The 141,710-nt window shown below is 46.1% G+C and overlaps 2 protein-coding genes and 1 non-coding gene across 3 annotated transcripts; all 3 read left to right on the top strand.

Annotated features, from left to right (window-relative positions):
* Window positions 1–21,561: 21,561 nt before the first annotated feature.
* Window positions 21,562–91,048, top strand: ALMS1 (ALMS1 centrosome and basal body associated protein). The gene is made up of 19 exons (XM_032187003.1): window positions 21,562–21,579; window positions 31,821–31,955; window positions 33,827–34,022; window positions 44,766–44,883; window positions 46,397–48,623; window positions 52,089–52,245; window positions 53,854–55,407; window positions 56,108–56,238; window positions 63,017–64,766; window positions 65,871–65,996; window positions 67,761–67,931; window positions 71,563–72,758; window positions 76,057–76,171; window positions 77,221–77,400; window positions 78,694–78,932; window positions 80,033–80,216; window positions 80,439–80,502; window positions 84,851–84,950; window positions 90,282–91,048. The coding sequence occupies exons 4-19, from the start codon at window positions 44,864–44,866 to the stop codon at window positions 90,324–90,326; spliced, it is 8,259 nt and encodes a 2,752-aa protein (XP_032042894.1). The 5' UTR covers window positions 21,562–21,579; window positions 31,821–31,955; window positions 33,827–34,022; window positions 44,766–44,863; the 3' UTR covers window positions 90,327–91,048.
* Window positions 32,797–32,867, top strand: TRNAG-GCC. Its single transcript has one exon. It is a non-coding gene; the product is annotated as a tRNA-Gly (tRNA).
* Window positions 91,049–98,573: 7,525 nt separating the features above from the next.
* On the top strand, window positions 98,574–120,064 carry ADAM33 (ADAM metallopeptidase domain 33). Its single transcript, XM_032186941.1, has 24 exons — window positions 98,574–98,661; window positions 99,737–99,819; window positions 104,997–105,073; window positions 106,982–107,057; window positions 107,382–107,458; window positions 107,619–107,805; window positions 108,124–108,189; window positions 108,292–108,363; window positions 108,666–108,832; window positions 108,945–109,029; window positions 109,631–109,773; window positions 110,929–111,106; window positions 111,305–111,394; window positions 111,622–111,817; window positions 112,358–112,466; window positions 112,919–113,123; window positions 113,979–114,056; window positions 114,872–114,980; window positions 115,175–115,325; window positions 115,992–116,082; window positions 116,835–117,080; window positions 117,418–117,581; window positions 118,123–118,140; window positions 118,928–120,064. Exons 1-24 carry the CDS (start codon window positions 98,574–98,576, stop codon window positions 118,977–118,979), a joined length of 2,808 nt encoding a protein of 935 aa, XP_032042832.1. The 3' UTR covers window positions 118,980–120,064.
* The last annotated feature ends 21,646 nt before the right edge of the window (window positions 120,065–141,710 follow it).

Raw genomic sequence — 141,710 nt, 5'->3', positions numbered from 1 at the left:
TTTATTTGTGCGTGCCTGTTTGTGTGTCTGCATTTATGCCCTGACCCTCCCCGTGTGCGTGCACATCCCCCCCATATCCCACCTGCACCCCCCCCTGCACCTTTCTCACCACCTCACCCGTGCACACACACGTGCAAGCACCCAGATGTGCTTGAGCCTTCCTCCGGCCTCAGGTCACCATCCCCAAGGCCAGGGGGATGCTCAGGATCCGGCTCTCCCCCAGCGCTCGGGCTCTGGCTCCCCTCCCAACGTGGGCTGCTGTTCTTCCAGATTTACATCTCCCCAGGCTCTGATTCGCCTTCTGCTATTTTTTTCCCCGTGAATGCCTTTTGTTGCTCTTGTTCCTTCTAGAAGCGTGAAAGGTGCCGGGCTCGCGATTCCCTCACCTCCCCCTTTCCTCCTTTCCCCCCCCCCCCTTTCCTTTTCTCCTTCCCAATTTCTGCTGGCATCCTGCGTTTGGAGCAGATCCTGGCTGCGCCGGCTTCTCCTGCCATGGGGGCGAGCTGCCAAAACGAGAAGGCAAACGCTGAGGCCAGCTCCCTCGCCGCGTCCCCGTCCTCCTGGTTCTTGGCTCCTGGCCACCCCAATAAAATCAGTGTGGATTTGGGCTGGGAGAGGGCAGATCCACACCGCAACCCCCCCCCCCCCCCGGCACATCCAAAGGGGACGTTGTGAGGATGGAAATTGGTGGGAGCAGTGATTCGGGAGGCTCCTTCCACTGCTGCCTCGGTGCCCTGAGCGTCCTGAAGCATCCGCTGAAGGGATTGTGGAGGCTGCTGCTTGTCCTGCTTTGATTTTGGAGGTTTCCAAATTTCCAAGGGTGACTTTGATCCGGAGCCGAGCCCGGCAGAGCGGCGATGCTTTGGGCAGCCGGCATCGAGCACGGGCGGTTTGGCCAAAAAGGGGAACTTTTTCTCCAGGCAATTCAGAGCCCACCACAAAACACGTGTGGGACAATAATTACAGGTGGTTTTGGAGCTAACCCACCACTTCTGGGCAGAATGAAGCCGGTGAGGAGGTCGATGTGGTCCATGAGCATCACCTACAGCATCCTTGGCACCAAGCGGGGCCCCGGCAAGGGCGCAGCGCTATTCCTGGCTGGGGCCGTGACTCAGTGCCTCACCTCGGGCAGAGCACTTCCAGATGTGTCTAGCAGTGCTTCTCCACGCTGGCTGCTCTGTAAAATGTGCTGAAATCTCCGGAGAAAAGGTGCAAAGAGGCGTTCATCCAGGCTGGTGATTCAGGGAGTGTCAGGGGACGAGCTGCGAGGTTCAGGCTGGAAACGAAAGAGGGGATGGAGAGAGGGGCAGGATGTTGTCACTGGTGGAAATGGTGAGCAGGACACGGTTATTCATTGTTTTCTGCCTTCTGGGAGCTGGGGAAGTCCAGTGCCATGGCCACAACGCAGGTTTGGGGCAGGCCAAAGGCAATGCTTAGCCCTGCAGGGCTTGGTGAAACCGAAACTCACGGCTTCAGGACGTCACGGAGACCAGAGCGACAAATGGGTTCAAACAGTCTGCCTGTGGCTGCCGGGCACAACCACAGCCTCCTGTGCAGGAGATGAGCTGCCTGCTGGTGGGACCCAACCCGGGGATGGATCTCGGGGTCCTTGCTGACCTCCTCCTCCTGCCCTGGGTGTCTCTCTGGGGATGCGTCGGTCAGCCCGAGTCCCTTTTCTCCTGGAGGTGGAAAAACCTGTGCCACCTTTATGGGATGGCAGCAGCAAGGGCTGACGTGCCCCACATGTCCCCTGCCACCACCACGGGGCGAGGGCAGCCCTAGGAAACCTCTCTCCATGCGGAGAGCTGATCCTAAAATCGTGGTGGTCTGCGTCAGGGAAACAACGGTGCCTTGTTTATGTGAGCCTGGGGGAGCCCTGCTAATCGTCCAGGGGTGGCTGTGGTGGTTTGGGTACGGTCTCCCCTACCCTCTCCTTCTTTTTTGCTTAGCTTGAGAGAAATAAAACCCCTCTTGCATTTGTAAATCAGTCTCTAAATGACCCTCTCTGAATGCAGCTCCCCTTGAGGAGCGAGGGGAGCATCAGCTCCGGCCGTGGGGAGGGGACGCTGCCAGCAAGGGCTCCAGAGAAGCGCATGAGGTAAGAGAAAACGTGACTGGGAGTGGAGCCAGGCTCCGGGGCCAGCTGCTGGCACAGCTCCTCGGTGCCCAGGAGGGTCCTTGGCCGGGAGGACACGGGATAGCCTTCCCGTGGCGCTCCGTGTCGTCACACGGGGACAGGAGGGAATCCATGCGCCGCCGCCAGCTCCCCTCCTGCCTTGCGGAGGCACCCGGGCAGATAACAGATTTCACCCCCGATTTGCAGGTCCTCGCTGTCTCTGCTCCTTGCAGGAGCCTCTGCTGAAGCCTTTCTGGAGTGGACGAGGTTTGGAAACCACTTTGTGAGCTCCGTGCGCGCACCTTGCCGTGGTGATTGCCCCAAGGAGAAAGGGTTCGGCTGCTATCCGAGCATCCCTCCCCGCCTGCACCCTTGGGGCAGCCACCCATGACCCCAAAAGGAGCAGATCTTTTGCTCTGGCATTGCCAGAATGTTCGCTTGGCGAGCTCCTCTCCGGTGCCTGCTGGTCCGCCCAGGCGTTTCCTCCAAGCTGGACCCCAACCTTTTTTTTTTTGGCCTCCCCCCCACGACACACAGATCATCGCGACAAGCTGCCTCCCCACCCAGCGGGGCTGTAGCATGGAAATCAAGTGCAAAATCTTGGTTTTGTCTCATTTCTCCCCCAGCTTTCGCCTTTGGGGGCTTGGTCTGGGTTCTCCCTTATGCTTCAAGGGGATTTCAGCAAGGGGCTGGATGCTGCTGGGACTCCCAACCCTTTTTGAGGGAGAAGGTGCTGTGGAGAGGAGGCAAAACACCTCCTCCCAAATCATCCTGCTCCTGCCCTGCCTTGCCATGGTCAGAAAGGAGCTGGGGGAGGCTTGGGGAGCTCCCTCCCCACCCCAGCCTCCCAGAAGTGGAGTTGGGCAGCACAGAGCTGAGGCTGGAAGTCATTTCTCCAAAGGGATGGACTGAATGTGGCTCGTGGTGATGCCACACGCAGGGAAAGGGATAATTTCCGTGCGTCTTCTCCCACATCCCAGGTATTCCTGTCTCCTGCTTCTTCTGCACTAGACCTGTATTTAAGAATCCTTTGTGATTTTTTTCCATTGTCCAATTGCTTTTTAAGCCCTTGGCAGCCTGTGCTCAGCCCCGTGGGGTGTGTGCGATGAACCTGCTGGCTGCCCACCAGAGAACGTGTCTCCACCACCTGAGCTGCTGGTCTTGAATATTCAGCAAGCTGCTTCTCCGATCCCTTTAAACCACCCCCACCAAAACTGAAGAAAACACCAGGAGACAATGCTATTTCTTCATAAACCACCCCAAATTTCCCTCAGCTGGGCCTTGGAGATGGAAAAGGGAGCAGCAGCACATCCTGAAGCTGGTGATGGATTTCACGGGGGGATGGATGGCGAGACGGGATGGGGCAGGGACCCCTCATGGGGTGGCTGCTGGAGGTGGCACGGTGATGGGTCGCTGTCCCTCTGCTGGATTTCACCTCTTTGCCCTGTGTCACCCCTCCGGGGAGATGTACATCGCCCCGTTCAGGAAAACCAGCACGCATTGCTCCGCATTTCCATGGCAACTGGCACGCCACCAGCCCTGCTGCCAGTCTCGTCCCTGCTCGGCAGAGGAGATGCTTCTGTGACAGAGGGGACACCGAGAGGTCGGAGGGGATGCTCGTGTGATGGAGAGGACACCAAAAAGTCGAGAGGATCACCTCCACCTCCCCCCCGTGCCACCACCGAGGACTTTCACCCAAGCGCATCCTTCCCCTGGTGGCTTCAGCAGATTTGAGCAGCGTGTGAGGCTCTGTAAGATGTCTGCCAAAAGGGCTTTTTTTTTTTTTTTTTTAATTTATTTTTTTTGTTACCTGGCACGAGGGAGGAGCAGCTGGCTGGAATTTCAGAGCTGAGCCCGGCGGGAGGTCGGGGCGGATGGCTATCGCCCTCCAGGTTTTATGTTGCTGCACATCACCATATTCAGCGGGCGCTCAGCGCCGCCGCCGCCTCTTCCCAACCTTAATATTTACGGCTTTTCCTGCATCTTTGCTTTTTTTTTTTTTTTTTTTTTTTAACAGCTTTGGGGGGGAAATCCCTCCTATTCGGGTGCCGTGGCTGCTCCCTGCAGCCCGGGAGCAGGCGAGGACAGCGGAGCAGCTCGCCAAAATGGAGCTTTTCATCCTAAAAATAGGTTGGGAGGAAACCAGCTCTTCTCCTGCCCCCCTAACCCACCGAATGATCACATCCAAATGGATCCCAAAGGCAAAGAGCTCGCAGGGAAGCAGCAGCAGTGTTTCTGCTCTCTCACACATCCTGGCCACAATATTTTTAGCGTGGGTTTTGCGTGCGCTGGTCAGGGGCAGGGCGATCAGCTGGGCTCAGGACAAGCACAGGGACTCTGCTGGTGGGCACATTTCCCTGTAATAAAGCCCTAGGGGATGATTTCCTCAACTTCTTTCCAAATTCACTTTTTTCTCTACGAGTCTCTCCGCCACGGTGCGTCGAGTGGCAAGCTGCAGGCACTTCAAGCAAGCCCTCCTTCCAGGCTGGATGAAATGATTCATGGAGCCCCAAATAAGCCTTTCTCCACTCGCTCTCACACTGGTTTTTAACCACCTCTATAAAAAAAAAATCTGAAATCTGTGTTTTTAATAAAACAATATTTGAACTGAACCATTGGGCTGGTTTATTTTTGACTTCTGAATTTCCAGAGGGCCTTGACCGGGACCTCGATGCCCGAAATGAAGCAGCACAGGGGGGTTCCCTCAGGGCTCTCAGTCCCCCCAGGACATCCCCAGCATCACGGGGCTCTGGCTTTGCCAGCAATGTGGCAGCGATGTCCTGAGAGGGACAAGGACATCTACTGCCACCCTCCACCTGAAACAGAGCCGCCTTGCCATCAGATAAGGCTGCTCATTAACAAACCATTGCAATAAAATCCCCTAAGGACGGATGCAGAAGAGCTGAGCTGGCTGCAGAGGTGCTGCTGGCAGAGGGCAAGTTATCAGAGCCATTTCTACACCCACTGGTACGAGCTAAGTGACATGACCAAGGAGAAACAGAGAGCTTGTTGCAGAGACGTTGGCCAAAGCTTTTCCAAGCACTGGCTGCAAGCCGTGCCCTCGAGCCCCCCGTGGTCCCCAACCCATCTGATTTTAGGGTGAGGAATTTATCCCAAATCTCCTCATTTGTGAGGGCTGCCCGCTTCCTTGACCAGCTCCTTTTCAGGAATGTTTCCAAGACTCCAGAGAAACACACTCCAGAACCATTAATCAGAGCAGCATAAAGATTTATTAACTCTCTTCTCCATGAAATAAAACCGTCAGCCTCCGAAGCCGGCTTTCTGTGCCATCAATTCTTCCTTCCAAGTAAATTTAAAGGCTGTCACCGTCAGCTGCTAGAGAAGGCAAATCCATCTATCAAGTTCTGATTTGTTGCTTGTGGTTACAGCATCGTGATCTCGACCCACGTCCAGAATACGACTGTGAAATGATGGGAGGCTTTTCCTTTGCCATTAGTATTAATTACGTTAATGAAACTTGATGGCATTCTTGCCAAAAGGTTGGAAGCGCGTGGAAATCCACGGAACCCTGCGAATTGACTGCTCTGGCCTCTTGGCATGTAATTAGGAGAACTATTAAACGCGGGGTTTTGTGCAAATTAATACAAGCTGCATCTCTTCTGCAGTGCCCCCGTTCAGCAACGAGAGCAGAAGTTCCCTTCTCACCTGCCTGCCAACCCAGGTATGAATGGAAAAGTGTCACTCTCAAATATATTTGCTAGAGTGTTTCTTTTTTACCCCAAAACCCTCTCCGTGGAAAAATACCGTGGTGCAGGAGAGGGAAGGAGTCAGCGCATCCCCTCCTGGTCCGATGCCTTCTGGCCACGCATCCATCTCCTTTTTACCAGGATCTTCTGGAGCTGGGAACAGATCAGTAAGTAATGCAGCGAGGAAGATGTAGAGGAGCATTAGGCTGAGCTGGAAAGGGATGGGGTTGAAATTTTCCTATAAACATGAATCACCCCAATACCACACATCAGAGGAGATTGGTTCCAGGGGGGACCTTGCCTTGCTTTGGGCAGGGTCTGGGTGTCCTGACGCCAACAGCCAGCTGCAGCCAGCATCATCCAGTGTGGTGGACCTCTGTTTTTTTTTTTCCTCTGTTTTATTTCTCTTTTTTTTTTTTAAATTTTTATTTTTTTTTTAAGACACGTGGGATGCAATCGCTGGGGACAGCACTGGGTGCAAGGCACAGGACGGACGTGGTGCCCCTGGTGTTGTGACAGCGAGCGATGACAGACGCATGCTCAGCTCACACCGATTTCTCCCTCACTGCTCTAGTTTGCAACTAAAAATAAGCAGAAGAAGGAGCTGAGTCTGCTCCAAGGAACTGTGGGGTAGTAGATAAATAAAAATAAAAAGCTGTGCTGGTGAGCGGAGACGTTTTTAAAGCTGGATCACCTCCGTCATTGCCACAGCTTTAAACCTCTGCCCAGGAAACACCCCCAGATCGATGCCTTCCTGCAAAAAATAGACATTTCTTTCCTGTACGGCCAGGAAATATCCAGGGAGGAGGATGCAGTCAGAGCTGCTGACCCCACCTTCACGGTCAAGTGAGGGATCAGGATCCCGGCATGAAAACCTCCAGCCAGCTGAGTTGCAGCTTTGGGCACTTTGAATCACCACCTGGAATCTGCAGCTTTTCTCACCAGCTGAGATTTGAGCTCCTAATAAAACACTTTTATTGCCCAAATTCAGTTGGCGCGCATCCCTCTCCCAGCAGGTCACATTTTAGGGGATCCCAAACCCTGGGGCCCTGTGCTCCATGGCCACCGAGTGACCCGGTCTGGCTGTCTGGGACTCCAGAGAATCCTTTCAGGGCACACGTGAATTAAACATTTTTAACATTTGTGTTAATAAAATAACATCAATAACAGGTTAATTGAGTGTTTGGGAAGGGCCAACGAGGTGCACGTCCCCTCCCAAGGTCTTTCACGAGCTGCCACTGGAGAGATGGGGGTGAACTTTTGTGGGAACATCCCTTGGGATCGTCAGTGTTGGCTTTATGGGTGCCAGCACTTTGGGGAGGTTTCAGCTCTATCTCAGGCTCTACTCAGAGGCATTTCATGTTTTATCTGGTTTGTTTGTTTCATGACTCTTCGCTCTGATTTCTCCTTTCCTCCTCCCCTGATGAAGTAAATAAAGCTTGTTCCTCAGGAAATGTTCATCTCCCAGTTTGTCCTAGGCATAACCCAGCTGTCCTGAGGGGCTGAACACAATCATAAACATTTAATCTTACCTCTGAAACGCAGCCAGCTTTGGCATGGAACATGCTAATATTCGCTACTTTCACTTCCACATGACATTTTCTTCTTTTTTTCCCCCTCTCCTTTCAGAATTCAGATTCAACCGGTGATAGCAAAAGGTCGAAAGACCACATCGTGCTGGAAGCGTGGACATTTCAGGGGAAGAAACACGCCTGGTGTTCCGAGGAGATGAAACAAGGCTGCGCTTTGTCGGCACAGCCGCGACTTTCCCGCAGCAATCCGTAGGCAATGCTTTGAACGTGCCCGACATCAGAAGCTGTGGCTCTGCCCTTTCTCCTTGTCCTCGCTGGCCATTCTGACCCCTCGCTGGAAGCAGCTCCAGCTTCCTCTGCAGTCACCGAGAGCGCTGATTAATCCCATTTGATGCCTCGATGGTGTGTTAAGCAAAATGCCGCGCCGGTTTGGAAATGTCAGGCTCTTGTGGAGTGTTTGCTTCTGATCGTCAGGCTTTGCTCCCCCTTTGTCATGTTTAGCTTCATGAAACATAGGTGTTGCGTTTTGATTTCCATTGTATTTCAGTTCCCATTGCATTTTGATTTCCATTGCATTTCGATTTCCATTGTGTTTTGATTCCCATTGCGTTTTGATTTCCATCGCATTTTGATTTCCATCACATTTTGATTTCCATCGGATCACAGGGCCAAGCCTGGAGCTCGAGCCAGCCGACTGACACCGCCTGAAGCCCTGACTCATGAAACTTGGCTGGGGTTGAGTTGCTCTTCCAGAGAAGACCGAAAGCTGAGGTCTTCAGCCCCAAGCACCGGCTGAAACCGTGCGGTGCTCTTTGCCAGAATGTCTGCATTAGCTCTCTGTTATTATCCCTAGCACTTGTCAGATCAGGATAATTTGGAATGAAAATGATGCAATGTGTACACTGAGTGCTTGTAATCACAGCTTCCAATTTTTCTGCCATTCACAGGGGTCTTTCCTGCAGCAATACAAGCAGCATCTGCCTGCAGCCTGCACAGCACACCAGAGGACAGATTGCCCCAAGCTGAGAACGCCAGAAGCAATCAGGATGACACCAGACTCTGTCAAAACTGTTTCCTTTCTCCTGGTCTCCTTTCCTCCTCCATCCCATTGTCTCTGCTGTATGAGAGACACGTACCTCACCCCTCCGTGGTGCCTTGGGCAGAGGCAGACAGGCTCCTGCTATTCGTGTCAGCTCTTGCCCATCTCATCCTTGGCACTGGCCAAAAAGTCCTCCCGAGCTCCTCTACTCCCAACATGTCCTGCACGCTGCAGGAGCAGCAGTAGGAACCTGTGCTCTTCACTTTCAGGAGCTGTGGAAGGCTGAGATACAGTCCTGCAGGGCAAAGCATTCTTAGATCATGTCTGCAAAGTTGCCATAAATCTCCTTGAACACAAGGAAAAAACCCAGATTTTTCAAAGGCAAATGCTCCACCTGAGCACCTTCAGGTGGATTTTCCCGGGATGGGTACCTCCCTGATCATCCCACATTTTTTGGCGCTCCAAAACACTTTTTAATCCACCCAACCAACATATTTTTTTTTTCTTCCCCTCATTCCTGAAAACCACAGAGCTGTTTCATCCGAAACTTTACACAAAATCTCAGCTGGAGAGAGACATTTGTCCCAGAAAATTCCTGTCCAAACAACTACAGGTTGGCAAAAGTTCTGAGCAGCTGAAGTTGGGCGTTGGAAACAGGAAGACCTGGGCTGCCGTAACGAGCAGAGCAGTCGGAACCGGCAATGGACCATATATGCTACTTACAGCAACGGTGGCTTTAGCTTTGCATCCCTGAAGAAAACTTAGTTAATTAGTTAATTAATAAATTAGTTAAACATTTGGCTTCCATATCTACAAGACTGTTATTGGCAAAATGTTACAAGAGAAGTGCCCTCACTACTTATCCGCGCTGTGTGGAGTCTTCCCTCTTGCTTCCCAATGGTTGTCCAAGGTCAAAGACATTTCAGCCTTTAGGATCCAACTCTGTTTCCGTAGGGATTGAACCCAAAAAGCAGGTGCTTTGTATGAACCCCAAAAGAGGACTTTCTGAGGAGGTGGGACTCCAGGGTCTCCTACAGGCGAGGGGTCAGCCAAGGTGGACTTTGTCTCGCGACAGCAGATCTTGAACTTGGCTTTCCTGCATTGTCGAAGGAGACCACTTCCAAGCTTCTAAAATCTTAGCAGAGAGGATTACAGATATATAAGCCAAGGGCATCTTGCTTCACAGATGGAAAGATACAGAAATCATGCTGATAAAATTACTGAAAACTGTAACACACCCACAACACGCTGGCTACCATATTTTTCGCATGCACATTCCGGGTGATCCTGTAGCCAAAAACGGCAACTAGAAAAGCAACCCGAGGGGACGCAATTCCTTCATCTAACTTTGCGCCCGGGAATAATGATGTGTGCCAGTTCCGCGGATATGTGCTGAACCAGCCGGGGTGATTCACAACGGTTGGCAAAACGGAAGCGTTAGTCACTGCGAAAGATCAAGGAGTTAGTGTTGGCATATCGTGGGCACGCCGAGGAGAAACGAGAACCAAATAGGGAAAGGGTAATGCAGTGGAAGAGAAGCTGAGAAGAGGATGGAAAGGGAAGGGTAACGTAAATAGGGAAGGCTCTGGAAGAGGAGGGTAGGGCCAACACGGGCAGGGCAGGGTGGTCGCGGGTGTTTGAGCTCAGAGAGGAATGTGACTTGTCCAACACATCAGTGCCCTCACATGGGTTGCTCTGTGTCCTCAGTTCAGCATTTCTCAACTTAAAACCACGACCAGGCACTGCTGTCTGAGATCTGGCAGCTCTGCAGGCAATGGTGGGTCCCCAAGCCCTCGGCAGGAGATGCCAAAATGGGTTCAAGACCGGGCTCATGCGTGCTGAGATCTCCAACCTCTTCTTTTTCCCGGTGTGGGCTGCTTGGTGGGCTGAGTGCTTGTTCTGGTTGGGATGAGGACTGTTTGGGACAGCTGATGGGGATCTGGGTGGCCACATTTTGGCCCCATTCTCTGCTTGGAGGCCGTGAGCTGGAGCATGGTCTTTCCAAAGGTGCAGGGGCTCTTTCCCAAGACGAGAGTGAGTTGGGCACCCTCTACTGCCTGGGTTTGCCTGTCAGATAGCTGGGGTTAACTCAGGTTTTTCTTGAGTATGACACGGGAATACGAGGCCTCCACGCGTGGTGAGCTTTGCCCACAAAGTGTGATGAACCATGTAAGTGAACAAGGTGGGCAGTGATCAGCAGAGCCGCCGGAGCCTGATGTCCTACAGAGCTGTAGCTCTTAATTGGGTCCCCTGGCATTTCGTAAGGCTCTAATTAACGGACTATAAAAATCCTCCTGTGGCCGGGCAATTCACAACATTTGGTTGAAGCCTCCCAATGGCTATCAGCCAGTTATTACTTTATTCCTTAAAAATCAGGACGATGAGCAGACAGACAGATGCAGGCACAGGCAGGATGCGATCACCTCAGCCTTGTTTCCAAGGAAGCCGGGCTCAGAGGTGTCTCAAGGAATTAGGACGGACATCTTACACTTCTCAAGTGTAAGATTTCATAAACTCCCACACGGGGGTGACCTGCCAGACAGAGCTCAGCGTCATGCTTTCTTTGTAACAGGCTCTGACAATGTGAGTTTGGAAATGCCAGCAGCTGAAGAGGCACGAATGGGAATGAAATGCGCTTTGAGCCCATTGTTGTTTTACATTTCTTTCCACATTGAAAGGAGCAAGGGAGAACGTGGAAGGGTTTGAAGTAGCAAAAAGTGATTCACCGCGAAGGTGTGGGTCAGCAGGTGGGGGTGGGCTGTACGCTCACTCAGCTCTGTGCAGGGATTTCAGGGATAGAAATGAGGTGCCGATGACTGTCTGAAACACAAATGGATGTGTGACCCCTCCTAAAGCTGCACTGTGGGTTTTCATTTTGTCTTTGCAGCTAAAAATTACAGCTCACAGAGGGGGAGCACGTTGTAAATGTTTGGTTCAGCAAGTGGAGTCTGCAGAGGGCACATAAAAATTGATTAACTTTTAATAAACAGCTGCCCTTCCGTGCTGGTATAAACAGGCTCTGTGTCCGTGGTCCTCCACACCCTTGTATCTTCTCAGAAGGTATAAAGCAGAGCAAATAAAAGCATTTTAGAGGGGATGAATCTGATCTCTGTTGACTACAGGTGGACTCGCAGAATGAGGTCCATCTTGTCCACCCATCTTCCAGTACAGATAAAGTGCCCGCGAGTTGGGTTTCTGCATCTCGGAGTCCTAGGGGACCCGTTTCTTTGTTGTACTATGTCCAGGACACAAGTAAATGCACCAGGAATAATAACTATAATAATAGTTACAATGATATAATAATAATAATAAAATACTGGTCCAGATAACACTACATATTATGATTTCTAAGTCATCATAGGAAACCCTAGGACAGGAGGTGAGGATTTACAGGACTTGGCTTTTAACCTGTTTTTTTTAAGAGATACATTGACATATTGGAAATAATCCAGCATACGGCCACCGAGGTGATCAAGAGAACCAATTTTTTGTTAACCTAGAAAAAAGGGGGCTTGGGGGATCCCGTCCATGCCAATAAATCCCTGCAGGAAGGTGTGGAGGGGACGGAGCACTTGGCCTTGCTCTGGCCGTGTTGCAGAGGGAGAAGCCGTGCTGGGAACTTGGTTTGTGCAGAGAAAATGCAATTTTGCCCGCAGAGCTGGGAGCCCGTGGCCAGCTCTGCCAGCTCCCCTGTCTGCAGAATGAAGGAGTGATGATAGCGGTATTCAACGTGAATTCCCACCTGCCTCGCGCGCCTGTTTTGGGCTTTAATTAATACTTGCAGAGTGCTTAGAAAGCTACATATAGGAGATGTTATGTAAGCACAAGTTATTATTAAAAAACATTATGAGCGAGCTGTTAGACTGGCAGATGGAATTATCAGTGGAATTATCCTTATTAATCGATCATCTTTCATTTCGTTTCACCTCCCATTTCTTTTATCACCCTCCCAGCTCCGGGCTGGCTGTCCCAGCACTGGTTAAATGGACACTATGCTGAGTGCTGCACCAGTGGGGGCACGAATTATTTGCTGGCAGAGATGGGAGCACGTGGTAAAACCAAGCAGAACCCATTAGTGGGCTGAAATGGGCACAGATGATTGAGAACCGAGGGTAGCTGAGGCCTGGTTGTCATCTCCAGCACTAATTTTCTCTCTTACCTTCTCGGGATGCTAGGGAGCTAATGGCACTGTCACATAAAATCTCTGCACCCAAAGGTGGAGTCCAAAGCACTATGGATCAGCACGTATCCTCAGGGTGGGTTTACAGGAGGTGGGACACACAAAGTCTGTGCACTCCGGCATGTCCCACCTCCTGGAGGAGATGCAGAAAGAATTTGGAAGATGAGCAGGAAAATTTAACAACTGTCTTTGTGATGGAAACTCCGAGGACAGCTCCTTCCAGTAAGACGGTGATGGAGCAGTTGTTTGTGGGACTTCTCAAGAGCCAAAGCTCCTGAAGAGGTGACTCCTACCCCAGTGCTCCCGACAGCCAAAGAGGTGACCTTACAAAGACTGCAGCCTTGGTAATTATTTCTTAGCTCTTTGGTCTGTACAGCAAACATTTCCTTCTGCACTTGGCCAACGTAGAGCACAACCGGCCTTTGTTTCTGGCTGGGGCTTTTCAAATGACAAGACAGAAATATTCCTTTTTACTATTAGATTTCTCTGGAGTGATTTGGTATCTAGAATTAGAGAAGTCTCTGGAGTATATACTAAAACTAAAAAAATAAGAGCCTTTTTGGAAAACATCTACAGATAACATAACACTTTCCTAATTCCTGTTATAGGAAATTCTTTTCTCTCCTTGACTGTACTGGGAAAGACCAACTGGGACAACTGGATCCTCTAAAACACATACCTGTGCCTGTTGCTTTCCTACTATTTCCCCCACCCAACCATCCCGTCTGTCAAAACTTCTCATTACATTACCTGCTTTTTGCTACACATTTAATTGCTACATTTAATTTATGATGCCCGTACATTCTAAAATAGGTAACTTGCTCAGCAGCTTGGATTCTTAAAATAATCAAGTTCATTAATGTGATTAAGAGCAAAATCACTTACTGCTTCTGCTACTCAACATCAAGTTGAAGAATGAAGAATGAACATTTAAATAAGACAGTGTCTCTTGTAGGTCTCTTATTTTTGCAAAGCATAAAAACTCTGTTAATGTTAAAGATTTCTGTCCAAAAATAGTATTATACTGTACTTTAATAGTAAAGTACTCCAAAAAAAAACATACCCAAACCCTTCCATGAAGTAAGAAGGAAACAAAATGTTAAGCATTGTGAGTTTCCAGACGTTCATTGCATGACTAATACCACAATGATGATTTTAGACTGGTCAGAAACCAAATGACAAGGATTCTGTGTAACATCCGACTATGAGAAGAAGATGATTGTGCATTTAACATGGGGCGACGGTTTGTGATTTGTAGGATTTTGGTTGCCATGCTAAATTTAAATCCTTGATTTGCTTCGAATTGAAATTGCTCAGTCTGCTTATAGCCTTTTCTTAGCCAAGTCTGAAAATGAGCTACAGTTCCGTGTTGTTGGTCTCACTTTGGAGGCTGATAATTATAAGTAATTTAAGGACAATCAGAGAATTAAAATGGAGGTAGTTTCCCATTACCCCGGAAGAGGATTTGGGGAACAGAGGTAAAGTCTTGTACAATTTTAAGGCCTTTTTTTTTTTCTTGTGAGAGCTGAAAGCTGGGTGCCCACTGCTGTGAGTGTGCTACTGTTATTTTATTGTATGTTTATCATTAAAATGCCTTTCAGCCCTGCTCACACACCAGGGCCACGCTGTGCCATGTGCTGCACGAGCACAGCAATCAAAAAGACAGTCTGCCTCTCAAAGGCTCCGGTCTAAGGATAAGGCAAGATATAACAGATGGAAACAGACAGATGGAGGAAAGCAAGAAAACAATGATACAATGTCAGCCAGCATGACGGGAAGTCAGCTCAGCACCCCAGTCAGGCTGCTAGAGAGCTTTCTGCAGGAATCGCAGCAAAACGGGGGCAGTGGCATGGGGAAGGGCTTGAAGGTGTTTGTCTGCACACTGGCACTGAGGTTGCACAGCAGGATGGAGGCTGCACACCAGCAGGGAGGATGCACATCAGCAGGGAGGATGCACATCAGCACAGATGTTGAACATCAGGACTGAGGTTGCACATCAGCACAGAGGTTGAACACCAGCACAGAGGTTGCACATCAGCACAGAGGTAGTGCTGGCTGGCTCCTGGTGAGAGAAAAAAAAAATCTGGCTTCCTGATGCTGATGAAAGATGAGGGATGCCTGGCAGTAAGTAGGGAGGACCTTGAAAATGAAGAGCAAGCTCTTGAATTGGAGGCAATGGAGAGGAGAGAGCCAAAAGACACAGCAAACAGGGCAATTGGAGGAAAATGTTAGGTTTGGCAGCTACCCCTTCAATAAGTAAGGGGAGTCAGGCTGTGAAGCCCAGAGAAGAGGACAACGCAGCATTTAGGCTGAGAGATGGCTGGGGGTGGGAGTGCATCTCTGAGCCTTCAGGTGGAAAGGGTCAGAGACATTTAGACAGCTTGAGTGGGGGTCCAGGAAGGAGACCCAAGTCAAAGGTGAGAGCTGTCATATGCGGCATATGGAGCCCTGTGAGACCTACACAGAGACTCTGGGAGCAAGAAGAGAAATTCTCCAAAATACATACTGAAGGATCCACTGGAGAAATAGAAGGATGCCAGAGAAAGAAAAGACTTCAAGAAGTTCACTGTCACTTCTGGAACTGACTGCTGAGGGAAGGTGAGGATGTAGTATTGTTGCTGAGATTTAACCCTAAAGAAGTCATGAGGGACTCTGGAATGAGCACATTTTAGGTATGGAAAAGGATAGACTCTGGAAGAATCCAAATAAATTTGGTATGTCCATCCTTGGAGGTATTCAGAACTTGCCTCAACAAAGCCCTAAGCAACTTGATGTAGTTGGATCTGCTAAATGACTTCCCAAAGTCCCTTCCAACCCTAAACATTTCTACTATTCTGTGGCAGCAACTGTGTGTTCAGTGAGCTTTGAGGAGGGAGAAAGGCAGGTGGGGCAGGAATGGAGGTGGCAAATGGGCTTCAGAGAGGGAGGTTTTGGAGATGGTAGGGCTTAAATTGTGATTGTACTGTGAGCAGAAATAAGCAGTCAGGAACGAGGGTGCAAGGAGGCAGTAGGGGAAGGGATGAAAGTGAGAGCAAAGGAGATAGGAGACAGCTTGAGATACTCAAAGAAAATGTGGAAGATCAAGAAATTTGTGCATTGGTGGCCATGGAGAAGAATGAAAGGCAGATGGAGATCAGGGAAGCACAGATGTAGGGAGGGGTCACACTATATTTTGTCCATAAACTCATGGAAGTATTAGGCAAAATCCTTTTCTGACAGAGAAGCAGAGCTGAGAAGATAGGGAACTTTAAGGAGTTATCAGTGCAAGAGTCTAATAATGCATTAGCCAGGTAGCAGAACTTGAGATTGAGTGAATCCACTCAAAAGAATGAATACCTAATGAATGAAGTCACCCTTGCTCTTTAATGTTGGGATTCATCAGACCAAAGATAGGCTTTCATACTACAGATAACTCTATTTGAGCAAGACACCCTGGGCTCCCTTTAAAGTCAACACAGAAGAAAAGAAACTTTGAGGGCACGCTTCATCTCATCCTAAAATAGATGTTTAAAACAGATCAGCTGACTCATGCCCTAAAAGAGCATGATTTTTCCCCACAGACTACAAAAGAGGCTGACACTCCTGAGCTCCAATTAGAAGCCGATCCTGTAGGAATATAGCTTGGGATGAGTGCCATGCTATTTATCCATCCCGACAGCCTGCAGGTGAGTGCAGGAGCAGAGAAGTGGGCAGCCCTGCAGTGGGGAAAAAGGGGAAAGGAGGCAAAGGTAGAAAAGAGGGAAGAGTGGAGGTGGGATGGAGCCGAGAGGGCTGAGCACGTCAATAATGGTCACCTGGAGGGCAGAGAAAATCCGTCTGTGGGTTTACAGTCAGTGCTGAAAGGAGCAGATTGCTTCAGAAAGCCTTCAGAGAAGTGTCTGGAGAGTATTGAGTGAGTGAGTGGCTCCTTTTGGGAACGTGCAAGTCAACCAAGTGTTGCTGGGGCTCCTCAAACAGGATCATGCAAACACAGGAATGTCTGTATCTGAGTTAGGTGTCTAAGCTCCCTTTACAGTCATTAAAAATCCGAGGATCGGGCCTTTTGCCCAACACAGGCACCCAGTGCTACCTGAGATGCCCAGTGGTATATCGTGTGTCCATTTCCACACGGGCACAGGTCTCCCACAGGGCTGGTGTCAGATTTACGGGCCCCACACAGACGTCCTGGGTACTCCGCCACTTCTCAGGTGGCACTGGATGTGGATAAGTACCAAGGGTTGAGCCTTGTGAGATGCAGGAGTGATTCGGCTGACCCTACAGAAGACACCTACATCTCATTAGCTGACTGCATCTCCAGAATCGCTCCTGCAGATGGGTGAGGGTCTTCACCCCACCAGCTCCATGGGGATGTGCAAGGACCTCAGGTTGAGCTAGGTCCTATATTTAGGCAACAGGATCCCCTCCTGCATTGTCGCTGACTGTAGAGGGTTTTAAACACAATCCAATTGTAGAAACTCCCTGTGTAGAGACTTAAACTCAGGTGTTTTAATTAATCAGCTGAATTTTTCCATTTGGCCTGTAATTCAGATACCTTGGATGCCAAGGCATGATGGAGTCTTGTGCTAGATGGAGTTACCGACTGGTAGACTGAAGTAGACTGAAGACAGATTGAAAACTTTTAGACTTCTCCACAGTTCAAACACAAACCAGATGCTTCAGCATCCACAAGCACAGCCTCAGAGCCCTTACGCTATTTCCAATTTATCAGGGAGATTTGTCTGAAGAAGGCCAGGCACAAGCAGGTTTGAAGCATCCAAAAGCCACCAAGACAACTAGCAGAAGTTAATGTATTTCTGACAGCCCTAGACAACGCAGAAAGCAAAGTCTGAATGGGTGATGGGGTGCAAACAATCCCTAGGGCCTCTGCCACCAGAGCTGAAGCACACCGGTGGGGTGGCACAGGCAGAAAGTCCTGCAGGTGCTATTCTAACCCAGCAGGTAAAAGGAAAAACTCAGTTTCCAAGCACTGTCAGTTTGCCGTTTTTCATCCCCATTAAATTCATTTTTTTTTTTTTTAAACTTAGCACATAACTCAAGGAATGTAACATTTTAGCTTGACAAGTGGTTTATTCAGGCAGTTGATTTACCAATTCAAAGGCTACTCCCCACGGACTCCAACCAGAAATGTAAGCGTTCAGTCGTAAACCTCTGATTTAATTAAAGAGAAAGTTAGACCTCCAAACATTATCTCAGCTGGAAAATCCATAATTAGCCGAACATTTTTCTGAAGGAACTTTCCCCTAATTTGTCTGAAATCTGGAGAAGGGCTCCATAAATCTATCATAATTTTCTAACACTTTCAGCTCAGGCATTAGAGACGCTGTGTGGGCAGATTTAATAGGTTCTTTCGAGCTTCCTGGTGAGGAGAAGGATTGCATAACATGTGAGTCAAGACACAAGTCCTCGATCTGTGGCTGTGATAGTTGCAGGAGTTGAAGTGTCTGTTGTCAGAGGGGATGCCAATAAGCAGCACACCAGCCTGCTCTGGGTCACTGGGGAAAGGCTGGCTACGAGATTCTCCTTTTGCTTGAAATCAGGGCTCAGCATCACCCACTCTTTGGGAGGAAGGTGCTGGGGATCCTGTTTTATCCCAGATTACCCTTTCATGCTCGTAATTGTATCCTAAGCTTTCTCATCCCTCGGATAAAGCTTTCTTGGTGATGAGTCCTCCTGATCCCTGTTTCAGAGCCCCTGATTATTCACAGCATCCACTCTGAGGTTGTTTTCCACCCAGGTCCAGAGACTTTTGATGCAGTTTCCCCTCTAACATGGGACATAAATTTTAAACAAGTCATGTATCATTGACAGAAAGAAATTTCAAGCTTTCTCCATGCTCAGGTCCCCAGAGCTTGCCTCTATTTAACCTAATTTCAGGCATTTTACCAGATCACCTAACTTGGATGGTTAGCTACCCCAGACACCCAAGTTCCTCAGGTCATTTCATCTCCTTAAGTAGCTCTCTTGGTGTAATCCCAGTTTGCTCTTTTGAGATGGAAGACAGCAGCCAAGCTCAGATTCTGATTATCCCTCCATATAACTTAGAATCAGTTAATCAAGCCTCCAGCTTTCTCCAACAGGATTTCAGTAATCATGGCAGATAGCACTACTGCAGGCAGCAAAGAAAAAAAACCTTTTAACAGCTTTCCTCAAAATCCCGTTGTCCTATTCCAGTTCTCTTCTGTCTGTTCCAGCTCCTATGCTATATCTGCAGCCCAGCAAACCCAGGCACGTAACACAGCCTCCCATTCATTTATCTTCTTTCCCAAACAGCACTTATTCTTTGGTGTCTGTGCTCTAGTCGTGAGTTCTAACTCAGTTATTGTTATCCTAATACCTGGTTTCATGTCTTGCATCCCTAGTTTGAACTCCCTAGCTTGCACTAATACATACACATTGCAGCTTTTCTTTTAACACAGCACTCCCACTGTCCTTTCACTAATTGTGTCACCTGCCTAATCAAGTCTTCCTGAGCACAAGCACTTTTTTTTCTTTGCTGCCCACCCTTCTGCCCACTGACACACTTTATCTCTTGCCATTCACCCATTCACCACTTACCTACTTTTTTTTTTTTTTTTTTAACCAAATACATTTTTAAAATCACAAACCAGGAAAAGACAGAGCAGGGCAAGCTCTGTTAAGTGTTCACAAACACACACAGTAAAATAGCTGAGATTTTCCAGGCCAGCTGAAGAATCATGTTGACTGGCTCTCACTGATGTTGAATTTCCAAGTGCCTCAGTGCATCCAAATTCTACAGCCTGAAAACTCAATTAGGTCTTTGGCAAAATACTTGAAAAACAGTCTCTGATTCTGTCAGTGTGACAAGAAGACTGTCAAAAAGCGCAGTAGCTGAGGATATCACAGCCATTCATAGGGTACTTTTCTCTCTATCATCTCAGGTTGCCTGGTATCACCAGCTGTAGTAAGGACAGAGACTTTTATTTAACAGGTCATAATTCATTCACAGTACTATGTACCTGTTTTTATTAAACATTTCCACTGAGGCCACATGTAGAGTCCCCATCTGCCTGAGTGCTTTTGCATGAGATAGAAACAATCCCTATGCCAAAAGCTTTGTAATTAACATCACTAGCACAAGCCAGGACCTGATTTTTAAATATTTCTTTTTGCAAGGTATCTGCAGTCATAAGGGACACCTATATTTTATATTCTGATTTGGAAATAGCACATTATTTAATTGCTGTTTTAATACATTTCACCTTTAAAAGCCCCTGGAAGTTACATAGTTTTTTTTGGAAAACCAAGCCAGGCAGGGCTGGTCAGGCCTGGTTCTCTAATAATCTTCCACAGTGATGGCCTGTTTTTAATTCCTCACTAATTTTCATTTCAAGTGACATTTTATTGAAAAGGATTTTAACATATTACATCTCAGACTGAGTAAGTCTCTGAATATTGTTAGAAAATTAATAAAGAATTTGAACAGCTTCCTGTATGATGTGTAAGTGATAAACATTCAGAAAACCCTTCCTCCTCCCCTCTCTGCCTGTGAATTGCTCTTCTAAAAATAAAGGGTATGACAGAATTTCTGTATTGTATGACAAGAGAAGCCCTTCAGTCATTTGCAGCTGAGAAAAGCAAATGGCAAGCTTTCTCACAGATGACATTTGGAACTGTTATTAGCACTACAACGTACGGGCTAAATTCTGCTCTCCCTTGCACCACTGTAATTAGGGAAAAATGGCACTGAAATCAAACAGGCTATTCCTTGTAGTTCCCAGTAAAAGCAAGAATGGAAGCTGCTTCCTGCAGAGGTATTTATTTTTTTATTGCTGCCTCTTATCTTCCTCATTCAGTTTTCCCAGGCACACCTCCTCATACGATTTTTTTCCCTTAAGTTTCACTTGCAAATTACTAGACGATGATTTTGGGGATGTGCATAAGCAAGGACTAGGATGAGCTGGGACCAGCAAAATTTAATTGCATTTGTATTAGGAGACAGGTTTGGATATAAAGCTGCATTTTCTTGTGAGCATTTTAGTTATTTTAAGGAATGTTTTCCTCGATGTATTTGACTGCTCTGATTTATCCAGTACCGAAAAATAACGCCCAATTGGCTGCAGAACCAACAGAGACAAAAATGAACATACACTGCCCTTTGGGAGATGTTACGCTGGATATGTGGCAGATAACTGCTGTGAGGAGAATAAATAACTTGGGAGACAGAAAATGTCACGAAAGCGCCTATATTTTTCAGCCTATCTCAGCTTCCCTCTGCTTAGCAGGGAATGAAGACTGGCGCAGTTATTTATTGTCTTATACGCAGCGAGGTGGACAGCCTGAATCTGTATTCATATGGATGGGTGGATGTATGGCTTATCCCAGCACCAGAAAAGCTTAAATGATTTTGAGAAGGAGCTGGGTAAGTTTATGAAGATTATTTATGAAGAAATCACTCGCTGCACACCGATCGCCAAGCTTCAGCCAGCGACCCCCAGACTCCTCCATGGCACCGGAGGAAGGTTTGTCACTGTGTCACCTCAGCAATTTGCAATTTCTGCTGCTCGTGGTGCTTTAGAGGGAGGGTAAGCCGAGCAAACACAGCACCCAGCTTTTGTGGGGACATCCCTCCCTGACTAAAGCAGCAGAAACATCACGTATCACGGTGTGCACTCGCAGCGACAGCACTGTGGCTGCGTTAGGCAAGACGTGAGGCTCTGCTTTCCTCCCTGACACCCCAACGGAGGGCAGAAGTGATTCTGTAACAGGGGATGGTGCTTAATGACACTTAGGCCTGACGGCGGCCATGACAGCGCCCCCCCTCCATTTCCCCCCCTCCCTCCCTCCCTCCTATCCGGGCACCGCCATGGCGCCCTCCCAACGGTCACCGCCGCGGGCCGCGCATGCGCGGGGAGGGGAGGGGGGCGAGTCCCTAACGACGGGGCTAAGGGGGGGGGGCGGCCATGGCGGAGGGGCCGCGCCGTGAGGGAGAGCGGAGGCAGCAGGAGGAGGAGGAAGATGAGGATGAGGAGGAGCAGGAGGTGCCCGTGAGTACCCGCAGCGGGCTGTAGGGGGGTGTGGGGAAGGGGAAGAAGGGATTTGAGGGGGTTTGGGCTGTTTTGGGCTGGTTTCGGTGGTGTTTGGGGTGCTCCGCGAGGGACGGGGGTGGGCTGGGGGCTGCTGGCGCTGCCCTGCTGAGGGGATGGGGACACGACCCCCGTGGGGCTATGGGGGTCTGATCCTTCTCCTCTGCTTCCCTTGGAGGGAAGGAGCTCGTACGAGGCTCGGGTACTTTGTGGGGGCAAGGGGGGAGCCCTGGAGATCCCTCACATCCCACCCTCTGGGACCGGCATCTTCCTAAATTTGCTCCTTGTGGGAGCTTTGGGGAGCTGCCTGTGATATTTGCATGGTTGTGGTACCTGCAGTTATCTGTCCCGCTGTCTGCTCGGTGCTGTGCAGAAGCAGAAAGGGCTCGCGGCACCTGCACGTGTCCCCACGTCCCAGGCTGTTGGGGAGCAGCTGATGTTGGGTGCTTGGGGCTGGAGGTGTTCGTGGGTGTCACGTCCCAAAATGTGTACAAGGAGAGGTGTAAAGGATCAACGCTAACGTAAAGCTGCAAGGATCTCATGGTCATCACTCCAGAGCTTCACCCTGGAGCTCTGAAGGACTTCGGAGGTGCCACCACCGAGTGACAGCCCGTGGTAGGTGTCATAGTGATTTTTGCAGACATAGGATCATTGAGGTTGGAAAAAACCTTCCAAGATCATCTGGTCCAACTGCCTGTGTTCCCTGGGAAGAGCTATGGATTGGTTCATCTTCCCATCTTATCAGGAAAATGAATAGAAACTAAAATAAAGAGTGGAGGCAGTCATGTGAGTAAGTTTGGCACATCCAAAGCTCCAACAAACACATGAACACAGGGGTTCAGATGGCATAGTCTTAATTTAGTGTCTGAAAGCCTTTAGGTGAAGGACCTTCACTGTGTGTTTTCAGGAAACAACTAAAGGGAAGTTTTTTGCACTGTGGTCGTGTGTTTTTGTATATATTTTATTAGAAATGAAGTTAATCTGAACACTGATTTACAGATGGACAAGTCTCATAGTTTAATTTGTGGCACCCAGTTGTATATGATGGTTGAGACCAGTGAACTTGCCTCCTGCTTCTTATCTTATCTTCATGGTATTCATCAGAGCTCAGTTCGTTTTGATGCCTTTTGGGCTTCATGTTTTGTTGTTTCACAGTGGCCAGTGCTTCCTTCTCTGCATTTGTTTAGCTCTGAGGTTTAATTGCTGCTCTGACAACCAGAGCTCAGGCCTGGGAATACCAGATGGAGCTGAGCCAAGCCTGTTATCGGAGTGCTACCTCTGCTGTGGGTCGAGGGGATGCAGGTACAGGTAGGCAGGAGGCCAGCTGGACCTTCTGTTTGTCCCAGCATGGTTGCTCTTACACCTTTATAGCACATTTTTGTTGCAAGAGATTATTTTATCTATACTGTCAAGTGACAAAGAGAGGCTAATGCTGAAGACCCGTGATTGTAAGTTGTAATACCTAGGGGTGTGATTTCGTGAGTGCCACGTAAATCAGGAAATCTACACCAAAAGAAGTAATGTGCTGCTGTGTCCTGGTTGCTTCTTGTCAGTGCTGTCTGTTCTGATAGACAAAAATCAATGCAGTTAGGCAGTGGGCTGTTAACTACATTCAAAACTGTCTCTAGAAACACACAGACAACTCTTACCTCAAGTTTTTGCTTGCTGAAGAGAAACTGGGGCTGTATCTTCCTGCTGAAGTGCCAGTTTCTGATGATTTAAAGATGTTACAGAACTGCTGGCATTGGGCTGTAAGAATGAGAGAAAATTCTGTCACCAATGTAGTGCTCCTTTTTCCTGTTTATGCTATTGTTTTATCAATGAAAACAGTTTGGTTTTAATTTTGGTTTTGATTGTGAGGATGATTCCAGCAAAGTTTTTGATCCTCAGTTTAGTTAAACATATGTATTGCAACTAAGATCCAATAGGATCAAGGTTGTGATTCCTGCTCTTGAGCACTGTGTATTAGTGCCTATATGTAAAGTCCATAATTGATTGTCAGAAATACTTATTTTTTGCTTTTTTAAGATAGGTAGAAACATCATATTAGGGTACATCTGACAGAGTACCTTTTATTTCAGTGGTAATTTGGTATGGAAGCGATAAAGGAACGAGCGTTTTCTTAAAACTCAGATGACAGATAACAGGTTACAGCTCTTGAAAGTATTATCTACACAAAAATCTAAAACTCAGGGATATGCGTGGCATTTTTACTGATGCAGAGCAGTGAATGTAGAAAAGTTGTTGAACTCTACTTAAAAGCATTCAGGAACACTTCATGCTGGAGTTAAAATTTAGATAGTAAGCAATTAAGGGATTTTTTTCACAGGAATGGTGCTAAGATGGCTTAGCTGCTGTATGTGAAACGAGCAGCTCTGAAGGTAGATGCTTGAATTATTTAATTCAAATAAAGACAAAATGCAGAAGAGCTTGATGCTCGGAGGAAAGTTTGTTCTGATTATTCGCTGTGAGATTACTGAGGAGGCTGTAGCGGTGTTAACAGATGTCAGGAGCTCAGTGTGTTCTTGTACTTGTAAATCCAAAATAATTAGTTTGGAATTAATAGGGCAGTCCATGTTCAGTGCCAAAGAAGTGGGATAACATCATAATTTCGTGTACATCTTCCTTAAGCCTCAGTGCCTGCTCAAAGGGCTTATGGGCTGGCTGCTTGCTGGGCTCTATTAAAGAGTAAGTAAAGTGTAAGTAGCAGCTGGAGGCACCTGCGTATTCCCTCTTCTTGGCCTCACCAGGTCCTGTCACCTTTTTTGCCACTGCAGGAGAGGTGAACAGAGCCATCCGAGTTCCCTGGAGGCCTCGAGGAGGGTTGGGGCTGGAGCACGTGGTGTGTGAGGAGAGGCAGAGGAGGCTGGGTTTGTTTGACCATATCCAGATGGATATGAAATTAGTCAGAAATGACTAATTTTGCCCCTGTCCTTTTGGGACAATCCATAAAGCTGTTGATGTTATAACCCTGCCTGTAAACTCTTATTTTTAAAAGATTCACAACTCTGTGCTAGCAGCCTCTGCAGTGTCAGTGCCTAGTGTGTAAATACACAGATTATCTACCTTATCATACCTGACAACACCAAATCATCGTTACATTCTTCGAATCCTATTCCTGAAATCCATGTTACTTATAGGTAAGCTCACAGATGAAGCTCCAGTACCAGTTCATTTGCAGACCATGGGGATTTTGCTGTTGGTTTCAGTCACTGCACGGAAACGCTGACAATTTTCACACAGCTCGTGGTACCGGGCTTCTGGCCAAGACCAACTCCGATGTAAAAACCTATTCTGCATTTGAATGAGGAGTGAGACTATTTTATACTTAGTATTCTGACACACAAAACAGGTTTGATACGGGTACAAAACCACGACAAATTGTTGGGTTGTGGTGGAATAGCCGTGTTTCTGTAGCATTCACGGAGTTTTGCCTTTGCATGCAGCCTTTGAAGTGCTTCTGCACAGCAGCTGCTTAGCTTTTCCTTGACTTCACATTACCAGCTGATAACTACACCGTGGAAGGAGCAGGGCAGGTGTGAGAAAGCGTGCCCTGTGTTCTTCATGTCCTGGCAAAACTGATTTTTTACTCCTCAGGCATGGCTGGGTCTGGTGGTGTGCTCACACCTCGCTCCCTGTGGCTCCCCAGGCAGGGAAAAAGCTTTGGAAAACTAGAATCAGGTATGATCTGTGACAGCTTAGAGCATTTACAGCTCTTCCCAGATAAAACTTGAACGTAAACTAATGGATAAATGTGAACAAGGATCTCTTGGTACGCAGCACAAATTTTTGCAGCAGTGAAGAAACTTCCAGTAAAAGGATTTCAGTCGTAGATGCTCTCAAAAACCAGTTCTGGATACAGATGGTTGAATTGATATTTGTCTGAAATTGAATTGATATTTGTCTGAAATAACTTGTCCAATTATTCATAAATTGTGTTTGTGTATTCTATGCTTGTTTCACCACGAGCAGCAGGTGATGAAAGCACAAAAACGCAAGAATTCGGAACAAACAGTTTGTAACTAATTGAAAGGAATTAAGAAAACATCCAAGGGTGACTTTTGTCAAGAAACAATTAATTTCAAACTCACTGAATTAGTCTTTGAAAGGGTGAGTGATCCAGAAGCGATGTTGTTATGACTGTGTCTTGTCAGTGGGGTTTGTGATCTTGGGGTAAGCTCACAAAGTACACGGCACATTTAGAAGGCATTTCAATTGCAGCTCTTAATGTTTTTCCTAGCTCATTCCTATTCAGTATTTTCATTGATGAGTTAATTGCGGGATCAATGGTAAGTCCTTGAAAATAAGTAGCTAAAGCTACGCTGGGGAAAGTGACAAATGCTCTGGAAGATGGCATCGATATGAGGAAAGTTCTTCAAAAAATGAAAGGGAATCCTGCATTTAGCAGTTTGAAATGTAGCAAAAGCAAGTTCAGAGTGGCTTCTGTCTCTAGCACTGTTATAGGATCGTCTTAATTTGGTGCAGACGCTTGCTGGTGTTGGAAGAGCTGCCCCTGAACCCCGCTGCTTGCTCTTGCTGGGTTGACGACTTTGCAGCTGCGTGCTCAGCTGGGTAAGGAAACTGCAACACAGATTAATCCTGAATTAATCTGAATTAATGTTGATTTTTAGGAGGCAGTAATGAGATGAAATAAAGTATTTTGAAGAAGTTAGAGTGTGTTTCTGATGTTTGGGGAAGATCTCTTTCTTCAAATTGCTCATCTAAGGCGTTCTGTTTCCTATGATCTTTGTTGTGCTGTGGTCTATTGTAGGATATTTCTACAGGGGTATTTTTGGTGCTCTGTGGGTCGGAATAAAATAAGCAGACACGAGTCTGGATATCCAAACTTTCAGTGGTCCAAAACAGAGGAATTTTCCTCTTTCTTCCCACAAAATGTGGTGTCTTTTTTCCCACAAAGCATGCAAAGCAGGAGCTGTTCCTGCCACGCAAGTCAATGGCACTGTGGGGCGTGGGGGTGGCTGGGCTTGGGAAGCTTTATTTTCGCCTTTTCCTTCTCATTATGTGTTTAGCAGCACAAGCTGACTTTTGGATCGCAGGCAGAAAAAGCTGGTTAAATTTTTCTTCATTTGAATGTAGCTGTGCGGAAGCCCTCCGAGATGATTATACTAATTTACTCAATCCCAACTCTTTTTTTTTTTTTTATTTTTGCTTGCAACTGCTTCGTTATGTGCCCTGGTACACACAGTGCTAATACATGGCAGATCCGTTCCATTGTACCATTCCTTTAATATTGCTCTCTGCTATGAGGATTAAAACCAAAATAATGAACCAGAAAGTGCTGTTTGCACTTTGCACTTTTGTGCTGTTTTGCTTCCCTCCAGCTGCTAACGCGCGAGGTCCGAGTGACTTGGCTGGCTTTGAAAAGGAAAGAGCATTTCCCTTGTGGAGTTCTGCTAATGTCATGTCAAGCTTCTCTTAAAAAGTGATGCTAAATACATGGCACAGCTTTACACACGCAGCAACGAGGACCTCCTGCTGGTAAGCCTGTGGGATCCAGCCCTGAGCTGGGGAGTTTGCTGGGTGATAAAAAAAAAAAAAGTATGGTTGGGAGATACCAGGAAAAAAAAATCCTGCAGCATGGGAAGTGCTTGACTTGAGAAAGCTTTCCTTGGGGTCCTGTTGCTTTGGTACCTCGAGCATCATTGGCTTTTGGTTCTCTTTGATTTGGAAAAAATTGGAAATGTGTGGCTGTGGATGTTCGCAGTTGTGTAAAAATTTCTTTTTCTGTCTTTGAGGGAAATTTTAAAGGTGCAAATTCATGAAATCTTCCCAGAAAAACTCTTGACTTGTTTGTGTCAGAGTAACTAACGGTTTGTAGGACCCCGATAACTCTTGATGGATGTGATTCTTTTGGAGATGTGCAGCTGAACTATTTAAATAGCAGCAGTGGAATGGATAAACGTATGGATAATGGATAAATGGCTTCAGTGGGCAGTCTGACGCTGGGCCAGTGGGATTGCTCCTTGATTTGTGGACCTTTTGACTTGTAGGATGGCTGGTTTTCCAGGGGGATTGCCTTCCAGGACAAATCCATCTGACAATAACTGTTTGTTTCACATGGGGTGTCTTGGGTGTCGTGCTATCGACGTTTTCTGAAGAGCATGTCTCAGTGGAGAGTTCCCGACTAATTATATTCCTTTCCCAGTGCTTAGTTTTTTCCTCACATTCAAATCCTTTTCCTTTCACATTCCCTGGTACTTTTGCAGAAAGATCAATGATTTATGGGCATTTTGATAAGAAGTGGTGTCAAACAGCTGGAAATCAGAACTGGGCACCTGGATAGAGTGGGGGACCTGCAGCGAGTGTTTCTGGCTTTTTTGTCTCTTTTTCAGCTTGCCTAAACAAAAAAGGTACTTTGCTAGTTTGGGTCAGGGAGGTGCATAATGAAAATAATCATGTTTTACAGAAAGGGACTGCAAATATCCCTCCTCTGTAGCTACTGTTTTTATGTTGATGCTGTGGTGTCACCGTGACAATGACAGCAGCTCCCATTGAATACAGCGTGCTGTTAAAGGTTAACATTATTTAATTGTGACACAAAAAGTTTTCCCTTATTTCACATTCTCATTTCATGCTTTAATCTCCTGGGCTAGTGATACACTAAGTGCTTCTCTTTTGGACTCTCTTATAACAGGCAGGCAAGGACAGAGGAAGGCGCAGAGCATCAAACAGGAGCTGTGTGTGCTGTTGTGGTCATACCACGCTACTCGGGGCTGAGCTCTGGCACTGATTTGTGATGGTGTTGTATATGTTAAGGTCTCCATGCCTAGTAAAAACAGGATAAATACTCATCACGTGCATTCTAATTCATGCCAAGAATCAATGTTTGTGATTTGCACTGTGTAGGTCCTCTTGGCAATAGCAGTGCTGCTTTGGCTCCTTGCTCTCCTGGGTGAGCGATTGAACCTTAGGTAGTTCTGGGTGTAATTGTGCTTGGGATCTTCTAGGATATTACTATTTGTCCTAAATGCATCCAAACTCATTCGTACTTTCACAAATTTTGAAACTTTGCCACTTGTCTTGTGGCGTAGTGACCAAAATGCATCACTCCACGTGCACTGAAAGTATAAAGAAGGAGGGTTAAATTCAGATTGTGTCTGTAAGAGTTAATGAAATTGTCCCCTTGGTCGTGTTTTCTTTAGGTTGTCAGACAATTTTATTTTTTATTTTTTTAAATCTTTGTAAGCAAGTTAATCGGTGGGCTTCAGGAGGTGAAGGATTCTCCTCGTGTGAAGTGGTTCCAGCGGCACGTTTGTGGGAAGCCTGCAGAGCAACTGCTGGGGCATAGAGAGAGGATTTTAATGTAAGTGGCTGGCAGGTATACAAACAGTGAAAGGATTTGGAGAGGATTTGCTCACCGTAGGCTAAAGAAGGTTATTTTAAAGAGGAGCATGAAGGATGCAAGCACAGTTCAGTCGTTTAGTCTTTTGTTTGTGCTGTGCATCTCGAATGCTGCCACTGCTCCTGCATTCTGCTGTCCTCTGGAGCCCTCGCTCAATTAGCCACGCGGAGCATAGCTAAATAAAATCAGGACCTATTTTTTGGGGAATTAGTTTTCGAAGCGCAGTGTGGGGCCCCTACCTAACGCTATTAATTTCCAGCGAGATGAATAAAGTCGCCCTTTGTTGAAGATGCGGAATCAAATTTTCAATAACAGGCCTTAATTAATTTACCAAATAGCTCCTGGATTATTTAGCATTCGGAGCTGTTGCCACGCACACTTCAGCGCCACTTCTTTTAATGACTTCGAGTGGAGCGAACAATAAAAACTAGGGGAATGCAACAGCGATTGAATTTATGCATACAGGCTACAATTATTACCTTTAGTCTTGACACAAAGCCCAGGCAAACCCTTTTTTTTTTTTTTTTTTTTTGTGCAGGGAATTAATTTGGAGAGGTGTAGGAGAGCTGCTCCTCCCTGCCTGTGCCCCCAGGACAGCAGGGGCTGGAAGTGCTCGGTGTGGGTAAGGCTGGACAAAAGGCTGTGACCACTGCCTTCACCTCGTGGTTTCTGCCAGGCTGAGGCTTGGTTCCATCCCTGTGGATCACGGAGCTCCTGGCATCTCTAATTTCAGAGCTGTTAGCTCTGGGAGTGGGGAGCTTCATCAGCATTGCAGCGATGCTTTCGGGAGAAGCTTCTTTTTTCACTTAAATCTTCATTAAATGTGCAGTAACGTGGAAAGAAAGTCCTTATCACCAAGAATCAACAGCTCTCTGTTGAGTGCCAAACACAGACAAAAATATTCTCGCTGTTCCAGGTAATTTTGGGGGTGCTGACCCACCCAGAAGCAAGGGGTGCTCCACGTGGCTGTGAGCTGTCAGTGCCACGCTGCACACCCACAAAGGAAAGCTGCATGGTTTTGGTTTGGTGCTGCTGCTGCGTGGAAGAAGGTGCTGAATGGTGCCGAATTTTGGCAATTATTCTCCTTCCTAAAGCTAAAAATTGTGAGATTGCTGCGTGGAGTTGAGGTCTGTGTAGCTGCGTCTGGAGAAGATGCAGAGGTGTTGCCCCAGAGTTGTTCTTTAAATGTGTGCATTTGAGCATGTGATGTATTTTAAAAGAAAAAAAATAATAATAAAAAATAAAATAAAATAATAAAAAAAAGGTGCCCCTGAGCAAACTCTTTAGAGGCAGGAGGGGTTCAGCTCTGCGTGTTCCCGGACTTGGTAGGGGTGGCAATGTGCCCTTCCCTGGAAGTTTGGCTGCCTGGTAATGGGGATTTAGAGGGAAGACTCAAACGCCTGTAGGTGATGACCCAGCCCGGTTTATTTTTTGTGGATGGACTGAAAGTGTTGGTGAGCTTTGCGTGAGGATCATCTTCAGCTGAGACTCTGTAGTAAAAAGTCATCTCACCTTTTTTAAGTTACAAGCAGTCACATAAAAAAATAAAAAGTTTTTAAAGCTTTTTTTCCATTGCCTTGCCAGCTTTTTGTGTGTAAGAAGAATTAAACAGAATCCGGGTGTAAATTTGGCTGATTTAGTTGGCATTATCCCTGTCTAAAGAAAGCAATCTCAAATACTGAACTTTCAGTATTTCTTTTGCAGTGAAGCAGGTCTGTGTTTCAGACTTTTTTTGCTAAGTTTGCATCTGATCTCTTCCCTTATAACGTGATGAATGTCTTTGTGAAAACTCTGCCTTGCTTTCCCTTGGTTCAAGGTGCAAACGGTATGCTAGGTCAATGCAGATCTGTGCTACTGAGTGGAAATTGCTGAACGAGTCTTAGGCCACTTTATCAGAAGTATATAATTAAAAAAAAAAAAAGTCACTGAAGGGCTTTGTAACTGAAGATTTAGATCCAACAGTATTGCAGGTAGCTGTGTAGAGGGAAGGCTTCTAGGAAATCCTTTGCTTCTCGGCAGCCCTGTCCTGTTCTCAGTCTCCAGATTTTATTTATTTATTTCTAAGCTAATAATCTGCTTTCCTTGGAACATTTTTGTTTTGGCTGAATCTGGGAGTTCCAAACGTGTCTGTTCTCACACTTGTATACGATTGAGCTTGGACCTGGCTGAGGAAGGCTGTTAGAGTCGCTGTGATGGCAGGCATGGGATGCTCTGGAGGAGAAATCTGTTTCTGACGGCAGAATAGATTCCTCTGCTACCTCGTGGGAAAAGTGTCACAGCTGCTTTTCTAGGCAGAAGTCCAATTTAACTTCAGTTCACGTCCTCAAAGTCAGGTAGTGCTAAATTATAATACAGAGATCATCTTGCCGTTGCCTTAAGATATTTACATAAGTTGTCTTTAATAATTGAGTTTAAAAAACGTATATTCAGTTGATAATATTGATAGAAATTAAAAGCCTTCTGTTTTTCTCAAACATAATATAAAAGAACAATAACAAAAATGGCTGTTAATAAAACAGGACAAATGCTGGAATGATTTTGATCTAGACACTGAGTTTAGTGTTGTGATTGACTCAGAGCTGCATGTGCGTGGGCTGGGAACGAGAAGTAAGTCTCTGGCCCTCAAAAATGAGTGGATAACGTGCAGAAAATTACACTTTCTGTTGGGACTCCATGGAATTTTGTTTGCTGGCCAAATACACTGGGGTAGATGCCTAACTTCCAGCACTGGGGATGTCTTGGCTATTTTGTATATTTAATTCTCCAGTTGCTTAAATATGTACACATGTTGAAATACCCAGAAACTTTCTGCTTTAAAAATGCATTTATTTTTTTTTAGCCTATTGCAACAACTCCACCACATCGTTGCTGGAAGGAGGAATCATTAAGCCAGAGCAGCAGTGAGACCCAGGCATCGGCTACCAGTGGGATCTCCCTAGGAGAAGCGATACGTCAGAGAACTGCCATTAATCAGGTATTTGCCTTGTGCTTTTTTGGTTGTGGTTGAAGGTTAATTATGTGACTTAAAATAATATAAAGGGCTTTACTGGTATAATTTAGGCCCACCCTTCATGAAGTTCAGCATTTCGGTATTTTGGAACTGCAGAACTACAGGACTGTTGTGAAATCTGTCAAGCTGTCTAGCCTTGATCCAGGTGTTACAAACCTTTTTTTACATCCACGGTTCAAAACTGAGTCACCAGTAGTTGAGCTGAGAACGTACCTGCACTGAGGAGAGTGGGGTGACCTCTGTTCTCTGTTTCCTGCTTATTAACTTATACAGATTTTCCAGTATAATGTTTTCTGCATTGCAGCAGCGATATGTATCCAGTTTGTAATTCACTATAATCCTGATCCTGATGCAAATTCTAAGTTGTCTGCCTCAAAATACTGGATTTCTGTGTTAGCAGAGAGCCCTGCTGCAGTTCATGTAAAGTGCAACTACTTCTAGCCCCTCTTTTTAATTACATGTTCCTGATTTGATTAAGGAGAATCATACTCATATTGTGATGCAGTAGTTCTGTCTAATGGATGTGCTGCTAAATATTTCAGTACTCCAAGAAGTGCCTCAGATCACGGTTTTTCGGAAACAAAATTTCTCATCAACTCAGAGTTTTCAAATAGACTATAAAGAATCTTGAGCAAAGATGATAGCTTACCAAGTAAAATCCTGATGTGAAAAGTAGCTTTTAATACCTTAGCAGTGTTTGAAAAGGCAGCAGAACCTGCGACTATAAAGCAAAGATGCTACTTCAGCAACAACCGAGCTGCAGCAAGGTGCTCAGTTTGTAGCAGCAATGTATGGCTTGCATCTGGCATTGGTGGTTCAGTGGTAGAATTCTCGCCTGCCACGCGGGAGGCCCGGGTTCGATTCCCGGCCAATGCAGAAACGCCCAAAATTTTTGTGCCAAGAAGGCCAGGAGCATCCTGACTTGCATCAGGAATAAGCCAGCAGGAGCAGGGAGGTGATCGTAGCCCTGTACTCAGGAGTTGTTGAACCAGATGATCCTGGAGGGCTTTTCCAACCCTAATGATTCTGTGTGCTCTGTGTACTTCTGACAATTTACCAGGACACTTTCTTGCTTATATTAATGTATATGTAATTATGTTATATATGCTCACGATAATGGTTTGCCTTAAGTGATTGTTATTCTTAAGTCTTTGCACCAGACAGGTCTGTACCTTTTCTATAATTAAAAATTATCCATTTAATTAACTCCCCAGTAATCCCAATGCAAATTCTTTAATGAAATACGTGAGTTGACGATGCACCTTTCCAGTTGCACATGACCTGTATGTCTTTTTCTATTAAAAAACAAAAGGAAGGGATGGCTAGAACTCTCAGTCATTATCTGTGTGAACTCAACTTTTATAACTAGAATCTTTTCAAAGTTGAATTGGTAAGTGCCTTGCTTGTTAATCCCCAGTTACACAATGGAAACCACCTCTACTACACAGTGTCAGGTCCTGTATTGGCCCAGCATCGTGCAGAAGCATGTCTCTTCATCGGGGTTGTCGTTTTGAAGTGAGAGATTTCATTCTGGTTTGGAAAAAAGTCTCCTGTATTTGTAGGATTTGGAGATGGAGCTCAGTTTGTGAGAAGTGATGGGAGGCTGGTGAACAGGTAGTGAATGCTGAGAACTCTGGCCATGGTGAGAACTGACAGTGGGCTTTGGCAGTTCATTAGTGCAGCATGATTCTTTAACAATGACAACTGAGTATTTGTATAGAAAATACAATCTGGAAGCAATAGCTTTGCTATTTCAAAACTTAGGCTTTAATTCCTTGGAACAAATGTCTTGGAATTTTCTTGATGCACGGTTTAATCTCCCCATTTGTTCTTAGGAAATTGAGTCATGGTATCAGCTTTCCCCAGAAGTGGATGCCAGCCGATTAACTGCTGCCTCAGAGACAAAGCTGGGCCTGACTTGTGATAGAAATGACCTGACAGAGTTCCCTACGCTGGAGGAAGGAGTGCTGTCTGCAGCAGAAACATCCAGAAGGCAGTATCCTGGAGATAAGTCATGTGGCTTACTGCTGGGTATGTTCAACACTGCATCATTAATCTGCTAGATGATTAGGATTTTACTTTTCCTTTTAAACCAGTCCTCAGCTTGGATTGGATTTGACTTCTTGTGAGAACTGGTGTTCACAAAAAAGGTTCTGTGTAATTTTGTTGTCAAAGCCCCTCTTCAAAACGAGATAGAGAGCTTGCGTGCCTTCCCTGGGTCTTTTAATAGGTGAACTGATTATCTTTGTTCTTAGGTAAAATTGTAGTCTTGTTTTCCTGGAGAATTAACAGTAAACTGTATTCAAGTTAGAAATTTTTGGGGTTATTTTTAGGTGTTTGGGTATTCTCTGCATCTTTAAAATTCATATTAGTTTTAGTCATAAATCTGAGTTAACTTCGTAACAGTAAAGTAGATGTAATTGATAATGTCAAAAACCTTGGTGTGTGAATGCTTGTACCCCTTTCTCATGTATTCAAGCTACTATATGCTGCTTCCACCCTTCTCTGCTTATTTTGTTCCAAAGCAATCTCCAAATACAGTTTTAAAAAGTTTTCAATGGCCTTTTATAGAGGTACTGTATAAATGCTGCTGCTCTTTAATTAATTGGTATTTATATTCATTTGCAGATAAGAGGAAAAACTGAGGAATTTTAGCTAGAAGTACTGTACTGCTGTGACCCAAACTATCCAGATAAAGGGATTTGCCCATGTAGGAAGTCAGTATAACAGACTACAGAGAAGGGGATGGTGATGGTAATTTTCAAAATGTCTGAGTAATTTGATGTCCACCCACTCACACTGTTGCACTCAGAGCCACCAACTTTTTATTTTTTTTACCAGGTGGTCTAGCTAGGATGCACTAGCCTTTGTGTTACAGACCAGCTACCAAGACCATCAAGTTCTGGTTATCTGGTGGTGCCTTGCTGTATTCTCCTGTCCTCTTGGGCTAAGAGAAAAAGGCACCATGTATATGAAATGCTGCAACCTTGTTGTCATCTTCCTATTGTCAGAGCACAGGGTCTTCTGCTAAATAGCCTTCTGTTCTAGTGCTTGAATGTGTGTTCACAACCAAACTCTTACTTCATTCATATCAACATTAAGGATTTTGTTACAAGTCCTTACGTTTCTGTCTTAAAACGATACCTGTATTGGGATGCACTACATTAAGGGAAAGGATCAATGTCTGTATTGGTCATTTGGGCCTTGCAGTGCTTTTTCAGTTGGTATGTTCTCTTCAGTATTGTTAATCACAGAGAAGATATGAAAGCTGTGTGCAGTTTATTGCTTTATTACAAGCATTGTCATTAACAATGCAGTTAATGCAGTTAACAATGCAGTTTTTAAATACAAAAAACCCGAAGGCTTTTAAAGCTGGTATGTCTGTGACCATCCAGAATAATACACTTATGGTAAATACTTAGAGCTTTTGCATCAATTAATCATATTAGCTATAAGTTTTTTTTTTGACATAATTTGAGGCTTTCTGGCTTGGTGTTTCCTCTATTTGTTGTGGTTCACCAGTAAGTTTATTTTCCAGCCTTACTAAAGCTGGTGTAGCAATCTTCCAGACCATACATGTATAGTTCTGAGTAGCTAATGCATGATGTGGTTGGACACTGAATATATTTAATCCCTGATATGTGAACGAAGGACATTTTGAGCTCAGTTGTCCTCACCAAGCTGGATACTGGGAAAGAACACGCATGCAGTCGTTTCTAGCATCCTAAGTGAGAGAATCATTAACTGCTGATTCGTCCTGTATATGAAATAGTTCTTGCTGCATTTGAGTACAGCATTTTTCTGGCTGTATTCCTGTAGGACAGACCCATTTGTTATAACTCCATTTTTCACAATGCATTTTTAGCTCTGCTAATACGCCATGAGCTCTCACATAAGGTATCCTGAGTGACTGATGGATTACTTCTGGTAATCCTAGTGGGGATTGTGCATCTCTTATTTGGCAGTCATCTTTATTTCTGACATAAAGTATCCAGGTTTTCTGTTTCTCTATTCTTTCTAATCTAATCCGATGACATGGTTGTATTGTTTCCATGCCTGGAACTTGCACCAGCCTAGGCACTGATTTATTCATGGGATCACAGAATGGTTTGGGTTGGAAGGGACCTTTTAAAGACATCTACTTCCACCACCACGGGGTGGTTCATTTACTTATTTTCTTTCTGCATTGAGTGTTTAGATAAATTATATCTTTGTAGCAATAGACCATAATTTATAGTGTTTAGTGTTCTATTAGTGGACCTAATTGCTAACACTTGCCTTTAGGTACAATTTTTATTGCTGTCAGAAATATTTTCCAGTTCTAACGCCTCTGTTTTAGAGAAGATAAGCATTTTTGTTGCTTCCCTTCACATCTAATTGCCATGGTTTAGTTAGATTGATTTGAGAGGTTCTAAAATTTAATCTTTTACCTCTATTTATTCTGTGTTACATTGATTTTTCATCCATGTGGAGTCAGAATATTCTGGTCCCTTCTGGTTCTATGTTTTTTAGTTCACTGGCAGCAGTACATCTTTGAAACAGAAATCTTCTGCTGATAACACAACATTATTCTCTGCATCTTAAGATGCAAGTGATACTACTATACTACTGATTTATTGAAGTAATTTATAATTATCCTCAAAGTGGTGGAAACAAAGACTTTTTTTTTTTTTTCAAATGATCCCCATTAATAATAGCAAACACATCTTTCACCCAACAAGAGAAACTAATCACTCCTGGGAGTGGAGCCAACCTTGATTGGATCCATTTTTCTTTATTGCCTTTATTTGCTTGTATTTGCTCTTTTTAAAAAAAAACGTTGAGTTTCAGCTATGGCAATTAATTTATAAAGTATATTAAACCTTGGGCCATCAACAATGGCATGAAATTTAACAAGAACTGTTGGATTTTATGCTTGAGGTGGAGTAATGCTGGATATAAGTATTGATTGGGAGACAAGTGTCAATCAAGCATCAAACACAGCAGAGCCATACAGTCAAAAGAGGTCATTCTCCTGCTGTGTTCAGTGTTGGTGCAGCCTCACCTTGAATGTTGCTTGCAGCTCTGGGCTCCACAACATAAAAAAAGATGTGAAGGTCCTTGAAAATGTCCAGAGGAGGGCAGCAAAGTTGGAGAAAGAGCTGGGATGCTTGTCCTGTGAGCAGAGGCTGAGGACACTGGGTTTGTTAAGCCTGGAGTAAAGGAGATTGAGGGGTGACCTCTTTGTTTTCTGCAATTCCCTGAGAAAGGGAATTAGGGAGGTGCTCATCTTTTCTCACCGGTATGTATTGACAGAATGCATGGGAACAGCTCAGAGCTGCACCAGGAGAGGGTCAGACTGAACATTTGGTAAAACTTCTTAACTGAGAGGGTGGTTAGATGCTGGGACAGGTGTCCCAGTGAGGTGGTGGTTGCCTGTGCCTGTCTGTTTTTGAGTCATTTGGTTAATGCTCTTAATGATATGTTTTAATTTTTAGGTCAGCCCTGCAAAAATCTGAGAGTTGATCTTTGTCGGCCCTTTCCAACTGGAACTATCCTTCTTTTTTCCTTTTTGCCTATGCACACTCAATAAAAAAAAAAGGAAAGGTAGAGCTAGGTAGTGTGTAGTTAACCATACCCATATAGAATCATAGAAGCATTCAGGTTGGACAAGACCCGTAAGATCGTTTAGTCCAACCTTTAATATTGTGTAAGTGGTTTATTTTCCTTTTCTGTGCTACCTATGAAAGACGCAACTAGCCAAGACTGTTATCAATACTTGGTTTCGTTACCCAGGCTAGAACGGTTTCCTTGCTTACCTTACCTAATTATTGCATTATTTTTAATTTATTGCATTTCTGCTTCCTTACTCATCCCAGTTCAACCATTGTTCAGCAGTCCCCCAGCCATGCTTCTTGTCCATCAGTTGCAATGCTCCTGTTGCATGTAGGTGTAGAGTTTTGCTCTTAAATGCTGGTTCTTTCATCGAATTTGATCATGTGCTGCAAGTTTAACTTCTGGCTTTCGGAATTAGCTTTGTCTCAATTCCAATCAAATATTGTAGTGTTAGTTTTCCCTGTGCAAACCTTTGTGGGTCTAGGTGATGTAACTAAGTTACAGTATGTTAACTTCTTGCATGCTGATAGCACTTATTTTTCTTTGTTTCTTTGCTTCCATGGCACCCACCTGGACTTCTTTTAGGCATATCCTTGCATACGCTTCTTGGAAACGCATTTCTTAACAATGCTGTTACTAAGCCTGAAGTGTTTCTCTTTGTACTGATATCCCTCAGAGGATCACTCTGCAAAATCAAGTGTTATCCACCTGTTATGTTATTATATTTCTGACTCACTTTTCCAGGATGTCGCTGAAATTGCTGAATAAAGCTGCTTCTAAGGCTGGTTTCACTACACCATCTTTTTTTTGTTCTTTTCATAAACAAAACAAAATAATTATAGGCAAATAGCATGATTGCTTGCGATATTTTGAAAATAAGCCTCTGTTGCTTCCAGTTTAGCTTGCAATTTGCTGTTCCTATACCTGCTTGTGTGCATGTTGCTTTTCGTGGTTGTTTGTTCTGAAGTTAAACAACTGGCTCAAAGGGATGGTGTTGAAAGTGCCTTGGGAATAGCCTGACAAACGTTTGTGGCTCCTAAGGGTTTTGTGAATTCAGCAGTGAATATACATGGATTTCTGCGAAGAAAACCAGGACAGAAGATGACATCTACCTGCAAATGCAAAATCTGGGACGAAGTTAGCTTTGGTAGAAGTATTACATCTGTTGAAGGAACAGGAAAAATCCTGTGTGATACAAAAGCGTAGAAGTAATGACCAGCACATCTTTTTTCCTTCCTAGAAACTTCAGGTAGTTTATTGTAAGTCCTGAACTTAGACTTTTGCCAAGATATAGTTATTATATTGCTTTTGGTCTATACTGAATGCTAAACCATTTTGCTCTAAGCTTTTTTTCTTTCTCTAAGTATTATGTTAGCAAGATGAAATGAGGTCCTGTTCTACCATAACAGCACAAGCAGAAAAGCTGGTATGGCTGAATTAGTTGCTGTGGATTTGGAGTGACTTCTGAGATGTTTTGGAATCAATGTTCTTTATGAAGCAAAAAGCACTCCTAGCGATCTCATGTTTGGGTCTACAGGTAACATTTCACTGCAATGTATACATAAAGTGTCTGGCTAGAGTTAGGTGATACTGAATAACCCCCCTTTTTTGTTTTGCCATGTGCGAAATTCAGGTTTAAGTCAGATATTAGAAAGTAGAAGGTCATGGTAGGTCAGGTATGCTTTATTTTTGACTACATCCTTGGTGTAGGATTAGTGTATTTTGCATGTTGTATAGCTTTTTTTCCACAGTAATGTTGTTTGCAGAACTAGAAACCTTTTTATCAACAAAAGTTTCCTGTTATTTGTCAAAGTTTGTTTTTAAATGGAGGAGGAAATAGAAAGCATAAGGCTTTTTAACATGATACTTCAAGATCTAAGAATTCCCTATGCTGCTGGCATCTTATTTACTGCTTTCTAGAGTGTGTGCCAGTAACCACAGCATTTCCTTATATATGCTTAAATTTCCAGATCTGAGAGGGAAGGGAGCAACGTAAGCTATAATACTAATGTATTCCTTTCTCTCTTCAGAAGGTGTTCTGAATCACCTTTTGGTGGTGGAAAGAAAAATCACAATGACAGTTGCATTGAAAGTGCTCCTGCTACATTGTGGAACAGATTGACAAAGCCAAGAAGGTTTTGTTTTTGTTTTGCCTTCCTTTTTTATCTTCCACAAATGGCAGTTTGACTCTGGCATTCAGAATTGTCAGCAGGCTGTAAGATAAAGTAGCATGCCCAGCTTTGCTTGTTCAGTGAATTCAACTGTGAGGAAGCTTTTGACCTTCAGAGCGACAGCAGGAAGAATTACTGTTTTGACACAAGATCCTCGAAGTGTGTTGTACTGACGTCACTTGCTGCTTTAAGCATCGAGCACCTGCTTCTCTGCCTGCAAAACCTAGGTTATGCCGGAGTGTAATGAGCCCCCAGATCATTGTAAGCAACCAAAATACGATAGCAATGATCCTTCTCCCTCTAGAATAAGTTACTGAAAAAAGAGTTTGTGTGCTGAAAGATTAGAAAAGGTTTAAAAAAAAAAAAAAAGTTGGAAAGGAGAGAACATTTGACATGGATGGAGTTACATTGTGTAAAATATTTTTAGTTTTGTAGCCCCAGTTAAATGTGATTTATTTAACTCCATAAGGGTGCTTCTATAGGTTGCTGCAGGGGGCAAGCTGGAGGAGAGAGTTTCCACTGAGGATGCAACTGTGCTGAATCACAGCTGCTCCTTCCCCTTCTTTTCTCTTCCCCTTTTTCTCATCCTGCATGTCTTTTGTCGTTCGTGTGCTGCCTCCAGGCACTGAGCACCAGCACCCTTCTTCTGAGTGAAGTTCTGGTGGCTGTGCAAAAAAAGGAGGGGGAAATGCATCCCTGGGCTGGGGTGGGGAGACTGGGGCCGTCCCTTCTTGGGGTTTGGTTTCATTGCTTTAGGTGGAGGTCGAGAACTCGGGGTCTCTTTCTTTGGATGATGTATGAGAGGCTTAGAAGAGAGAATTAAAGCAAAAAAATAGCAGTTGAAGTTATTAATGATCTATCTAAAGCATGCACTCCGGAGTATCTTATCATCTGGGTTTGCATAGCTTTGGTGTTTTACGTTGTTATTATATAGTGTCGTCTGAACTGAAGTCCTCTTAACTACCAAATTTCTGGTCTTACGTCCATAGATACAAATGTGATTGAGTCACTGGTAATCTTCTCTTTGATTACATTAACGAGATCTAGCTCTGACAGCCTTTTGTGGTGAGGCGTGCTTCTCTGATCACTTGGCTGTTTTCTCTGATCCTCTGATGATATCTTCTTATCTTAGGGGTATCTTCTGAGTTATGTTTATCAGGACCTGCAAATGCTGCTTCAGCAAAAGGTTGGCAAGAGCAGTCCTTGTTACTACTTAGCAACAGTTTTTCTCCTTGTATATATATTTAGAAAACATGTTTGCCATTTGGGGTACAGTAATAGGCTGGGCTCCTGTCCTGGCTTCTTGATCATGACCCCAAGTCATCCTCTAAGGTAGCCCTCGACTCTGTTGGATTTGCCAGGGTGCTTTGTCCCCTGAAATGTATGGCTGGACTTTGGTCATACAAAGATCTATATCTATATAAAAATCTATATGTATGTATTTCTGGGCTCTCCAGTACAAAAAAGACAGGGATCTCCTGGAAAGAGGCCAGCGGAGGGCCACAAAGATGGTACGGGGCCTGGAGCATCTTCTCTGTGAGGAAAGGCTGAGAGGCCTGGGGCTGTTCAGCCTGGAGAAGAGAAGACTGAGAGGGGATCTCATCAGTGTTTACCAATATCTGAAGTGTGGGAGACAGAGGGGTTTGGCCAATCTCTTCTCAGTGTTTTGTGGGGGCAGGACAAGGGGCAATGGCAACAAAATGGAGCCCAGGCAGTTCTGCACCAACATGGGAAAGAACTGCTTCACAGTGAGGGTGACGGAGCACTGGGACAGGCTGCCCAGGGAGGTTGTGGGGTCTCCTTCTCTGGAGATATTCAAGGCCTGTCTGGACACCTACCTGGGCAGCCTGCTCTAGGGAACTGCTTTGGCAGAGGGGTTGGACCCAATGAGCTCTGGAGGTCCCTTCCAACCCCTACAATTTGGTGATTCAGTGATACCATTTGCCATGCTGCGATGCCAGTTGACCAGGCCGCCCTGTAGTGGTGGTCTCTGCTGTGAGATATTTATTGCTTGCAAATATCTGCCTCATCTGTGTGCCTCTTCTGTAAGAAAGTAGGGATTTCTAGGGGCCATGGTTTGGGATAGGACTGGGATGAGAATGACCATTGAAGGGGCTGACTGGATGCATACCCTTGTAGGGAGGATTTCCTGTTTATAACTCTGCTTGAAGAATGGTAAATAATTTTTCATCAGTTTAAGTGCGAGGTGGAATTTCTCAGCACAAATATTGAGTGGTACTTAAATTTGTGTTGATATAATATATCTTCAGAGCATTGATTTATCAGCCAAATATTGTGACTTAATGGTGTGTGTGTGTATGCCTATATGCACATTTATTTTATCAATACGTGTGTAGATGCATTAAAAGTTGTTTGGCAGGATCTATTTTTGACGGCTTTTGACAGCTTTTTTTCAATTATTTTTTGGTTCCCTCCCTCATAGTCTTTTTTGTCTCTTCATTTACAATGACAGCACACCCAGGCTTTATTGTGCAGGGAGCTTTTTCTTTAATCGCTTCTGATTTTCAGTTTAGCTTGAAAATACATTTTCATTCAAAGTGAAGAAGTTAAGCTGAAAATTGAGAGAGCTTATTTTCCTCTTCTATTGTATGACTAAAAATAAGATGCCAGCTCTGAGAACATGAAGTGTATCATGATGGGAGATGACAAGGCTAATTCAATAACTACAGTTACTATTTCCTTTGTTCGCTAATATTTTAAATGCAAAACAAGATTTGGGAGGAAAAAATGCATCTAATACAGCTAAGATAGTTTGGATTCCAACTTGCTTAATGTTTCTTAAAATAAATGGTTTTGCATTTTTAATGCAATTCTGTATGCAAGCTATCTGTGGTCAGTCTACTGTCTCAGAATTTTCAAGTATAATAAAAATTAAAAACAATCATTTAAATAAATATATACTAAACATAATAAATGGTGGATTAAATACATTGTATGTTTCCAGTTACTGATTGGGAATAAGAAATCTAATGTGCAGAATGTATTTGGTTCTAAACTAATATCAGCCACTGGAAACAAAGCTCGTTGTTTTCCTTAAAGCTGTAAATAACATTAGAGATTACAGTGAAATGAATCAGTCTCCTGTTCCGTGATTTTAAGTCATGATTCAAATTGTGATTAAAACCACGTAAATACAAAACAACCCAGTACATTTGGCCACAGTCTTGGTTGAAGCCCCGAGGCACTATTTGTAGCAAAAAGACATCCTTGGCCTTGTTCCTTGCTTAGTTGGATCTTGCTCCCTCTGTGCTGATGTTGTCAGTGTTGTTTTCTCCTTTTTGCTGTTCTGCTTACTTTTATAATGGGTGTGGAAGGGGAAAACATTTTTTCAGCCTGTTTGGCACAGGTGCTTACCAGTCTGCGTTGGAACCTCTTCCAAGTGCTTTCTCATGTCCAGTTGCTCAGAAGTAGCTCGTTATACATTCCCCCACCTTTATGATACAAATCCTCCTGATCCTATAAACATCCAAAAAAACAGGCAGCTTACCTTTTCATTCCTGTTTGGTATTGCAAATAATTATGATGAAAGTACAGTGGAATGGTGGCTAGTGCAATGCATTTATTTAATCAAGTAGAGGAGAGAGTTTAGCTTTGAAGAGGTACTGGGTGCTAGAAAAACAAAGACTCCTCACTTAAGTTGCTGTAGCATGTTTGTGCCATCTGTACAACTGATGCTAAGGTACAAATTTGGCTTCTTCTAGGAGACGTCAGGCTTGCCATGTGGTTGAGATAGCTGCTGAGATAAAAGGGAATTTCTGAAAGAAACTAGCAATCTATTATTGTTATTATTATGGCTGGCTGATGGGGCTGGAGTAGGGGGCATCTGTATTTGGATCCAGCTTTGCTGTGTGATATAAAATCATGTCTACTCCTTTAATTATGCTCTGATTATGTAATGTTCTAAAGTAATTAAAAAACATTAATTGTAAATATTAAATTAAGAATGACTCAAAGGTCATCTTCTGGTCAGATACCACTCTTCAGGTGATGTAATAGAGGCTGTGGAAAGCCTTGGGATAAAGCTGATGTAATGTTAAAGTTTTATTCTTTTTATGTAATGGTCATCTTATCTGATGTGATTACGCTTCTGTAAGTGATCCAGAGTATAGCTGGTCTGCGATGGTTGGAAACTAATGAACCTAATTGAAGTCAATGTGAACTCTGATTCTGAAAGTCAGACTATTAATGACAAATTGCTTTTTTTTTGCTTAAAAAAAAATCTGTTTACTTATCATTGAATTGGAAGTAATTGTTTTGCTTCTATCAAAACGTGTATGTTGTCATTTACATTTATCAAATGCAAGCTTACAGTTGTTTGTATTCTTGTGTTATAAAACACTTGTTTTTGTTTTTGTAAGCAGTGAATTAAAAAGGTTGGAAATGCCAAATACCTCAAACAACAAAGAAATACATGATAGAACCTAAAACTTACTGCTATGGCAGTAGACAGTGGTGCTAGTATAATTGTGATAACTCAATTTTATTATTACTTGCATCTTTAAACCCTAAAGAAAAAAAAAAATATGGCCTTTGCTGGAAACAGAACTTAGGAAAAAATGGCAACTGGAGAAGACATCACTGGAGCTTCTCTTCTTTTAAAGGAATAAATGGTGGTCTGGGTAGCAGCCCTGTGGATGTCCTCCCATGTACAGACTGCAAGGAAATCACTAGAAGAGATGCTGGCTAATGAGCAAAAATGGATAGGGATTTGCACAAAAGGAAATTTAAGGTTAAGAGGGTAAGTTAGAGATGTCAGTGTCATGTAGCATTTTGAGATAGGTGAGAGGAAACCTTTTGAGTTTGGTACATAAGAAAAGCTAAATTTAATGCATAAAGGAATATGTTTCAGCAGAGTAAATGATGGGGTTACATCATCTTGACTGCAGTTAGCACGTTTTTGAGTTTGAAGGCTGTGTTAGTTGGCAGGGCAGTTAAATAGGGATTACCTTGCAAACTTTGACTGCTGTGTTGTTGTTATTTTTAAAAGATATTCAGGACAGTCAATTCTCTCCCTGTCTTCCCCTGCTGACGTATTCAACACAAGGCCGGAGGTTTTCAGATGAGACGCTTCTCCAGCAATCAGAAATGGATTTTATTCCTTTAAGGTAGGAGAAAGTTACCTGGTGTTATGACAGAACATAACTTTTCTCCTGGGTGACCATAAATTGTCCTATCTTTCATAATAAATAACTAACTATTTTATGGTCACAGAAACAAAGAACAAAGATATGTGGTTGTTTGCTTGTTTTTATTATGTTTTGTTTTATGTACTTATTTTAAGTAGAGAGAAGGCTTTAGTAGAGGTCTCATTATTTTGCCTTCAAAAGGGTTTGAAAAAGGGAAAAGGCTCATAAACTTTTCATCCTAATGTACCTGAGGAAAATGGGAAAATGAAAAACTCTGCCCTCCCAGACATCTCTGTAGCTTTTTTACATTCTGAAATAAACTTTATCAAATTTTAGGGACAGAAATCAGGTGCAACTTGTATTTATATAGTAAATACTAGCATATGTATGGATGTATAATATTATACCCCCTCCCTGGGAGCGTTCAAGGCCAGGTTGGATGGGGCTTTGAGTAACCAAATCTAGAGGAAGGTGTCCCTGCCCATGGCAGAAGGGTTGGAACGAGATGGTCTTTAAGGTCCCTTCCAACTCAAAAAATTCTATATGACTCTGTACTTTCTAGGTACTAAAGGAACATGTCATTTAAAATACTTTTATATAAAAAATATGAATATTTTACTACAATAAGTATTTCTTTAAAGTCTTGATAAAGACTTCATACAAAAGTGTGACAAAACTCCAGTGCAAAGAAGTCAGGAAATCTTCTGCCCTTTATTAAAGACAGGAAAAGAGTGTGTGTGTAAAGATAAATATTTAGATTGTCATTGATGTTCGTTTCCTCCTACTTACTTGGTGTGTGACAGGACAGATTTATTTCCTAATATAACGTACTATGACTTCACTGTGTGGATCAGAACTTAGTTCCACCAGAGGTGATGATCTGCTTACATTTAGTAATATTAAATGAGGTTTAATGATAATTTTTATATTAAAAACTACTACATTTAATATCCTTTAAAGAAATAATTAGTACAAAGAAACTGAAGTGGATGATTCTTGTATTTTATTTATCTATATCATACAATTTATATATATATGTGCAATTTATACAATATACAATTTATATATATACATTTCCATTTTTTAAAAAACTACTTAGGCAAATCTCTTTATCTTTTTTTTATTTGTCTTTTTCTCTATTTTCTTTAGACTTTGTCTATTTTATATTTATTTAACTGAAGTATCCTGTTAGTACAATAAAAACAAACAAACTCTTTAATTCCCGAACTGACTAAAAATCCTGACAGACCAAGTAGAAAAAAACTATTTTCAAGCCTTTACTTTATAGGGCAGGAGAGGTTTTCAATATTATTTAGACTTTCTTTACATTTCTTTGCATTTTGCTCTGTTTAGGGGGTGTATTTATGTGCATGTTGCTAAATCCCAGTTACTTGTTTGGATGAAGTCCTACTTTGGCCTCTTCCACTTAACGAGGAAATGTTGAAATAAATAGCATCATGAGAAATGTACTGACTTTTCTTGTCTCTCATAGAGGAGTCCCTGATGTTTCTTGTGCTTCTGAGGAGCATTCAAAGCCTTTGCACGTGGAAGAAGCTGCGTGTCTGGCAGATGCAGGAGGATCCTCTGATGCACCCAGTGACTGCTTCACTTTGTCTCAGCATCCGCTTTCGTTCAGACACGGGGAACCTTGTGATACCAGTTTTAGTGGTGGTTTGTCTCAGCAAGCCTCTTGTTTTTCTGGACATCTACTTGTGGACAAGGAGGCAAATGAAGACGGCAAAAATGATGCTAATGGGAAGACACCGATCCCCCAAACAGGTGACAATTTAGCAAGCTCCACTTCAAAAGCGATGCTAATCCAGCAAAGTAGACTGAACAAAATGGAAGGTTCTCTTGCAAAGCAGACCTGTAGTACTTCTGCAAAAGATGAATGTTTCTCTTATGACAACAATGTGATAGCTCCTGGTTTTGAGCTTGCACAGAAGGAAAAAGGGTTACAGAGGCACGATGAGTTCTCATCTTCTGAAAACTCCTCTTGTAAAACAGCACTGACTAAGAATTCAGAAAAATGTGAGAGAGAGATGCAGATGGAGCAGGAAACAATGGCTAAGACAGAGTCAGAAGAATGTGTGAGACACCTAGAGAAGCTGGAAAAAGACAAGAATATTTCTGGGCTTGATTTCTCTAATAAGTTGTCTGATGATTTGAGGAAAGACAGTTGTAAAACCTCAGATGTACAAGATGCATTTTCTGCAAAGACATCTGAAATAGCCAGGGAGTCCGAGGAGCATGGAGCAGATTTGAATGACTTTGGAAGTGTGAAATTCGTGGCTGTTACTAATGAACCCCAGGGTTCATTGAACCCAGGGTTCCTAGATGATCATCAGAAACAAGCATCTCCTGCAGTAAGATTTGAGAAAGAGGAGCTTGTCCCTGTTGTGACAAGCACTAGTGATTGTACACCTAAACAACTCGTCATGATGGACATGGAAGCTCCTTCTTCACGTGGTGAGAATGCCCTAGTGGAAGCAGAACCTGGAGTGCGCAGGGGTGAATTAACTATTTCAGATTTTTCCATAGAAAGGGGACATAAACTTAGAGACATTTCCCCTACATTTAATTTCCTCATAGGTGATGGCTCGTTCTTTGGACACCTTGCTCGTCCAAGCTATCAGTCTACTCCAGGGATATTTGCAAACAAAACTGAGGGAGAACCCAGTGCTCGAGTGATCAAATCAGATATTCAGGCCTCTCCTTTGTGCTTAAATGAAGAAAATTCTGGGAACTTGTCTACCAGTACACCTACATCTGTTGAGAAGGAACATTCTCTGCAATGTGCTCAGAAAGAAAATGACAAACGCTTTGAGTCCTTAAAACTGAAATATCCTCACACTGGAAGAATTCAGTCCCTCCCATCACTTAGCTTCATGGAGAAGGTGGGGACTTGGAATATGAGCCAGTCAGACAAGATATCTGATGAACTGGCTTCGTCTCACCCAAGTGGAATTTCTCCAAGAAAGAAAGCCCACAGTGCAATTACCAGTTCTTTGAACAATATTTTGTCAACCCAAAATAGTAGTAGAAACCCTAAAAATTATCTTGCTGCTGCTTCTGGAGAGACACATTCCCTGGAAAATTTGCACTGTCATAAGAAAAACTTAGAGCATGTTCACCCTCTTACTAGATCTCAGTCTGACAATTCAGTAAATGTCTCCGGTAGGATCACCTCCCTGACTGACGTTGTTCAGCCAGCAATCTCAACAGAGGCGATGCAGCCTTTAGAAGAAACGAGTAATGTTTTAAGAGTGTCTGAAAATAGATTAGGAGGCTCCACGATACACAAGGTTACAACTGAGATTGTTTCTGGACCTACTGATAAAGATGCTGAAAGTGACAGTACAGGACAAAGCTCAGACCCAAATGGCTTCGTTTCCAGTGAAAGAGTTGCTCAGCTCCTTAGAGAGGGTAGAAACTCTCCAACTGATGACCAGAAGAATTGTGATGGTCTTGAAAATCAACAACTTCCTCATAACTTAGATATTCCTACTCGTCATGTCAGCACGGACAATTTAGGGGATATTTCCCAAGATAGTTTGAATCTTCCCGCTAGTTCTGGGGAAAGTAGCCAGGGGGGCTCAGGCTCAGCAGTTTCTGGACACTTCTTCACCAGTGCAGAAGACGATAACTTCATCCCCTTTGCAACAGCTTGTTTGGGAACTCCGGAAAAAGAAGAGTTTAATATTGAAGAAAGGATCCCAGTAAGTTATGTTTTCATAAAAATTTCTAACTTTTTACTTTTGATTATGAAGGGATACGAGTATATTCAGCTACCTTAGAGCAAGTAGGACAAAAGTGCAGAAGGTACCACAGGATCAGTTGTCTGAGTTGAGAGTCTGTCATGCTTATAATTAATTTCTGACATCCAGTTGTGTTGGGAACATGTCATGCAATGGTTATTCTAGAAATACTAGGTGATTTATTTTGTGTAATACAAATAAATCTTAAAGGGCACTTCATTTTTCTGACTCTAATAATTCTGATGTTAGAGTTGTCCCATTGTTTTTCCCACTGGACAGGACATAGCATTAGCAGTAAGTGAAATGTTTGATGCAAAGACTTGTAAATAAGTTGCTTACAGCTCTTTTTGCAGAGCATTGATAAGTCATTTCTGATCTTCCAGCTTCTTTCAGATGATTGGGATATAATTATCCAAACGTGAGGTTGAGACTCAAGTGCTGACTAAGGAAATGTTAGGCTGCAGGAGAGAGAGCTGAACTTCACACACCCACGGATCTGCAATAATAGCAAAACCAACACAGAACTTCTTGGCAAATCAAATTGCCTTTTTTCCCCCCCTATAAATACTCTTCTTTCTTGTTCACTTTGTTCCGGTATCTAAGAGATAAATTCCTGATTCTTTATATTGCTCATGAACGATGTTTGAAGGCTCTGCATACCTTTTCTTTGCTCTATCCTATTTGGCTAATGCAGATTTCAGTTCTCCCTTCTCCATTTTAGGATTGTTGGTGCCAGTGGAGGGCAGATTGTGGCAGCCATGTTAACTATACTGAGCGTTAGAGAAAATTAAATGCAGATTTGTGTTAATCATAAACATGTAATTATCTTCTGAGTGTGTGGCTGTTCCTCTTGCAAGATGATTCCTGTAATCATTAGGTCCTTGGAACAATGTTTTAGAAGCTTTCCTCTCTGGGATGTCTCTGAAAACACATGTTGAAACAAATATAAATGTTGTAGGGAGAATATTTTAAATGGAATTCATGAGATATAAGGGTTGTCTGCTACCTCCATTTTTTAATGAATATAATGAATCATAGACTCATCTATATAATGAAGCGTGTTCTCCAGCTGTAGTTTTGAGGATTCTGTTCTCATAAATCACTGACAAGGTAAAGGGGATCAGGTCTCACATAAGCTGTTAAAGTGTAGGTTTGTAGTAGTATCATAGGGGACAGAGTTGGCCAAGTTCTGTAAGTTCATTTATTTCATATGGTTGGCAAGTTTAGGATGTAGTATAAGTTGAAAGTATCTTCCCCCCAGAAGTGATAAAATCTAGCTTTTTTTTTTTAGCTGTATATAATATCTATAAACATAGATACTCTGGTAAAAGGAAAGAAATTTTCTCAGGAGACCGTAGGTGGCTCTTGATAGGCTCTTACTTCTGAGAGACTGTTCCAGCTTTCAAAATATATTAATACAGGGCATGATGCTGTGTGTGTCTGAACTGACAATCTCTGGGTGTTGCACAGAGTCGGTTTCATCCTTGTTATGTTTTTCTCTATATATATATCACACATTTTTTAGATTTTTGAGTCGGATTTTAGTTTTGCTTCTGTAAACTGCTTTTAATGTTTAATGATAATGAAGAAATTTTACCTTGATAGCATTTTTTTATTTAATACATTATTCAAATAATATACGCACACGCACTATACAATTACAAATAATGCTTGTGTGCATTTGGTCTGTACTTTTCTGTATAGAAAAGGAAAAAAAGACATTTTATGCCATATGTACTGTGGAGTGATTTATTGCTTTAGCTACATTAGTAAAACTAAGTCTTGGTTGTAGATAGAACTTGATTTCATCCCTAGCCCAGTGTGGGTGTGGGTTTATTCCCTATAGCAAGATCACCAAAATTATTTCATGACTGTTTTGAACCAGCTCTGGCAGAAGGGTTCACAACTCTTTGCTTTGAAGACTGGCCCATAATGAACTTTTCCTTCAGAGTGAGGAACTTTCCTGCTGTCTGGTTTAAATTTCAAAGTCTGATCATGTTAAGCTGTCTGTGCTGAACCCAGTTGGGAAGAAAAAGGTGGCGTCAAAAAAGGCTTTTTAAAGTAAGTCAACAGCAAGAGGAGGTCTGAGGAAGACACTGGGCTGATACTTGATGCAGATGGGCACCTGGTAAGTAAGGATGAGGAAAAGGAGGAGACATTTAATGCCTTTCTGGCCTCACTGATTAAAAGTAATGACATCTTGTGCTGCTCAGTCCACTGAGTTGAAGGACCGTGATGGGGGAGCAGCAACTCCCCGTCTGTGGTCACTGAATTGTAAGGGAATCATTTTATCAGCTCAACATTCGTAAGTGCATGGGGTTTGACAGGATTCATGCCAAATTGCTGAAGGAGTTGGAGGATGTTACAGCTGGACCCCTCTCAGCCATTTACCAAAGGTCATGGGAGTCTGGGGAGGTCCTGGCTGACTGGAGGCCGGCCAATGCTATACACATCTACAAAAAGGGCATGAGAGAAGACCCAGGGAGCTACAGACCTCTTAGTTTAACCTTAGTTCCTAGAGAAGTTATGGAGAAGATTGTCCTGGGTGCTACTGAAGGGCATTTAAAGAACAAAGCTGTTACTGGGTGTAGTCACCGTGGGCTCGTGAAGGGAAAAAGTCTTGTCTAATTTATCTTCTGTACCAAGGTCATCCACCTTGTGGATGAAGGCAAGGCATTAGATGTCGTCTTTCTGGATTTTAGTTAGGCCAGGGATGATGTCTCCGATGGTGTCCTTCTGGGCCAGCTCAGCAGGAAGGGACCTGAGGGCAAAGCACACGTTGGGGTGCATCAAACATGGCAGAGCCAGTCAAAAGAAGTCATTCTCCTGCTTTCTTCAATGTTGGTGCAGCCTCACCTTGAATGTTGCTTGCAGCTCTGGGCTCCACAACATAAAAAAAAGATGTGAAGGTCCCTGAAAGTGTCCAGAGGAGGGCAGCAAAGCTGGAGAAAGGGCTGGGAGGCATGTCCTGTGAGGAGAGGCTGAGGATGCTGAGGTGTTTTATCTGGAGCAGAGGAGGCTGAGAAGCGACCTCGTTGCTCTCTGCAACTCCCTGAGGAGGGGAAGCACCGAGGGAGATGCTGGAAACCAGTGGCAGGACGCATGGGAGTTGCTCTGGGGAGGGTCAGATTGGATATTCAGTAAAATTTCTTTACTGTGAGGGTGGTCAGACACTGGCACAGGCTTCCTAGAGGGGTGGTTGGTGCCTGTCAGTGTTCCAAAAGCATTTGGAAGCTGCCCACATTAATATGATTTAACTTTTGGGTAGCCCTGCAGTGGGCAGGCAGTTGGACTCGATGATCTCTGTGGGCCTTTTCCAACTCATCTGCTCTATTCTGTTCTAAGATGATGAAGAGAAAACGTGCAATTCGGAATCAATTAATGTTCCCTAAGAGTGCCTTGTGTGTTCCTTATTTCTTTTGTCAGATATACCTTCGCAACCTCGGCATTGATCAGTCACCTGGAACTATACTGACGCCGTTTGTGCCCCGAGGACCCATCAGGGAAGTTGAATTTTCCCCTTCAGAGCTCAGAACGCTGAAGGACTCCACGGACACGCTGGCGAGGACCCAGCAGCCCCAAGGTATGTAGGAGGGGAAGGTCTCGTGATGTGCAAACCTTGGAGAACACAGAACTTCAGATGTACCTGTGAGGTTGTTTGTGGCCTGGCAGTGTCAAGCATGTTTCTTCTTTGATGCTCTGCATCATTCATATGATTTGATCTCAGATGTGAGATATTTGAACTGGAAAAATAAGCATTAAAACCATTGGAAGCGTGCATTTTCACTAAGAAATTCAGGCTGTATGGCATCTAGCCAGTGTGGTACCAGTTATCTTTATTTCTCTTTTCATAACATTTCTTAAGAAGCAAATGTTTTGTATCTAAAGGTTAAAGTGTTGCAGAATGTTTTCTTTCTGTGAGAGTAGTAAGTCTTGGTTTATTTTTCTCCCCAAGGCTTCCTTGGCTTGTTCAGGGTGACAAAATTTGTACACACTTTAAAACTGACCTGATCGGTTCATGAATCAGTCTATATCAACATAAAAAATGTATGGATAATGGCCTTTAATAAGTGTTGACTCATTTCTATATGAAAAACAGGACGTTCAGTTTGGGTTAAGAAGTCCTTCAGTGGCATGCCCATGTAGTATCTCATTTAAATGTTAAAGTGGGTATTTTCCTTAGCTCATACTCTTTTGACATTTGCATCTTGTACTCTGTGGGGAAGAGCAGATCTGCAGCCTCTTCACGAGTACCTGCCTAACCCTTGGAATATCTGAGAATTTTCAAGTGCCTTGTGCTGACCTGCGTTTCTGATCTGAAGAGATTAAATGCATCTTTTTCTTAAGCCTGTTGGGCTTGCTTATTTTCTCTTTTTTTCTTTCTGTAAACATTATGGGAGGCTTGGCAACTGAAACACTTGGCAATAGGTACGGGGGCAATGTTGTCTGGGCTAAGTGTACTTGAAAATGTCAGTGGTTGGGACATGAAACAAAACTGTGTTTGAAACCAACAAAATGGACTCGATGATCCTTGTGGGTCCTTTCCAAATTGGGATATTCTATGATTCTAAATTTCCTGTTGGTAGGCATGCTAGGGAGCTGGCTTTTCGCAGTTGTGTGTACCTCCCAGCATGGATTTAAGAACACTATTTACATTTCAGTTCATTTCTGTAAAGCAATTAGACATTACATATCCAAATGCTGAGTGTAATGCCAAATGTGCATCCCGTCTGCTTTTGGACTTTTCCAAACATTAGTGGGAAACCAGCTTATCTGTAGTATTTTGGAAATACTGTCCCGCAGCACTCTTGTTTCTTGCAGGGTTGCTTTTATGATCTAAGGATTCATTTGAACGTAGAGTCACCACTATGTCGCTTATCTAAGAACAATTATTTAAAATGTACAATAACCATTTATTTAAATGCAAGTTATTTAAGTCAGTTTCTGTAGTTCCTTTGATATTTATCCAAAATGGTTTAACGGATTTCTTCCAGTAGATAATTCTCATGGAGCTGTTAGTCCAAGTCTCATTCAAAAAACGCTTTTCCTGAACGCCTTCCAATATTTGTAATTCTTCTCTTCCTGTACAAGAAGGGAAGAATTAGTCCCTCTTGTATAAGAAAAAAGTACTCTTTACTTATTTGTCTGTTTCCTGAAGCCCCAAATTTAACTATCTTCTCTTTCTTTGTAGGTGAATTTCTGGCAGCAGTTGAAGTGACACAAACAAGTTTGACCTCTGGCACTTCCACTGTCAGTATTTCTATACCAATGAATTCAGCGGTTGGCTCTGATATTCTGTCGCCTAGTGAACTCTCTCCCAACTTCTCCAGATCTTTTGGAGACAAACCTGTGAGTCCGTGCAGTATGCCGTGCCACCAAGTGGAGATAACTGCTCCACTTTCCACACACCAGGAGGCAGAACATTCAGCTGTCTCCAAGGTAGCTGAACCAGACCAGCACCTGCAGACTGTTTCACCTGACTGCCATTCTGACAGAGAGAGTCCCATGCTGGCTGCAAAACGTGTTCAGGATCTGCTAGTTAAAAATGAGTTGAAAGACGTGAGTAGCAGCTCACAGAGACTGACTGCCAGTTCTTTGGCTGGAGTGAAAGGTGAAATGGATGTTGAGAGAGGTTCACAAACATCGAGTACAGGTAGTGAGAGAGATAAGGGTCAGGAAAGAGATTCTCAGATTGGATCTGGTGCACTGCAAGAAATATGTAAGCTTTTGGCAGAGGCAGAGGTTATAGCTGGAAGCTGGTGTGACCCTGTCTTTTCCAGTGCCTCTTCTAGAGAAACTGGCAAGTCTTCCTCAGCGCTGATTAAAAAGGAGGATGGCCCTAAAGATTCTGTGTTGGAGAAAGACAGTGTCCTTTGGTTTCAGAAGATACTGTCACAAGGTGAGACTATGACCCAAAGAAATATGCAAGAAGAGGGATCGGTAATAAAGCCTCTGGATTCCCACAAAGGCAATTTAAGATGGGGAAGCTCTTCTGCTGTCAATTTGCGTAGCAGTGAAGAGATGATAAAGGAGATGACCAAAGAGTTTAGGATGGGGAAGTCTGTAGGAAGGTCTGAGCCAGAAGGCTGTAGCAGCGTAACTACAGACAGAAATCAACCTGGTGTTGTGGCTGTTGCACAAAGCAATGCAAGTAGCAAACTCAGCACTGAAAGAACTTCAGAGTTGGGGAATCCTTCTTCATCTGAGCCTCTCGGCAGTGCTGCCAATGTTCCAGGAAGCTTCCAGAGCTTCTTGCCTAAAGCTAGTGTAGCTGGAAGCAAGGCAGGAGGCATGCAAGAGAGCGATGGCAGTAGCAGTGGAGATTCCCTTTCTGCCCATGTCAAAAGTCTGCTGAGGAATCCGTCTTCAGTGCCTCTAAACAGCATCACTGATGTCGCAGGAGGTTTCCAGAGCATGTTGTCAAAAGCCAGCACAGCTGGAAGCAAGGCAGGAGGCATGCAAGAGAGCGATGGCAGTAGCAGTGGAGATTCCCTTGCTGCCCATGTCAAAAGCCTGCTGAGGAATCCTCCTTCAGAGCCTCGAGGCAGCATCACTGATGTCCCAGGAGGCTTCCAGAGCGTGTTGTCAAAAGCAAGTGTAGCTGGAAGCAAGGCAGGAGGCATGCAAGAGAGCGATGGCAGTAGCAGTGGAGACTCGCTGGCAGCCCGTGTCAAAAGCTTGCTGAGAAGTGGATCACCTGCGACACAAGTTCTGAGCATGGATGAAGAGGAGAGGAAAGCACGAGGTAATGAAATAGCTCAGCTGTGTTCTAGCAAGTGTTATATCAGAATGGCAAACCTTTAATTTAGGTATATGTTTATTGGATTGCATTGAAATGCTTTTGAAATGAAGAAATAATGGGCATAGGGGGACCTCTGAGTCTGTCTGAGTCTTTTCCACTGGTTTTAAAGGCTCATGCCACATCTGACATCATGTTGCTGATATCACATACCACATTATGTTGCTTCTGATAAGCTTTAATGGGACAAGGCTTAACAATGAATGTCTTTGTCTTCTTACGTAGGATGACAGAATAGGATAGAATTGTACTTACCAGTTTGGACACTTCTTTTGCCTAAACTGTTACTGTGGTTTTGTCTACATAGCTATTAGAAATGTGCTACTTTAAGTAATTGGGAAGGGATTGTGTAAGAGTGTTGGCTTGAGCCTGAGGCTGTAAAAATGACAGAACCACGCAGTGGGTCCTGGATCCATTTTTCCAAACAAATACTCAAAAGGTCCATTTTGAATCATATTCCCGGTCAGTCTGTCCAGGAGTGTGTTTCATATGTTCAAACCACCGTATTTGATACTAATCTTCGTTTCCTTTGTTGTAATAGTTAGAAATGCATAGCATAGTTAGGATTTTAAATTATAAAACTGTTGCTGTAAATGATGAGCAAAAAAGAGAAGTAATCATTCTGTTTTATGTCCTTTTCGTGTAGCATGGGTGAAGCTAAAGCTGGCCAGCCGATCTCAGGAATCTGTGTCAGACTTGAATGAAGAGGACCGCCAAAGAATAGAGGAGATAAAGGCAGAGCTGCTTTTGAGTGCCAAGAAATCTGGACTAACCAAGGTACGAAAGAGAAACAGCTGCTCTGGAGACTTTCTGTGTCTTCCCTTCCAGCATACAGTGATGAATTATATTTCTCTGATGTTTTTGAAGACTGGTGGATAAGCAGGGAGAGGTTTGCAGACTAATGAGAACTTCGTTTAGTGGTTAAGCTTGTTTTTTCTTTGGGCATGGCTTAGTCAGGACCAGCTGTAGCACATCCTGTGTTTTTTTTCCAGTTTTTTCTTTTTCCCAGCTGATAGTTGGATATTTTAGGGGTGGTGCTAATACATAACTGAAGATGCTCTGGAGGGAGGTGTGATGATCTTTAAGGTCCCTTCCAACCCAAACCATTCTATGATTCTAAGGTATGAAGCAGAGAGGCACGGTCAGTTATGATGTGATGGGAGAAATGCACAGAGCTCGTGATCCCATTAGGATTAACGAGTTTTGCTTTTCACAGAAATTTGCATGTGTCGACAGTGCCTTGTAAACTCCTCCTTTTGTGGATGAAGGATGTTGTACAAGATGACTGGACATGAGATAATGTTGTCATGCTTTTAGTGGCTGTCTGTGTGTCCCACGGTAGGCCACTATTCTTAGAGGGTATTTTAACAAAAGAACAAACTGGAATAATGTGGAGGTGTTCGTGTAAGATGAGGAGGAGATGGATGATCTTTTAATGCAGTGCACGATATAATGCACTGAGTGAAGAGAGACTGGATAATTAGGCAGAACTGAAGGGACAGTTTCTGAGAGAATATAGAAACATTGCATGTGAAAATGCAGTCATTACCTGTCTTTAATCTGGTGTTCCAGACAACCACAGAATCACAGAATGGTTTGGGTTGGAAGGGACCTTAAACACCACACAATTCCAACCTTCTGCCATGGGTAGGGACGCCTCCCACTAGACCAGGTTGCTCAAAGCCTCATCCAACCTGGTCTTGAACACTTCCAAGGATGGGACAAATGTCTTTAGCTTTAGTGATGTCTTCAGTGTGTGTTTTTTTTTTGTTTTTTTTTTTTCTGCAAACTGACTACATGCCAGGAAAAACAGTAGTTTAGGGTAAGGGGGAGAGTATGATTCATGTGTAGCCCGTATTTGCGTTTGTAGTTTTTTTGGCAAGAGCAGTGTTGGTAATAGAGACATCAGCTTCAAAAAAGCATCAGACGAAACTTCAGTTACTCAGGTATTGATGTAATCTTTGAGCCTGGAAAAAAAAAAAAAAAAAAGGAAAATAAATTCAACAACTTTATTTATTTTTGGAATTTGAGACAAGAGGCTCTTCCCACTTTTAAAATAAAAATAATAATTAAAACAACAACAACAACAAAAACACAAATGTCTGCTCATCAAAAACTAGAGGCTCTGGAGATTTTTATTTATTTATTTATTTATTTTAGTTCTTGCTAGGCCACAGCTTTGTCCCTAATGGAACCAAATAGTTCTACCTTTATGAGACTTAGTGTTGGCTATCAATTGTTTTGTTCCAATGTAGAATAAGAAAAAAAAATATAATTGTTTTGTAAGCCAAGACTCCAAGAAATTACTTTTGGCTTAACAACAACGCTTTCTGCTTTGATTTTTGGAAGCATTTTTTACTGCACAATAGCTTTAATTGGAGATCAAAAGTAGTTTTGAATTTGCAGAATGAAGGTAGATGCTTTTTTTTTCTTTTTTGTTATACTTGACATAAATGTTCGTTTCCCTCCAAGGAAAACAATGTCACTGAAAAATCCAGCTTGTTGAAAATAAAACTATTTAACTGAAAAAAAATGCAGCCAGTTTTATTGCTGACAAAATAATCTACTATAAATTTAATGGAAACCGTTCTGTAAAATACCTCCTGAATTTACAGAGCGAAGCTGGCAATGTGTTGACTCAAAACGAACAGAAAAATGACTATGAAAAGATATTTTCCTTCTCCTAAACTTTAAAGACTATGAATGGCAAACTGTTCCTAGCACTCATGCAAACAATTCTTTCATCAGATCGTCATTTTTATTTAGTCCTTCTATGCAGGCTTATGACAAATATTCTTTTTTAGAAAGTTTATATGCTGCCTCTCGTTTTTTATAGGTGAAAGCTCAAGAAATGTACCGCTGTGATATTTTATTGTTTCTAGCAGGAAAGATGAGAAGCTTGTCTGCAAAAAAGAAAATGCAAGTAAAGAGCAGGACAGCTTGGGAGAGTTTTTCTCAGGGATCATCTGAGTATTGCTCTGTTTTACGTTTGGGATAACGTCTGATCGATTGCTGTTTGTCATTTGTGGTGTGTTAAATAACAGATGCTCTAAAAAAGAAAAAGCAGAAGGGTTTTTCAAGTTCCAGTTGAGCAGAGTGTTTTAAGGAGGTGCTTGGGACATACGCAAACGAACAGGCTTCAAACATGCATTGAAGTGCTCAGCTGAATACTGCCCCCGGAAAGGAGCACTCTATATAAAAATGACATTTAATTTTGAAGATGCATTTCTAATAGCAAGCAACCCTCATGACTGTAACTCAGAATCTGAATTGTTTTCTTTGCTTTCTCTTCCGTAAAAGTGACAAACCCTGCCCTGTGCATCTGTTTTCTGTGCACTTTATTGGTGGCATCCTCCTGTCCATTTTATAGCTCTTCCATTACACACAAGGTGAGAAATCCTCTACTCGTGGTTATAAACACTAAATCTTGGCAGGGCTGTTTGGGGATAGATGGCAAACATGGGACTTGTAGAATACAGCTTATTTCCTAAATTTCATACTGACTCCATTTCCAGTCGACTCTTGCTAAGGGTCTTAGCTTGCCCTTCAAGGGAAGGGGAGGTGCAGGACATTGGGCTTCTTTAGGAGAGTGATTTATTGGATTTATTCACTGTGAATGTTATGTGAAGGGGCCTAAGAAATGTTAAATTTTAGGTTGTATGGAGGTAAGACTCGTGACGCTTCGGGTAAGTGTCTATATAATTTCTATATCTGTAGCCAGATGGGAAAATCTGAAGACTTGCAGGTGCTGTTCTGCTCCACATGTATTGTCTTTCAAATTTAACCTTCTGCCTGTGCCTTTTGAATATGTGCATTTCTTTCTGTGCCCCCTCATTTGGTCTGAGGGGTTCTGAGATGCTGTTAGATGTAAGTGAATTTCAGCATACCAACCCCATGATTTTTTCCATGTAAATTTAGGATCTTTTACTCCACCTATATTCATGTGGATGCCACGTAGCTATCCCTTGATTTACCTAAGAGTATTCTCCCTTTGCATTCTGTATTCTTCCACTATATACTGTATTTTTCCACTCCTTGTTCTCACTTGCTTTTTCAGGAAGTTCACGGAGTTGTAGCTATAAATTTGCACTGCATTCTCTTGTGGATCATATGCCGTACAGATCTTTTTTGGAAAGATGACACATAACAAGCACAATAAAACATGTGAAAGGCTTGGGAAGATGAGTTTATAGCAACTTCTGTGCTTGCTTTTAGTAGGAGTTGATGCGTTCAGGCAGTTGAACTGGTACGTGGCTCAGGGAAGAGATGGGCTCAGGAGCAGCCCTGTGCTGGTACAGAACTGCCCCGTGTCCTTGCACACTTCTACACCCCTTTATCATCCCTCCCAGCCACAGGAAGTCCAGGGACTCAAATAAACTAATGCACTTCCTTAAAATAGGTAAGGCCACAGAAAAGTACTGCTTTGGGAGAGTAATCCTAGCCTTTCAGATGCGCTACTGCACTCCAGGGATTTTGATGTCAATTTTGGATGCTGATGAAACTGTTTGTCTTGTCTTGCTGTTCCCAGCTAACCACGATATTGATGTTAAACCAATCCGTCAGAAAAAGATGGGCTGGGATAATGGAAGAGGGAGCTGCTGTCTAGCATGGCGTGTGAATCGTGGGTTGGTATTTTGCGTCAGAAGGGGGAAATACGAGTATGATACCAGGTTTAGTTCAAACCTAATTAAGTGAGACGAATCTCCGTGGATAAAAAGTCACTCTGGAATTGCTGCAGCTGTTTGTAAAAACCAGTGTTTCCTTTGTTTTGTTACTGCCCTTAACCGAAGGTGCCCTCTGTGCAGCTGAGCAGTTAGCAGATCAGGTGAGCAGTTGCCTTAGTTTGCTTCAGGGCAAAGTCTGTTTTGATCAACGCTGACAGGAAAAAAAAATAAAAAACTACTGTGAATGGTAACATAAGTTTTTCTCCGTTATACTTGCAAGAATTTATCTTTGTGCTCTTAGATGAACAGGTTTTCCGCGTGCATCTGGGAGCGTGGTGTTTTATTCACTTGCTTGTAGTGTGATCTCGGGGTCCTTGCATTTCTTTTCTTCCAAACTGCCTTCTTAATGCCAGTCAGGTAAGTTGCTGCAGAGATGAGCTGCCAGCATTTTGGAGCTGCTGCTGTAATGAGAAAAGCCTTAGAAACAAAGGTCCTGCCGCAGAGGGAGGATCACATTTTATTTGTCCATCTGGTTGATCTCTAAGTCCCTGCAGATGATGAATGTTCCTTGTTAGTGGCTGTGCTTTGTAATGAGAATTAAAAGCATATTCAAACTTCACTGATGTATTTAGACACGGCTGTTTTGTGTTGTTTGGCAAGTACACTTGCAGATCCCTTTCTACCTTCTTGCTCTGTGTGGTATATTTAATGATTTGTCTGCAAAAGGTGTAGAGAACTCAGGTTTCAGTTTGAGATGCCAGAAGGCAGCACAGGTTCCTTAGAAAGCAGAGGCTGTAACTGAGGAGCACACCCTGGGAATTGTCCCATTAACTGCTGTGTCAGTTTTCTGCCTCATTAACAGGTGCTGAAAGGCAACATCATCTGAGGAGGAGACTACATAACGAGTAGGGTGCAGGTTTTTTGACTGATTCTGCTGTTGGGCTATAGCCTATGTTGCTTTAATTTTATCTACTTACTATAATTTGCTGTTGATTGCTGATGGTGGAGCTGTTTAGATGGTGGCAGTGGACCTCGAGGTACAGGACAATATGAAGCAATGAAGGCAGAAGATACGGTTAGTAAAACTGGGCAAGAAAACCAGAAAAAAAAAAGTTAGTTATTAGTTTCAGTTCCTTAAATGATAACATATGATGAATACATGATAAATAATAATAAACAAATAACTTGAGACTCAGAATTTTATAGCGTTGTGTAAAATACATGCCAGAGATGCCTGAATATGGGTAACCAAACAGTCAAGTCCTAAATGTAGTGGCTGTGATACTGGGCTGTGATATGGATGTGGGACAATTTTCAGACAAAGATGTAAACGTAATTTAGCCCAGAATTTATGAACAAGGGCAACTGACAGCAGGCATCCTTGGTTTTGGCTGGATTAGTGCCTTACCTGTTGCTAGGATTTCCTTATGCTGTTTGCAGTATCCAGCAGTTTCAGCAGCTTTCCAAAAGAGGGGAGGAAAAAAAAAATATTTGTGGCAAATGTGTCTGTTTTGATGGGAGAATGAAAACGATCTGCACCTGAAAATTAGGAAGTTCTCACAAGTTATCATTTGCCTTAAAGAGTAAATGAAAGGTCTGATTGTTTCCAGTCATATTTTAATTACTGTCAGCAGTGGGTGGTGACCATAAAAAGATTTATTGTAGCTCTTCTCTGGGAAGTTGGCATGCTTATTTTAGAGGAAAACAAAAATATCAATTATGGATAATGAAAGCTTTTCTAATTAAATATTTTCTCATGCTTTTTAAAGAACGTCTCTGTTTTTAAAGAACATTTCTTCTTGTTTTGTCACTGAGTTCCTTTCACTTTAGTTATGCTTCATGAATGCTAGAGTCAAACAACTTAAGTGTGAGGGAAAGCCTTTAATATAAAAGTTCTACTTTATGTTGTGATAGTTATGACATAGCAAAATGTCAGATTCCAGAGCGTCCCTGTAACCTTAAAATGTCACAATGTGGAGATTGGACTCTGCTCCAAACAAAACTATTTTCAGTTGCTATAACTGATTTCTTGGAGGCTGCCAGCATTGAACATTGTGTACTTGGTTAAGGCTTGAGCACTTGTAACTGGAAATTAACGTGGGGGGCTTTGCACTGTGGTTTGTTTTTCATGGAGCCATGGAGGGACGCCTTTCATCAGGATCTTAAAAGTAGTTAAAACTGATGTATAAATCTCCATCCTTGGAAGTCTGTGAAATTTGATGAGACAAGTCCCTCAGCAACCTGTTGGGAGGTTGAATATTCTGCTTTGAGCAGATCAGACTGGAGACCTCCAGTGGTCTCTTCTAACCTAAGTGCTTCTGTGATTGTGTATCTAACTGGTTATCTTTTTAACGATTAAAATAGCACTGAAATCCCAAAGCTATAGTGATGTATGTGTGTGTCTAAATCACTTTGAACTTAGCGAACAAATATGCATTCAAAGGGTAGTAATTTTTCCTAGTATGTTTTGAAGTAGGTAAGTATGGTAGGTGTTCAACTGTGTATGAAAAAAACTCATAAAAACTCAAAAAGGTAGAAATTTTTGATGTTATAACAAGCATCAGAGGCGACATCTGCAATACAACTTTATAGCATACAAAACTAAAAGGTTCTAACTCTGTTAGTTAGGATAATTAAGTTGCAAATACTTCTCAACATCACTCACTGGTAAAAAGAATAAAACTGTTAGCTAATTTGCTAGCACTTAAAATAAAACCAATTTTTAATTAGTTGCATAAAAAGATGAGTTCCAAGGAAAGAGTGCGCTCATTTATAATTACAGACTCTTGATTACTGATAGCACTGCTCTTTCTCTGAATTCTGAAATCCTGATGTTGGTGAGGACAGAAAGCCGTCCATGTAACCTATATCAATTCTTCTGTGTTTTTCAGGGTGCACGGAGTTGCAGTTTGGAAGCTGCTTCTGGCTATGGCCGTAATCAGGAACAGGACGTAGACTATTTCAAAGCTTTGAGTGACAAAAGATGTCATGCTGACAGCCAAACACAAGCCTCCAGGACTAAGGAGCTTTTAGAGTCGAGCTTACAAGAAGTCGTGCCTTTATACAGAGCTAATCCTCCTGATCCTTGCCTTCTGGAGGATACACCCTTTAAATCTCCGAGTGCTGTTCAAACGCCTGTCTGCAGCCAGCGTCAGCCAGTTGCAAGCAGTCATTCTGCTGGCATCGTTGGGCTTCACTCCCCAGTGCAGAAGGAACGGGACAGATGCGTGCTGAGGTCTGCAGCTGCTTCTGATGTGCAGACAGAAGTCCATTTGCCAGCTCAGAAGAAGCTGTCTTTTCCAAAATGTTCCGAAGAGATGTCTAAGCAAATTACCTCCATCACCTTTTCATCCCGAAAACGTTTCCAGTCACCTCTGACTTCCATGGCACTCGGTGGCAGTCTTAATGGAGATGCTCTCGATGGGTTAATGCCTTTGGAGGTTGGTTCTGCTAGTGCTGAGGAACAGAGCCATGGCAAACAACACTGGGAAAGATCTAAGGCTTGTCCTCCTTCAAGTCCAGTTCTCTCTGGCTCACAGTCTAATGAGATGGCATTTGCTGCTGACAGAGCCAGGTTTCATCATGTCTCTGCTGGCAGTGACAGAGCTGGAGCTTATCAAGAAGCAGACTGTTTGTCAGAGCAGGATTCTGTAGGCATCCGTGCTGATGAGAGGCAGACCCTTAGTGCAAAAAATCCTGACATTCTGTCTGAAGATGTGACTGAATTGGGCAGGCGTGGTGCCAAAATCCTGGGGCTAGACTCTGCTGCAGGATTCAGCCAAGGTACGAGTGGGCTTCGTGAACCCCCTTCTGTAACCTCTGACCAGCAGGAGGAGAGCAGCCCTCCTGGCCACATCCAGGTGTGTGAGAGCTTAGAGGGTTCCCGTCCAGCCGTACAAACTGACTTGCTGAAGGGCCACGTTAAGCTGTTGGAAGAAGAGCAACGTCCTTCTGATGCAGTGCCTCTCGTTCAGAAAGAGGCTCCCGGAGAGCAAACCGGTGCGTCTCGCCATTCACCTCCAGATGAGGTTTTATCCACCATATCTGTGTCTCCGTCGCCAATTAAGAAAGCGCTGTCTTGTGTCCACATAACTCTTTCCCCAAAATGTCATAACTCAGAGCCGCACAGGGACTTGGATGCTGCACATGAGATGAGATTGGGGGATAAACCTGAAGTCAATACCCTACGGGTGCCTTTAAAAACTCCCCAAGCTTTATTAGAAGCTGTTTCGGAGTTCCCAACTGCTGCCCTTATTCCAGAAGATCAGAGAGGTTCATCTTTCCCCATGCCAGTGTCTTCAGCAGGTCGCTGCCTGGTGCTTTCTTCTTTTCCGAGCACAGCAGCCCAAGAGCTGCCTCCACAAGGCAGTGAGAGTCTGCAGGCTGTGGGTTCAGGGGGATGTGACCTGAAGAACATCTGCAACTCCGTAGCTCCTGCAGAAACTGGGAAAAGTACCTCTGATGCCACCACCCAGATAACAACAGAAAGTCCTGAAAAAACCACCTTTTCAGCAGAAATTTATGTTAATTCACAAGACGGCGAAAATATTACCCATCAGTCGTCTCTCCAGAAAAGACGTGAATTTCCCCCAAACACAACTGCAGCTCTTAACAAAATTTCCTCTTTCCCGAGGCAGGGTGGTGAGCAAATCAGTGTCTTATGTGCTTGTGTAGTCTTCCATCTGTTCAAGTTTGAGGTATTTATGGGTAGTGAAACCCAAAACAGAACCCCAGCTTTTTGTGAAAGTAAAAATCTTGAGATAATTCTAATATTGATATTTACAGTTCATACAAAACAAACCCCTACACTTGGGGTTTACAGTTTTGTTGGTAGGGAGCTGTATCAAGGCAGTCGTGGTTCAGTTCAAGTTTATCAGGAACCAAATTTGTTGGAGACAGGCTTCGTTCAGTAAAAAAATCCTGGTTTTGTTTCTGGGTAATTTGATTTGGTTCACTGCTTACAGCTTAAAAAGATCAGTGGTTGAATGAAAGCTAAGAGAAAAATGTGCCCATCGCTATTTTAGAATGAAATGTAGAATAAAAGAGAATATGCAGGGCTTTTTAAAGCTTAACAGAGGAATATGGATGTTGCAGTGTGGTTTCACACACTGATGTTTTATACTAGAAAAACTGTACCAAAAAAATGTAGTGTTTGTGCTATTTTCCTGTGCTCTGGACTTTGTATCTCTATTGTCAAGGTGTTTAAAATAGGATAGTTGAGAACAGATTGCTTCATGGCATTGGAGTGCAGAATATGCCAGCTATTCCCTTCTCTGTTAGATGTCAGCTAACGTTTTGGTCCAGACATTTGTGTGTGCTCTGTTGTAACAGCACACTGTGTTTATTGACTCAAGAGACAGGTATCGATGCTCATTGTAAATGATTTCATTAACCGTGGGTCAATGGAGGCTCTGTGGATATACGAGTTGTATTTTTATTTTTTAAGCCAGCGTTTGTCACCCTAGTCACAAATTTAATAATTTAATATTGATCTTTGAGGAAAAGCATTGGCAAGTAAGCTATCTTTTCTATTTAATTGACAGTCAGTCTTCCAACCCACGGGTAGGTATTCATTAGATACCTAATAATTGCAATTTGTTTTCCTAAAGAATATGCTGTTTCTCCAGATTTACTGCAACAACCACCTTCTGTCTCCTTGCATCCTAATTTGTTACTTTTATCTTCAGCTGCATTAAAGGATTTAATCCTGATTTCTGTCAATTGCTTTGCTTTCCATCCCTGCAGATCAGCCGTTACTGCTGCCGTATAAACCTTCTGGAAGCACTGGGATGTATTATGTTCCTTATGTCAGAGCAGGATCCAAAATTTCTCCAGTTGGATCAGAAACTAGCGTTAAGAGCTCTCACTCAGGTACTTACTTGGCTTAGATCTTCCAATGTGAGATCGTGGTTGTAGTTCATGGGTCAAAATATATCTGTTTTGCATGCAGAATTATCTCAGTTTAGCTCAGAACTCTTCTGTCCTGCTAGTTTAGAGGAAGCGTGCTGATTTTCATAGAAAAATGTCTTTGTTCACATTCATGCCACTTTATAACACAAAGATACATGAGTCCTGACCGAAGGTTATGGCTTCAATGCCTCTGAAAAGGATGTTCTCATTCTGTTAGCAGTGAAGAGAAACAAGGCTGAATTAGAGCTTGATAATTCGTTACTTTGGGAGTTACAGTTTAGTTTTGGCTCTTTCATATCTCTGCCAGTTCTCCTTCCTTATAGTTTCTTTCTTTCTGTATTTTCTTTCTCTCTCTTTCTTTTTTTTCTTTAATTTGTTGTGTGTTCATTCTGAAATACCAGGAAATACCACATGCATTTCTGATAATAGCTTTCTCAGTATTAAATGTCTTTCCTCCATTTTAGGGGATTCCAGTATAGAAACTTTCTATAAACATTGCAATTTGTAACTCTGGATTAAAATACAAGCTAACCTCTCACCTCCCATCCACCTATCTCTCAGTAAAACACACTTATTGTTTAGTAGAGAAAAGGATGATCTAGGATTAATCATCATCTTGTTTTTTTTTTTTTGTTCTTTTCTATGTGTAAAGAACACATCACTTAAGCTATATAGGTCTTATTTTCATGTTGTTTTCAGCCAGAGCTTTTTGACATCCAAAGCTATTTGTAGGTAAAATTAATATTATAAAGTTGTCCAGTTCCCATCAGATGTGCCCCAGGGGAGCAGGTTGGTACAGCAGTGACAGTAAGTGCACAGGTTAGTCACTGCAGCCCCAAGCTGTGCTTGTGATTATTATGTGTGTGTCCCTGGTCATTACCTCTTTTCAGTCTGCCTCTTGTAGTATGGTCAGAATGAGAGAAACGAATGTGATTCGAGTCTTGTTTTCTAAAAATATGCTAGATACAAAAATTCAGCATGCATACGAGACAGTGCAAGGTTCTAGAACATGCACAGCAGAGTTAAAAACGAATAAACAAACAATCCCCCCTAACAAATTAACAACAAGAACCCAACCAAATGGTAGTTTTTAAATGGACTGCTGGGATTCCTAGCTCCCAAATAGTAGCTGAAGGAAACTCAGTAAGTCTGCTTGAATTTAGCCAGGTGGTGTTGACAAAGATGATAAATCAGTTAGGGGCCATTTTACGTTTCTACCATTAGGACGCAGCGATACAACACCAAGAACTATGCTCCTGTTGTCTTGAATTCCTGTTCAGAGGTTATACAGACCCACTCTTGCCTCCTAGCTGTTCTCCATGGCTATTCTGAGCTCAGAAAATAGGCATTTGCATCTGTCAGTGAAAATGTGCGGAATTTAATTTGAATCGGAGGGAGTCTGAAGTCCTGTGTCTGGCTTCCTAGCAGACTTGCCTAATGCTAATTTTCTTGTGTTCTTTTCTGCTCATTAGTAGAAGAGGTAAGGTTATCTGTGTCTCACGGAAGAACGTTGTCACCAAAGTTTGTGGAAAACAATCCTGCAGTGCCTGCTGCCTGTTAGTCATTAGATCTGCTCTCTAGGGATCATGATTGCTGCTTTCTGAATGTGCTGGTACTGATACTCGGATAATAGGCTTTCTTTCAGACATTTTTGTTGTGAAATTTCTGTATCTCTTCTTCATGTTTTCACCTTTTGCTCGTAATTACTGCCCTGTCTTTCTGCAGGATCAAATGATGCTCTTCCATCAAGGTTTCCAGCAAATGTGCTTGGTTTAAGAGATGATAATCCTCCAGACAGCACGGCTATCAAGCATAAAGAAGGAAGTTACAGTAAGAGGGCGAAGCCCAAGCTAGCCTGGGCTGAAGAACAAATGATACCCGTGGAGGCTGCCCCAGGTAGTTAATGTGGTGGTATTCTTTTATTTTTATTTATTTTTTGTATGTATTTTAACACAGAAGAATGAAATCACAACAAAAGAACTAGGATTTAGGATCCATTGTGTCTGGCCTTATGCTGTTGCTGATAGTCTCCTTGAAGATGCTAAATCTGATTCGTTTTTTCTGTTCTCCATCTCTCTGCTTCTCCCTGATTGCCCAAATACATAGAATCATGGAATCATTTAGGTTGGAAAAGACCTCTAAGATCATCTGGTCCAGCCTTTAACTTAGCACTGTGAAACATGGATGTTTCTATTTGCTAAGATTCCAGTGGCTGCAGTGCTTATCAGGGCCTCTGTAAGATTATTTTTATTTTTTTTAAGGCACTTTGTTAAGTTTTTGAAGTGCAAAGCTTTCTCTAAGTACGGAAAGGATGCAAACGCAGAAAATAATAGAAATTCTCTTGTAAATAAAAGCACGTGGGATGGCTCAGTATATGGGGTAGATTTCTTCCTTCCCACAGATACTTTACATGACATCACAAGATACCAATGTATCTCTGTAATGCTGGTCTTTAACTGAGTTTTAATTTGATTTGACCAATGTCTTCCTTCCTCTCCTTCATTAGCCTTCTTGGATAGTGTTCCCGAGGGATGCAGGTCAGGGTTTATACTATAGCAGCCGACTTTAAGGCAATCTTGCATTGTTGGAATGCCAACAAAATGAAACGACGCTGAGCTAACCAATGGTTTTGCACCGTATCTCATGGTAGTAGCTAAAATTAGTCCTGATGGACTTTTAATTAGTCCTTTTGTACAAACCTCATGCTGCCATTATAAGTGTCTGATAAACTTCCTCAAGTCTGAGGAGGGATGAGGATTCTTGTTCAGTTTGGGAATTGCATCTTGTTCCTGGGCAGAAGCAACAGCAAACAGAAAATGGTGGCGTGGTTGCCATTTCAGCTCTGAATTCATCAGGGGAGGTGTTTATCACAGAGTACAGTTCTTGCAACGTGTGCTAAGTTAAACAGAATGAGCAAATTGCAAGAAGGCAATATAACTATTGATACTAATAACGGGTTGGACCAGAACCACGTGAACAGCATAAAGGATGCTGAATGAGAGGGTTCCTGCTCTCATAGGCAGAGTCCCGTACGGTAATTTAGGGAACCCATTTATTTTTCCTAATACCATATAAACTCACCATATGAAGGTGTTTAATGGAATATGTTTTTGGAATGCATTCCATTAAAGGTATTATTAAATTCCATTGAATCATCATACTTCAGTATGATTATTTTTGTTGTTTTAAGCAGAGTGCTCAATCTGCCTGGGTTAAGGTCACCCCTTAGAGCTGTGCTGATGTATCAACAGTGATTCCTCCTGGTGACTTCAGTTCTTCCATTTAGAAGGGATTTTCTTCTGAAGTGCAGCTTTTTTCTTCGGAATGGAGATTACATTATTGATATTTCCAAAAGATAATTTAAAATCTTTCTGTCAGGCACTTAATGTCATTATTTTATGTTTGTTTTTTTGATGAAGGTGCATAGGATCAATAGTTGAATTAGAGCAACAAAGACAACATTCTCTTAACCTATTTATTTGAACAGAAGAAATAATTCTCTGAACACTTCTAAAATGCAAGGGTACAGAAAAGAGGAATAAGACTCATTAAAAAAAAAAGTTTTTCTTTTTTTGCTGGGGGTAACTCAAAACAGAAGTTGAATCTTGGGTCACAGTGTTAGAAGTGAAGAAAGACTGAGTGTATGGAAGTGAGCTTTCCAAACAAGAATCTGCAATAAGAAACAAAATGCTGTGCTGGAGCAGAGAACCATTTATGCTGTCTGTTTGAATAGCCTGGATAAAAATGAAAGGGGAGCACAACTGTTAATATAAAATTATCTAAAGGTATTTTTTTTGTAACAGTGACGGCCTAAAGCCACAGGCAGGAAAAGAACAGAGTAGAAATAATCTTTTGTTAAAACAGTACAGTTGAAAGCTTAATAAGCAAGCTTTCTGAAGGAGAACTTGCATGCTTAAAACCTTCTCTGACTCTTTCAACTGTATTTTTAGCAGGCCTAATAAAAGATTAACTCTACCCACAGAGCTTGTCTAGAGCTTAAAATTATGCAAGTTATGTATTTATTTTTTAAAAAAAGTTTCTCTATATAAACTTATTTTTGTTTTTGTTCGCATTCCTTCTGTCTTGTTGGTAACTTTTTTTTGTAAAATAGAGAAGTAATAAAAATTCTGCATAGTATTCCCAAGCCTGTTAGTCAGGAGGATGTGGAGAAATGTTCCTACCTAGAAACAGAAACGTTGACCTTGTATGCAAACACAAATTCCTCTCATTTCAGAGTTAGTGAGACTGGGTGTGCTGTTCCTGGTCTGAACACGACACTGAAATGTTTCTGTGATGAGACGGGGAAGGGAAGAAACAAGTTACTGAATGAAAGTCAGATTTATGAAGCCTGTGTTAACAGGATAAAATGACGTAATTTTATCATAACTCTTTCTGTGCTTGTCTTGCATCACTACTTCCCATGTGGAATTGAGGCTTTATAAATCCCCAGCCTGTGATTCATGATGAGGCAGGTAGGTTTTTCCTCCATGGGGTGGGGAGAGGCTTGGTTGTGGGACTTAATATCCCTTTTGCTGAAAAGCAAGATTTGCTGCTGTTAACAAAAAAAGGACTTAACAGTTCTATGTTTTTGTTACCATCGCAGAAGGAGAGAAATGAGAAGTTTAAAACAACAAAACATTTTGGGGAAGAATGTTGAAAAGCTAGGGAAAACTAATTTGAGTGTTTGAGGACTTGAAGTCCTTCTGGCACTAGGATCTGTAGTTCCTGCTTTCTTCCTTTATGGGTCATTGACTATATGAGCATATAACTCAGTCCGTTGTACAAAGAACATAAAATGAAACATTTTTACTTAAAAATATGTTTTTTACAGTTTATCAAAATGACTTTAAAGTTGTCTTTGAAGTATTTTTCTGCTAGTATTTGCTGCGTGCATACTTAATGTGTGTCTATTACAAATGAGTTAGTAGTTGTATTCCTGAACGTAGTGCTCTGTAATTGCAGGTAGTAGCATATTCTTGAGGGATTTCACTGCTACTTTGAGCTAAAATGTGTGATTTGAGCTTGAATAAATATCAGAGCTAGGTCTTGGTGTGCTATCAGAAATGTTTCCAGGAGCTGTACAGAAGGTGGTATTGGTTTTCTTGTATATAGTGCTCCTCTGAGTTAAGAGGTAATATTCAGGCATAGCCCTAGGGGGATGTTTCTATTCCCTGGGCATTTGTCTGAAAGGCAAAACGAGCTGTGGCTTCTTGTTGTGAGTTTCCATAAACGTAAGTTTTCCAATAACATAAATTTGTCCAAATTTTGATCTCTATTACATGTGACGTATCTAGATTCCTCCTTCAGATTTAGCTGGATCCAGCATTCTCTTGGGTTCCATGTTGCAAATGATAGAAAATACTATATATGTACTTTTAATAATGCTAAAACTTCATTCCTAAGTGAGTTGTGTTTTGGGAATGGGAAAGGTGAGATGAAAGTCACCCTGTTTCAAATATGCTGGTTTTTATTTGCTTCCATGTCAATGAACAAAAAAAAAATAATACAAGTTTTTCTTCTGTTGCAGAACACACGGATCATTTAAAGTCTGTGAAAACGACTCATTCGGTCTTCAAGTCTGCCCAGTTCTACCTTCATCATCCCATGTCCATGCGTGAGAGCTCCTTCCAGTCGAACAGCGAGCCCTCAGAGGATGGTTCAGGTGTTGGACGTGCTAGACCTGCCTCAAGTGCTGTCTTCCAGAACTGGAAGAATGCACATCACCGTAAACGTGTTTTCTCTGCCCGTCATAAGAACGATGGTGAAAACGAGTTCTTCCCGCTCGCTGCAGAAGCAGATCACAGCAAGAACGAGGATCTAAATGTTGGTACGTCTCCAGAGAGTGAAATTTCTAGAAAGGAGCTGCCTCAACACGGCAGAAGAGACTCAGAACAAAAGGCAGCTAAAAGTTATCCTTTAGCATTTAGCCACACAACTTGTCTTCATGAGAATGTGGAGAAAGAGCTGCCACTGAGGCAGAGAACCCACTCCACTGGTAGCTTGGATGACCTCTGGGTTAAGTTTCTGGAGCGCCAGAAGAGATACCAGCACCATGATTTTAGGGGTAACGGTGAGCTCTCCCTCGTTGAGCGCCTCGATCGATTGGCCAGGGTCCTTCAGAATCCCATTAAGCACACACTAATACCAGCAAGATCAGGAAAGAATGTTTTTGAAAGAAAATATAAGATAAGGGAGCAGAAGAAAGTGAGGCTGCCAGAAAAGAGCACGTCTGAAAGTACCTCGGAGCCTCTTGCAGCATGTGGTGAAGAAAGGCCATTTATCAACCACGATGAAAACAGCTTTGTTGAGCTTAGGAAAAGTAGGTCAGGAGAGAAAACGATTTGCCACATGCATAAAATTTTGGAGCACCAGCAGTACTTGGAAACTTCTAGTGACACTTCCTCGGAGAGCAGGCTTAGTAAAGATCACTGCACCACAATCAGTTCCACCGTCTCTGAATCAGATGGGGTAACCCAAACAGAGCTGGAAACTGTTACTCAGACTGAGGTGAGCAGTTCCATTTCCACCATCGACACCGCCAGGCTCATCAGGGCTTTTGGGCATGAAAGAGTGCAGGTGTCACCACGACTTTCCCAGCTTTACTGCACCATCGACCACCAGAAGAGTCGCTCTGAGAAGTGGGACAAGGGAAGCAGCAGAGCGGTGGGCGTAGAATATCCCAAGGTTACTGCTGAGAAACACAGGAAACGGAAAGAGACCCAGGTACGTGGTCAATTAGATCAAAAGGTAATTTTAGCTAATTTTTACAGGCACTCTTAAACTGCTGTATAGCAATAAAGTCTGTTGTTACTTGGAGAATCGCTTAAAACACACAATGGTAGGTTTCTATCTTTTATACCTCAAAAGCAAAACACTCTCTTTTGCCTCTTCAGCAGTGAGGAGCTCAGAATACCTTAAAACATCCATCCTGCTTCCTTTCTTCGTGTTCCTATATATTTTTTTCCCCTCTTTCTTTATTTGCCTTGGAGGTAGTCTTGGGAAACAAGATGCTGCTCGATCTTATTTCTAGTTACCTGCAGGTTTTGTGCTTTTTGCAGTCCTGGTAGAAAGTTCAGGTTGCAGCTTTTGACTGCACGTTGCTACCTAAATATATCTGGGCAACAATAAACACTGTTTAATAAAAAATATCAAACGATTTATATGAATTTTATTATTGTCTACTTTAAATGTTGGAATTTAATCAACATCTGAGTGCTGGCTGGTTGTAAGTTTCTGTCTTTGGCAGTTCAGGCATATTAAAAGAAAGCATTTGGCCTGAGAGTTCTAGACAAAAACTCTGGAGTAAAGCTGTTTTGAAGCTGAGAGAATCGTTCTGATGACTTCAGTTGAATTTGTAAATGGCCTCCTGCAGGAGAAATGAAAATCAATTTCCTGAAAGGGGACCGTGGTAGGGGCTTGATGATTATAGAAAGAAATGAGAGCTCTGGGGTTCTGTCATATACACTAATGCTGAAAAATGCAGGAATAAATAGGAAATATTTCTCTCTTCTTTTTAGTGGAAGAAAGTGATGTTGCTATTGTTAGTAATGGATTTTAGAGAAACAAGTTAATTTTTCTTAATACAATCAACTAAATTTGTCTGTCAAGTTACTGAATGCAAGTCTGGGAAGAAAGACTTTCAAGGCTAAGAATTGTTTTAAAATAGATTTATTAATGTTATGAAATAAAACAGTCAAACTTTGCAGCGTTAAGACCATTAATCACTACACTGACTGTCTAAATATGGAATTAGGATCCAACACATGCTGTGCCATGGTTGTAGTGTTTGGAAGAAATAGAATCACAGAAGAGTTTGGGTTGGGGAGGACCATAAGGATCATCTAATTCCTGCCCCCTGCCATGGGCAGGGACCCCTTCCACCAGCTCAGTTTGCTCAAAACCCCATCCAGCCTGGCCTTGGGCACTGCCAGGGATGGGGCATGATGATTTTATTCCATATTATTTTGTAAGGCTGATCCTTCAGTGTGTTTAGACCTTAAAAGCAACCTCTGGTCTACTTGACTTTGACAATCGCCTATGAGATAACAGATTCCAGTAATACTTAGGTGAGAATAAAGGCTTAGTGTTCTCAGTGCTTGGTGTTGCACTGAACCCATATGGCTCTTAGAAAGTGGTAACCTTTATCTGGTGATGTGCTCTGTGTGTGTGTGTGTATAACCAACACATAAAGAGGTGCTTGACCTGCCTCAAGTAAGAATGAGAGAAAATTAATGGCAGAACGTTAACTTCACTGTAAAATCCAAATGTTGATGATTTCCGTGATGCTTGGCAGAACAGAAATCAGGATCTTTTTTCTAGTTGCAAATTTCTGTGGTTCAGAAACTGCTGTTTATTTATAGCAGGAGCTCTACTCCTAAGGAGACTACTGTACAAATCTTGCAGACAAGCGCTGCGCTTTGTAGCTCAGGTTTTTTTTTTTTTTTTTGAGAGCCTATTGTCAGCTCTGCTTCCAGAAAACTTGATTGCAGCCTATTTTATTTATAGACGCTGAACCCATCCCAGAAGGTTTTCATCTATTCCAGTTTGTTATTTCTAAAGCACTCTTAAAGCTGCCATCTGGTAGCAGGTACAAAACTAAAGGTTGTGCTATTTAACTGCTTGAAGGGCTTTGAAGGCACTGCGCTGAGTTTTTTGGTCCAAATAGGAATATGCGTGTCAATATTCAGTACCAAATCACTGCCTGTATTTATTTCTGCATGTGCATGCAAATGGGTTATCTTGTTTTTTTTTTTCCCTACTTCATCCCATCTTTCCTTTTGCTGAGCAGCCCGTATTTACATTTACTTCTGTTCTCTGAAAGAAGATAACACACCTACTACAGCTGCCTAGTGCACCGTGTCAGAGCTGTAATGGTTTTGTGAAACTAAAAAACAGCTCTTCCCAGCGTGCACGAGAATAAAAAAATTGCCTCCTATAAATGCTGAAATGAAATTGTTTTGCATTGAAGTGGTGGTAGCAGAGGATCAATCAAGAGGTAATAAAAAGCCTTTGTTCATTTCCATTGTGGCTAGCGTTATGAGTTGCTAATAGAATACTAATTGCTATGATCAAGCAAAAACCCAAACAAAATCTGCTTCATAATTAAAAAATGAAATTGAGCAGAGTTGCAGAGGCTGGTCTGTGCCACTGCACTGCTGTTAATAAAGCACTGCCATTCTCTGTGCTTTCTATAACCAAACAGCTTATGAACTAGATGCATTACACTTAAAATATATTCCATAGTTAAAGTTATAACGTATTAAAATAATTTAAATTCTCTGGCAGTCGTGCTGCTTGTTCTCTTTGTGGCTGGAGCTCCTGTTTGTGTGCCTGTTGATGTGAAAGTATTTTGCCTAAGCTCTGTTCTTACCACCTTGTCTCTTCCTTTTGAGTTGAATTTTCTCCACCTGGAGAACTTTTTGTAGTGAGGATCCCAAGGGTGAGAGAACTTCGTGTACTTGGAGATTTTGCTCTTTCGTGCCAGTGTTGCAGATCTGGAGTTTGCTGTGAATTCACTTGAAAGAGCAAGATGTTGTTGCTGGAGGGACAAATTGTCTTGAAAGAACACCAGCCACCTCTAAAGGCTTTTGGTTTGAGAGGGTAGGAATATAGGATTCGGTCCAGATGTATTTTCTCCCTCTTCCCAAAGCAGAAACAAGTGATCTTGGTGCTGCAGAGGGGTTTTGGAAGAATTGTCTCAACAGGCCATGCTGTCCCATGAGCTTCGGACAGATGAAGAGGAGGATGCTCAACACTGTGCAGAATCTGATCTTACAGAAACCAGGCACTCTTACTAGAACAGGGTGCTCAAAGTGAGTGCATTGCTGTATGAGGCTATAAAACCAAGGCTGACTGTTGTGTGGCACAGCAATAGGTGACACTGAGCAGGCTCTTAAACATCTAAATAACATTAGAGTCAAGGTACTGCAAATAGGGATGACTTTCTTGCTGTTTAAATCCCTCTTCCTTTTCATTTCAGTTAGGTTTTTAGGAATTCCTGTTGTTTTTTCTCCCCCTCCAGAAGGCAATCCATGTTTCATTGGATTCAACTTCTTCGAGCAGCTGTTCTTGGGGGCCAAGCTCAGCTCTCAGTAACAAGCGACGAACACGGATGTTAAACAAAGGTGTCCAAGCAGGTGAGCTCTCAGCTTCCAAGCTTGTCTTTCATGTTTTGCTTCTGCCTTTTATCTCTTTGATCTTTTATCCCATTTTCCAGTGTCTGTTGTACCTTTCTGGTTACAGGTATGTATATGCAGCATTCTCCAAATTCACTTCAAGTGCTTTCAGAGAAAGATGTTCTGGTCTAATTAAAATGACCCATTTCATTGCCTTTCTTGGCCTGCTTGAGTAGTAGCCAAATTCCTCACTTGCTAGTAAGTCTTATTAACCTAAACTTCTGATTCATTTCAGTCGTAAAGGTGGACTGATGATTTTTTTTTATATATCTTGTTTTCTCTGTAAGACATCTGTTACTCACAGAATGTATTTTGTGGGCACGTACTATTTCAGAAGGCCTGTGACTGCAGCGTTTCATATTCCTCTTGGTAATATTTTGGATGTTATGTTCTATTTAAAACACAAGCTCATCCTGATCTGGTGCAGTTCTGCATTCAGTTTTTTCCGGTGGCAGTTTCCAGTTCCTCCATTACTTTCATTTAAATGCCAAGTTCCTACCATAAGATTGAATAGTGGTTTTTGTTTCAGTCATCAGACACATAATTTATTTATTACCGCTTTTTTCATGTGCAGCAGTGGTTCAATTTTACTCCCACACCCTTTTAATACAAGAATATAATCGATATACATACGTATTTGTATATTATTCACATATTACATATATATATATAGCATACACACGTAATATACATTTTTATGTATTTATACTTTTGTATAAATAACATATAAATAAAAATATCCATGCTTTGCCTGGGGAGCTGGATTTACACATCTTTAATCTTATTTATTTATCATTTAGTAACAATCCCAAGTAACTGGATTTGCTTTGAATTTGAAGTGGGAATATAAATGATTTTGCTTTTTGAAGATGGGGTAAAAGTAAGTGACCCTTCAACTCCAAAATAAAAATTGAGGGTCACCCCCTGAACTATGCATGTTACAGGTGCTGATGTTGAAGTACTTCCAGATGCTCTAGAATAAGGTGTTACTGCATTGTTTTGATCTACAGGAGACTTGGAGATTGTGAACAGTGCAACTAAGAAAAACACCCGGGATGTTGGTGTGACTTTTCCTACACCAAGGCCCAGCCAGCCAACTCAACGGCCACGGAAACCCTGGCATTGTGTCGATGGTATTTTTGGAGAGTCAGCTGGTATGGTCACAGATCATCAGGCAGCAGGAAGCAAGGGTAAGCAGAAGGGACAGCCAGGCAATTTTTTCATGGAGAAAAGGACAAAAAGGAGCAGACTGCATTTACCACAAGGTCAGTCCAAAATACACTTTCTGCAGAGCAGAAAAGCTCTGCGTCTCAACAGCAACCACCAAAACTTATGAGGAGGATTAACTGGAATGTAATAGTCTCTGACTCTAGTCTTGTCAGTTCTTACATTGTTTTTAATCAGTAAACTTTAAACAAAAATACTCACTATGGCAAATGAGCTTTGAACTGCTCTATGATGCATTTTCAATCAAGCCATTAGATGCAGCCCTTCCAATAAAGGTAGGAAATGGGAGGCTATGAATAAGGCAGGGGATTAGGTAGGAATCTTGTAGGTATGTGGTTTCATTTTCAAGGTATAAAAGATTCTGCTAAGTTCTGAGTAACTTGACCCTATTAAGTTGTAATTACTGCTTCATATACTAAGGCTTCAAAAAACAAGTTTTTTTTTTTTTTTTTTTCTTTTCTTTCCCCAGAGTACTTAGGAGAAGAATTTGGTACCAGAAGAGCTAGACTTGTTTCCCTCTTTCAGCTAGAGTTGCATTTTTGGGCTGATGGAGTAGTTTCTTGATTATTTTTTTTTTGAAATTTACTGACAGTCTTCACAGTGTCACGATTAAATGTTTAAAAATATTTTCCTTAGTCATCATTGTTGTTGTAGGGACAAATCACTCTCTCTCATACCGTTTTTATTTAGAAAATTTAGAATATCGGCTCAGAATACTAGCTGATGTATTCAAACCCCATTATGTATGTAAACTGTGAGTAATCTAATTCTTGTATACATATTTAACATTTGGAAGATGTAAAACATTTGTTCTTCAAAAAAGTCTATAAAAAGCCATCAGGTTTAGAACATACAGAGGCTCCTTAAAATGTGTAATTGCTGATACGTAACTATTCATAGGATGGTTTGGGTAGGAAGGGGCCTTAAAGATCATTTAATGCCAACCCCCTGCCATGGCCATATTCTTTCTATAAAGGGAGAAACTTCCAAGTGAAGCCATTTTGTGCCTTTCCAAAAGTGCTGTTTGATAGAGGTTTACTGACACTTGGCAAAAAATTTCTTCAGAAACAACCAAAAGTGCCTGGTACAGAGTCCCACTGAAATTGGTGTAGTAGCTGAAGTGAGTATTTATTTCAGTGTTAGGCCCCAGATTGTATTTAGCTAATAAGGTCTTGGGCATGAAGGGCCATAGATGGGGATGGAAAAAGGGCATCGTGTATCTTTATCTTTACTGTCTTCTGTGGTCTCCTCCACAGGAATTTCATGGTTTGTCCAAGCAGAGGATTTGAAATCTGAATCGAGGAAAGAAAACTTTTCCAATTCTTGTCCTGGTCCGTCTTGGTTTGAACCACTGACCAACACGAAGCCCTGGAGGGAGCCTCTCCGAGAGAAGAACTGGCAAGAGCAGCAGCACAGCACCGTGACTCAGCCAGCAATTCCAGAAAGAGGTGCTGAGACCAGGGCCTTTCGGCCACTTGTGAAGCTTACGCTACAGGTAAAGGCACGCTGGGATCTCTGTAGGATTTTGTTGGGAGTAATGCTGAATCTTGTGGAAACACTTTGTTCTTTTTTTTGTTTTGTTTTATTAACTCATCTTTATGATTGCTGCAAATCAACAAGTTAGACTGTTCTTCCTTAAAAAGGCAAAACAAAAAACTAACCAAAACACAATGAAGTCACCAGGCGTGTTTGTTTATTATTGTAGTCTGGCGTTGCCCAATATGATAATCTATTTGAACTGAGCTCATATTTTAGGGCTTAAATCATTTGGCTTCAGGAACTAGAGGGAATGTAGCTGAAGTAATGCCAAGTCATACCTGCTTCCATGCAGAAGTAATAGTGTGATGTGCATAGTGTGTGATTAAAGTGGGCTTTGATTCATACAGTGCAAACACTCAAAATGCTGATATTCATGCACGTGCATATATGATGCCCACTCAAGATCAAATTGAGTGTGATCACTCTAAATATCTGGGAAAATACAGGTAATAGCATACAGATATACTTTTGAAGAAGATCATCCATAAAAAGTGAAAACTAAATTGGCAAACGCTAATGCAGGTGCGCTTCCAAAGTTTATTTAAGTTCAATTGCATCTATTCTGTGTTCAGGGACTTCCCTGTGATGGAAACTGAAGCGTGGCAAATAGGGCTATCAGGAGATACTAAACAAAAATACAACAACAAAAAAGAAAATTCCATTTTTGATCAAAAATGAAGTTCTAATGTTGATGTGCCCATTAATTTCTAGCAAGGGAGACTATAATAAGTTATGTCATCTTCTACAGGCTAAACTTTGTATGAACCTTGCTATGCTTTTTTCAGAAGAGGTTTGTGTCCTTTTTGCTAATTTTTTAGGCATTATTTTTTCCTTCCAGCTTGTTAGTTTCCTTATTGTTGACAAATTGTGTGTTAAACAAGGTCTCTGAGGATCTACCAAGCACTAGGGATGCGTGATTTTGTACGTTATACCAAATATTGCTTTGGGATTACTTTTCCCCATGCTTTGGTAATGAATTAGATATTTCATTATTCTCTTCCAGCTGTGGGGAGTCTGTCTGACCACTTTAGATTTTATTTTGTCATCCCATCATAGGAGGCTCTTGCAGTGCATCGCCCTGATTTCATCTCTCGCTCTGGCGAGCGTGTGAAGCACCTGAAACTTGTAATGGAGGAAAGGAGGATACAGAGCGTGCTGCAGTCTGAACGTGAAGAGCTATTTAATCCTCCAGAGAAAAGGAAGGGCTACAGGAATGCAAGTCACATGCTGTCTGACAGAGGTACCTTTGTGGTTCTGCTCTTGGTGTTCTATAGGAATGAATTAATTTACCCATTGTTCTTAAGGATGTGTGTATTTTTAATAAAAGTATTACAATTTTTAATGTTATCTGTAAAAAAAAAAAAAAAAAAAAAATCCAAAAAGGAGTAAGATGGATGTAACAGAATGCTTTATGATAAGCAGACTTGTTCACTGTGCTCTTATCCTAAAACTTTCTATTTAGGTTACCTGGTTAAAGAAAAGAGAAAAACAATTCCGAAGAGTGAAATGGTTCAAAGATCTAAACGGTAAGGTGAAGAAACTTTTGTTTCAGATAGATAAGTGCCCTGAATAAATGAGTAGGAAAGATGGATGAATTGTATCTGCAAGAAAAAAAAAAGGGATTTGGTGATAACTCATCTCTTCCTGTGCAAGATGTAGGGACTTTATGAGAGTGAGAAAGCACCTATTCATAAAATCCTCCAAATGACATCATTTTGGAAAAAATGTTTCTTGTAAATTGAGTATTCTGCTGCAGTATCTTCAGTCCAAACACTATAGCAAACTGTCCAAGTATTGGATCCCCAAAGAGATGAAATGTAGGGTGCAGGCTAATGGAGTGTCCGTATAGTTTTAAACATTAGCAAACTAGGTAATTGGGGCAGGAAGTGAGGTACCATTTCACCAAATGGAGGTAGCTTTGTGGAAGAAATAATTATCCACAAAGGAATAATGAGGATTTTACCCTTGTAAAAAAAAAAAAAAAAAAACAAAACAAAAAAAAAACACCTTGTGATTGTCGTGGTTTAACCCGGCTGGCAGCTAAACACCACGCAGCCGTTCGCTCACCCTCCCCCCTCCCTCTCTGGGACGGGGGAGAGAAATGGAAAGTGAAGCCCGTGAGTTGAGATAAAGACAGTTTAATAAGACAGGAAAATAATAATAATAATAATAATAATAATAATACAATGATGATAATAGTACTACTAATAATAATATGTACAAACAAGTGATGCACAATGCAATTGCTCACCACCCGCTGACCGATGCCCAGCTTAACCCCGAGCAGTCCGGCCCCCTCCCCCCGGCTAGCCACCCCTATATATTGTTTAGCATGACGTCAGATGGTATGGAATACCCCTTTGGCTAGTTCGGGTCACCTGTCCTGGGTCTGTCCCCTCCCAGCTCTTACTGCACCCCCAGCCTGCCTGTTGGCAGGACAGAGCAAAAGTCTGAGGTGTCCTTGGCTTAGTATAAGCACTGCTCTGCAACAATGAAAACATCGGGGTGTTATCAGCACTCTTCTCATTCTAAGCCAAAACACAGCATTCCACCAGCTACTAGGAAGAAAATTAATTCTGTTCTAACTGAAACCAGGACAGTGATAGATTTTGTCTTATGTTTGATTCAAGTACTTCATAGCTAAATGCACAACACACTAATGGTGTATTAAACATTTGTAATACTTGTTGCCATAGAGAGAATATGCAAGGATTTAACTAAAAAATGGTGTTTTATTCCATCTGGATTCTGAAATGATAGAGATACAAGAGGAGGTGGTGGAAAGGTACCACCTGAGAAACAGCAGAAATACTTAAACATAAATCAGTAACTCACGAAGCTGTCTCTGATGGTGTAAGTGCTTTGTTGCACCAAATGCAAGTGCTACATGAAGGGAAAGGTTTGTGCTATGGACAGTATTTGGGGTCAGAACTGTCTATTTGGGGTCATTTTCATCAGTAGCAATGGGGTGGAACACACCTCAGCAGTTTTTTGGGAGGACCAGCCAGTATGCCTGAGAGTAGCTCTGGAGCATCTGGAGACCTCTGCAGGCTGGAAAGGGCCAAGATCAACAACAAGAAGCATCAAATGTCTCCTGGGGACACAGCAACCCCATCAGGGTGTCGGCAGCCCCTGAGGACTGGCTGCTCGTGCAGTGGCCCCTCAGAAAAGGGCTTTGTGGCCTGGTGGATGGCAAACTGAATGCAGTTGTGCTCCTGCAGTGATGAAGGGTAGCCACACTGTGGGTTGCATACAGGTGAGGAGAAGCAAATATTTCCTTTGGTTTGTACTCATGGGACCACAACTGGATCCTGTGACCTGTTCTGGGCATTATTAACCAAGTGGCCTGAGCCTGCTGGAGGCCAGCAAGACAGATGGGGCTGGAACGTGTGTGTGAAGAGAAGCTGGGGAGGAGAAGGCTGGAGGTGGGGATGTGGCAGTGGTGTTCCCCTGACAGAAAAGGGGAGTTGAGAGAAGGCAGAAGAAAGGCTCCTCTTGAAGGTGTATGATGATGGGACAAGTGGCAGTGGTGATGTGTTACATGTAAGAAGAGAGACAAGAAAATGAGTTTCTCACAAAGATAGATGGTTATGAAATGCTGGACCAGGGACCCACAGAGATGGTACAGTCTCCATCACTTGGAACAGTCAGAAGTTGGCAGGATGAGGCCGGAGCAACTTGATCTAGCCTTGAAGTTAGTCCTGCCTTGAGGAAAAGGTGGACTAGGTGACCTCCAGAGGTCCTTTCCAGCCTAAATCACGTAGTGAATCTGCAAGCTATCCACTGGAATGCATAATATATATAATAAACCCTGTGATATATATGTTAGGAGACAAAAAAAAAAAAAAAAAAAAAAGGTGTGTTATTTAAATAGCCTTTGGCATTTAACAGTATTTTTAGGGCATTAGTTAAAAGGTGACAGAAGTGGTAAATATGCCAGCTCCCCCAGGAATGTGCCTCCATGTTTTAGTGGAAATGGATTTGGATCCAGGTCACTTGGACTGTGTAATCAGCATATCTGAACTCACGTATTTTTCAGAAACTCTGATTTCATAATACCGAAGTCAGCAGGATTTCTATGGAGACTGATTCAGGCAGTCGCACTCGGTGACATTTTTTTGTTCTTACTGCTGTCATACTCCAGCTCTCAGTTGGATCTGAGAAGTAATTTATTCTGTACCATTCTTCTGAAATCCACACCTATAATGAGTACAGAAGCTCTTGCTTTCTCTCTGCAAGGGTATAAATGGAATTTCTCATGGTAAATTAGCTAGAGCTAATGAAAACCATTTTCAAGGAGTTTACCTACAATTCTGATTTGTCCGTTTCCTGCTCTAAGTATCTTTGTGGTGGGGTGAATCAGTGTGTGGTAAACCTTGATCTTTCATTGAGGGGAGCCCTAGAATGGTGAAGCCATTAGCGAATGGTGAGTTGGTAGTAAAACAAAACCCCAAACCCCCCGCTCCGGTAGCACTTCTATAGACCTAACACCCTCTGCTGCCTATCAGCAAAGCATCAGAGATGGAAAATAAGCATCCAAATATGGTTTACTTCCTCTTTTCTGTAGCAGCATTGTGGGTAGTGACATTTTTAGAAAGATGGCCTTAAGAGCAGCTGCAGACAGAGTAGGAGAATAGAAATACATGCAAAGAGGTAGGTCATGGAAACAATTCCTTTATTTTCTTTATTATTTTTCGAATCTAATAGCAGTTGTCTTTATAGATGCAATATTAAGTGGCCTGTTTAGGAATTTCCTGGTGTTGGATTTGTATTTCCGTGCCTTCAGAGGACATAAGCTCAGCAGTTCAACTGTGATGGATTGGTACACACACACTGGTGTAACACTTGTACAAAGGAGTGTGCCTCTCCCTAGCTGATACTGGGGAATTAGGACATAAAAGTCAGTTCCAATCAAAATTTTGCATATGATTCCTTGCTTTGTTGATTCTGCCTACTTGGTTATCTTTCACTTTCATTTTAGTTTGTTTTCCTGACAACTTCTAATCCTTCTGTCCTTTGAAACATGGAAGTAACACCTGAGTTCTACTGACTAAATGGCAAGTCAATGCAAGTTGACTTTGCCTCCATCACTTCTTTCACTATTTTGAAGAATTGCTTATTTTCCTGCTGGAGTTAGGACCAAGACAACTGTGAAAGATGCCCCTCCTCCCTGCCTGCTGGTGGGCTGTATTGATTTGCAGTGTTCAGAATGGAATGGGTTGAAGCACTTGCAGATAATAGGAGTTGAAGGCATAGATGCGTTTAAAATATTCAAAGGGAACAGTAATTATGGAAAGTTGTTATCATATTGACGTAAGAATGAAGCAGTCTCTTAAAAAGTGTACCCTTGCAGTATTGTAACTCTTTTTTTCTTCCTTTCCTCCTCCTATTGCTGATTATCAAGTCAGTATGTTAAGGAAGGAGTTATAGTATCTGTCTTGCCTTAAATATAATGGGACTGGAATTTTGAACACGGTTCATTTTCACGTCCCATAGACTGTAATCTTTTTGAAGCTGCATGGTTCCTGGCAAACACTGTCATGAAATGAGTAAAGCCCTATGATCTTAAAGGAAGGTATGGGGGAGGCAGTGTCAGCAGTGCTCTGCCACCTTAGCAATTAGGTCCCTTCTTTAGGTGGCACCATATAAACCAGCCTAGAACAGCGCACTGACACTGGGGTGAGCATCAGGCACCTTCATTTTTTTTTATTTCAGAGCTTATTTTCCACGTGTGACACTAGTAAACCCCCAAATACAATTCTGACAGGCCAGTAGCCTTTAACAGAATGTGAAGATAAAAATGAGAATGGTTTTTATTTCGATAAATTCCTTCCTGCCAAGTCACTATTTTTGACTTTTTGTATTTACACTAAGGATCTACGAGCAGCTGCCAGAGGTGCAGAAGAAGCGAGAGGAAGAGAAGCGAAAATTGGAATACAACTCATACCGCCTGAAAGCACAGCTTTACAAGATGGTAGGTGTTCTGGTCAACTGTTTACATTGGAACCTGTTAGATTTTTTTTTTCCCTTGACGTCACAAGCTTTATAGTAATGCTGAGTGCTAATTCTGTGGTATGATTTTGCAGATTCTAGGTGATTAGGATAATTAGGGTCAGAGAAGTCAAGCTTATAAAAACATGGAACAAAAAAAAAAAAAAAAAAAAAAAAACAAAAAAAAAAAAAAAAACAAAAAAAAAAACAAAAAAAAAAAACCAACCAACCAAACAAACAAACAAACAAAAAAAACCACAAACAAACAAAAAAACCCACCAAACATCTAACCTGGAAATCTTCCAGTACCTACATGCTGTGTAGGGGAGGGGAAAAAAAACAAGGAAGCATAGTCCCATGTAAGCAGCACACAAAAAAGGCCATGTGCAGAGTCTTGAGGGCAGAACAAGGTGGGCTGTGGAGCATATCCAAAGGAGATACTCCATAAATAAGCTCCTGGAATTGAAGGCTGCTGCTGTAGCTCTTGTGCACCCTTGCTGTAGATGACTTTAGCATACAATATTCACAGATAGCTTTGTAGCCGTATTTAAAAAAAAAAAGCCTGGAGCTGTTGTTCCTAACTTTTCTCCAGAATAAACTGGTATCCCTAGTGTGGGTGTGACTAGCTTTGAACCTCAAACACTGACCAGCAGTTTATGAACAGTTCCTGTGCTGTGGTCACACCATACAACCAGCAGCAGGTCACAGGTGAGGACTCCAGGATTTTGGTGAGAAGGAGGAGAAGGATCTGCGGGGACAGTTTGGCTGGGTTACTCTAGGGCTCTGCTGAATCCTGCCTTGTTCTGCCATGAGGTGGAGAGATCCCTGCAGGGAGCTGCTTCTGTCCTAGCCAACAATTGCTGCTAGCATTGTTCCTCCCTGGCTGTCCAAGTTTTTTAACAAGTGTTTTATGTGTTGGTTAAGCTCAGGTTTTATTAATGAAAGACTGAAGAGTGTGCTAGAGACTCCTAGGTTAATCACAATGAGTAACAAGGAGAAATCTTCTGTCCCTCTCTCCTCCTATACACACACATCTTATCTTGTATTTCTGTGTAGCAAAGCTTATCAATTTATATACAGCGAGTGATGTGATAAAACAGAGGAGGCTAATCAGGCCCTTCTGTGAAGCACATCTCTCAGGCTGACCAGTGTATCCCTTTTTGAGCTGTTTCAGCCACCCAAACGTTTTTTTGTTAAGACAATAAAAGCTAAAAGATGGGAAACAACAGTCTACTACAAACAGTAAGGTTTTAACCTGACTCACCTTCTTGCTTCCTAACCCATGTACCAATAAATGCAGCCTTCTGCAGAACTCAGGAAGCAGGCAATGAAATGTAGAGGCCTCACTGGTTTAAGGGCATGCATTTAAAATGAAAACTGATTTATTTCTTCTGGATCTTATGCTTACATTTCAGTTTTTAGCATTGCAACTCTTTTCTGGCTGAGTTGTTTTCCCAGAGCTGGAATAATAGTTATTTGTCAGGAACAGCAGTGGTTGGATTTTAAAAGCGAGGGCGTGTAACGTGGCGTATTATCCAGAATACCTTCCTAATCTGGTTTTGGGTACTTATGCCTAGAATTACTTCAATTTGCTGTTATGCTTTTACACTGTATATTCACAACATATTTTTGCACTAGTCTGAGAATCTCGGATGCCAGTACAGTAAGGTCTCAGAGTTGATGATTGTTGGCAGTAACTCACTTGAAGCAGTGTAATCAGCTGGAAGAAGAGGGAATCATATTGAAAGTTTTGTGTACAAGTGTTGTTTTGATTGCAAGAGGATGGTGATTCATTGCAGTAAATACTGTAATCTTTTGTCTTCCTTGATGATGCAGAATAGCTGTAGTGAGTAGCTGTAAATACAGTGAATAAGTTTGTTTAGAATTTTGGTAATGTGCTGCTGAGAGCATCAGTTTCTAAAGCAGATCCGATTGTGTGTCGGGGAAAAAAAGAGCTACAGATTTTGTGGAATGGCTCCAAAGATGACACAGAATATTAGGAGGAGAAAACTGTTTTGTTATGCTGGTACGAAAGCTAGACTATAAAACATACGTAATCACGTAATCTAGGGTTTTATCATTTAAATGATCTGTCACAGTATCCAAACTAGCCTGAGCATCTCTTACAGTGACAAGTTTGTGAACTGCTGATGATGCAGATCAGTGCTCTAGAATAAACATGGCTTTTATGTTAATTGCAGTTTTCTGGAGGATATCTGTTGCCCCCTGCTAGGTTTGTATAAGGCCTTGTTCTATCCAAAATCAATTGGCATGCATCTAGAGACAAAGCTTGGGAAGGGAGAGGGGTTAGATAGTCAAGTAGCCTACTTGAGGCCGTGTTTGGGTCAGTGGCAAAGCTGGGCATGGTGCCTCTATTCTCTGACTCCAGGTCAGTGTTCAGGGGCATGACTTGTCCCTAATGAATCTTCACTGTCCTTCTCTCTTTGGATTTGACAGGCTAGCACTGGACGTCTTGGTGGGGAAGGATGTACTCGTGCCACAGTTCAGGGTGCAGCTCAGTAGGTTACCACCAAACATTAATAGCTGGCAGAGGAGCACTAATGAAACAGCTGGGAAGGAAGGGGATGTCTTATCTTCTTCTCTAGTTTTTGCTCAGTAAATGAGAATTTGAGCATTCTCCAAGCACCTGTGGCTTTGTTATTATTCATTATTGTCATAACAAAGAGTACTTACGCCCTAAGTTTATTACATATCAGCCACGATGTAATATGGCTCTGGGACACTTCCTGGACATGTAAGAAGCAAAACTTAAGTGTGCACCTCACTGATTGCAGTGCAGATGGCTCTGAGGATGTGGTTAGCTGCCAGTACCCACGTGCAGGCTGTTTCTGCCATGCATTGAGGGCTCACAGGTCAAGGATGTTTAATGTCTGGGAAGGGAAGCAGTGAATTAAATGTGTGCACACACGCTCATCCTTACGTACACGACCATGGACAAGTGTTTGCCAGTATCATTTGCGAATGAAACCCTCAAAGCAGCATTTAGAGGTATGTTGGGTATAAGTGCATGTTGATATAATTTGTGTCAGCGCTTCAGAAGGAAAAATGCACCCCAGCTTCTTAAAAATGCATCCCAAGGAAGAAAACACAGCTGTGTGTTTGCAGTGTGAACAATTGTGCGGAGCACACTGCTCCCTGGAGGCAGCATCTCTCTTCTCATCATCTGTAGGGAGCAGATGATGATGATGAACTTAAATTAGTGCACAGGTTACAGGGTGGGGGTGAAACGGAGTTTGTGGGGCTCAAAACAGGGTCCCAAATTAACAAATACATCTGACCAAAATCCACTTTTGTAAAGTACAAATATTCATACAGGCCAGCTGAGAAGCAAGGGCTGGCAGTGCTTGTTCTGAGTTGTTCCTATGCTGCTGTAGTGGTGTGGTGAGAAGGAAAGAGAACAAACTAAGTTTTGTTATTACTAAATTAGGAGGGGATCCTGGTATAACTGCAAACATCAACATTCATGTGCTAGAAGGCAGCTGAGAGGGCTGTGCAGTCTGCCTGAACTTTTGGAATTGTTAAATTCTTAACTTTGCTATCTGAAAAGTTATTTTTATCACAGCATACGCATGGGTCTGGGCTGATGTTCTGTCCCTTCTCTATTTTTACTTTCAAATAGAGCATAAAATTACAGTAGTTAGATAAGGGAATGGGGCAAGCCCTTTAATACTTAAAACTACAGTTGAGACAGACTTCTGATCTGATGGCAGCATAAATCATAAGGAACTTTTCCAACCCTAGTCACGTCAAATTGAATTTATTTATTTTTGAATTTAGCAGATATGAATTTATTCTGTTACTGATGCTCTTCTGTTAGATGCAATTAGTGTTATTTTTGTAAATACGAAGCAGGAGAGAAACCTTCATAAAGGAAATAGCAAAGTTATCAAGCTACATACTTCCCTCTAGCTTTTTTATTTTTTATAAAGTATTAGTATTTAGGAGTACTGAAGTTTTTTGTGTGTTTATGACATTTTTTTAGAGCCTATGCAGGACAGGGACCACAAGGTGTCGCTACCTCAAAGGAAACAGCGCTCATTTCTAGAGGTGTAAAAATGAATTGCACTTTGCTGCTGCTTTACAAGATTCTCTACTGTTTGTTTTTCGTCCCCTTGGCTACGTTTTCTCTTGACAGCCTCATGGTTTTCTTCTTAGTCTGTTTCATAGCCACTTCCAGGAAGTAGAGCAAAGAGGGGAGATAGCATCTCATCGCTCGCTGGGGTTGCTTATTAAATTGCAAGCTGGTCTGTGCGCTGAAAGGTGTGCTCAGAGGCTGTGTGAGGATGGCTTTCAAGTCCCGAGGCTTCATGAAGTTCTTGGGGCCATTCCACACTCAGATTTATGCCAGCAGCTTCGCATTTTGTACGTATAAATACACCTCTATGTAATGTAAAAGGTCACATCAGGGGATGCCTCTATCATTCCCTATTTGTAAGACACCTCAAGCTCTTCATCTCATGCTGCTGTAAAGCCTCACAAATATTTGCCATGCCTCACAACACCAGCAGCATGCTGGCTGAGCTAGCAGAGCGACGTTTCAGTACCTGAATTGCCCCTTGTAAGAGCGGGTCATACTAGCAGGTGCTTGGAGAAGAGCAGTGTAAGGGAGCCAGCACCCATAGTGCTCCTCTGAGGTGCTTTAACCATCTTGTGTGATGTCCAAGGGGCTTTGAGGCATCTTTGATATACTTAGTGAGGGCTTTTTCCTTCACGAACTTGCCTACTTGTGGTTTTTCTTGGGTCTGTCACTGACACCACCTTTCCACCTACTTGAGGCTTTCTCAGAATCACGTAGACGTTCACTTGCTCATCGCTTCCTCTTCAGATACGGCTCATCCCTCCCACCATGGTGAAAAGTCTTAATTTCTTCAGTGGTTTCTTGTAGAAAATGCAATTTCTGTGTCTTCCACTATCCTTGTCACCCTTCCCTGTAATTCTCCTACTTCTCCTTCTTTCTGTGTCCTTCCAGTGAGCTCAGGGAATGAGAGGCTTGTGTGAACCCCAGAGCTTTGTCTTCAAAACCTGAAAAGAGACTATGGAAACTCTATCAGCTAATGTCAAGATGTGCTCTGACTCTTCATTCTTGTTTCCAACAATTTCCACAGCAGCCAGCACAGGGATGTCCTGCTGGTTTTTGTATTGATGAGTGTGAAGCAGCGAGGCTGCTGTAGCTGTCCTAAAACCTGTGAACAGTCATTTCTTAGAGTCACGTATATAAGCTGTGCTCATGCTGGGTGTTTTTAATTTTTAGAGGGATAATACTGGTCTCTACCCCTTTGTTTTTATCTTTCAGAAAATCACCAACCGTGTCTTAGGGAGGAAGGTGCCTTGGAACTGATAAGGATCTCCTCTTCAAATGAAAGCGTGTTGTGCCTAGTAAACTCTGCAGCGTCTTTCTCTGTAAAGGAGATTGTGAAGTGAAATAGATAATGCAGTAAATATCATGCAATGTATGTTTTGTGGCATTCGGTGATGTCTTTTTGTGCTAACAGAGTCTTGCCATATTTTTTAAGATATTAAAGGATCAGTGGTGCGAAGTGAATGACAGATTTTTAAATAAGTGGCTGTTGCTTGTAGTGCTGCTATGGACTTCCAAAATACTTTTTTGGCAGTACTTGGTCCACAACATATTTATAACTACTTGATTGAAATAGGAGTTTTATATAAATTAAATAGTTTTTAACTGAGATTTTTATTTTTTTAATGTTTCATTGTAGAAAACCTGTTTGTAATTGTTTTGTACTGGAAAAAAAAATATTAAATAACATCAGGTGAACTTGTAGCAGCTATTGCAGCAATCATGAAATGTATTTTCATTGTCCTTATGGACAAAATGGAAAGAAACCGTGCTGTCATCACCACTGACTATCCACCAGGACAAGGACTCAGTTAAGAACTTAGTGCAACTGTGACAGCTGTTTAAGCTGGATATCATTAGTACCTGAAACTGAAGGTGTCATGACTACATTTACTTTTTGATTGGTTTGCTGTCTTCCTGTGTTAATAGGAGAATCTAATCAAAGAATTTTTATTATTATTATTATTATTTTATTTTTTTTACTATTTTGAGATTTTTTAATATTTGTCAGGGAGAGTCCCCTTCACTTCATTAGATGCTTTTATATCCACAGGATGCTTGGTTATGCACTTAATGAGCAACACAGTGGCAAAAGATGAAAAATAAAGATTGTGGTTCTTGGTGATAGGTGCCTGAAGTCTGTTTCATTGGCTCACCGCAGAGTAGATCTGCTGTGTACACAGGAAAAGTAACCTGAGGAAACCTAAGTGTGCAAACGGCGGCTTTCTTTTTCATACACCTTTCTTTTTCATACACTTTTAAGCGTTCTGTACTTAAAATCTTTACAGCAATTTTGTTCGAGGAACAACTGGAACAATAAATTCCTGCAGAGGGTGAGGCACAATGGAGACTTTTTGACCAGTCGTGTTCACTAGGAATGTCCCAGAACTTCTTGGTTCACCCCTGTGCTGAGCGGTCACGGTGGTGGCTGTAATCTAGCTCTGCCAGTAATCCCCGGAGTTCACATCAGGATGTAATGAATCAAATCTTATAATGATAGGAAATCATTTCCTGGAAGGTCAGTAGAACTACACTGTATTGCAAAGACATAGACAAAGATTTAGAATAATATTTTTCAAGCTGTGGCATGTGCTAGTGTTGGCACATGCTGTAAAAGCAGCTGTTACATGCATTTATTTGATTTACAAATTTTTATTTTATGAAAGGAAATACTCTGAGAATATATCTGGGTGTGCTCTGCTTATCAGAACAGAATGCAAAAAAAAAAAAAAAAATCAAAAACATAATCCAATGTGCCAGAAGGCCATGCCTGCCTGGTCTGGTCTCGGAAATCTGAAGTTGAAAACTGCAGATTAAAAACAATACAGCATCATGTGGCTGTGATAGATCAGCTATGGGAACGGCTTACATCCTCACAACTTTCCCCTTCTCTAAATTTGCTTTTACCTATTTGCTGCTTCCGCTGCCTTGCCTTTGGAATCAGTTTGGTTGCGGGCCGCTTTGCTTTCAGAGTGCTCTTCTGGGGCTAGAAGGCAGCTTTGTGTGTTGCTGAGGCAGAAGATGCTCAAACTTGCCAGTACTGAGGTTTGTCATGTGCTTCCCTGATATACATATGAATAGGCTTTTTTTTTTTCCCCTGCTACAAGAAGTTCAGTTGTGTTAGTCATGGCAAGATGTTGCCTCACTGAAAGCTCATTTAAAGCCACTTGGCCTCTGAAAAATGCTTTTAAACTTCCAGCTGATGAGAAGAAAAAAAAAAACAACACTCCCGAGAAAGCTTAAGGGCCATACTGATGCTTCAGGATATGCTTGGAAGTCTTCCTGCATTCACATAACACAGCTGATGGTATTTTTTTAATGGCCTTAGCATGCCTGTTCATTGCTCCCTTACAGAAGCAGAGAGGTCAATAATCGAGAACATTACAAATCAAAGAGGTAGAGGTAAGTCTATTGCAAGCAGTTGGAGCACCCATCCTCCGAAGTAGAGAGCTGCACGCTGTAAAAACCTTTCAAAACAAAGAGCTGCTGCAATTTTATTTTTTTAACCTTGCTTAAAGGTGTTCAGTAACTGCCAAAATACTCTGAGCAGTCGCTGCTGTTCTCTGAGTCACTGGAGTTGCAGCATGAGAGCTTCAGCAAGAAATAGCTGTAATTCCTCATTTGGTAATGACATCGGAGCATTTTTCTATTGCTCGGGGAGATGTGGTTGCTTCTGTTAAATTTTTTCTGTCCAGGCATACCTCAGTATATCAGGAAGTGTGAGCTGAAAATTGTTCTTGGATGTCTTATGCCGGTCTCGGGCTGCACAACGAGTGTCTGAACTCTGAAGTTTGGGGCTCTTTCTGAAACACTGCAAAGCAAACGTGCACTTTGCATGCAGTGTGGGGAGGAAAGTGTTTTAGAGGAGCACTCAACGTCTCTTCCTCCCCCCTGGGGTAAGCACCTGGCATTCCAAATGACACCAGGAGGAGCTGCACTTTCTCAGAACTTACAAAAACGAGGTCAGCGGCCAGGTTTCCAGGAGCAGTGGCAGTCTCCTGCCTGGTCACGTCCTTGAACGGTGTGGTCATCCATCCTTCTCATGGCTTCTTCATGACGGATGCTAGCGAAGATGACTCACATCCATTCCACTTTACAATTCCTTGTCCTCGGGTCAGATAAAGCTCACGCTGGGTGAAAAGCATCTCGTGTTTACAGTTCTCTGGAAAGAGACTGTTGATGTTTGGAGTCATGGGTTAGAAAATGGGACAACTTTTTTCCAGAAACTCAGGAAATCATGCTCGTCTTGCGCTGATTCCAGAGTGGAGTCATCTCTTCTTAATCCCCTGCCAGACAGAGACTTTTAGGGTAAATTCTACAAATCTGCACAAGTTTAAAGAGGGTGGAACTGTATTTTTTTGTTATTGTTGTTTAGGATGCTGGAGGTGCAAGCTTTTGTTCTGAGTTAACCAGAAATGTTCTTTGATCAGCATTTGCCATGCCCACCCCACACAACGGTTACTGTGTGGGTGCCAGGTACGTGTCTGAGTCTCACCGACAGGCCTGCTGTCAGAGCTGCCACCTCAAAGATGGAAGAGAAAGCAGTCTTTTGACCTAAATCCAGAAACTGAAAGCAGCTTTGATCTAGTCCTGTTGTCATTCATTTCTACCTTGCTCATCACCGAGTTAATTTAATGGCTGGCATTTGGCTTTGCACTGCCTGTTGATGTACCCTCAACGAGCTGAACTTGAGGCGGTTGGGGCAAGGAAGCAGTGGAGTGAGGGCTGTAGAAATCAATCAATTTTATATATAGTTCTATTTATATGTATGTTAAATCCCCTCTTTCTTGATGGGTGCTTTGGAGTCCTTTCTGAAGAGAACCACTTTCAGGTTAGAGGGCTGCCTCATCAGGAAGCTTTAAGGGAGCAGGTGAGGAGCTTGAGCTGATGCTCTCAGGGACACATTTTCTCACCGATAAACAGAAGGATTAAATCACCCTTACGATCGGTTCCCATGGCAAAGGAAAGGTGAAGTGTGACTTTTTTTGGGAAGTCCTGCACCGAATGTGGTTGTGTTACTGTTCGCCTGTCTGGCTATGGCTGGGTCTGGGGCTTCTTGCTCCTGGAGGGAGGCTCCTGGCTTCCCAGAGGGACTTCTGCTGCCTGAAGTTGGGTGTAAATTCGGTAGTGGTTGTGCCACAGGCTGCAGGACAAGGCAACAGGAGGACCTGGAAGAGGAAGATGCCAAAACGAGGTTTGCCCCACGCAAGCAGGTAAGTTAACTGCTTCTGCCTGCCTGTTAAAGCGTCTGGCTTTATAATTCACTTTTCCTGAAATGAGATTCTAATTAAGAAGGAATAGTGCTTCCTGGCTGGCTGTACAACAGTCCAGATCAAACTCTAATCCAGTAAAGAAGACTTTAATATAATTGCTTCCTTCATGCAGCATTTACTGGCTCGCCAGCTGGATGGCTGTGCTTGCGGACAGCCCAGACCCTACCACGAAGTCCTGGGGTGTGCTTGTCCCAGGCTTGAACAAATTCAGCTGAGCTGATGTAAATGGGAAAGACGCGACACTTTCACACAAGCAAAGCTTGAAAGTCAGACTTATATTAATATTTTTCTCCCTACATCAGCAGATAAACTGAATTCTCCGGGCCAAATTAGACCCTGTGGGACGGTGAACGACCTCCGCATGACAAATGAAAGCCCCGTTGATTAATACCCTTCTGGAAGGCACTCAAATTCCACGGTGATGAGGACAGTTTTGAGGGCTCTTGATGGGGAAGAGGGTTTTCTCCTTCCACAGGCTAATTTCATGCATGTGCCCATCTGCTGCAACCCTGTCGTGGTCTAGCTACAGCAGGAGCTACTTCAAACTTGATGCAAAAATAAAAGAAGAGAAAGGCTCCGCCTTGTTTGCCAAGCTTTGTGCTGGGTCCTGTGCCCAGGTTCGATTCGATATATCCCAGACTTTCCCCTGGGAAGTCTCCGAGGCTCTGAGCCCTGCGGGATGGAGCTGGAGGACACAGCGTGCCAGGTACACTCCGTGGCCTCCTGCATGCCTGCGCATGAGGAGGCAAGTTTCTGTGGTATCCTACAGTCTTATTAACGGGACATTATGTGAAATTGGGTATAGGGAAACAAATTTTTTTTTTTTTTTTTGGCCTATCTATCAAGGCATCGTGTAGAGCTGCTTTATGTAGAGCTGCCGTGCTACGGTGCAGCTGTCCTGGCCCTGTGCAGAAGGATCCGTGTCAGGCCAACAAGGAGGCGTTTGTGCTTACAGAGCAGTGGAAGAAGACCACAGGAGGGTGCCTGGGGTGTTCCTGAGCAGCCCCGTGCCCGTGCACCTCATGGGGCTGCCTCAATGAACCCTATAAATAATGAGAGCTGAACCCTATGAAGAATGAGAGCTGAGGAAGGCAGTAATGTGCTGAAAATAGATAGCGAGGGCTGTTCTCTGCCTCTAATGCCACGGCTGTGAGGGGTCCCCTGCCCCCACACAACACGTGCTGCTCTTGGCTGGGGCTGGGATACCAAAATCCCCACCTCGGCCTCAGCTGCTGGGCTGCGTGACCCAGCTGCGGCCTGGGCGGGTGCCCCCGCTTCTGCAGGCTTTTGGCAGCAGATATCGAGCGATCGGGGCTGGAGGCAGGGGGAAGGAGGCCGGTTCTGCTCCAAAAATCTCTTCCCAAGCCCCTCAGGGTGGCCACCAGCCCCTGTGATCCCAAGCCCTGCGTAGGGCCGCAGGCTGAGGCTCTCGGCCTGGTGGCAAGCGGAGGTGCTTCTGCTGAGAATAAGGAGAGATGCCAACGTGTAGTAATGGTGAAGTCACGTCCCTCACAGCATTTTGGGGGCAGATGCCTCAGCACCGAGTCATTCTGGACGTGCCAATGCCCGTCCCATCTGCCAGCAGCCAGCGGGGCCTTGTCTGCCATGGGACGGCTCCAGCCTCACACCGAGCGCTTGCTCCGTCCCCTCCGCCAGCCCTGGCCACCACCGGCTGCCATTTCTTAGATATTCACAGCTCCACGCAGCCTCTGCCCTCCGGCCTGTGCCCCTGATGCCATTCTGGTGGCCAAAAACCTTGGAAAAATCTGGTCGGCTGCCAGGCTGCTGCTGCACAGCTGCTCTACCCGGCTGCCAGCGAGCTGCGGGCATGGGAGATAGCAGGGCAGTGCCTCTGGTTCTTGCACAGGTTTATATTTTTCGGCGTAGGTTTATTTTTTTCGGCTTGGTTTTATTTTTTGCCATCCCTCCCGTCCCTCCCGCAGAGGGGCAGGTATCTGCACAGCCCCGGGGCGAGCTGCAGCAGGAGGTGCAGCTGCCCCCGTACTGTGGCTTCAGCCAAGTTTATTATGCTTATATGTTTATTATTAGGGTGGTACAGCGCTATTATTAGGATGGTAACTACTGAATCCTTGGGCTGGCTCCCTAGCAGAGGAACTGAACTGGGTGGGGGTGACGGAGGAGCGCTGCGGTTTCGGGGCAGGAAGGGAAACGAGCGGCACCCGGTCCCGGTGCCGGCATCCCCTCTTGGTGCAAGAAGCAAAAAAACAACAGCCAGAAACGTAGCGAGGGGCCTCCCCTCCGCCTCGCCACGCCTGGAGGCACCGCCGGCCTGCTGGGGGTTCTTCTTTGCTTTGCTGTCCCCTTTTCCTCGAGGTTTCTCCTTGGGGGAGCACCGGGGGGCTGCCGCCGTGGCTGCGGTGCGACGTCCCCGTGCAGGGTGTGTGGGGAGGGGGATAAAGTTTGGGATCAGCCTTCGCCGCCCGTCTGGTTTTCATTAGTCAGCCCGGCTCGGCCAAGAACCACAGCATAAATAAAAGCGAACAATGCCAGCCCCCTCCCTGCAGCCGCCCCCATCTCGCCGCTCGGCCCCAGGATGCAGCCGGGTGGCTGGGAAAAGGGGCTCCGGCCACAACCGAGCGGGACAGGCCGGGGAGAGTGAATGGGGCTGGCGGGGGACAACGGGGCGGAGGGGAGGGGACCCGAGAGCATAAGAGGGAAGGCAGGGCCGGCGGCGGCGAGCAGAGGCAGTGACAGCCCCCGGCAGCGCGGGCATGGCGAGGCTGGCCCCCCGCAAGCCCCCTAAGCGCCGGGGCTTCGCCATCCTTTGGGGGGACCACGTCTTCCTCCTGGGGCTGCTGCTTTTCCCCGGGCAGGGGGGTGCTGCTGGGCCACGAGGTAAGGGGATGGGGTCGGGGGGTGGTGGTGATGGTGGTGGTGGGGAGGGAGCAGCGTGTCCCAGTTTCCCAGTTTGGGGGTGGTGGGGTGAGGATGGGGGCACCCCACTTTACACGGGGTCTGGCGGCGGTGGGCGCGCATGGGGTGGCGTGGTTGGGGCTGCCACGGGGCAGCCCATGGGGGCGGCTGTGGGTTGAGATTCCACTCCTTGACCCCACAGCCTTGTTTTTGAGTGTGTGTAGGGGTCCCCCCTCCAGAGACCCCCTTTCTGTGGGTCCCCCCGGCCCCCTCCCAACGCCGTCCGGGCCGTGCCGATGCCTCTATATGGTCTGGTTGGGAGCTGAGGGCTGCGAGCAGCCACGGCCCCATGAGAGGAGGGGAGACAACGACACAGACCCCCCCCCAGGACATCCCTTTCTCCCCATCCCAAATTAGAGACCCCCTCGGCTCCCCATAACTTTCCCAGCTCCGGATGGCTGCAACTCGAAGCAGAGCCCGGCTCGTGCCGCTGAGGCGTGTTTTGGGGCGAAACTCGGCCTTTTCTGCTGTTGTGAGGAAATCCGTTATTTTCCCCGAAGCTTTCAATCATTTTTTTTTGAAATGGGTGTTTACTGAAAGCTTGTCTTTGCCGGTTTGGGTTCAGTCTCCTGTTGCCTCCATTCTCCATCCCTATTTTCTTCCTCCCCCCCCCCCCCCACCCCGGGGAGGTTGGGGCTTTTTCCTCAACATTTTTATGATGATTTTTATTATGATTTTTCTCTTATATTTATGATTATTTTTGAGCTTTGCTGGATTCTGTAGTCCTGTGGCCACCAAGTTTTCCAGCAGCTCCGAGCGAGCCATGCTGCCGGGAGAGGAGCGGGGCGGGCCCTGGGAGCCAGAAATCCCCGTTTTGGTAAACTTTGGGCAAATCCCTGCTCGGAGCAGCAGACGGCACCGAAAGCATCCCGAGCACCCATGCTCCCGACGTGGTGTTCCCAAAAGGGCTGGGAACGAGCGTGTTTTCCAGGAAAAAATATAAAATAGCAGGGGGTGGGAACTCTCCCCCCTGCTCTGCGTTTGGCTTCCTTTGAATTTCGAATTTCGGCAAAATCCCTCGTCAAAACAGCCAGCAGCTGAAGTTAATAACCAAAGGGGCTTTACGACGTGGCCCAGCCCCAAACCCCACAGCACGGCCGCCCCTCGCCTCACGGATGCTCCCCCGACAGCGTGGGAGCAGGATGGGCCCCGCCACAGCCCCTTGCCGGCGTCGGGACTTTTTTTTCTCAGATATTTTCCCAAGCAGCCAAAAAAAAAAAGAATTTGGCCCCCCAGGGGCTCCTTCTTCTTTGCCTGGAGGAAAAGTGGTTGCTTATTTATTTTTTCCTCTTTTATTGTAATGGGGAAGCAGCAAACTCGCACCGTGCCTCAGTTTCCCCATTTGTACGGCCACGGGGTTGGAGGCCCCGTTATCCTTTTTGGAGGAGGTGAGGAGAAGGGGGCCGGGAACGTGCCACCGCCTTATCTGTAGTTATTCCTGGAATCTGATGAAATGCTATATACATAATGCGAGCCGATTAAATGCCACCGTGTGATATCTCCAGGCTGGGCAGCTTTAAGTGCTCACTCTGCAGCTCCCACCCTACAACTTCATCTTTTCTTTTCTTTCCCCCCTCCTTTTTCTTTCTTTTTTTCTTCGATAACATCATCTTTTCTTCAATCCAAATCTCCCCGGATAGTTGCAGGGGGAACCAAAACAAGCGTAGAAAAATTATAAAGCCCCGGGCCCTGTTATTCCACTCCCTTAATAAATAACTTTGCCCTTGGCTGGGGAAGGTTACGAGATCCCAAGCTTTCACTGACAACATTTGGCTTGGCAAGGTGGCCTGGTGCTTGACATTTTTGCTAGACCTCATCCCCTCTCAGCAGTGTCTTCAGCAGCGGATTTGATTTGATTTATTTTTTTCCCCCGTTGTTTTCCAGGCTTAAGCCAGGAGAAGCTGCTGGGTCTGCTGCAATCAAACGCAGCCACGTTGTTTAATAAAAAAAATAAATAATAATAAATCTTCGAAAGCCTGCCTGGCTCCAGGCGAGCCAAGGAATGGCTCGTGCTGCTCTGCCCGGGGGAGCTGGGATGGCTCGGGCAAACCCGTGCCCTGCTGCAGCTCCTTCGGCAGCTGTGGGATCGAGCAGAAGGCAATGGCTCGATTTCTGAGCCATTTGGTGAGAAATTTGGTGACTGGACCAAATTTCCTCATCCTAATAATAGCTTAAGGATATGTTAAAAAAAAAGAAAAATCCAATTGTGGGGTTTTGGGAGAGGGTGGGAAGCACCGGTTTGGGGCTGGGAGGGCAGGGATGCTCCAGGAGCCAGGTTGGGGTGGCAGGGTAGGTGCTGGCATGGGGACGGGGTGATCCAAGCCCCAAAAACCCCAAAGAGGTGCCCCTGGCTGTCCCCACAGCCCCTCATCTCTATTGTATGGCTGCTGAGAAACCCCCTCCGTGGGGACTTGTGGGATCCCTCTCTCCATCCACACGCTCACCAACTCTTCTCTCCCCCAGGCCCGGCGTCCCATGGGGAGCGGGTGACCCCACACTGGCTCCTGGGGGGCCGCACCCGGCGAGCTGTCAGCATGGATGAGCAGGTGAGGACTGAAATGGCTCCTGTGCCCCACACCGTGCTGTCAGAGTGGGATCAGGTCCTGTGGGGCATGGGCTTTGTGGTGTGGGGATGCCAAGTTTATAGGGCCCAGGGTGTGGGGTGCCCAGCCCCGCATCCCGGCGGCTGCTGCAGCTCCCCCAGGAGGAGCCCCCCAAGCTCTGGGCAGCCTGTGCCAGGGCTCCGGCACCCTCCTGGCCCAGCAGTGCTGCCTGAGGGGCAGGGGGAGCCTCTGGGGCTTTGCATTTAGAAGGATTTAATCCCTTCCCAGCAGAGCGAGCACCCACGGGGGTCACTGCAGGAAACCGCTGCGGTTTGGGGCCGCGCAGCCTCATTGCTGACGAGGTTCAGTGCCGGGAAGTGGCCTCCGCTGGGGGCAAGGCGGTGAAGCCACCTGAGATATCTCCCCAGGACACCTCCGGGCTGATGCTTTCTCTCTCGGGGAATTTGGCAGCAGCTGCCCGGAATCGTTTTTCTCCCTGAGCCGAAATAGCCTGCGGTGTGCCCGGCCCCGTCGCCTCGGGGACCTTGTGGTCACCCTACGAAAACGTCCCCTCCCTCTCTGCTCCATGGCAGCCCCAGCCGTGGGGTTATATTTAGGCTGGATGGGGGGCACCCGAGAGGCAGGCTTTTTATTTATACCCTTCCTGGCAGCCCCACTGCCCAAAATCGCATCGGGAGAGCGCCGATGGCAGGGTGCAGGCGCGTCCCGGTGGCTTTTGGGGTTGGGACGGCCACCGAAAGGCCAAGGGGTGGCTGGGCAGGTCCTGGAGCTTCCTGGCATCCTCTGTGCCTCCGCCGGCTCCAGACAGCCGAAACAAGGAGGCTGCTGTTCGGAGGGGCTGCGAGGAGGGGGGAGAAGCAGACAAAGGGGGCGAGCAGCGGGCTCCTGCTTCCACATCGAGACCCGAAGCGTCGCCAAGGGTCCTCTCCCATCCCACCCTTTGCCCCCAGCCTGTTGCCGAGTGCTTATTTATAGGGTAAATTTAATCCAGCCCCGCTCTGCTCCCCACCCCGTGTCTCCTGCCCTCCAGCAAAGACGCTGGAAATAATCGTGGCCACGGCTTCCCGGCGCACAAAGGGGCTGCTTGTCCGCGGCACGCTCCTGCCTGGCCTGAGGCCACGGGGAGGAAGAGGAGGAGGAGGAAGAGGAGGAGATGCTGGGGGCAGCGTGTAGGAGCGAGGAGGGATTTTATGGCCAGGCTCGTGGGCTGGGATGGGTTGCGTTGGGTGGATGTGGGTGGAAAAGGCTGGAGGTGGGAGCGCAGCCGGGCCGTGCACACCCTTCAAAGTTGTCCCCAAGGTGTTGGGACGCCGGGCTCGGTCCCTCTGATGCTCTGCCATGAACCACATCCGCTGCTCGAGTGGGAAACGACGGCTTGGAGCGGGTTGGATGAGTGGGGTGACCCGTGCCACGTCCCCGTGCCACCCCGGGAAGCACCCTTGGGGGTGGTGGTGGCTCTTTTTTGGGGGGGGAGCAGGACAAGGAGCTGCCGGTGGCCCTGGTGGCCCCGTCGTGTGCGGGCTGGCACGGCGCTGGACCCGGCCTCCTATTGTTGGGGCTGAAATCCCCGCGGGCTCGCGGCTCCCGGCACACATGGAAGCGATTTCGGAGAGGCCAGGGAGGAGGTCGTGGGGACCCTGATTGCAAACAGCTCCCTCGTCGCTGGCTTGGGGTGGGATCCTGTCCCCTGTCCCCACCGAGCTGCATCCGGGCAGACCCCCCTGACCTTCCTCCGTCCCCCTCCTGGATGGGAAGACCTGCAGAAGGACGTGTTGTGGAGCATCCTCCCACCCACATCTGGGTCCCTGGGGCAGCCAGCATCCCCCTGTCCTGCAGGAGGGAACTTTCTGTCCCCTTTTCTGTGCTGTTCAGCATCCTGACAGCTCAGGACCGTCCCCAGGAAGCATCACCAGGGCCGGGCAGGAGGAGGAAGGGAGGAGCAGGGAGTTGCCCTAACCCCAACCCAAACCCTGCCCCGCTGCAGGTGCTGTCAGCAGGCTCTGTGGCACGGCTCCTGCAATCTGTTTCCTGCAGGGAAGCCCTTTTCCCTTTGCGTGGCAGGGCACAGACCGAGCTTCTGGGCCAAATTTGCTTTGAAACCATCCCAAATCCTCCCTCTGCACCCTGGGTTCTCCTGCTTCCATGGAGCTCTTTGACCCCAGGGTGCTTTTCCAGGCAGCAGCTGAAACAGAGGCTGGCCCTGGGGGTCTCAGATCTTTATGCTGGTGTGCATTTAGCTGAGGACGAGGCGATGCAGTCCCGGTGCTCCCACAAAGGTTTGGGTGATGGGAAGCTCCAGGAACCCAAACCAAGTTTGGGTTCCTGCTCGGCTCCAGCTCCTCCTGAGCCTGGCGGGGCCGCGATGCTCCAGCTGGGGAGCTCAGCTGCAAAAATCATCACCGCATCCTCTGCGGAGCAACTGAGAGTGTCCATCCCCTGTGGCGGGGTGGGAAACCCATCTTCCTTCCCTCCTCTTCGCATCCAGGCTCGCACGGGACCTTGGTGCTCGTGGGACCTGCCTGAGCTGACCCCAGGCTGAGCTCCGACGTTTCCAGCAGCGCTGGAGGAGGGCGCCCGGCCGAGGATGCGCCCAGGAGCCCCGGGGAGACAAAGATCTTCTTTCCCCTGGAACAATAACACAATCTCCTTGGCTTCAGCCCCTCTGCAAAAAAAAAAAACAAAAAAAACAAAAAAAAAACAACACACGGCTGTGGTTTTTCTGATCAGCAGATTGGAAAAGAAAACCGGAGCTGAGCTCTGCCCCGCGGGCTCCTGGCCAGGGCAGATTCATCCCGGCTGCTCCGCGCAGCCCCCGTTGGGACCGGCTCTGCTGAGATGTGCTGGAGAGGGGCCACGGCTCCTGCAGCCCCTGGAGGGTTTAGGGCATCTTTTGGGGTTGGGGGAGAAAGGCAGTGGGGTTTGGGTCAGGATGGAGCCAGGACGATGCTGGAGCCGGGATGGTGCTGGAGCCCAGGACCGTGCTGATTCTGCCCCTTGCCGGCCACAACCAGCACGTCTCAGGGACTTAATTTAGGTTCAGGGCAAAATTATCAATGCTTAATTAACGTAATTAACGTCATAACCATTTCTGGCCTCAGAGCTGGGCTCTCTGGCTCCTGCCTGCCATGGGAGCTGCACGCTCGCTCCTCTCCCATCCTTCCCATCCTGATATTTATTTCCGCAGGGTTTTTGGCCCCCCCCAGGATCAGCTCCTGGTGTCTCCCCACGTAATCCCCAACCCTGGGGGAAACTGAGGCACGGGGAGAGGGAGATTTTGGGATGCAGCCCCATGTGGGGTCCAAGCACCGACCCCATTAGGAGGAATTTATTTTCCAGCCTTCAGTGGTGCACGGGGGGGCTGCAGGCGTTGGTGCGATCCGGCTCGCCCTCGTGTCCCTTTAACTGGGAGCAAGCCCTGAAGTCGAGCCTGGGAGTAATTGCTGGGGAATTTAAAGCAGGAGGAACGAGCTGGGACTGGGAAGGGAAGGAGGAGGAGGAAGAGGAGGAGGAGGAAGAGATGGGTGCGGGGAGAGGGATCGGGGTGGGAGCAACAGGCTTGAAATACGGGAGGGCTGGAGAGGCGGGGGGTGGGGGGGGAAAGCAGGGAAATCGCAAGAAAAATGTAGAGACCATGTTTGGCCAGGGAGCGATGTTTGTATAAGATTCATGTTCTAAAAATACATATTCGACCAGTGGTGGAGCAGAAAGAGGAGCCTTCGGCCCCGGCTTCTCCTCCTCCTCCTCCTCCTCCTCCTGCGCCGCGCAGGGCCCCTCGCCCACCAAGGGGCTGGTGGGGAGCAGCACGGCCTGGCCTCGTTGTTCCTCGCTGGTTTTGTGGCTTTTCTTTTTTTTTTTTTTTTTTTTTTTTTTTTTCCCTCGAAGCCCTGCGTCTGGTCTCCTTTTTTGGAGCTGGGAAGACGCCGTGCGAGGCGTCCGGGTTGGGGCTCGGCCATCCCCGCGGCTCCGTCCCCGCGCCCCCGTGCTGCTGTGGGATGGGATGGGGTGAGCAGCCCCTCAGCATCCTCACTGCTTGGTGGCACGGGTTCAGCCCTGCTTGGGGACAGGAGAACCCCACGGGAGCTGCTTAATTGGGGTGCTCAGCTTGGGGTGGGCCTGAAGGGAAAAAAAACACATCCCTGCACCCCAAAATGCTCGGTGCTGTCCCCTAAAGGGCATCCCCAGCGCTGTGGGGCTGGAGATGTCCCCGGTGTCCCCCCCTGGTGCCTGGGGTGCACGAGGAGCAATGCCCCTCTGGATTTAGGGATGGGCCAGCAGGAGGTTTTGGGATCTGATTTATCCCAGTTTGGGAATCACCCAACTTCGCCCCCACCCCTTCACATTCCTGGTGACAAAGCTGTGATGCTGCGAGCACTGCCGGGACGGCTCCGTCCTCCCCCAATTTCTCTCCCGAGCTGGAAAAACCTCAGCAGCGGCCCTGCTTGGGGAGCTGGAGGGATCAGCACGGGCCGGGAGGGACCCAGGGGTGGGGGACAAACCCTTTGGGGTGCTGGGTTTGGATGCTTTTAGGGGATGTCTGATTTGGGGAGGTGAATCTTGATGCCGTCCCCCACCTGTGCCCCAGCTTTGCGCTCTCTCCTGTGTCCCCATAACCAAGTGCCACCCGCAACCAGTGCCACCCGCTGCCACCACCCCGGCGGTGTGACATCCCCCCCAAAAAAAACAGGAGATGGAGATTCAAGCTCTGCCAAGTGGCACCAGGGATGATTTTCATGTCCCTGGAGCTGGGATGGGGATGTGGGGACATGGGCGCATCCCAGCATGTGCAAACCGAGCGCGCTGGCGCGGATCCATGAGCACGGTGATGAAACCAGTTCCCATTTTCAAAGTGAGGGATTGAGTAAAACCTCGGGCATCCTGAGGAAGCTGAGTCAGACGCTTCCTCCCACCGCCCCCGGGTGTCTGTAGGGCCATGGGTCCCCATTCCCGGGGCTGTTCCTGTTCATCTCCTTGGCACCGCAGCGCTGCAGCTGCCAGCACCCCCTGGTCCCAGCTCCAGGACCTCTCATTGATGCCCACCCCTGTCCTGCTGCTCCCTGCTCCATTTTGCAGTAGGTCCTACAATAACACAGGCAGGTGCACACCCTCCTGGCAGCACCTAACCCCTTCCTAACCCCATTTCTCTTTTTCTTTCCCTGCAGAAGCCGGCGCCGGCGCGGGCAGAGGTGGCCGTGACGGCCGAGGGCAGAGAGCTCATCCTGGTGCTGGAGAGAAACGAGTAAGTGTTGGGGCTGTGGGGAAGGGTCTGTGGGTGTCCCTGCTATGGGACCACCCAAATTGGGATTACCCGTGGCTTTTCTGCTTCATGGGACAGGTCACGGTGGTTTCCTGCTGGCCGTGGCCGACTCAGCGCTGCAGGATGCTGGGTTAGGGCTGAAAAGCTTTTTTCCTGTGACTCAGCCCCGTGTCATGGCAGGAACGGGCTGGGCAGTGCCATGGTGCAGGGCAGAGCGTGGGTGAAGGATGGAGATGGCCCTACAGCCCTTCCAGGGGGGCTTTGGGGGCATTTGGGAAGCTCTGCTGCTCTTGCCTTGGATCAGCCAAGCACGGAGAACCTCAGGGTGGTCCCTGGGGACCTCGTGCCGTTTGTGGTGTCGTATTTTCGGGTCTTTCCTGGTGCTGGGTGGCTCTGAGGTGTCACGCAGGTCAGGCTTCTGCTTCTGCTTTTTGCCAGCTGGGGTTGCAAACTAATTTGCACCGCCCAGCCTGCTTCCTAGCTGCTAGCAGCGGGCCCAGAAATGTTTTTTTGTTTCTTCTCACGACCCAAATTCTGGCTCTGGAAGAGAGCAGGGAGAGCTGAGCCCCTTCACATGGAGGTGGCACCGAGTTTGCTGTCTTGTGCCAGCCCTGCCAGCCCGTGGGCCAGCCAGGCTTTTCTAGACCCCAAATCTTTGGGGTCTAGCTGGGGGTCTGCTCAACCCTCCCGGCTCCCCCTGTCCCCAGGCACCTCACGGAGGCTTTCACATCTCCAGCATCCTCAGCTGACCCATCCCTGTCCCCATCCCTGTCCCCATCCCTGTCCCCATCCCTGTCCCCATTCCAGGACCCAGTCCGAGTCCCCGTCTGGTTCCCCTGCTAGACTGGAGCTACTGGTGCCAGGCGCCTGCTCGCGGGGACGTGGGTGCCAGGAGCGTGCCCGCAGCAGCATTTTTGGAACCGAAGCAGATACAAAAAAACAATCCAAGGGACAGGGAAAGGGGGGGCCCGATGCCGCTCCGGGGCTGGCCGCTGGCTGCGTTTTCTCCTCCTGCAAGAGCAAAACCACAAGGAAGGGACCCAGAACCCCAACCCCAAAGAGCCAGCAGGTGAACCCAGCCCCTCGTAGTCCTCCTGCGGGCGGCAGGGTGCCCATCACCTTGATTTCTGGGCTGGCTTTTGCCTTCTCTGCCGCCGATCCCCCCATGCGCAGGCGCGTGGGACGCGGGCTGAGCTCTGGCTCTTCTCGCCTGGAGGCAGGAAGCAATTTGTCAGCTCGGGGCCGGGGTGTGAGACGGCTGGCAGCTGCGGGGAGCAGGGCGAAGACAGAGCAGCCTGTTTTTTTTTTTATTATTATTATTTTTCACCAGTATTTTTGGTTTTTGGTGAGGTGCTGGCGCAGGGGCGCATCGGAAGCAGCACCCTCGCCGTGCCACGAGTGACGTGCCCGAGGCCGGATGGGGTGGCTGTGTTGGAGACCCCAAACCTGGCATGCTCTGGGGCAGGACCCTAATTATGGGGCTGACCCTGTTTTTTTTCCAGGCTGGGCATTGCCCCTTGGGGACTTTGGATGCTGCTGCTTCACTGGGTTGGGGCAAAGGGAAACTTAGTAGGGCTGAGGGGCTCTGTTGAAGACCCACGGGGGGCTTGGTCCTTGTTGGGGAGCCATCACCCCTCCAGATGCTCATCTTCAGATGCTCACCCCATGCCCAGGACCCCGAGCAGGATGGGCAGCCCCATCCTTGTGAACCTGGGGACTTCAGAAAGGGGCCAGAGGCTGTGGTTCACCTCCCCTGCACATCTCCTGGGGCTGGGCGGCGGTGGGACCTCCCCGTCCCTTTGGTCCCCGTGTCCTCGCTGGCCGTGGGCCCCAAAATGGGCAGCACGTCCCCATTGCAGGGTTTTCCTCATCACTCTGCTCTCTCTGCAGGCTGCTGGCACCGGGTTACACCGAGACACACTACACCACGGACGGGCAGCCCGTGACAGTGGCTCCCAACCACACGGTGGGTGCCAGGGATGTGTGTCACTCATCTCAGAAGAATGGGGATGATGGTTTTGGGGTGTCCCAGAGCCTCAGCTTCACCACAAGCATCCCCAGTGTCCCTTTCCAATGATGTGTCCCCCACATTCGGGGACCGTCCATGTCCCAGGCTGGACCTCCAGAGCTGGCAGCATCCTGGCTCCATCCATCCCCGTGTCCAGAAGGATGCTGGTTGTGAAATGCAAAGCGGGCAGCTTATTTTTTTGGGATGAATACATGGGATTTATGGCCGGCCAGCTCTGGGTGGTGGCTTCTAACCGAGCTCTCCGTCCCCTCTCTCTCCCAGGACCACTGCTACTACCACGGGCACGTGCGGGGCTACAGGAGCTCGTGGGTCGTCCTCAGCACCTGCTCAGGAATACGGTACAGCACCTGCAAGGGGTTTTGGGGCTGCTGAAGGGGGGATTTTGGGGCTGCTCTGCAGGGACCCCGCTCTGATGACCCCTCTGAGCATCGTGGATGCTCCCGTGAGCTCTGCGGGGCTGATTTTCCATCATCCCGTCCTGCTGCTCTCCATATCCAGGGGCTTGATCGTGGTGAGCAGCAACGACAGCTACTACCTGCACCCCCTGGGGACCCCCGAGCCGGGCCAGCACCTCATCCTGCGAGCAGAGCACCTCCCCATCGCAGGGGGCACCTGCGCCCACGGCGACGACTTGGGGAGCACCGTGGGTGCCATCGCCCGGCTCTTCAGGCCGCTGGAGCGCCGGGTAAAGCCAGCCCCGGGTCCTTTGTGTGCCTCTGTGCCCTCCCTAAATGTCTGCTGCTGCCCCGGGTGGGTGGCTCAGGGGGGTCTCAGTGTGGGCAGGAGACCCCAGAGGGAATGTAGGATGTGGGGTGAGGCCGGTGTTGCGTTGGGTGGGATGGGATAAGGGGGACACGGGGAGGTTGTGCTGTAACAGCCCACATTGGCCTCGTTTCCCCTCCCAGCTGTCTATCCTGGGAGGCTCTGTGGTGTCTGGGGAGCCCACAAGCCCCCCGGGCTGCCCACCCCTTCACTCCTCCAAGCTTTGCTGTCTGCTTTGCAGGCAAAGAGAGATGCCTGGAGGACCATGAAGTACATGGAGCTCTTCATCGTGGCTGACAACACGCTGGTGAGTGCCACTGGGGGTCCCCTGCAGAAAAAACAGGAGCCTGCTCTGTTCCCTGCCCTGCTCTTGCTCTGCTGACCTTCCTCCATCCCCACCTCTTCGCAGTTCAGGAACCAGAACCTCAACCTGGGCCTCACCAAGCAGCGAATCGTGGAGATTGCAAACTACGTGGACAAGGTAATGCCGGTCCCTCGTCACCACATCTGCTGTTCCCAGCATGTGGGAAGCACCTGAGCTCGGGGCCAGCCTTTTGGGGACCCTCGGGGACTGTCCCCGTGTCGCTGGTGCTGGGAATTTAGGTGGCAATCGTGGTGGAAAATGCATTGGGACACGCCGTGATGGTGGCAGCTGAGGGAGCTGACTGGCTCCTTTTGGGAAAAGCGTGTCCCCGAGTCCCCCGGCGGATGGAAATCAAGGAGATGACGGCGAGGGGAGACACCTGGTGAGAGCCTGTCCCCTCCAGCCCTGTCCCCCTGCAGTTTTACAGGTCGCTGAACATCAAGGTGGCCCTGATCGGCCTGGAGGTGTGGACGGAGCGGGACCAGTGCACCGTGACCAGCGACGCCAACGCCACGCTCTGGTCCTTCCTGCAGTGGAAGAAGGCGCTGAGGGCGCGCAAGAAGCACGACAACGCCCAGCTGCTGACGTGAGAGCCCTCCCGGCCCGGCCTGAGCCCTCCGAAAGGGCTAATTGCTAATTGCTCTGCCTGGAGGAACTAATTACCCTTCCGCTCTCCTTTCCGGTGGGCGTCCGAGCAGCGGGAAGACGTTCAGGGGGACGACCATCGGCATGGCCCCGCTGGAGGGGATGTGCAGCGCGGACAACTCCGGGGGTGTCAGCATGGTAAGGGGGCACCGAGGGGCCCTGCTGCTCCTCCTGGCCTTGGGGACCCCATCCCCATCCCGTTTTTTTGGGGTTAGAGGGGCAGGCTTGGTCTTGGGATGCAGCCTGAGGGCAGCCAACGATGCTGGTGGCCTCTCAGATGTTGGCCTCCTGCCCCCACTGCAGTGGGCAGCAGCCTTGGGGTCTTCTGTGTTGCTTCAGCCCCTTACCTCGAGTACCCTCTGCTTGTTCTGGTTTTGCAGGGTCATCTCCCACCCCATAAACCTCTCATGCCTCTCCTTGTGGGGTGACGGTGGTCCCGGTGACCCTGTGATCCCGGTGACCCTATGGTCCTGGTGACCCTGTGGTCCCTGGTTCAGGCTGGCAGCGTGGTGCACGAGGTTTCTGTCTTTTGGGACACGTCCTCCAAGGCCCCATCTTTTTGGCAGTCCCCTCCAGCCCCAAATCTTTCCCTCGCTGGGCTTCCAGGAGACCAAACCCCACCTCTTCCACGGGCCCTCCTCGCGTGGCACCCAGCTGCGGTCCCAGGGCTGCTGTGGGTCCCTCTTGGGGACCTAGTGGGCCACCCCCAAAACTGACCCAGCCCCCTTTCCCCCTGCAGGACCACTCGGAGCACCCCATTGGAGCTGCTGCCACCATGGCCCACGAGATCGGCCACAACTTTGGCATGAGCCACGACAACCAGGGCTGCTGCGTGGAGGCCACCCCGGAGCAGGGCGGCTGCGTGATGGCAGCAGCCACCGGGTAAGAGGTGGCAGGGATGGGGACAGGGACACAGGGACACAGGGACAGGGACAGGACATGGCCATGAACCTCCCAGCAAGCTGCGGATGGTGTTTGTAGCTGGGCAGCCTGACCACATCTCCCTCTGACATTTTTTACTTCTTTATTTTTTTTTTCTGAAATATTTTTCCCCCCACACATGCAGAAAGTACATCTTTGCCTGTCCCTATTTGCATGTTCACGTAGCAGTTTATGGGTTTATTTACTCGCCCACCCAACCGTAACTTGCAGGGACTTATTGTTTTTTTCTAGCAGATCTTGAGATTTTCCCCAGACTTCAAAACCTCCTCAGAAAAGGCCACGTTGCATGTCAGAAACGAGATACGCTCATAGGAAAGCAATTGTTTTTCAGCAATATGAGGAAATGAAAGCAGCACCGAAAGGGAGGGCAGGAGCTGTGCTCCTCTGCTTCCTCTTTCTCAGGGCATCACCCCAAAAAACCCTCAAAACGTGTGCAAAATTCTGGAAGGGCCCTTCTCTGAGCTTCTGTAGGAAACCACCGGTTCCTGTCCAGCTCCTTGAGGAACCGGCCAGCTGGGTGTTAGAGAACTGACCATACAAGTAGTGGCTCCTGATTTTATTCTATTTATTTTTGCTGCTCTGGCCTTGCAAATGATTCATTTTCATTATTATTTTTTATTTTATTTTTTATTTATTTATTTTTGCCTGGGCACATGGGCACTGCACGCAGAGACCCACCCCACCTTATGGGTAGGGTCAGGGGGTCTGTGGTGTCCCCCGTGCAGAGGACCTAAGACCTCCTATCTCCAGGAGGTTTCTTGCTGGAGATCCATTCCTCCAGGGGCAGCACCGAGCAGCTCTGCTTGCCCAGTCCAACCCCCTCCTGAAAACATTTGGGTCCAGTTTTCCAAATATTTGCGTCCTGGGCTGTCGGTGTCCGGTGCTCGGCTGTTGGGGTGCTCAGCGGTGCGGGTTGGGGTGGGAGATGGAGGTGTTGGTGCACCCGGCTGGTGGGTGCTGCTGCAGCTGCTGCTCCTGGAAGGGTTTGTGCCAGTTCGCCCGTGTCCTTATTTCCCAGCTCTGACTGTGGTTTTCCACCTTCTCCTGGCCCCGACCGCCCCGGTTCCCACCCCTCCCCATCTGTCCCCTGCGCAGCCACCCCTTCCCGCGCGTCTTCAGCTCCTGCAGCAAGAGGCAGCTGGAGAACTACTTCCAGAAGGGAGGAGGCATGTGTCTCTTCAACCTGCCCGACACCAAGGACCTGGTGGTGGGCCGCAAGTGTGGCAACGGCTTTCTGGAGGACGGAGAGGACTGTGACTGCGGGGAGGTGGAGGTACGGGGCTGGGTGTGCCGCACCGATCCTCTCCACGTGGCACGGAGAGGGGTCTTCCCGAGGGGCTTGGGTGGTCCCAAAGGGGCTGAGTCCCAAGGGTGGTGCTGTGAGGGGTGGAGAAGGGGCCGAGAGCAGCGATGGGAAGGGAAGGGGTGGGCTCAGTCCCCGTGGTGATGCTGTCTCCATCTCCCCACGCAGGAGTGCACCAACCCCTGCTGCAACGCGCACAACTGCACGCTGAAGATGGGGGCCCAGTGTGCCCACGGCGACTGCTGCCAGAACTGCAGGGTAACCCCCTCGTTTCATCACCCCCCTAATCCCTCCCTGGACCACGCAGTGAGATATGGCCCCTGTGGGACCATGCTCTGCACCAGGATCAACCCTCCTGGTGCCAAGCGAGGGGGGTTGTGCCCAAATGTGCATAAAGTTGTGTCCTCGGGGGTGTCTCTGATGCTAAAAAAAAAGTCCTGTTTACTTCTTTTGGGTGCTGATGTTTCTTTCTCCTCTCGTGGCAGCTGAAGGTGGCTGGGACGACCTGCAGGGAGGCAGCAGGATCCTGTGACCTCCCCGAATACTGCACGGGTGCCTCTCCTTACTGCCCGGCCAACGTTTACCTGCTGGACGGCTCATCCTGTGCCTACGGCGAGGCGTACTGCAACAACGGCATGTGCATGACCCACCACCAGCAGTGTGTCCAGCTCTGGGGGCCAGGTGAGTCCCAGTCCTGCCTCCAGGGGCATCCTCAGATGGTGGCCAGATGCTTTGGGATTTTGCACTCTCCGTGTGGCCACAGGCTGCTTATAGCTCATATAGATCTATCTGTGCATGCCCTCATGCTTTTTATGGCCCTACACCACCTAGAGCTGCACCCTGCCCCTGAGCACACTGCAGTGCCCACCCCAGACACCCCATTTACACCCACACCCCCCCACTCCCAGCCCAGGCAGCTCCCAGCTCCCTGTCCCCTTTCGCACATTGGCACTGCCACCCCCAGAGCCAGGAGAGCTGCAGCAGGCACAGAGCGGACAAAATCCACCCCTCCAGGGCCAACATCCTCTGCAGAACCCCAGCACAAAGTGGGATTCATCCCTCCTGTGCTGTCCCTCACCCAACACCCCCAGCAGCCCCACCAGGAGAAATCCCCAACGCGTTTTCTCTGTGAGCATCCAGCCGCTGGTCCTGATCCTGGGGTTTCTCCCTGCTGGCTGCTTTCCCCATCCTACTGCCTACGAGACCTTCCCCCTCCCACAGGTGCGTGGCCAGCCCCGGATGCCTGTTTCCAGGACGTGAACATGGCCGGCAACACCTACGGCAACTGCGGCAAGGACAGCCAAGGGCGCTACGTCAAGTGTGACAAGAGGTGGGTGCCCCATTGCCCACCCCGAAATGGGGCTGGCAGGGATCTCCAATATCACCTCTAATATCTCTGGTTTGGGTCTCAGAAGCCACAAGGTCCTTCCTATGCTTGGTCCCCATCACTGCTGGGAGGTTGTGGCACCGTGTGCCACCTTCCTGCCCAGCCTGAGGGGAAAAGCAAGGAGAGCATCTACAGGAGAGGTCATTTAGGGAGTGTACTCTTCAGTATTCCCCGTTAGACCAGTGATCTTACTGCCTGTTCCCTCCAGCACCTCTCTGTCCATCTCTCTCCCCACCACCTCTGCTGTCCTTGATTTATCCAAGCCCTTTCTGAGCCTCTCCCATGACCATAAATTCGGAGGGAAGCAAGCCAGCAGGGAAGGGACAATGGGGCAGCAGGGATAGGGTAGCACCCTTGCTCCTCCTGCCTTCATCTCGGCTGTGCCCTGCTCCTAGGGATGCCATGTGTGGCAAGATCCAGTGCCAGAGCTCGGCGAAGAAGCCCCAGGGGACCAACACCGTCTCCATCGACACCACCATCCGCTTCAACGGGCGGGAGGTGAAGTGCCGGGGCACCTACATGTACACGGCGAAGGACGACGAGGAAGACCTCTCTGACCCCGGGCTGGTGATGACGGGGACGAAATGTGGGGATGGGATGGTGAGTGGCTCGTCCTAGGGCTGGGGTCTCCTGCAGGAGATAGCTCCATGGCTCTTGTCCCACTGTGGATGCTCTCCTCATGGTAGCCAGGCCACTGTACCCACTTTCCCTTACTTTTCCAAACATTTTCCTGATGATATCTTAGCTGTGGTGTTTCTAGACATCGTCTGATGCTTGTGCATAGGCAACCAAGCCCTCCTTGCTTTGGTTTCATCTTAATTTACCCATTTAATGAAAAATAGAGCAACCACAGCAGGGGCTGCCTGCCCCAGGACTTGCTGGAAGAGGCTTCCTCCTACAAACAAGCATTTTCTCCCAGGAAAGCTGTTAGGAATGGAGGTATCTACTTGGATAGATACAAATAGATGCTGCTAACTGAGCGTGTCTCCTCCACAGCCCCTGCATCTCCACGTACTTCTCAGAGGCTCAGTTCAGCTGGGGATGGGCTGGGAGCAGGGATGTGTGCCAGACCGGGCTGGCTAGGCACATACAAGCTCTGCTGTTTGGTGTTTTCCTAGTGAAATTTTCTTCCCAGTTTGAACTGGAAGCCAAAATGTTGATGTTTTAGTGAGAAGGGATGGATGTTTTTGAAAACCTGCCTTTTGGGGTGGATGGGAAAAGCTTTCTTCAGAAGGTGGGTGTCAGGGGAGGTAACCTGTACAGGACAGAAGAGGGCAGAGGATTTCTGGGCTGTGCTATAAAACATAGTGAAATGCATTGACCTGGGACAGCGTGACTTAAGCAACTTGCATTTTCCAAAGTTCAATGTCCTTCCAGAATCCTATCTGTGAAGCCAAACATTGCTGTCCTGCCTCTCAGGCCTTTCCTAACCTTTTCTTCTCGTCTCTCTTTTAGGTTTGCAAAGACCGCCGGTGCCAGAATGCCTCCCTTTTTGAGCTGGAGAAGTGTGTTTCCCAGTGCAATGGCCATGGGGTGAGTTTCTCAGACCTACAGCAGGTTCCTGAGATGAGCTCAGATCCTTAGGCAAAACCAAGCTGTGTCCCACAGGGACGAGCCTTGCAACACAGCTTTTGCTTTTCGTAATGCTCACATCCACATCAGCTGCAGGTGAGACAGAGCTGAGGTCTTTGCTTCTCTGTGTCCAAGTTAGAGGGAGAAGAGCATTCCTGATGTAACGACCATCTGCAAAATTTGGATCAGGGTCCAGCTTGAACTGGAGAGCACTCAGAGCTCAGAGCAGGTGCCTGTTCCCTCTGAGAACAAAGCAATGGACAGAAACACAACTGGGACTGCAGAAATGCAGGGAAATGGTTCAGCGAATAGGAAAAAAACACTATTGCCCAAAGCTTAAAGGCCACAAAGATTCGATCCCTGCAGATGGGGACTCCCTAGGCCATGGCTTCGTCAGATAAGCAGACAACAGCACTGCTGGGTTATGCAGAAAAAGGTGATAGGTGCAATACCCAGTGCTCAGCATTGTCAAGGCTTGGATTCTCACCTTCAGAAATGCTGTGGGTTAGTGGGACATACCCCAAGGGAAGATGTTTAACAAACTTCTAGCCTAACACAAAGTATTAAGGCCATTGGTGTGAAGACTGAAGCTGTAAGATGCCTGCCTGCAAGGTTTCTGCAAAGAGCAGGGATAAAACACGCCAGCAAGAAAACATCTCCCAACATTGGGATCGCAGATTTGAGTCCAACATAGCCACAATCCAAGTGATGTCCCGGGTGGAATATTAATTTCCATGTGTCCCTGGTGGTCTCCAGCCCTCCTTCTCTCCCTGCAGGTCTGCAACAGCAACAAGAACTGCCACTGCAACGCCGGCTGGGCTCCCCCCTACTGCGAGAAGCCAGGCTTGGGTGGCAGCGTGGACAGCGGCCCCGTGCAGCATGACAGTGAGTCCTAGAGTCCTAGAATCACAGAATCATTTTCTGGAGGTGTGGTGATGCAGCAGTGATGTCTCAAGCCTGTGTGGCTGGGAACCTTTGCATCAAGCAGAGCCATGCTCTGGATTTAACCCCAGACAAAGCAAACCTGGAGGCTGCCAGCCCTCCCAGCCCCGTTTTCACCCTTGTGCTTTTCCTAACAGATCATGAAGCCATCTTAATAACTCTTCTGCTCATCTTCCTGCTCTTCCTCCCGGCCCTGGTGACGGGCATCTACTTCTGGTACCGGCGGGAGAACTCGCTCCTGAATAAATGGATCAAGGAGATGAGGAGGAGGAGCCAGGAGACGTACCAGTGGGTGATACGTCCTAAATTCTCTCTCTTGAGGACCCAGTGGGACCCTGAAACCTTCTTTTCTTGCCCCTGGCAGCAGCCAGCCTGGTAGAAACAGTTGTGGGGGAGCAGGGAGAGCACAGGACTTGCTTCAGAGTGGTATGAGACCTCCCTTGTGATACGAGGAGCTCCTCCTGGGGACAACCTGAGGCTTTCAGCTCTCTCCTGAGCAAAGGGCAGGAACGATCCCATGGACAGGGTGACCCTAGAGAGTGATGATGAAGGTGGCCTGGTACCGAGCAGCCTCCTTGCCATCTTCTCCTAGCAGGCTGCAAGAGCTGGAAGGGCTCTAAATGAGCACAGAATTTAAATATTCATTATTTCCTCTCCCAGTATAGGCACCTACCCTTCCACGTCAGAGCTCCTGCAAGCATTTGAGATAAAAAACCCAGAGCCAGACAAGCACTTTCTTTTATATTTCTAGTGACTTCAGAAATGCCACCATCCCCTCGTTATCTCAAGGCTGACTTTTGTCCCTGCTTGCCCAGCCCTGCAAAACATTTCCCTGTCTGTGTGTGGAGGCAGGACGTGGCTGACGTGCAGCGTTTTGGGAGGCAGAAGACTTTTTATTGCAAGGATGGTTGTTTTATTTTGCCCTCTGTGATTTACTTTTGTGATCCCGGGCAGGAACAAAGCCTTTGGTCGGAAGGCAACCAGTGGCCACTCCAAAGCTGCTTTCACCATGCGGGACGTTTCCACCTCCAGCTACACTAACAAAGTAAGTAATGACTTTAATTTCTGTTTTGTTTTCCTCCTTGGTCCTGCTACTTGTGGCTGATCACATCTCCCTCTAGTAACAGGGCCAGCTCCATGCTGGTTTTGCACGTTATTTTGGTGAGAGCCCTTGGGCAGTACTAAGCATCCCTGCTAAAAGTGACTCTTTTGAGCTTTGTCCACCTAAAAAACCTTGGTGTCTCTGCAGGGATTTGCCCCATGCCCGTGGCAAAGCCTGGCAGGGGCTCTGAGGTCCTGCTGGTGGCTTTTGCATCTCTGTTGGCCTTGTGGTGGGTAAACCCAAGGCAGAATTTCAGAAGAGTGATGGTGGTTTTGAGCCTGGCCACAGGATGTGAGAGCAGGGCAGAACAGACGATATCTCTCATCTCTAATTCGTTCTGGTGGAAACCTGAGATTAATTCCCCAGAGCTGGCCCTGCTCCAGGTCTCCTGAGCCTGGCACCTTTCTCCTCCCTGCGTGCTCTCTTGTGGTTAGTGAGGAGCAAACGTGCTCAGCTTTTGGGTGGGATGGTGAAAAGTCTGTGCCAGAGAGAGGAATAAAAATTCTGTTCTTGTTGAGGGCATTTATATGGGTTATAGGGCATATAGGGTATATACAGGATATATATTTGTATAGGGTATAGACAGGGACTGCTGTGACTCCCCAGCACCCAGACCTTTAGGGAACATCTGCTTTTCGGCACCCATAAAAAATGCACCTGAGGGTTTCCTCCATCACCTTTTCTCATCCCTGCAGGCATCGCGGGCTGCGTTCCCTCCCAAACCCAGCGCTCACCACCCCGGCCCCCAGCCCGTCAACATCGTCCACCCGCTTCGTCCCCCACCCCACTCCGTCCCCCCGCGCCCGAGGGACCCCAAGCCTGCCAGGCCACCTCTGCCAGCCAGCAAATCGCCCATGGTCCCCACCAAAACCGTCGTCTCCCAAGCCAAGCTGCCTCCTCCGAAGAAACCTCTTCCCTGCAGCCCTGTGAGGACCCCGCTGGTGAGTGTGGCTGAGTTTCCTGCTGGATTTGTACAAATTCCTCATTTTGGGCTGCCTGGGGCTCTGTAGGGTTGGGAACCATTATGGAGCTGTCTTGCCACCCTAAGAAATGAATCTGTTGCAATGGTGAAGAAAGCTCAGCAAAGGATGGGAATATTTTAGGGTAGTTTAGGTACTGTTGTCGTATGCTCTGAAGCCTCTCAGCTCTACAGCAAGACAGAGTTGGTTGCAGGAGGCCACCTGAAGCTCCTCTAAGGATCTCATCCTTCCTCTTGTGGTTTGGAGGGTTGTAGGATGCCCCTAGAGGCTCCTCTAAAGGTCTTCTTTGTGATCCCAGGTCGGCCCAAAGCACCAGCCGCCTCGTCGGCCGCTGCCTGGAAGTCCTCTTCTGGCCAAAGAGCTGCCTCCTGCACACGGACAGACCCTGCTGGTCATGGTCCCTCCTACCAACTTCAAGGCATCGGGCACAAGCACCACGAGCCACTCTATGAGGCTGTCCAAGTAAGTTGGGAGAAGAGGAGCTGAGCTACCTCCCTCCACAGCTGGGGTCCTGCAAGAGGCAGCCACAGCAGGGGGGTCTCGTGGGTCGTGCTTCTGTGGGACACCCCAAATGTCAGCCTGGTGTGCTGTGGGCAGCTCCTTGTGCCCTCATCTGCAGCAGGACCTAAGGTGTGTGGCTTTGTGCCTGGCCTGAACCTGCAGGGTATGGCCAATGGTGGCCAAGGTTGGGATTTGGGGTCCTTACGCCGTTGGGTTTTTGTAGGGTTTGGATGAATTAAGGGAGATGCCAGCCTCTGGTGAGTGCTCCATCCCTGGAAGTGTTCAAGGCCAGGCTGGATGGGGCTTTGAGCAACCTGAGGTGTCCCTGCCCATGTCAGGGGGGTTGGAATTAGATGATCTTTAAGATCCCTTCCAACCCAACCCATTCTGTGAGGTATGAGTGCGTGTGGCTGCCCATCCTCAAGCACGGAGGGGGCTGCTGGTTTGCTGCTGGGATCCAGGGATGGACAGTGATGCTCTCTTTCATCTTTCCTCCCTACAGGCCGATGCCACCTCAAAGGTGAGTCACAAACACCTCCCAGTTTGGAGCTGGGAGATTCAGCCTCGGTCTTTTACAGTGTCACAGCTAAAGAAATCCTTTCAGCTCATACTATACTGCTAAATCCTCAGGAAAAAGGGTCAGTGGATGTTTTTGCATCCCCTCCTGCTTGCCAGGCTTACCCGGCCATAGAGGGAAGGCACTACGCTGAACTGAAGCTGACCCTCATCCCCAGATGGTCTAATTACTGCTCTGCCTTTCTTAAACTATTTCAGGCTCTTACGCCTTTGTAGTTGCGACCGCAAGGAGGCTGAGTATGCCCCAAAATTTCCTGGTGTAACTCAGTCCCTCCAATTTGTCCCTTCTGCCCATTCTCTGGTCTGAAATGAGAAAAAATTTGGCACATCCCTGCAGCCAGACCTGGCTCCCTTCCCAGATAAGGTGGCTGTGGCCTTGCTGCCCGCTGGGAGCAGTCCCTGGCCATACTCTTCTTTAAACGGTGTCAGACAGGGTTGATTTTGAGGACCAGATGTGCCGAGGAGCTGGATGTACCCATGTCCTGGTTCCAAATCATTACTGGTCACCACCAAGATGTAAGGCAGGGAGATGCTCTCCTTCCTGGTTGGGTTATGGGACAAATATTCTCCAGCTGGGATGTAGGGGCCATACTGGGATGGCTGGTTTGGGGACGTCTCTGGTAGTGCACAAACCTCTGAGCTGAGGAAGGCTGGCTGTGGTGGGGGTGGCGGATGCAAGGTCTCTCTGCACCCTAATGAGTCGTCTCCTTTCCTTTTTTTTCTTGCTTTAGGCCAGTCCCAGCCATCAAAGTCCAATCCACCTCCTTCCCCTTGAAGAAGTGACAAACCAAGGACACCTTAAGCCCATCCTCCCTGAGCTGGCTCTCCTGATTTGCACTGCTGCTGGCGACAGGGGTCTTTTATTCCTCTCTTGTTTTATTATTATTATTTTTTTTTTGATACCAGAGGACTATTTTTATAAGACAGAACAAGGACTCAGCACACAAACTGTGGTGGCAGGGGGAGGAGAGGGGAAAATTGGCACCGTGGTACAACGAAGGGTTGCGGTGGGCTGGTGGTGGGGGTCACCACAGTGGGACCTCCACCACGGCTCTGGGGATCGCCTCCTTGCCAGGTTCCCCCCCAGCTTGAATTCTTCCTGACATTGCACACAGGCTGGGTCGGGGTGCCCTGGGGGTCCATCCAACACCGAAGCAAGATAGATGCTGACGACGGTGGCAGCTCAAGCTGTGTAATATCCTCCTAGCTACCTCCTCCTTCTCCTCCGGGCCTGGTGACATCCCCTGCCACCCGCTGCCACCAGAGTTCAATGCTGGGCATTGTCTCCGGGGAGACTTTTGCCTTCAGAGAAGAGTGCTTTCCAGTTCGGACCGTGCCATACAGCGCTGGGACACGGCCACGAAGGCTCCAAATTCTCCAGCTCCTCCAAAAAAAAACAACCCAGTGACGATCCCGAGGCCGTGCCTGGAAGGAGAAGCCACCTGAGAAACGTTTTCAATGCCTGCGGCGCTGGTGGCGGCTGGCTACCATGGTGCTTTCGAGGGGCTCGGGAGCCCTTCAAACACGTCGCAGGCCCAGAAAGTGGCTCTGTGAGCTGCTATCACTGCTGTCCCCAAGGGGACGGAGCCACGAGCCAGGAACACGAGCAGGAAGGCCTCCTGCCCGAAGGCCTCGGCCGAGCCGTTGCATTTCTCTGTGCCTCAGTTTCCCCCTCCGTCGGTAACACGGGGGGGGTGTTGATATACCTACCTCACAGGGGTGTTGTGAGGTTTAGCAAACCGGTGTCTCGACAGGGCTTTCACAATCCTCAGACGAAAGGTGCTGTTGACCCCGCGCAGGACCGCTCCGTGCCGCTTTCCCCGTGACTTGACGCGCGGCTGTCAGGGTGTGAAACGAGAACCATGCCTTTGTACAGCACCACAGCTCCTCCGCCTGGTTTCTGCCTCAGAATGTCCCCGACCCCTCAAACACCAAGCTCGGGGGCACAAATGGGTACCCCTGGAGCCCCTCTGTCATTAATCCCGGGACCAGCCGGGATTAAGGGGTCCAGCCGTGTGTGACACATCAGCTACCCGGGGTTAGAGCCCATCGGACCCAGGACAAGTCTTTTTGAGATGTGTCCGACCAACGTCAGGGTTATCTGGGGTGTGGGATCAGGGAAAGCCCTCAGGAACTGTCCTGGTGTTTCATTAACCCCAATACTACAGAAGGGGCTGCTAATTGCAGCCTGTGCTTAAGGCCACTTTAACCTAAGCTGTCCATGCTCGTGGTTTTGGGTTTTGTTTATTATTTTATTTTATTTTATTTGCATTTAGTTTATTTATTTATTTTACATTTATTTTATTTTTTATTTTTATTTTATGTTTATTTTATTTCTAAATTATTTTGTTTTATTTTATTTTACATTAATTTTATTTTTTATTTATTTTCTTTTTCTTCTCTTCTCTTCTCTTCTCTTCTCTTCTCTTCTCTTCTCTTCTCTTCTCTTCTCTTCTCTTCTCTTCTCTTCTCTTCTCTTCTCTTCTCTTCTCTTCTCTTCTCTTCTCTTCTCTTCTCTTCTCTTCTCTTCTCTTCTCTTTTCCATTTAGTTTATTTATTCATTTTGCATTTATTTGTTATTTTTAACATTTTATTTATTTACTTCACAATATTTTTATTTTATGTTTATTTTTTGTTTTATTTCTAAATTACTTTATTTCATTTTATTTTACATTAATTTTATTTTTTATTTTATTTTATTTTATTTTATTTTATTTTATTTTATTTTATTTTATTTTATTTTATTTTATTTTATTTTATTTTATTTTATTTTATTTTATTTTATTTTATTTATTTATTTTAACTTTTGAAGTATTTACTCTTGCTCACGGCTCTTCCCTGAGGCATCTCCAGTACCTCCACATCTTTCTCCCTCGGTGGATACCCAGGCAGGCCGTAGGATCCAGCAGCTCCCATAACTGATAACAAATCACAACATCACAGGGTTATTTAGTCTGAAAGGGACCCCTTGAGGTCATTCTCAGCTCTCCTCCAGAGGTTAAATGACCAGGTCCCTAAACCTGCCCAAGGTCCCATTCTTTTCTGTGAAATCCCAAGAACTTCTGGCATAGACAGACTTGAAGGAGACCCTACAGAAGTGCTGGAGAGGGGAGACCCTTGTCTCAGCCTCGCCTCCTGCCTGGTGTTAGCAGCGTTAAACACTTGGAGAGGGTTTGGGGAAATCACTGCAACGACAAAGGGGTTGGAAAACATTTCCCTAATGACTCGGACATTTAGCTTAATAAGTGAGGGATGCCAATGCTGCATCAAAACCCACCTTACATTGGGGTGGGTGCTTTATGGCTCGAGTCCTGGTTGGAGTCACTCCTGCAGAGGGGTTTTGGGGTGCTGAGCCGACACCAGATGGCAGCATATGACCAGAAAACTGCTCAGCCTTTCTCTGAAGCTCTGTGAGATGTTCCAGGGATGGGTGCCTGGAGAGCAGCTTTTCTCCTCGCATCTTCCCTCCCCAACCATCCTCTGCGACCCCATTAAAAGCAAGTGCTGGGCCGCTGGTGGCTTGCTGAGCCCGAAGTCCATCCAAGTGGGGCTTTCCCCTTAATTTTTTTGGCTGCAAGTTTGGGTCCCTTCAGAAAGTGACAGCAAAATGAGAGCTGAAAAACCACAGCCCTTTCCCTGTGCCACTTCCTAATGAAGCTCTTCATCTACCTGGGGAGGGAAAGGGTCCCACCACGGTGGTCCTGGCTCCATCATTTCACTAAAACCAGGGGCAGTGAGACCAGCACCACGGTCCCATCTACTCCATAAATGTTTTTGAGCCTCTCTAAGCTCTGGAGGGCTCGGTTTGGGGCAGAGGATCAGACCTTCATCATCTTGGGAGGCTGGGGGCTCACCCCAGGTTTGCTGCTGGATTATCCAACTAATATGTGATGTCCACCCCTGTGTGCACTTGGAGGTGGAGCCCAGCATCGCAGTGAAAAACCTGCTTTAGCATCTTTTGGTGGGCTGCCAATCCATTCCATGTTGACCTGGATATCTCCTGGGGTTGTCCACAAAGAGCTGCCCCTGCTGGGAGGCTGAGCCTTGCTGTTTCCCCACCAGTCTGGGAGAACCTGGGGCTGTGGTTTTGGAAATGCGTGCTGAAACCCACCTGGGAGCACCAGAGCAGGGGCTGAGGGAACTTTTTGCTGGTGGCTCGAGCTGTCCCTTTGCCTTGATTTTGATTTATCCAGTGGTATTTGTACTTCCCACATGGGAGAGACTGCAAGATTGAAATGGCAAACACAGACCCCCCCAGCTTGCTCAGGAGAAAGTGTCTCCATCAGCTTCATATTGTACATGCTGGAGGGAGCAATCACGTTCCTATTTCCCTGTAGCACCTTGAAAGACGGGATGGGCCCTCCCCATGGGTCTGTCTAGTCTGGTATTTGATTTCCAGCAGCAACCAGACCCAGGCATCTCAGAAGAGAGGTGGAGCAAAGCCCAGCTGCTTTCAGATTTTAACCTGATCCCTGGTAGAGCCTGGAGTCAGCTCTGACCTGGCAGAGCTGCCCTTACGTTCCTCAGTCTGCCCGTGATGGAGAGCCTAGGGAGCATCTTTCTGCGTCTTCTTCCCAGTGGTGCAAATATTTTTCTCATTTTCCACCGGATTTATGGGTCTCCCTCTTCCTCCTGCACTGAGATGCTCCAGATCCTGTGCAAATGAAATGAGGGAGAAACTGAGCTGGGATACCTTGGTTGGCCATCCCCAGGGGTGTCTCTATCCTTCTCTGCTCTTCTTCTGCTGCATCTCCTCTCCATTAACATCCTCGTCAAGGCTCCTGGGGTCCCTGCACATCGAGCACTTTGCAAACAGCGAAACCGAGAGCTGGTGATCCAGCCTGCTACGAAATTAGTGTGGGCCTCTGGGCTTTCTGGATGCTTTCACTCCTAGCGGGGCTGATTAGGGGGTGTGGGAGTGCGTGTGGGGGTGTTTGAGCATCTCCCAGGCTTCCAGCTAATGCGGTGTCCTCCTTTGAACTAAAGATCCAGGTGGATCTTTACTTCAGCCTGAACCTGGGGACAGGTCCTGCTGAGCTGATGGGGCTCCTCTGCTCCTGGGGGTGGCCGAGGAGAGGTGATATTGTAGGAAAACAGCTTGGGGGGCTGCAGCTGGCTTCTTTCCCCCCGTGACAACTACAGGAAGAGCTGGCCAGGGCACCAGGGTTGGTTTAGGTCCTGTCTTTGAGGCAGGATGCTCGTGGCTCACTGGGAGGTGGGCACCACGCTTGTGGTGCAGCTGACAAGGGCTCCTTGCCCTGGAGCAACTCTTGGCATCTCCCCGTGCCTCAATTCCCCTTGGTTTGTGAAATGCAGCCTCCTTTTGCTGTCCCACCCATGCCTTCGCTTCCCCCTTTGCCCTGGGGTATGGGATCCACACCAAGAGGAGACCAGATCCAGACCCACAACATCTCCATGGCCTTTTGGGGCTCTCCAAGGCTGCAGGTAGACACAGAAGAAGATCAAAACAAAGAGAGGGGGCAGTGGATAGTCCCCAGGTCTGAAAGGCTGCCACTGAACTGCAGATACTGGGAGACTTTCCTGGAGTGCACTGAGAGGTCACCGCAGGACAAGAAGTGTCCTTGGTTCCCTGGGGCTTGAATTTCAGCGTGCACCACTCTTGCAGGAACGTCTGTGTGTGCCCCGTCCCTGTCCCCGTCCCCTGGGAATCAGCAGAGTGACATTGCCCAGATGAAAACATCTTCCTTTTGTTTTTCTCGTGTGATGCTGAGTCTTGGAGGGGAGAGATGAGGGGGACGGGGACTGAGGTGGGAGCGGGCAGCCACCAGCAACCAACTCACAGAGCTGCAGGAGCTGTTTGTTTTCCCTTGTTTTGGGAAAAACACACTCCCCACCCCTCCAAAAAAAAAAAAAAAAAAAGAAAAAGAAAAAGGGAAGAAAAAAGGCAGTGAGGCGGTTAATGAAGAGGCTCCTGCAGCCAAGGACGTTGAACCATTCATCATTTTCCAGCACCTTTTCTTTCCTTTTACTTTATTTGTCTTTGGCAGAAGGCGATCGCTCTCCCCGCCCGCTCCTGCCGTTCGTGGGGCTGATAGATCTCTCCTTGGAGCCAAGAATGGTCCCATTAAAAATGAAAGTACGAAGCACAGCTTGATTTTAATTCCCTGCGTCAACATTTCTCTATATGCAGGGGGAAATAAATTTATAACGTTACACACACGCATGCTGAAGACTTGGGGTCCTGTTGAGTGCTGTCACTGAAGTGTTGCCTAAAGCTGATGCCGTATCTCTCTAATTTCCAAGGATTTTTTTAAAGAAGTGCCTTTCAAGTCCCAGCACTAAGAAGTACAAAGCGAGCTCGGGGATGGAGCACTTCTGTGTCAGCAGCGTCAAAGCAGGATGCGGCTCCCCCGTGCCAACTTTCCTTTCTGTTTTAAATCATTTCTCGGAGAAATAAATGAAGGAATCGATGCAAGTTGAGGCAGCGTTTGGAGTGGAGGAGGAACCCTGTCCTGTGGCTTCCCAGTGATGTGGCACCTGGATGCAAAGAAACTGCTCCTGCCATCCCCCTGGGTTTGAAGAATTTAGGTGGGTGAGGAGGGGGCAATACCTGGGTACCAGAAAAAGTGTTCAAGGAGCCTGCTTTAGTCCCAGATGCTCAGCTGAGATGAACAAAGTGTTCCGAAGAAGTAAAATCAGGAATTTGGAGGTTGTGGAATTGGAGGGGAAAACGCTGCATCATGGTCTCAAACCCACTGCATGAGAGCCGGGTGTCCTGCTCCTGGCACCAGGTGAGGTGGATGAATGGAGGAGGAGCTGATTAATGAAAGCTCCCCAGATTGCTGCCTTGAGAAATGCACCTCAGGGTGCTTTGACAGCCCTCTTCACAACATGACCACGGACGACATGCTCCAAGATGCTTGCAGAGGGCAGCGATGACCGACCAGGGGCTGAATTGTGCCGATGGTGCCCAGGAGGATGGTTGGGTTTGTGGCCATCCCACAGCCACAAAGCACTGAGCTGGTGGGACACTTGTCCAGGGACAAGGGGCTCCTTATTGCTATTTCTGCTGCTTCTTTCATTCCCCAAGGTCCCGAGGCCAGTGGCACACAGCAGCCTTCATTGTGTCATTAAATTCCCCTACCTGCAGAACCAAGTGGCCACCAGCAAACTCTCTGCTGGGCTGATGGGATGGGCCATACGTGAATTTTATAGGACCATGGTGAGGCCAAATTTGTGCCAGGAGGCACCAACAATTCAGCAGTGTGAGTTCAATCCAGAATTAACGTCACTGGTACACACACAGCTTTGGGGACTGAGCTGGAAAGAAACCATCTCTGCAGCTCTCCTCAACCCAGGGTGCTCCTTCTCGCAGCACCCAAACACCAAATAATCCTTGAGGTGCCCAAGGGCCAGGATCCAGCCTTATGAGCTGCTCTGCTGGCTATGCTCAGTGAGTCCAAACTGAGCCATGTCTAGAATAAAAAGCTTGATTTTCCCCTTGGCATAAAAACAACAACATTTTTTTTTCAACCATTTTCCTTCTCCTCCACTTGGTTGGGCTTAGACCCCCTGCCTGCCCTTTCCACGACTGCAAAACCAACTTTAGTCATTCTTTGAGTTTCAAATCACTCTTGGCATGATTATTTTTTCACCGTGCTGTCTTCTCAGCAGAGGTTTTCCTAGGAGGGTTTTGCGTGTGTGAGGCTTTTGTCTGGCAAGCATCTCCGGACCGAGTCGAGGTTTTAGCGTCCGTTCCTGTGGCCGGCCTCTGTGGAGCTCTGCAGTTGGGCACTTCATTAGCAGCAGTCATGCAGCTTGGTCTTTGCATGTTTTTCAGTTTTATACCAGCAGTGAAAATAACTCAGTTCCCTTTGAAGGAGCTCTTTTAAATTTTTTTTTTTTAAATTATTATTATTTTTTATTTCTTCTCCTTTAGAGAAGAAGCAGAAGAAAATCAATTTAAACAAGATGCAGAAAGGTTTCGAAACGCAGTCTTAATCAAGTCAGCTTTGCCTCCGATCATCCTCTGGCTCAGCTCTGAACCACCCCCCAAACCTGGCAGCTAATGACAAAAGGAAATCAGTGATGACACACTTTGAAATACTTGGCATTGAGTGACATGCACAACATTTTTTAAAAAAAAAAAAAACAAAAACAAAAACCAACACATAAAACAATTGGCTGGAGAAAATTCTCCATCAAACTTCAGAAAACGCATTGTTTTCTGGTGTGGGAAATAGCTTTTCTGGTGTGTCTTGTTAGAGAACGGGCCCTTGAGCATAGCCAAATTGAGCCTTGCTGTATTTTCAGAAGAGCTTTGTGACCTGCTGGCTGGCCCTTTTGGCTGTGGAGTGGTCTCAGCAGCATCACACTGTGTCTGGACCTTGATAATGTGCAGAGAGCTCCTTGGAGGGGTTCCAAGCAGTGGCTGTGATGTTGCCTCTCCTTGAGACCCCAGGTTTGCTGAAAACCACCCCAGGGCGAAAGCAGCCTCTGATGGAGATCCTTGGGAGCTACAGAGCTCTGTGACCCTCAGGGTGGGACAAGGCCCTCTCTGGGTTTGCAGAAGAACAAATCTCATCCATTCCCAAGAATCCCCGAGGGGCTGGTTGGAAAGGAGCTCCAACTGAGCTCCGAAGGGCTCAGAAGCTTTTTTATTTCCAGGAAAATTCAGGGGCTGACTGCACTTAGTGCCCGGTCAGCTCTAACCTCAGTGCCACATGCTAAAACGGGGCTGTTCCAGCTCTGCTGGTGGTGATTTTATTTTTATTTTTTACCATCACAGATCTGCCTTGACCAAACCCCAAGGCCTCAAAGATCTAGCTGTGCCCCATCCACCTCCAGAATAACATCACCCTTCCCCTCCTTACAGCTACAAGGGGAGCTCTTGCATTTAGGGCCCTGCTTGCTGCAAGGAGGGCCGAGCAGGCTTTGCGCAAGCACTGGAGCTAGGTGGACTCTGTCCTTTCTCCTTGATCCCTAATGACCAGCAAAACTCAGCCCGGCGTGAAAGCAGGAGAGGGATGATTTGCAGCAGAATACCAATTTCGCTGATTATACGCTGCGCCGACACACCATCAGCACGAGGGGGGCAGCTGATGGGCTCGGCAGCGCCGGGCGCTTAACGTGCCGCCTTGTTTTTGCCTTGCTGTCATCTCGTGGCATTAATGGCTTCGCTGCTAGATTGCATGACCCCAAAGGACAGCCAGCTCCCTCCTTCTTTCCTCTGCCTTCCTTCGCTCCCCGTGCCTGCGCGCGGCCGTGCGCCTTTAATGGCAGGCTTTGTTTTAATGGAATCTCAATGACACGTCTGCAAGGACAGAGAAACCACAAGCACCCGGTGAATTATTTTGGCTCTCCCTTGATAAGCTGGTGACCTGTTCCAGCAGTGAAGCCGGGGGGCTATTGATTCGGCTCAGGGCAATTGTGTGGGGTTTTGCTGAATTGGCTTGGCACCTTGGCCGGAGATTGCACCTATTTTCCCGACAGGAATGAAAAGCTGCTGAGCATTTCTGTCTGCCTGCCTCCCAGCAGGACTGCGAGATGAGGAACTGCTCCAGGAAGGGTTAGGGTGTCAGATAAATACTGCAGGGCTTCCCAGTTGTAGGCCTTAATTCATCATCACCATTGAATTCATCACAAGAGATGGTTCCTGGGTTGGGTGAGCCAAGATCTCCCTCATCCCCAGGAGCAGAAATATGTCCTAGCTGAGTCCTGCTGTCCACATAGGAACAAGACATGAGCATGCACTGTGCCACCTTTCTTTCTAAGCAGAAAAAAAAGCCTTGTGCATGGTTCAGAGGTAAATCCTGGATGGTTTCAGAGGGGCCCCTTGCAGGAATACAGCCTCAGGAAGGGCAGGGGAAAGCCCCAGTTTGGGGCAGGGGCAACCAGGCAGCTCCAGCAGAACGGACCCTGCAGGCACACAGCTCCTCTCGTGCTTGTGTCTTCCTCCTAAGAGGTCAGGGAAAGTGACAGGGTTTGTCGTGACCACTCTGAAATTCATGGTATTGGGTCCCTCCCCAGTTCTCTGCTGAGATCCCTGTACCCGGAGTGGTTTTGGGGCAGCACATGGGTGTGCTCCAGGACCAGTCTCTGTGAGTGGTTTATGAACCAGGGCAGATCCACCTCTACCTGAGATTCAAGGGATTTTGTGCAAACCACAAAGCTGGGCCCTGGTTCTGACACCAGCTCAGGGTAACGTGGCCCTTGTCTGGTCCCTGCTGGCCTCCTGGTGTCTCCTGAGCCCACTCATCTGATCTTACACCTATGGCATCACTGATGTGTCCTCCATGTGCTGCTCCAGGAGGCTCTGCAGATGTCTTCCACACCCTTCAGCATCTCAAGATGCCAATGTTCAGGCACTTCAGCATCTCAAGTCGCCTATTTTCAGGCAACTGGAGAGGGTCTTTGGTCTCCACTGCCTGTAACTGTAGGAGCACAGACACTTACTCTTAGGTACTGAGATCTGTGTGTTTCCATCCATCTGCTAATCCTGCCTAGGGATTCAGTGTATTGTTAATAACGTGGCTAGCAGGGGAGGAGGGAAGTGTCTCAATTTTCAGGCTTATTCAGCCTTGAAAATACCATCGCTGCGCTGTTGGGGAACGGCGGTGGCGTAGCTGCTTGCAAAGTGCCTCGGGATAAGTGGGTGCTTCGGGTAGCAAGGCAAGGAGATGGAGATCCCACAGCAGAACTTGGTCCTGGGTGAGCCAACAGCAGTGGTCCCCCACCAAATAATTCCAAGACCAAACTTCCAACACCAAATAATTCGAACACCAAATAATTCACCACCAAATAATTCCAAGAGGAATTATTTGGTGGTGAATAGTTGCATACCCCTCTTCTTCATCAGCTCAGTCAATAACAACAGCCCACGATGTTCCTCCCTCCCTTCACTGGGGGCTCCTTCCTTTCTCTTTTGTCTTCAACTTCCAGATTCCTCTGAAACCTCGGAAAGCAAAGATCCCTGCTCTCTGTCCTTATCTACAAGGTGAAAGGAGGGAGAAATTGTCTTCTGCCTCCGGGAAGATAAGTCACGTTGGACTCTTCCTCTTTAGAAAACTCTCTAATGCCATTTATCAATTAATTACTGGGTTGCATTTATGCCCATTAATTCCCCTCACTGTCTTTCATTTTTGGAAATGTCTGTGCAACTCAGGATCTAATTGTCCTGGTCTTTCATTGCTTTCTTTCTCATTTTCAAGTTAAGTGGATGCCAGAGCCTTCTAAGGCTGCTCTTGTATTTCCCTTGCAGATGCCTCTGGCCCCCCTTCCCCTCCACCCTGGTCGTGCTCAAAAAGGATTTGGCTGGGTGTTTGTGGGGGGAGTGGATTAAACTGTGTGGCCCGAGCTCTGAATCCTAATTCTGCTCCTGAAACAATCAGAGAAGCATTTTCACCTGGAAGTTTTTACACCAAAAAGTTTTTTGTTTTTACTTTCAGGTCACCTGCTAGATGCTGGGGTTTTGTATCAATCTTGGCTCATTGTTTGGGTCCAAATAACCAAAACGGACAATTTTGAAAGGAAAAGCTTCTATTTAACTATTTTTTTTTCTTCTCTCCAAACAGTTTCACGTCTCCCTTTGAAACAATATTTCACTTGCTTCACTTCAACTTAAAACACAGAAGTATTTATTTTAAATGGAAAGAAGTTCCCACCTAAACAAAAATGGACTTATTTTGTTCAAATGATTTGCCAGAGAGAAATTGAAAAGTATACCTTTCAGATAGGTCCAAAAAATTTATTTCTTCAGCTCAACCACTTAATCATAGAGCTTTTCTCGCCCCCCACCCCACAATCACCATCCCTGATGCCACTGGGATGAGTAGAAATGTTGCCATTTAAGCCTTTTTTTTTTTTTTTTTGGCAGGGAAGGATTTTCTCATCTTTCTGGTGTTAACCAGCTTTTTGAGACGTGAGCAGGGTCAGTCCCCCGGGACAACATGCAAATTCAGCAAGAGCTCAGATTTTCAGGCTCCTTTTCCCAGGGTGCCCAGTGGGTTTTTGGATGCCATTGTATTGAAAGCCAATTAGAAGAAAATCTTTTGTAAAAGCCCTGGCTTTGAATGGAAAGAAGAGGGACGTGAATTTGCTAATGCACCGGAATCCTCTTGGTTCCTACTGAGATAGAGCTGGGTCTGGTGGGCACAGACGTGCACGTGTCACAGTCCAGGTGGAGATGAGATGTAATGAACAAAGAGAGCTTCCTTTTACGGTGTTTTCACCCCAAACCATGGGTGGGCGGTTGCTTTTGTGTCCCCAGTGGGTCAAGGAGCTATGAGAACTTTTAAATAGGAACAAACGGGCATTTCTCAGCAGAGGTCTTGATGCATCAGATACCTGAAGCAAGGCAGTGAAACCAGGAGCCTAAAGCAGGGGACATTTGGGGCTTATCCCCTGCCAGCAGGAGGGTGGTTGAGCACAAATCCATGCTGGGGCCACAGGGCAGATGTCCCTGGTCTCCTTGCTGTTGTTAGTGATAAGAAATGCCTCCAAAAGGAGAGGATCCAAGCTCAGGAGGTGTGAATCCAAATGCATTTCTCAAACCAAGTGTCTGGAGCTGGGAAACCATTGCAAGCCCTCATATTAAAGGGAGAGACGTATATCTTAAGGTCCCAAGAGTCTTTAGGTTAAATAATGATATACACAACGCTACCCCTGCCCTTGCTGTGTGAATTTAGGACCATCTTTTTTCCCTGTCCATGACTCAGTTTTTCTGCTGAGGGAATGGTGGTGGGGATAAATTTATTTTTCTTGCTTCATAAAGGCACTGGTACCTCTCAGTCTTTACAGGTGCTAAGGATCAGCAAAAGCTGTGTTAGCCCTGGGTCAAATGGGACAGATATTTAACAATACACTCTTGTGTGGAGTCCAGAAGAGGTGGGAGGTCCTGCTGAGATGGAAGGGGGCTGGAAAAGTGGGAGAATGGGGGCAACAGAGGGAAATGTACCCCAACACGAGCTGCTGGGCTTGTTGTCCTCAAAATCAGGTTGAAATTGTGCTCAGGTCTGATATAGGCTCTAACCCTGGCCATGAACTTCACTCAAGAAGAGGCACAAAAGCATCCTGGCAAAGCGGGGCTGCAGACAGGCTTTGAGTTAACTGTCAGTCTAATTAGTGGGTCTCATTCCCCATTTTCCACTGAGCCTTGGATGCACTTTGAAAGCAGCTGCCGTCGACTGCGGCTTTGCGCCTGCTGCCTCTGTGTCTTTTTTTTTGTTTTGTTTTTGTTTTTGTTTTTGGTGGCTAATGACAAAAACGTGCTGTTTGAAAGCCTTCCCGGATCCTTGGAGGAGGAGGAGGAGGTGGTGGTGGGAGCAGACCATGTGGTGCTCATTGCTTGGGGCTGATCTCCTGCCCACGGAAAGCAGAGATAATTCTTCAGGGGCCAAACTGGAGGAGGAAGACTTCCAGGTATAATTAACACCAGAGATTCTGCGTCCCGTGGCCAAAGCCACCACCCCGGGGCTATCTCTGCTGCCATTCCCGTTTGCTCCTAGCTCAAAAAAAATGGATTTTTCATCACCCATCCATTCTTTAAATCCTTCAGTCCTTCAGGGTGAGTTATCACAGGGCAGTGCATCCCTCTCCCAGGCTCACCCCTCTGCCGTGGGAGGATTTATTCGCCCTCATCCCAGCTGGGCTGTCTCAAGCCATCACCACGGCACTTCCAGGCTCCACGCCAGCTTCGTGCCTGGTGCCGGCTCCTCCCGATGTGGGAACACGCTGCTGGATGGAGGGAGCCCCTCAGAGGACCAAGGGCAAGGCCATCCCATAAACATCACCCTACAGTTATTTTTCATTATGAGGAGGTTGATACAGGAGGGAAATAAAGCTGCTTCTTGCCCCTGTGCCTCCTTGCTAAGGGACATTCAGCTTCTTGATGAATTTTTCTTTGGCCCACAGCAGATAAAGCTGGCTCTCACCCTGAGAAAATGAAGTTTCTTCTCGTCCTGCAGGATGTTTGAAAAGGGGTGGGATGCAGCTTAGAGAGGACCAAGTTCTGGAGGAAATACCCTGGGAAATATTCTCGAGTTTCCTTTTAGTTCCTAAATCCCTTGGGTACCACCACGGCAGAAGAAGGCAGAGGCCAAGCAGCTGCTTGAGGGATGAGGAGAAGGTGTACCTGTTTATGGCCATGTTGGATGTATTTTTTTTAATGGATCTTACCAAAGTCCTGGCCTTCTTGAGGTACGTGAATAAAGACAAGAAAAAATAAACCACACCTGCAGCTTTCAGCCGTTTGTGCATCCCTGATATATTTTAATAAAAGGGCCCTGTTTGGATGCTCCTGCATGGCTGGAGGGTGTCCTCTCTTCTCAAAGTGTGCAAAAAAGGGATGTGAAGAGGCACAAAAGCTCCCTTTATTCCCAGGCTGCCTGCAGGCTGGGGGCACAAATGTCGGTGTGCTGGACCAGTCTGGGGCTGGAACTGGAAATGTGGGGCCTCCTGGGAAGCTGTGAACCTCCCGAGCACCACCACCATGCTCAACCCATCTGTAAGAAGTCATGATAACCCAGCGTGATGGGTGGCATCCCCTCGGTTTCAGGCAGATGACACTTGCTCTCCACTGATGCCTGCCTTAAATAACTCGCAGGGCGGTTCTGCAATTTCGGCAGAGGAGGCATCTGTATGTGTGAACGGGGGGAGATGGAGCGAATGTGTAATTGGGCTTAATCTTTCCACACTCAAGGAAGCAACAAAACATCTCTCTTCGTCTATTTAGTCAAAACACGGCAACAGCATTGCTCTGCTGCTCAGGAACAATAAAGATGCAAATAATGTCAGCATCTCCCAGGCTTTTGCCAGGACGTTTACTGGGGAGAATATTATTGCGTTCTGATTGCTTTGTGTGAAATCCACTATCGCTGCCTGTGCGTGGCTTTGCTTCTCGAGGACACTGAACTAAATTGGAATGAAAATGAGACCCATCACGTCTGCTGCTCGGTGCTCCGACTTATGATTTAGCTCTGGAGGCAGGGCTGAGGTCTTTGGCAGTGGGCAGAGGGCAGGAGTGCAGGTGTGGTTTGTGGTGTGAGGCTTGTGTGTGTGTGCCTGGGGGTGGACGGGCATCTGGTGCACGTGCTGGCATGTGGATATATGGTGCACGGTGAAGGGAAGGCAGCTGATACATTTCCAGTCTCCTTCAGCTTCTTTTTTGGCTGCACTGTGGCTAAGCTGAACATGTCCTGGTTGGTAGGGTGACCTGGGAAGGTCACAGGATCACCAGGATTACCCAGGGCTGTGTCCAGACATCTTTTGAATATTTCCAGGGAAGGAGACTCTCCAGTCTCTCTGGGCACTCTGTGCCACATCACCTTCAGTCCTGAGGGCATACTAAGGCAGGTCTACACTTCAAACAGGAGCAGTATATGGAGAAGGGTAAAGTCTACCCTGTCCTGAGTGCTGGAGGAGCTTGGCAGCAATGGGAGGAGAGGGGAAGGGATCTTGGTCTCAGAAACATGGATAGAGCAAGTTATCAGCATTTCTGAGCTGCATTTACGTTTTCTTTTCTCTAGAAGGTGGGGGAAATTTGGGGGTCTAATTTTGCTTTGGGCACTAGGGCATCCCTGTGACATTGTGGTTTGGGACTGGTTGGAAAAGAGTGTACTGGTCTCAGTTGAAAGGGCTGGGTTTCCCAGCTGCCTTCTCTCTGCATTAATATCTAATGGAATCAAACTCCTTTACTGGACAGGGCTGGAAAAATACCTGACGAATACAGAGCCAGAGCTTTGGGATAAGGAACATGGGCATGAGAAGGTGGGTTGGGTGGGGATGCATGAGGTGGTCACTGAGCGAGGTCAGAAGGATGGAACAGGAAGGTCAGAGGACTTTTGAACAATAAAAAATGGAGATTTTACAGGCTCAGTGCTGAATGAAGGAGTTTAGGGATGGGGAAACACTGCCCTGAGGGTGAGGGTGACTTACTGCCCTTACTGCCCTGCCAGCACCAGCAGCGATGCCTCCTGCTGATGGAGGGGCCCAGTGGCCTCCCTGTCCTGGGAAGACCCAGGAGCCAGCGGAGGTTTCTGTCAGCACTGTGACTGTCAGCTCCTTCCCCGAAAGAATTTGTTACCCATCAACAACAGCCACGAACTGCTCGTCACCTGTGATGCCGAGGGCTGCATCATATGACTTTAATTACTGCTGATAGGAGGCAGTGACAGATATTTATCCAAAAAAAGAATCAATTGCTGCTGAATGAAATATTTAGCTGAGAGGTGAATGGCATCTCTGATTGAGGAGTTGAAAATTTCGAGAAAAGAGGTGAAATGATGCACATTAACCAGATATCTGGTGCACACATGAGGTTCATTTTCTAATATCTAACGTAAGATGTTTTCCCCGTGTCAGCGTGCTGCTCTAGCCGTGCAGAGGAATGATTTCCCAGTAGCATGGGCTGGTTAACAAAATTCTGGCTTCCAAACACTCTCTCCTACCAGAATAATACTGATAGACTTAAGTAGATTTAAACTTTATATAGAAGGACTTGATTTCTTGCCAAGAAATTTAGAAACAAAACAAGATGTGCTCCTCAGTTTGTCTTGAGTTGACTTCTGGATTTTAATTGTTGACAAGTTTTTTGGAAAGTGGAAGGCTCATATTTGAAATGCAAGAGTTTTCCTGGGTATTTCATTAATTCCCAGCATGAGAATAAGGAAAGATGAAGTAGGAGAGCTTTCCCTAGAAAACAAGACTGAACAGAGACATTCATTTTCAAACACATATTTGGACCTGAAACCCTGTTCAGCTCTGCCAAACGCACAGATCCTGTGTCTGCCCCTTTCCCCCTTCGTTCCATTTGCGTTTCCCTTTACCTCTTTCTGGCAAGGAATCCCGTGGTAAATATTTTACTCAGCTGTATCTCAAGCCAGTGAGTTTCAAAGGGACTTCCTGATTTGTTTGGCTTCTTTTCATGTAAGGAGTAAAGGTTGTACTGTGGCATGTGCCTGCACTGTTGAGAGACAGAGGCCTTTAAAATCTGAAGGAAAATAAAACCAAACGATGTAGGTGTCTATGCTGATTTTGTAAAGAGGTTTAGGCTCTTTACAGCCATTTTTTTTTTCTCACAGATGAAACTTTCTGAGATGGTCTTTGGAAAAAAAAAATATCACAGGCTGAGCAAGTCTTTCCCCTTCCAATACCATAGGAGTGATGTCTTCAAAGATGTTTGACAAATTACCTAAATGACACCTCTCGTCCCTGTGCTCGCACTGCTGCCTTTAGTCAGGGCAGGGTTTTTTCTACCTTTTCCAGGGTTTGTGTGACTTTCAGTGCATTTAACTCCTGGGACACCTGAGAGCATCTCCAATAACACTAGATGCCATGGGTGGGAGTTAGCTCACAGGGCTCAGACTAGTTGACCAAACATTTCTACTGCAATGTCCTCAGGTGTCCTGCCTGGCCTGCAGCTGCTGTAGGTAGGTACCCAATTATGCAACAAGTATTAAAGCACCTATTAAAGCACTGGAGGTCCACAGAGCCACTCATTCCCTTGAAATTAGACTTCTCAGGTCAATGGAGTGGTACTTGAGGATCCCTTGACTGGGTCTCCAAAGTCTACGGAGGTACTCATACACTTGGTGCATGTGTGGACACCTACATGGGGACATCTAAATTGAAATGAATGAATTAAATTCCACTTACAAGGAGTGGAGGGTGAGCTGGACTTGACCATCTGCATTCAGATCTGGAGCTATAACTTGGCAATCCCTTTGCTAGGCTGGAGATGAAGAAACACCCAACCCATCATCTCCACCTTCCACTGCAGGCCAGGATGACTAACGGAGCTGGGAGTCCTCCAGAAAGCTTGAACAAAAACAAGGCCTTGCAACATGCTTGAAAACAATTGAATTATTGTGCTTTAAAGAATTACTGCCCAGTAGTAACCTATCCCGGCACTTTTAAGTTAGGATGTGCTGGTTTCAGCCACTGGGGAGCCGTGGTAGTTTGCTCCTGTTGAGTCATGGACCTGGACAGATCTCTCTATCTACAGAAAGGATCCTGGATTAGTTCAAGATCCATTGGGGTGGAGAACCAGTTCCTTCAGTATCAGTGGACTTTTCCAGCATAAATCATTTATTTAAGTTATTTAAGGAATCGCTTGTTGGGAACAGGGGTAGCTAACTGCATCATCCTGCATCATTCAAGGCAACGAGGGTTGTTGCTGTAGATGCCAAATCAGGCTCAGGGACACCTAGCATGAGCTCCAGTGTGGTCTCCACTCATGTAGCCAGTTTCTGATGCTATTGGGCCTGAAATACCCAGTGCTTCAGCTTACAGAGAGCACTATCAAACAGGAATATTTTCTTTATGGCCTTTGCCTCCCACATGTTTTTGGTCTCTTTGGGTCACCCCACCCCCAGCCAGCTGCTCCCTCTCCCCACAAATCTTTCCCCCCTTTGCACAGGCAGTGTCAGCACAAATGCCCACACTGCTGTGGCTACTTGCCCCGAGCAATACTTGAGCAAAACATCCTGAAATGGATGTTCTTATCTGGCGTCTATTGTGTGCAGAAGGGAATGGATTCCTTGCTGCTAATTGCCAATGCTCTCTGCAATTTGTTGCACATTATTCCCTTTTCCTCCTCTAATTAATGATTGCTTTGTGTTCTCTCTGCTTGTTTTGTGGCTCTCACTCTTTCCCCAGCTCATCTCTTTGCTATGTTTTTCCTCTGAGGCTGCTTCCTCCCAGCCCTCCACCACCTCAAAACAGCTGTTTGCTCTCCTGGGGGCACCTTTTCCAGCTAAACCACTACTGTTTCCAGCACACCAAGGTTTTTATCACATCTACTTATCTTTTTTTTTTTTTTTTTTCTATCTTTTTTCTTTTTTTTGGTTAGTCCTCTTGATTGCTTTCTCCCCAACTGTTCCTTAAATGCTCCTTGCATTTCTGCTTTCAGAGTGTGCAGAAATCGTCCAATCTACTCTCATTTGGACTTGGGTTTGCATTTGTAGAAATTGCCCTGAGTGTTCTCGGTTATTTTATTTATTTATTTATTTTTTTTCAGAGACTTCTAGCTGATGCTGTTTCAGATCAGGGATGGAGCTGGCAGTCCTGAGCTACCTTGGATGTGAAATGAAGGGATATCCAGGAAGCCCTGCACATGCCATCCTCCTCCAAAGCTGTCATGGTAATTAGCTGGATATGGAGTCCATGACACGAGAAGCTCATTGCCCAGCTGGAAAACATTCAGAAAGTGCCACTAGGTAGCTCTGAGTTGCAGTGAACCTGCTTTCCCTTGCAGGTTTGCAATGCGCTGGGGGGCTGCAGACTTCTTGGATGCCTCCACCCAGCACTTGGAAGTGGTTTTGGTCCAGCAATGCTGAGATCTTTGTACAACATTTTGCTTTTTCTTGTGGGAGCTGTACAGGGAGAGACATGGGTTACATGTCAACATGGATTTCGCTGTGTACATCATCGGAGCCAATTGCAGTACAGCTCTGAGGCAGAAACAAAGCAGATTTGGCAAGCACAGCAGCTTTCTCAGGTTATTAATGTTTAGCAGTGCTCAAACTAAGCTGTGATTTGGGTCAGACCTTGCTGAATGCAGACACTGCGAGCTCAGCTGTGCCTCAGGAAAGAAAGCTTCAGGTCCATCAGTGGTGGCAGAGAGCCCTGGGCAGAGGACTTCCACCTCCTGACCTCGTTGTCTTCCCTAGGCTGTGGCTCTGCTGGACCTGCAGGTCCTTCCCCAGCTCCTGCTGCTGGGGGCAGATTTCTCACACTTTGCTCCTCGCCTTCCTCCATCTCCTTCCCCAGGGACTAAGCCTGTCTGCTGCTGCCTGCATTTCACATTTCTGAGCTCGGGGAAAACCAGTCCCTTGTCATATCCAGCACGAAAGAAGACTGTTCACACCAGGCCAGTCTGAAAGACTGCTCAACCACATGTCCCACTCTGGGCCTGGTTGGTAGCAGATGTCTAAGGCAAGGAACAGGAACAGTGTAAGCACGCAGTGAGACTCCAGCAAGTCTCCAGCCACAAAGAATTTCCTGTAAATCAGGGCTTTCCTGAACCGGAATGTGGCCTTGAGGTTTACCTGGTGGGGATTTCTTCCTTGAATATGTCCCTAAATTTGTCAGCAGGCACAAGGGAGCTGCACATTCTCCCAAAACACTGCAGGAAACAGAAGCTATGTGTGCAGCCCTGGCAGTAGCAGACAAGCAGCCTGGTCTGACCTGCATCCACCCTCCCTACACCTGGGAGAACCAGAAGATGTGGGAGGTTTGGTTGGTTTGATGATCAGCTGGGGATGCACATGTGAGGATGTAAATACCCCGTGCAAAAGGCTTAATTTGCTTTTTGGGTGTGTGTCTTTCACTGTGACATATTCACGACACCACGGCAGAGCCCTGGACACATGGTCACACCATGAAATTTTGGCTAAGACAAGCCTGGTTTCTCCAGATTCCCAACACCTTCTCTCTGAGACAATTTCTGACTTTGCAGGGACACAGCTTGGGCTCTGAATCTGGAAAGGACAACTCTGAAGGCTGCCCATGCAGGAGGAGATGCAAAGGTTAAGGCACACAACCAGCTGCTCTGACCCCCAGGAGGTGCAGTAGGAGTCCCTACCTTCTTTCTTAAGAACTCAGATATCCCTCCAAGGTTTTATTTCACCATCTAGTGCTGACAAGGCACAGAAGCCAAGAATCCTGCTTTCTTACCTGCCAGTCTAAGCACCCCGATTCTCAATTCTTCCCTATGTAGGCGTGCTTGCTTTTATGCAACTTCCAAATCTGTATCTTGACCCTGATGGCTGGAGATGGGAAATGTGAGGACCTGCTAGTGACACCTGGGACGAGGACACAGGGGTGTCTGCTTGGTTGCTCAGCCACACAGGGCACAAGCTGCTTGGAAAGGCAGTGATGCTCGTTCCTGGGGGCTGCGCTGTGAATCCAGCTTCAACAGGAACTGCAGAGAATTTGTGAGTCAGGAGCTGTAGTCCTCTTCTCTACTTGAACTGCTTGAGGTTTGCTTGAGAAGGGCTCAAAAGATGGCAAATGGGAGGTTTCTGAAATTTTAGCTGGCCAAGCAGTCATCCTCATCCCTTTCTGCTTCAGGGCTGGTGTGGATGTGGCAGGGCAGGAGAGGTGCTCCGCGAGCCACACTTTAACCCCTTAATCTCTTCCCTTCACAGCCTTGCTATAAATCTGATATTCTCCCAGAGCAGCTCCAGGCCTGCTGTGTTTGGGGAGGAGGGATGCTATTTCTTGCCAAAGAACATGACCACCCAGGGATGGACTTTTACCCGTGGCTTCTGCTCTGCACTTGCTAATGCAGGCCATTAGGTGCCCTGCCATGCTGTGGCAGTAATGGACTGTGGCAATCTCAGCATTTCCCTGGGTAAATGTTTAGCATTCCCCATCTGCTCCTTTAAAATAATGCAATTTAGCCTAATTTTTGGTGTCAAGGCATTTGGTTAGGGAAATTATATTCTGTCACCAAGGTGTCAGGCTTGTCTGGGTTTTAATAAAATTATGACACCCTGTGCAAGATGGTAAATGAGCAGCTCCCGTGTTCGAGCCCTGCTTCAGACCAGTGGTTTTTTCCTGCGGTCCCGGAGTAAACACTAGATGACAGTCCTGCAGGAGCAAAGCAAATGTGTTGTGACTAAGAATCACCTGCCACACGGCTGGGAACAGTGGGACACAAATAGGTTCCGGCACTGGCAGCAGGTCCCACTTGAAAAAGTTTCTGGGATCAGCGGCTGGGCTGCTTTGGAAGTGATTTATTCTTAACCCTTTCCAGGGAAGAGGGGAAAAATCAGGGATGTCTGAGCTTGGGGTGGAAGGAAAGGCAGTGGGATGTACCACAGAGAGCTGGTCAAGATGGAAAATAGAGAGGGGGTGGGATACAGCTGCCCTGCCAAAGCCCCAGTGTGAGGCAGGGGAGGAACTGGGGAGACCTGGAAATGACCAAATGCTTGGTTTTTAATGATGATAAGAAACAAAAATGCCTTGGGAACTCTAAGGGTGTTTTGTCAGAACTCTTTTTCAGGCTTTAAAACTCCAATAAAAAATAAGGGGCTGATTGTATTGTAAGGACATAGAATCATAGAATATCCCCCAAGCCCATAGAAAATCCTAAGCCCAGTGAAGGTGGAGTTTTTTTATTCCTGTTATTTATTTTATTTTATTTTATTTTATTTTATTTTATTTTATTTTATTTTATTTTATTTTATTTTATTTTATTTTATTTTATTTTATTCCTCTTTTTTCCTTTTCTTTCTTTCTTTTTTTTTTTTTTTCTTTTCTTTTTTATTTTATTTTATTCCTGTTTTTCAGCCACAGGAAGGAGAGCTCCTGCAAAGCCACTGTCTCCACACAGGGGGAAAATTATGCTTTATTTATTTTATTTTGTGAAAAGGGAAGGAATTTTCTGCACTAACGCCAGGAGTGGAAGTCACACCTGACTCTTATTTTGACTGGCAACTCAGATGCAAGCCTGGAGGAGAACAGAAACCCCGTCTGAAAATACGGAGCCATAACCAACTGGGGGGCTCAGCCCTGTCCCCTCTGGCTCTAGGGGCAGGCCCGTGGCTGAGCGTGGTGTCTGCGCACATCTGCTGCCCCTGCTGATGACCCTTTTTTACATAAAACAAACTGTGTCAATGAGGAACACATGTTAAGCAAAAACCCTATCACCCAAATGGAGATTTAATGCATGTTTTGATCCAGGGCCAGCTCGCTGCTGGCTGGGAGCTGGCATTGTCCCACCGGCCTCCTGCTGCTGGGTGCTTTACACCAGGGAAGGAGCTGGCCCTCGATTACATTTCACCTCGGAGCTGATTTTTTTCACCTTCCAGAGTGGATGGGATGCTTTTCCCTCTGGGAAATCCCCAGCCATCAGCACTGCATGGGGTCAGCTGTGTAATAGCTTGGCCAAAAGGACTGATAGCACTGAGCAGAGGTTTTGGGTTGCCCCATTTCGGGACTGAGCCCTCAGCTTGCCCCATACCCATCCCATAGCTGAGGCTGCCAGGATTGCACTTTAATCCCTAAATCTCACCCAGGACTCCCAGGTTTGTGGGAAAGGCTGAAGTTTCTATCCCATAATTGCTATTTTCTCGTATTTGCCTCTGAACATGGGTCCCATCGCCAGTCAGCTCTTTTCCCCTGAGTATCTCACTGATAAAGACATCACTGCTTTAGGGGGATCCTGTGATAACCCCCAAGATGATGCAGAGAAAATAAGATGGAAAAGATCTCAGAGACCCCCAAGAAATGACTCTGCAAGTTTAGAAAGTCTTTTTTTTTTTTCTTTTTTCCACTTGTCTTTTCTTTTCCTTATGACTATTTCAATATGGACCCCTTGAGGAAAAGCGGAATAAAGCATATGTACGTTACAGGGACTTGTTGCATTGCCAGCGCTTAGCTTGCTCAATTAACTGGAAAATTCAGAATTCACATGCAATTTCACCACTGAGGGGGAAAAAACATTCCTGCCAAGAGAGCAATACTGGTTTAATATTAGTTCTAAAATAACGTTGGTAAACAAATAGATGGTGCATCTGCAAGGGGCAGGGTGACACTTCTTAGAGAGGG

Source organism: Aythya fuligula, chromosome 4, assembly GCF_009819795.1.
Source record: "Aythya fuligula isolate bAytFul2 chromosome 4, bAytFul2.pri, whole genome shotgun sequence".
NCBI lineage: Eukaryota > Metazoa > Chordata > Aves > Anseriformes > Anatidae > Aythya > Aythya fuligula.
This window is presented reverse-complemented; position numbering and strand designations above follow the sequence as displayed.

Bases quoted from the DNA above. Each gene is read 5' to 3' on its own strand.
- ALMS1 (XM_032187003.1), top strand. From the start codon at position 44,864: ATGGATTTTATTCCTTTAAG. The intron at 77,401-78,693 runs GTAAGCAGAAGG...TCTCCTCCACAG, and splicing joins TCAGGCAGCAGGAAGCAAGG to GAATTTCATGGTTTGTCCAA. The intron at 80,217-80,438 runs GTACCTTTGTGG...CTTTCTATTTAG, and splicing joins TCACATGCTGTCTGACAGAG to GTTACCTGGTTAAAGAAAAG.
- ADAM33 (XM_032186941.1), top strand. From the start codon at position 98,574: ATGGGGAAGCAGCAAACTCGCACCGTGCCTCAGTTTCCCCATTTGTAC. The intron at 107,459-107,618 runs GTACAGCACCTG...CTCCATATCCAG, and splicing joins AGCACCTGCTCAGGAATACG to GGGCTTGATCGTGGTGAGCA. The intron at 111,818-112,357 runs GTGAGTCCCAGT...CCCCTCCCACAG, and splicing joins TGTCCAGCTCTGGGGGCCAG to GTGCGTGGCCAGCCCCGGAT.